The sequence below is a fragment of the Chionomys nivalis genome, chromosome 21, assembly GCF_950005125.1.
Source record: "Chionomys nivalis chromosome 21, mChiNiv1.1, whole genome shotgun sequence".
In the NCBI taxonomy this organism is placed as follows: Eukaryota; Metazoa; Chordata; class Mammalia; order Rodentia; family Cricetidae; genus Chionomys; species Chionomys nivalis.
In genome coordinates this window covers 33,001,106-33,133,935 of record NC_080106.1, presented here as the reverse complement: position 1 = coordinate 33,133,935, position 132,830 = coordinate 33,001,106, and the positions used below count along the sequence as shown (strand labels likewise).

Below are 132,830 nucleotides of genomic sequence, written 5' to 3'. Positions count from 1 at the left end.
GAATTACTTTCTATGAGCCGTGACATGTTTGTTTAAGAACATTGATGTTATTTAACCTCTTCCTGTCAGTCTTCACTCCAGAGTCAAGTGAGACAGTGGAGAAAAGGGGATACCAACTCACCCCAGATACCCTGCTCAGCAAAGGACCCTACACTGCCTTAATTTTCAGAGGGTGCTCCTGCCCAGGCAGGAGGCAGTCCCCTGCCGTACAATCATCCAGTGTAGACTTTTTAGATCTGGCAATGTAAGTCTGACATGTTCTTACCAAAGAAATCATTTCTGCCCCATGAAGCTCACTACATACGTTCGTTTATTTCTTTTGAGAACAACAGAGGGGAAGTGATCAGAGTGGGTGTTTGGTGTGGCAGAAGCAGCACAGCATTTAGAGTTGATAGCCATGGGTCTGCAGCGGGTTCGCTGTGGCTTGAGAGAGGAGCTTGACGTCTTTGGGTCTCGGGGGGAGGGTGGTGTTGTCTGAAGATTAGGAACTTGATCAGGTGACCAATTGAAGGACACATTCTATTAAAAGCATAAACAACAATGAAGCACAAAAACACGCTTGTGCTGAAGTTACAATGGAGAAAGCGTGTCACTTAGGGCAGAAGCTTCCCAAAGTGACCCCATAACTGATCATCTATTGGGCTTAGAAACAGAGAATTCTGGCCTACAGAGCTTTGATATTTCTTTATGTCTAGTAGCTCCTCTTTCTCAGATATTTTTTTTCTGATAATGCCAGAAAGACTTGGTATCTGAAAAGAAGTCGAGTCCAGGCCTCTCAATCTGACACTTGGGTGGTATTGAGGGGGCAAAGGGCATCGCTCTGTCCCATGTTTGCAAGTCTGGGTACCCACAGCTCTGGCCAGAGGCAGCACACTTGGCCCTGGTTGGTGAATGTGAAGTCGTGGGGTCCCTGTCCTCGTCCCACTGTGTCTACTTCTGTGTAAATAGGATTGTTTCCATCACATCTTCTCCACATCACGGACTGTTCAATATCAGGCACAATTCTGCTCCTGCTTTGGATTTATTTTGAATGTTGTTCTCTTCATGGAAAAAGAAGTGTACAGTATAATAAAAGACATTGCCTGTGCTGTGCTTTCTGTCTAAGTGCTGTTCCATGTGGGTGTGTGGAAACCGTGAGTTATAAAGGGCAGGTGATGCTGTCTTTGATGAGCCAACAACTAGCAAAGAAGAGATTCTGGATGCAGGAGCCCACCTTTCGTCAGGATGCTCTGAGAATCCATGGAAGAGACAGGAACAGAGGGGGTTGAATGTGTGATGTTAGTTCAAAGACTGTTTTTCTATCCTCCCCTTCTCTCCTTTCCCCTCTCCTCTCCTCCCCTCCCCTCCTCTCTCCTCTTCTCTTCTCCTGTCCTCCCCTCTCCTCTCCTTTTCTCCTCTCCTCCCTCCCCTCTCCTCTCTTCCCCTCCCCACTCCTCTCCTCCCCTCCCTTCTCCTCACCTCTCCTCCTCTCCCCTCCCATCTGTTCTCCACTCCTCTCCTCCCTTCCCCTCCCTCCCCTCCCCTCCCCTCCCCTTACCTCCCTCCCCTCCCCTCTCCTCTTCTCCTCTCCTCCCTGTTTTAGTCCTTTTCTTCTATGTTATGCTCTGTTCTCTGGTACTTGGAATCAAACTCAAGTCCCAGAGCGCACTGAGCACACTCTCCCCTGCTGAGTTACACCCCTGGCCAAGCACACATTTTTGTTTAAATGGAAAGTAGACGCCATGGGACAACATGTCTGGTGTCTAATTTTGTTTTGTTTGTTATTCCTAGGCCTGGGTTTCTTCAAAGGAATCAGAACCTCTGCTGGATTGAACTGGACACACAATTTAGTGCAGATGTGGACTTTTCTGGGTAGAGATTACAAGTCACATTCAGACCCTTGGAACCCATGTTGCCTTGTTTGGGGGAAGTTGTGAGCTCAATACGTTCCCCCATTTTTATTGAAAATAGATTTTTGTTACATAATATATCCTGATTATGGTTTCCCCTCCCTTTGCTCTTTCAGTTCCTCCCCACCTCCCCTCCATCCACACCAACCCCCGTAAGGTTTTTACAGGATAATAACAAAATGAAATAAAATGTGATAATATAGAACAAAAACTAACACATTGGAATAGGACAAAGCAATCAAATGGAAGGAGAAGAGCCCAAGAGAAGTCCCAAGAAACAGGTATAGGAGCAGAGGCCCAATCATTTGCACACTCAGGAATCCCATAAAAACATTAACTTGGAAACTGTAATATATACCCAAAGGACCTATAGGGTAAAAAGAGAGGAAAAATATGCAAACAAAATATAAAAGTAAGATAAAAAGCAAAGCCCTGACGTCATCATGAGATAAGGGGCCCTCGATGATGTTGTTGAGTTTGGTTTCTGTTGGCCATCCACTTCTGGGTACGCAGCTTACCCTTAAGAATATCCCCAGTGAAACACCATTGGAGGAACCTGAGTTTTCATTTGCAAATGATTATCAAATGGAGATTGCTTCTGGGTTAAAGATGGGGGCACGTGTCCACTTCTTCTTTCCGCTCTGGGACCCCCACTGGTGCAGACCCATGCAGGCCCAGTGCATGCTGCCTCAGTCTCTGTGAATTCATAAGCTTTAATCATGTCGATTTAAGAAGGCCTTGTTTTCTTGGTGTCCTCTATCTCACACACTCTTTTTCTGCCTCCTCTTCAGTGGGATTCCCTGAACCCTGAGAAGAGGAATTGGTCAGAGACATCCCCTTCAGGGTCAAATGTGTCAAGGTCTCTCCCTCTCTGCACAGTGTCTGGCTGGGTGTCTCTGTGTTTGTTCCCAGTGCTACAGGAGGAAGTTTCCCTGCAGATGGCTGAGCAAGGCAATTATCTATGAGTATGCAGAATGTCATTAGGAGCCATTTTATTGCTACATTTTATATTTATATTTATGTATCTATGTCTCTGTATGCATGCTTGCATCTATCTATCTATCTATCTATCTATCTATCTATCTATCTAGAATAGAAATATTTAGTTTTATCATGACTTCTTGAACTATCTAGTGTCAGATTCTTGGTAGCCCAAGCAATGTCAGATATGGGTTCCATCTCATAGAGTGTCTTACTAATTTGCCTTCAGTCCAACTGGATATTGGGTAGTTACTCCCACAGTGGTGGAGTGCTACTGCGGCATTAGTGTATCTTATAGGCAGGACACCATTGTAGACCAAAGGCTTAATGGCTGGCTTGGTGTTTATGTTACTTCTTTGGTAGTGTGTTTAGTACCTTCCTGCACAAAAGACAGAAGCCAGTAGGGGTAAAGGCTCTATATGGAGATCAGTTTGACTTTGTGTTTCATGAGTTGTGCAGTGATGTCTTCAGCAATGGGTCCTTGCCATTGATCTGTAGAGAGCAACCTATAATCTCAGCAATAGCCTCAATTATGTTGGGGTTCCCACAGGACCCATTTGGTCAACATCTCAATTAGATGTAACTTAATCCTAGTGCTGGAAGCTTCATTTCATGACAAGTATGACCAGTTGGGGTTCTGTCTTCCTAATTCTGGTTCTGGGCCACCTCACTAAGGATGATTTTTTTTTCCTAGTTCAACCCACTGGCCTGTGAATTTCTTAATTTCAGTTTTTCCCTTTTTGACTGAGTGATATTCCATTGTGTAAATGTTCCACATTTTCTTTATCCATTCATCTGTTGAAGGACATCTAGTTTCCCACTATTTGGCTGTCAGGAACAGAGCAGAGATGAATATGGCTGAGCAAGCATCTCTGTGGGAGAAAGAAGTGCCCTTGCGTATATGCCCAGGAGTGGCATAGCTGGATCTTGAGGTAGACCAATCCCTGTATTCTCGAGGAACTGCAATATTTATTTCCGTAGTGGCTATTCACCAGCAATGGATGAGTGTTTCCTTTACTTCTCATCCTCGCCAGCATGAGCTTTCGCTTGTGTTATCCATCCTAGTCATTCCTGTGAACGCAAATGGATCTCAAACTAGTTTTGATTTGCACCTCCCTGATGACTAAGGATATTGAACATTTATTTGTCTCTCAGCCATTTGAGTTTCCTCTTTTGAGAAGTCTCTGTTTAGATCTGTACCTCATTTTTAAATTGGGTTGCTTTCTTGATAGTTTTTTGAGTCCTTTATTTATTTGGATACCAGCCCTCTATCAGATGTGCAGTTGGTAAAAATCTTCTCCCGTGCTGTAGACTGCCACTTTGTCCAAATGACAGTGTCCTTTGCAGTACGGAAGCTTCTTGGTCTCATGAAATCCCATTACTAATTGTTAATGTTAGTGCCTGTACTAATGATGTTCTGTTCAGAAAGTCTTTTCCTGTGCCAATGAGTTCAAGGTGATTCCCTATTGTCTTTTCTATCAGGCAATATGTTCGTTCTTAATGCAAACCATCCAGTAGCTGATCTAGAGGATTTGGTGTCAAATAAGAATTTAGTCAGTATGCACCTTCCCCATTCTGTGAAGGCTGATAGAGAGTGAGCACAAGGCCCTAGGAGCTGAGTGTGGGGAACAAGCCTTTGGAGAGCATTTCATACCAAATATTCCATCCCTGGATGCTTAACATTCATGACCATATCATAATTTAAAAATATTTTCAGTCCATCTCCAAGAGTTACCATTGCCTTAACAAGTCTAGCACTTCTTCAAAGTTCGAGTCTGGGTTGTTGAGATGGCTTACTAAGTTATGGATGCCTGGCGCCAAGCCTGATGTCTGGAGTCCTAGAATTGAATGGGAATTGGGAACTAAATTGGAGGAGGGAACTAACTTTTGAAAGCTGTTATCTAGTCTTCTCACCTGTACACACACACACACACACACACACACACACCACAGAGAGAGAGAGAGAGAGAGAGAGAGAGAGAGAGAGAGAGTAAAAGGAAAAAAAATGTCCAAAATCTCCACTGAAACTCAAAGCAACTTCTAGCTGATCACTAAGAAAGAAGTATTTTACATAGTCCCAGCATAAAATAGTGGGGCAGGGCAAACATTTCCATCCCTAGGAGCAGCATCGGGGCCACAACACAAGACCAAACCCAGCAGAGCAAACATTAAATCCTTCATTCGGTACCTGGCAATGCTGTCAGGAAGTGGGTTTCAGAGACCCTGGGCATCCCAGTCCCGGTGACGTCACCAGCTGGTACTTGTGTGGCCTCTCTCCTGGGCTGGCTCTGCTGGGTGCCTATGGTTTTCTCAGGCAGTTACTCTGTATGATTGGCAACTGTACTTCCTGGGGGTCTCCACTTCATCGATGGCTTCATTCCCACAACTTCACTTCTAGCCCTCTCAGAAGGATACTGACTTGGTACACAACGCCTGGCTTCCTAGTCCTTTTGTTGAAATTTTAGTGGAATCTCCCGGGAAGTCTTGACTTTTAAAGAAAGACCAGTCTCATGTGGACAACGCCAAAGTGTGCCAATATTTCAAGGAGCAGCAGCATTCCCTGGACATAGTTCAGATGTCCTCCAAGTGTCTGCATGGCCGAATGTGAGAAACTGTTTCCTAAGTAGCTCTGTGTAAGCATGGTACCCTCAAACTCTTTTCACAAGGCAAGCAAAGTTACTCTTTCCCCCAGCCCAGGCTGGGTGTGGTTTTTCTTCTTCTCTCTCCTCCTCTCTGCCTTCTCATTTTTTCTTGTCTTTGTTTTGAGATGACCTCATCCCAGGCTGGCTTTGAACTCAAAGACTCACATACTTCCTATCCCAGTCCTCCAAATGCTGGGATTACAGGTGTGTGTTGCTTCTCCCAGAAGCAGTCTTTCCAATGAGCTTTCATCTTTACACGCTTGGACACACGATGGGTAGGTATCCATCTATTTCTTGAGAGTCCCCAAAGATACCTTTCTCTTCCCCTTTCCCTAAGCTTTCCCTCATTCTTCCCCTCCTTATTTTCCCTTTTTCTTCTCAAAGATTTTTGAGAGGTTCTGGTATATAGCTCAGGGTAGCTTAGAACTTGCAAGACAAGACTCAGACTTTCAAACATTGAGATTGCAGGAACGAACTACCAAGCTTAACTGTGGTCTCTCTTTATGGGCACTAATATATTTAGAAACCACATTTCCCTTGGCCTAAGTTTTGACAAGTCTCTTCTCTGGGGACGCTGTAAGCTTTTCAAATCCTCCCGCTCTGCTTTCGACTCCCTATTCACACTGCAAATCTGGCTAAAGACAGCCAATAATACACATGTTATATCTGTGTTGTCTGAAAATTAATTAGATTGTCACTTTTAAATTCAGGCTTCTACAAATTCTCGGGGCATGGAACAAATGTAGGCGACGCCATTGTCCAAATGCAGCGTGAGTGGATTCTAGTTCCGTTCCTGAGAGACTCTCGTTTCTCTCTGAATTGCACTCATAGCATCGGCCCTGTTTCTGGTCTCAGCTCTCCGTGTCAGCTTTCCACAGCTATGACAGAATACCTGAGTAACAAATCAGAGAAGGAAGGTTTATTCTGCCTCATGGTTGCAGACAATGGCTGCTGTTTTGAGGCCAGCGGAAAGGCTGCTGTATCCTCGCAGTAAAGAAATGACGGAGGGAACCTGCTTGCCTCATGGCAGCTGCCAAGCATGCAGAGGTGGGAAGGATCAAAGAACAAGATAAATCAGGCATCCATGCCTCCAGTGAATCAGTTCTTTAGACTGGCTCCCGTCTCCTGCACCATTCAGCTACGAACGTAACAACGGAATAATCCTCTCGCGAGGTTAGCGCTCTTTGGATCCAATCATCTTTCCATAGCACCGAAACCTGGGGACCAAGCCTTCAACAAGCCAGCTTTTTCTGGGGACATTTCAGACCCAAGTCAGTCCCTGGATCTACACCCTGTTTCATCATGCCATAGCAGGAAACCTGGTTGCTGTGGAGCTGTGGGTCTATCTGGTTTCTAGTATACCTTGATCTGACTCTCCAGCTCATTTCAAAGGCATCCCAGCTGGATTGTTGGGTTTCATCTGGCTATAACATAGTCTGTTCTCATGTCCTTTAAGTTCTATTTTAAATGGTGCCTTTGCTTGGGTAACCAAATCCTAGGTTTTCTGAATCCACAGGCATGTGACTACCTGGGTGTTGGGGGAGGGGGCACTTGTTTGTCCCAGCCACCCAGAACCAAAATAACCACACAGAAACTGTATTAATTAAATCACTACTTGCATCATTAGCTCTAACTTCTTAATAACTAACTCTTACATATTAATTTAACCCATCTCCATTAATCTGTGTATCGCCACATGGCAGTCGCTTACCAGGTAAAATTCCCAGCGTCTGCCTCTGGTGGCTCCATGATCTCTCTCTCTCTGACTCCACCTTCTTCCTCCCAGCATTCAGTCCAGTTTTCCCCACCTACCTAAGTTCTGCCCTATCAACGGGCCAAGACAGTTTCTTTATTCATTAATGGTAATCACAGCACATGGGGGGACTCCCACATCACCTAGGCATGAGGTTAAGCGTCAAGGTATACCTGGGTCTTGCCTCCCTCTTGGATTCTGCTATCTCACAAGTCTCCACTATAAGCCCGTTAGCCTTGCTGGTAAGGGAGATACTTTCTGTGCCAGTGCTGATGCCCACTGCTACAAAAAGCGAGGGAGAAAAGAAGTCTGTACCTAGAGACTACTCAAGCAGCCAGCTGGGATCTAGAGAGCCATTATCAGCTGCCAGCTTTGTCAGCTTCAGGCCTGGGAAAGTGTGAGCTGGGCGAGAGCATCAGGACATGAGGGTGAGTGAAGCCTGGGTTGCAGGAAACACAATAAGGCCACCCCTCCCCCCAGAAAAGGTACCAGTGATGCTATGACCTGGAACTACCAGGAGCACATATATATGGCGTCTTCCTCATAGGGCAGCTAGCTGCTCAATGAAGAGCATCCTTTGCATGCCTGCATCACCAGGCTGCGCAAACTGCATCAGTCCTGCGCCAGTTTCCTGGATGATGGACCACAAGCTGTATTCTGTAAAGCTTCTTCCACCCCAAGTTGCTTTTTGTCGTGGTATTTTATCACAGCAAGAGAAAATAAGCTAATACACTGGGCATTGTCAACTCAGTAACAGCTTAGCTGCCTGGTACCCACTCTGTGTTTGTTCCTAGAACCCCACTGAATTTCTCATATTGTACCACACCCACTTTTTCTTATAATTGCTACTGAATTTCAGTCCATCTCTACAGCCACTCAATCATCCCTTGTCCCTGAGGAAGACACCTCAGGCGTGCTCTTTCAGAGTCTGCAGCTTTGGCATATCAAGTGGGCTGCAGAGTTAGATCAAGGCATACTGGGGAACCAACAAGAGACCTACAGTTTCACAAGTACAATTATAAAACCAGCTCCTTATGCTTTGGAACTGGAGGGGGAGCATGACACAAGGATGCTGGAGTTCATTTTACACCTCAGTTAAGAGAAGGAGCTTAGGTCTAGTCAGTGGGTCCCAGGAGGACAGATAGGTCGGGAGTATCTGCTTTCTCTAATCTACTCCAATTACATGTTCGGTAGGTCTTTATTCAGATGGATATTCTGTCTGGGCTCATTGCCAGAAAGCAATGTCTGTCTCTTTGTCTCTGTATCTGTATCTGTCTCTCTTTCTCTCTCCACACACACACACACACGTACATAGTTGTATATAGCACACACACATACCTATTAGAGCAGAAAGTGACTGTATAAATAGAAATGTAGCTATTATTTCTCAACAAAAGGGATTCCCTCAATTTCTTGTAACAATGTGTTGTAACATAAGCTCTTGTAACAATGTCTTCTAACAGGCAGTGGATCAGAGTGATGATCAGTACCACCTTGACAGGCTCCTGAAAAGCTTAGGAGACAAGCCTCTAGGCACATCTGTGAGGAATTACCGACGACAACTCACCTGTTTTGCAATAGATCAGATTTGACGGTGTCTTATTTGCATACAATGCATTGTGGTCACATTCTCCCTCATGATCTTCTCTTCTTCCTCTCCCACTCCTACTTCTTCCCAGTTTATTGCCCCTCTACCTTCATGCACAGGTGGTCACAGCCACAGTGTGTTCCTGATGACCACAACTGTGCCCCGTGCAGAGACAGCATTCTCTAGTGCCCTTTCCTGACCTCCGGGGTTTATCATCTTCCCACCCCTACAGTATTTCCTGGGCCCCAGGATGGTGAAATGATGGTCCACCTAAGGCTGAGTGCTCAGAAGTGCCTTACTCTCAGTTCTTTGGTACTGAGCCTACACTTTGTATAGATTGGAAAGCATCAGGAACTCAAGGACCGCAGAAAACGACCCTTAAATTTACTCTACCTTTTGGAATCAGTTACTCTAGTAATTGTGAGGGGACTCAGGGCTCAGGTCTTGCAGGTTTTGTCAGGGTTTGCAGGCATACCTGGGGTGCACTTACAGAGGCCCCTCTGACCTGTTGAGTGAGTATATCAGCTAAGCAAAGCATTTCTGTTCTCCTTAGCTCCCTCTCTCCCGGGCAATGAAGAGAGCTGGTTAAAATGTTATACAGCCACTAGGTGGCACCAAAACACACTCCCAAGCTAAGTAGCAGCTGAAGGAAGTCTAGAGTTGCCTGAAGTCTTTCTCCACTTGATTCTTCTCAGCGTTTATTTGACTGTAGAAAATCAGTTGTTATCTTACCTAGACACAACAGAACAGTTGTTTCCACACAGGTAAAACCACTCGTTCATTTATTCACTGATGAACTTCCCAGTTTGTATAGGCACAGACTAGTACCGTGTTTCTCAATCTGTGGGTTATTACCCTTCTGGGGGTTGAACAGCCTTTTACAGGGGTCATCTAAGGTCATCAGAAAACACAGATACTTACAATTTGATGGAGGTGGGTCTTGTATTAATCTGTTGCTTTCATTGGTTAATTAATAAAGAAACTGCCTAGGCCCATTTGATAGGCCAACCCTTAGGTAGGTGGAGTAAACAGAACAGAATGCTGGGAGAAAGAAGTCGAGTCAGTGAGTTGCCATGATTCTCCCACTCCAGACAGATGCAGGTTAAGATCTTTCCTGGTAAGCCAGCTCGTGGTACTACACAGAATATTAGAAATGGGTTAGATCAATATGTAAGAGCTAGCCAATAAGAGGCTGGAACTAATGGGCCAGGCAATGATTAAAAGAATACAATTTCCGTGTAATTATTTTGGGTAAAGCCATGCGGGCAGCCCGGTGCTGGGGACGCAGCCCTGCCGCTCTTATTACAACAACAATTCACAACAGTAGCAAAATTACGGCTATGAAGTAGCAATGAAATAACCTTACGGTTGGGGGTTCCCACAGCATGAGGAACTGTATTAAGCAATCCCAGCATTAGGAAGGTTGAGAACCACTGGTCTAGGAATGGATAAATAAACCTCGCCTTGAGATCCTCAACCTGAGAGGGCACTAGATGGCTCTCTGGCAAGGATGCACTATTGAGTATCTGCAGCACACCCATTTACATCCCTCTAGCGCTTCCTATGGCCTGACTATAACTGTAGAAGCTGAATGAAGTGAGAAAACATCTTAACACTCTCCCTGGTATATCAGCACAGGCCCAAACCCATGATGGGTAAGAGGCAGGGAGCGCTGGCCCCAGGGCTGTATAGTCCGGAGCAAGTGCTGCTGTCTGTCAACTGGCCACCAGAGGGCAACAAAGAGCTGTCAGCGGAACCGGCGCCTTGGAAATGGACCTGTGAGCAGGGCCACAAGGCAAGATTGCTTTGCTCTCTAGGACGAGCTATGTATGCATGGACGCTTCTAGACTCATATTCAAAGTCTGTCCTTGGGGCCCCTCTGTGGTTGTGACACCTCTGTGGTCACAGAGCTGTGATTTTAGAAAGCAGCTGTTTTAATACTTTGTGACTGCTGTCTTAAAATGTATAATTTTAAAATTTATAATGATAATATTAAAATCCTCCTCCTACCAATAATGATAATAATGTTTCAGCTTTATGTTTTGCATGTGGCTGGTCCTGTCACTCACCAGTAAACTTTCCTTGGGCCTTGTGCTGCCTTTCACAGGAAGTAAGCAGCCACTCATTTCTCAGCTTTTGAGAAATATGTGTTGGAGTGTCTGTGTCCCACCTGGAAGCCAGGCAGGAAATGAAGCAGCTGTGAGCATGTGCTGGGCAGGCAGCAGAGTGTGATCAGAGCAGGGATGTCATGTCCACGTGCTGTGAGTTTGATTAGGCCGCTTGGTTACAGAATCCAGCGAGGGAGAGGGGACTCCGTGTGTCTTCATTGGCTTTGGCAACGACTTTGGCTCAGTGCCTTATGATGGCTCAGTGGCCTTCTCGCTTTAGTACAATGGACACTGTTGGTTCTCTGCCCAAACCCCTGCTCGCTGTTCCTACACACGAGGATGCTTCCCTTCCAAGCTCCTGGGATGAGCATCTGCAGTGTCTCATGGGATCGGGCACAGGCCTGGAAAGGGCTGTAAATGAGGGAGAGAGGTTGGTGTAGAGACACCCCCTTCTGAGCTCTCCTGGAGGAACAGCACTGGGTCTGTCCTATGCTCCCTCCTGTTGGTCCCCGGTGGAAATGGTTCAGTTTCCACTAAGCAGCCTCATTCCATAGTTGCAGGAGCTGGTTCCCACCATGGTCTCCTTCCCTCTCTTTTCCAATGTTTTTGTAACTACAACCCCCCCCCCCACACACACACCCAGTATGACTGCCCTCAGGGTTTACTCTTGGTAATGCTAAGCTGGGCCTGTGAGATTCCATCAGCTGTTGTAAATAGTAGATCCTCTGGTGAATTGACCCACTGATATCTATAAACCTCTCTTCCTTTGTACCTCTGACTCACAGACTATTAATACAACCACCCAATTTTGCCTTTTGAGCATCTGCATTGTGTAGTGTATCTTTCTCCTACATTAAATGTAAATATAAACATATAAATGTGTGTGTGATCACATTGATGCTCCATAGGGTTTTCTTATATACACTGTTGAGGTTCAGGGTAGATCTCTCACTCAGATTTAACAAGGCCTGAAAGGCAAGGGTTAGGACTTTTGTGGTTGGGGTGGGACCAAGGCGAGCTTATGAGGCTGAGATCTCTCTCTGGCACCGAGGGAGAAAGTGCTCAGGCTTTCTAATCAGCTTCTCTAGATAAGGCGCTAGAGGGGAAGGCGATCCAAAGCAGTTTCTTTATTAATCAATGGTAATCACAGCATACAGAGGGAAATCCAACATCAATTTATAAGCTATCTTAAACACATATTATATTTATATTAAATGAATTACATATAATATAGCATAATAAATGATACACTTAATATGTGTTTATTTAATATAATAATGCTCCTTCCAAAACCTATATTATATAAAATCCCAGTGCTGAGCATGGAAACCCTCCCTTCTAGATGTTGGTCTTGGAAAGCTATTTAAAGAGAACCCTAAAACAACACACACTATTTCCATTGCCCTTGTTTGCCTCCCAGAAGCTGAAGGTAAGACCTTACTACCGAGGACATTTGGACATAAGATTGGAAGCATTGAGCTGGATATGACCCCAAAGCCCCCTTCCTAGTATCTCCCTAACTCTCTCGGTGTCTGAAGTTGCTGGCCATACTTGCTCATATAATCCCTCCTCCTTCTAATCAGCTGGACTCCTGGAGTTGACCCAGGGCTTGGCTATGGAGCTCTGTTACTGGATGAAGACTTTCTATTGACAATTAGGGTAGTCACCAATCTGATTACAGGAGAAGGCCAGTTCAGGCTCCCTCTCCACTATGCTAGGAATCTTAGTTGGGGTTATCTTTGTGAATTCCTGGGAGTTTCCACAGCACCAGGTATCCCCTTAACCTCAAAATGGCTCTCTATCAAGATATCTCTTTCATTAATCTCCCTCTCCTTCCATCTCCAACTCCACCAATCAGATCCCTCATATTCCCATTCTCCCATCCCCTTCTGACCCCCACCCCAAGTTTACCCAGGAGTGTAGTGGGTATTCACTCTGCCCATGACCTTTTGCTGTCTGGTCTGATGTCTTCTTGTTTGCCTACGTGACTGTTTATAAGGAAGGAGGGCAGTAGTCATTATTTCTTGGATGGTCAAGACTGAAGCAGGCAGCATTAAGTAGTGTGTGATCGGGCCCCAGCTTTCCAAAAATGCTACAACTGGATTTACCATATCCTGTATTCATGAGTGTATTTCCCCTTTTATACCTTAATAAATCTTTGATACCCCTTAAACAGATGCCTGTGGATTTTTCTTAACAGTGGTACCCAATGTGGGGCACGAACCCATGATCCTGAGATTAAGAGTCCCATGCTCTATCCACTGAGATAGCCAGGAAGAGGTGGTGCACATCTTTAATCCCAGCACCCAAGAGGCGAAGCAAGTCCATCTCTGAGTTCAAGATCAGCCTGTTCTACAAAGCAAGTTCCAGGACAGCCAGGACTACACAGAGAAACCCTGTCTCATAAAATAAAATAAAAATAAAATAAACCTCACACTTGTGAGATAAGGCATATGCATTGTTAAGAGAAATCCATGTGCATCTATTTAAGGGTATCAAGGATTTATTAAGATATAAAAAGGGGGAAATGCACTCATGAATACAGGATATGGTAAATCCAGTTGCAGCGTCCTTGGAAAGCTGGGGACTGATTACATGCTGTTTCATGCCACCTGCCTCAAATTTGATCATTGAAGAAAGAACAATCACCCCTCCTCCTTCCTTATAAGAGGTCATGTAGGTAGACAAGAAGCACCTGTCAGGTCAGATAGCCCAAGGTCATGGGTAGAGCAAATACCCACTACACTGGAGATCTTTTATGTTTCTCATTTCCAGGGAAATTCATGCATCCCTTATGGGGTCCTCTTTGTAACCTAGCTTCTCTGGGGCTGTGTATTATAGCTTGGATATCCTTTGCTTTACATCTAATATTCGCTTATGAGGAGTACATACTATGTTTGTCTTTCTAGGTCTTGATTATCTCACTTGGGATGATTTCTTCTAGTTCTATTCATTTGCCTCAAATTTCATAAGGTAATTGCTTTTTGCTGCTAGGTAATATTCCACTGTGTAAATGTATCACATTTTTTACCCATTTTTTAGATGAGGGGCATTTAGATTGTTTCTAGATTCTGACTATTATGAATAATGCTGCTATGAGCATAATTGAGCAAGTGTCCATGTGACACAATTGAGTATCCTTTGGGTATATGCCCAATTATTGGTATGCATGGGTCTTGAGGTATATTGATTTCTAATTTTCTGAGAAATTGCCATACTTATTTCCAAAGTGGTTGTACAAATTTGTACTTCCACCAGCAGAGGAAAAATATTCCCCTTACTCCACATCCCCTCCAACATATATAGCCTAATCTTATTAAGTCATTTTCTCAATTGAGGTTTCTTCCTCTCAAATAACTCTAGCCTGTGTCAAGTTGATATAAAATAAGCCAGAACATATATATGTAACATTAATGATTAAAGAAGAAGTTATAAATTTGAGAGGGAGGGGGCATGAGAGGATACAAGGGAAGAGAGAAGAATGGAAATGACGCAAATAAATTATTCATGTATGAAATTTTCAAAAAAAATCAAATAAAAAAGAGAAATTAGTCACAATCCCCTCTATGGTACTCTGAATTTATGACTGCTTTCAATATTACCTGCCCATGTAAGCTTTTTATATGATCCTTTCAATCTGTCCACCCTAGGCATTAGTTCTGACAGTGATGAGCTTTGTCTTCCATTTGCTTCTGATGCTTACTTAATTTGTAGGGAAACCAGGAATGCAAAACACGGGCTTTCTTTTCAAAGAAAAAGATGTATAACCTATTTTCTGCTGAAAAGGCTGGGAATGGAGGAGGCTGATAGCCTAAGCGATGCTTGCACTATCTGTAAGGCCAGGTCATACCTGGGTTCCCTCAAGCTCCCCAAAACCAGAACCAGAGGTGGCTAATAGTCTAGGTGACCTTTGAGCTATCTGTATGGTCAACAACTTTCTCAAGCGCCTAAAACAAGAACCAGGTGTAGCTTACAGCCTAGATGACCTCTGTACTAGTTTCATGACAGATCCTCCCCTAGGCCCTTAAGACAGCACATGTGACCTATCTTTCGAAACCATCTTCATGAAAGAAGTGACATGTACTTTGAGAAGAGTTTCAATGTAATTATGCCCGATTGTGCAGATGGGATTGTGTCACACCAGGAGACCTACCAGATTGTACTTAAATATGTCTAAAATAAACGGCCCAGAGTTAGACTCCAGAAGTTTGAACCAATACCAGCTGCTGAGCCGTGTTGAACCGGATTTCCTTCCTGCCTCACTTGGATTGTTACACTGCTGGTTGTGGTATTTGCAGAGATCCGCCACCCCCCCCCCCACCTTCTGTTCAGCTGACTGTGTATGTATGTGAGTGTGTGCTGGATGTACTCTATGCCTATTGCCTTGGGTTTCTGAAATACAAGTTGAGTCACATTTTCTAGTATCACCCCACGCTCTGCATGTTTTAGTGTGCTTGTGTGAGGGCTGGTTTCTGAAGGGTTTTCTTAAGGCGTTGTTTCACCTTTAGCTTCAGGGTGCCCTATGCATGTGCCTTTCACAGTATCTGCTGACTCAGTGGTAGCTTCAGTTTTTATTTTCTGGTCCAACTTCAGCTTCAGAAGGGCCTTGGAGACAGGACCCTCTCAGGGATCATACCCCTCTGCAACACTGAAATATCGCCAATGGCCTTGACCTAGGACCATTTCCTATTTCACACTAAGAGTGGCAGAGTTAGAGTGTTGCTCTCTACAAGATGGTTGAAGGGTTTTCTTCTTTAAGGGAGAAGTGTCTGTCCTCCCCTTGACTTCTGGGTAATCACTGACCCTGCAGGAAGTCATGGTTTGGTGGTAATACATGTTACGGCGCTGTTAGGATAGAGTGGGGGCTCCTTGGAGCACATATGTCCCAGCGAATCCAGAAGTCTCTTCTCAGAGTTTTCTTGAGGCCATTTTTGGAATTATACTTTAGGGAACTACCGCAGTGGTCTGCATGTGGATCAGATGTCCTTCCAGGTACAGAAAGGTTCAGGAAGGGACTGAGGAACTATAACAGAGTCAGGGGACTATGCAAAGGTGCCACAGTCAACACAGCATCTATCTTCTTCTCCTTAGGCAGGAAGCTAACTCTGGCAGGGACTTACCAAAGGTCCCTAAATGTACACAAAGAACTATAGGGGGCTTTCTCAAGACCCTAACGCAAGTTATAAAGGGAACAGTGGTGGTCAACTGGTCACTCAGGACAGGGCAGCTTAGGGTCTTCCAAGAATAGAGTGTGAAGAACAATAGATGGTTGTGGTCTCTGGCTGGATCAAGGATTTCCTCACTAGGGCACCATGGGCTGAGCGCTGTAGCCCTCACCCTAGTAAACTTTAAGTCCCTGTACATATGTTTCTGTCTTATATGTTTACAGACTGAATTCCGGTAAAATAGGTTTGCAAGAAAAAAGCATCTCCTTCATGGAAGTGTCCATCCTGGAAGAAGCAAGAGAGAAGGAAAGAGTGGGCAGAGGGGAGATGTAAGCGCCTTGCCTGCTGGGATTGGGGCCATTGCTGCTCAGCTCACAATTTTCCTAAAGAGTTTATTTTTGTTTCTTTGTTTGTTGTAATTAAAGTCTTGACTACACGATCTACTCTTGTAGTGCATCTTGTCTGAATTAATCTCTTTGGGGAACATGAGAACAGAGATAGCTGCTGAGGTCAAGACTAGAGAAAACTGAGACCGTCCCATCAGACATGTATATTGTCATTCTGTCCATGTTCGTTGTTCATTGTTGGATATGTCCAAAGTCCCCATTAGCATCTCAAAGCATGCTGGAATTCAGCACATATTCCCACAGGAGTGGTTTCCCCGCTGGTGGTAACCTCTCCATCTCTCTGAGGAGGATGGGCTCATCAGTAGTTCAAGACTCAGACACTGATTTGATCCCCCCCCCACACACACAAAAAAACCCATTTCACTTATTTTACAAATTGAAAGCAAACATTTCTTTCCCATGGTTTCTACCCACCCTGGACACACAGTTCTCCAGCCTCAGTGATGAGGAAACTCTGAATTACAAACACCTGCTGTGGAGCAGCCTTGCCCTGGCTGCTAAAAGCTTCCAGGGCTCCACCGCTTCCTCCTCATCTCTCCGTGTCTCCTTTGGATGGCTCCTCCACCTTCATAGCTTGGAGCTCAGTCCAGAAAGCCACTTCATTGTCTTTCAGCTTCCGGGCTTGCTGAATGGTCTCTCCAATCTGCAAGTACCCTTCCTTCTGGTCGTACTCTGGCCAGTGTGGCAATCCCTCCCCATTGGGGTTCCTGAGAACAGAGTCAAACAGAGGTCCTTAAAGCTGCTGTGTGGTCCTCACATATCTCTGAGGGTTCTGGGAATTTCTTGGCTAATCACTGCTGAGAGGTCATATATAAGACACTTCCCATCTTTTGGGGGCAGCCTGCCCATTCTTAGGGAGTTCTCCCTGTCGGAACACTATGGCCGCTGCTTTGGTCACTCAGACTTTAGAAACTACCCCTTCCCATTTGGAGTCTTCCCAGTACCCCACATCTCCCACCAAGCCTGCTCCATCTTTTTCATCAGCCTTACCCTTTTCGAGCAAAATTGCCCCAAAGCTTCATCATCGTCTTGCTGAGGTTGATCTCCTCTTCTGAGGCACCCTCTGAGGGGAAGAAGACAAGAGTCCTTTCTTGACCATGGTGAGGTTCGTGGGCAGTGGTAGCATAGGTTGGGAGTGTTTAGAGATAGAGTCTGCACTTTTGCCTGCTGACTTGGAATCCGCATTTGCGGAAGAGTTGGACTGAGTGTTCTATTTAAGCCTGGAAATCTGAGTCTAGGACTCACAAATGGGCGTGTAGTCTGTCCACGAGCTGGCTACCTTTATTTCTCATGATGACCTGTTTTTCTCTCTCTACTCAAGGCACAGGATGTTCTCGCAGTCTCATAGATTTCAAAATATACCTGAACTATTAGTGTTCTAAAGTGACACCTACGTAGGAGATACTCAGAGAGGCTAGTGTCCTCTGAATTGCCATGATGTGAGTCACGGGTCACTTACACACGCTGGACATCCACGTGCTGAAGATATTTGTGAGAAGTTTTCTTTAAATACTATTATTAAAAATTCTAAACTTTTTGTATTTTGATATATAGGCAGAGATAAGAAAAGATACATAGTAGACCCTACCCAAGCTTAACGACACATTAAGTCTCTCTTCTCTCACACTCTATAAGCTCCTGTGATTAAACAATAAAAGAGCGGCATTCTTGCCTGAGGCCGAGCCATGTAGATGACCCTCCACTTGGCCTCCTGATACCACGGGTTAGGGTCATGAGGGTGACCACTTTGCCTAGCAGTACAGCTTTCTGTATGCCTGTTAGAGGAGTAGAAATAGTGGGAACAGCTTGCGATAACTACGTCTTTGCTGTTGTTTGCATGTAAAATGTCCTTGTTGGGTTTGTGTGTTAGAACACTAGGCCCTCAACTGGTGACACTGTTTGGGAAGGCTGTGGAGCGTTTAGGAGGTCGAAACTTGTAGAGGGTAGGTTACTGGGGGTGAACATTGAGATTTATAGCCTGGCTCCACTCATTCCCTACTACCCCTCTGCTTCTTAACACCTATGTTATGTGACCAGCTAATGCTATGCCCCAGCCACCATACTTTCCTCACCACGGTGGACTGTGGCCCTTTAAAACCATGAGTGGGAACAATCCCATTCTCCTAAAGTTGCCTCGGTCAGGTATTTTGCCACAGAAATGTATAAAGAAACTAACAATCCAACTAGGAAATGGGAATTTGGAGAAGAGACACTTGCTTAAGGCCACCGAATCAGGTCTAGAGCCCAAAGCTCCTAACTTGAAGTTCAAGCCAACAGAAGGGGATTACCTTTCAGAAATGGTTTCCCCCAAACAGAGTACACTTCATCACCGTGGTCTGCTATCACCATCTTGGGTCTCATGTCAGACACGAAACTTGGACGATACTTAAATTCATACATGTAGGTGGGGGCTCCAGCATCTGAGAAGACATGGATTCATGTACAGTACATGTTACCAGACTCATGTAGGTGATATAAAGTCCTCTGCCTGTGCAGGAAATCCCCCAGATTCACAGCTGGAGGAAAACAGAATGTTAGGGGATCCAGGGACTTGCTTGGGGCTGCTGGGGAGAGTAACTGGAATCCGAACAAGTTTTCACTGTGTGTGAATGAGCACAGTTGAGGCAGTGTGTGTCTGGATGCATTTCAGTGATGACACCCCATGTTCCTTCATCCCGAGCAGACCTGCACCTAGTAGGCATCTTCCGTCAGCCTGGTTTTGAGCACCCCCAGTGTTTTTCTTGATCATCCAGAAAAGAGGGATGCAAATGCACTCTGCCTGAACATGAAGACATTTGAATGCAAGACCTCTGAAGACAGCGGGCACTCCGTCTTTTAGGCTTCATCCTTGAACCTTGGGATTCTTATTTGAGTCATGCTTGGCTGGGAGTGTTAAGACCTTCGGGAATGAAGGGAAAGTGAACTTGCCTCTCCCTTTTGCCTTCTTCTTTCACTCCCAAAGACATCATGTCTTAGCTCCACGGCAGCATTGCTCCTGCCCAGTGGATCGTTGTGTCAGCTAGTTACTTCTATCTATGTACTAACCCCTAGATCCCAGGGAACTCAGTACCAGGCCCTGAGCCACAATAGTGGAACAATCTCACTCCTTTGCCTTGCTTGCATTCAGTGAGAATCTTGGCAAATATAGGGAAAAAAAAGAAAAAAGAAAAATTTCCCTCATAATTTCACCACTGACAGTCCCTTGATGTTTTAGTTCAGACCCTTTTGTCTATAAAACTGCGAAGATATTATCCAAGACATCTTGTAACATACTGTAATCATTTTTCATACTATTAAATATTCATCCCTACAATGGTAAGCAATTGTGTCACTTTAGCATGAAGACACAGAGTGCTTTAGTCAATTGCCTTCTCAGCCTCCACCACTGTCCCGTGACTTAGCAAGAATTGCTTTGGACAAGCATCCCTCCGTGGCCTGTGATCCACGTCTGAAGCAGTCACTTTAAGGTCACACAAAGAAGAGTCACCTAGCCTCAGAGACTGAAATGACTGTGGAAGGAAGCCAGAGCCCCCGCACTTTGTGGACGAGAACATTTTAGTCCTTGTGATTGGTTTTCAGCCTGTTACCTAAGACCCTGAAAGGAGACCAGTAACATTTGCGAAATTATAAAATTAGTCTTCAGTGGAAAGCAGGACATAGACACTTGGGTAACAACAATCAGGGACAGTTTAAGAGGTAGAAGTACACACACAGACACTCACCTACAAAGACACACATACACACATGCACAATCACAGACACACACACGCATACATACATATACACATTTACAACCAAATACAAACACACATACACAAAACATACTCATATACATACATGTACACACATATACGCACATACACACATGGCCACACATGTGGTACACTAACGGGGAAGGTCTACTCTCAGTCTGGACAGGTGTCATCAGACCTGCTGAACATCGCAGAGAAGAAAGCAGAGAGAAGGTGACATCCTCTCTCCCAGAGCTTCTTCTGCCCCTGAAATTTTGCACAGGACTGCAGGATGTTCTCATTTGGACTTTCAGACTTACATCTGGGGTTCCCAAAGGCCACTGTACTAGAGAAGCACACCATTGACTTCGCTGGTCCCAAGGCTTTCCACCTTGTGGTGGTCACTTTGCCAGAACCCCAGAGTCTCTGTTCTGTTTTGGCCCCAGACTTCTTGGCCTTCATAATCCCACAAGCCTATCCCCCCAGTAGACCTCCTCTCATCTATCTATCTGTTTATCAGTTATCTATCTCCTTGTTCAGTCTCTTGTCAGGCTTTGCCAAGCTTTCTAAGTGTTTGATTTTATCTCTGTATATAGCAGCATAGCTTCAGATGCGGAGCCCCGAGAAGATTCTGCTGTGCCTCATACACACCCTTATTTACAGGCAGGTCAGCTCCAGCACCTTTGCATGGGCCTCTGTGGCTATGGGTTACCTTGACCATGTGTGCAACAGGTCAAAGCGGCAAGGAACTAACTCACTGAATAACTTTCCACCGATGGCAAGGGTGTTACGATGGATATGCCTAACTCCTTTGCTACTCAGATGGGCTAACCCTGAGATGTGGCCTCTACATGATTCCAAGAACTCAGTTTCATCCATCCACAGGAGACACAGGCTTGGCAGCGGAGCATTGACTGGCCTCCTCCTTAGGAGTGTTTACTGAGATTAACTCCCAAATTGGCGACTTGCATTTGTGTCCTGTTCTAGAGATTCATGTCAAAGAACACAATGTTGAACACGCCCCACATCACCTTTGGGCCATATGGAATGAGTCTCTGAGTCCTGACCCTCAGCAGTTTCCACATCTGACTGTATTGGGGAGTCAGTGTCCCTCTTTTGTACAGCTCCCGGGACTCACCTCTATGATAGCGGGCCACAATCACAGATGGCACAGCAAATAACAAATCTCCCATCATGTCTAAAAAGAGGCTTTTCTTTTTGTCAGGGCAGTCTGATCCTCCCAGATATTTCTCAATGGCCACTGGAGTCAGTTCCTTAGAGATGTTCTGAAATAAATCAAAAAAGAACCCACCCCTACCAATGAGCGATGTTATTTTCCCAGCCCATTTAGAAGACTTCAATTGACTAGGACCAACTTCAATGCTGTGCTAATGCTCACTCTGGGATGGGAACTCCAGATTCCAGCTATCTTTACCCTTCCATTTAATTCACCTGTGACTGAGGGCAAGCTCCCAGTCCTTCCTTGAATACAACTTTTCTCCACGATTGCCCTTGTACTTACAGTAAGTGGGTAGGACTTCCATAGAAGAGATGTGGCTGTCTTCTGGTCCAGTTTGCCTTCAGAGAGTGGATAGCCCATCATCTGTTAAAGAAATAGTCAGTCGTCTGTAAACTTTGGGAATTAATGGGAATAACCAAACAGGCTAATCAGTCAACCAAACTGAAGCACAACGAAGGTGTTTACAGGCCTTGGTGTTCATGGGTTTTGATGAATTAGACAATAATGGTTAGCTTGGTGGACTTTTCCAGAAAGTGAATGAACGCAAAAGAGAGATTAAAAACATGGTTAGCAGAAGATGATTGTGTGTGCATGTACACATGTGTGCAGTTTGTGAATGTGTGTGTAAGTGCGTTTGTGTGTGAGTGTCTGTTTATGAAGCTGGAATACGCACAAAGATTCTCTATGCAGTGAGGGAAAAATTAAGACCATGTATTTACAAGCTAAGAACTGAGGGACAGAGGGCACAAGACATCCCATCACTCAGTTCATAAGTAACCATTATGACATTTGATAATCTCTGAAAACCTTCTGTATGGAGAACTACAGAACTCTTGCCATGTGTCTGTGTGTGCAAACCTCTGCGGCCAGAGACAAGCTACCATCAACATGGCTGTAGAAGCATGACCTAGTCCTCTGCCATGCTTACTTGGGGAACTCAGTGCTGCCAGAAGAAAACCTGGGGCTGAGAAGATTACCCTGATCTCTGCTAAAGCGTCTACCATAGAGAGTTCACAGTTAAAAATCTTAATGATGCCCCTTGAGATATTAATGTCTCAACAAAAACAGTTTCCTCAAGGACCAGGGAGTGATTTGGGGAGATTGCTCTTGTTCTCTCTACTAGTTTTTTTTGGAAGGAAACATTCCTAACTTTGGTAAGCGCTCAACTTCAGTTTCCAGCTGAGCTCTTCCATGAAGAGAAGGAGGTTTCTCCTGCAGGTGGGTGCAAACTAACACTTCTCTATCTAGCTCACCCTTCCTATCACAGTGGCTCTTTGAGAACATCACAGCATTGAAACCTCTCCACTATTGGTGCCAGGGATCAGAGTTGACTTTGTACATGAACTTTCCCCTAGTGTGTTCGTACTATGAAATGACTCTATCGTTCTACTTGAATGTATATTTCTCATTGTTTATTTTTAACTCAAGAAAATCCCATTTTCCTTTTGCGTGCCAGTTTTCACTAATGTGAAACCAGTCTTCCCTGGTCTTGGTTAGTGTGCCCGTGGCAATCTCTGGTCATGTGAGTTTACCATCAAGGTGGAAGCTGCTGCACCCCAGCCTGACTCCTGCCCTCCAGCTCCCTCTCCTTTCTAGGCGTCCCTAGTTCTCCCATCTGAACAACTGCCATCCCTTCTTGGCCTTGGGGCTAAGATCAAGAGCAATCTGGACAATTCTCATCACTACAGATCTCTCACTCAGCTTTTCAAGTTTTTGGTTTTTTTTTTTGGAAAGGCAAAAAAAGTGGAGCAGAGCTCCGAGGACTGCACTTTACAGTTGGACTTGGAGAATGTTTCCATGGAAATGTTCACTTGTGACCATGGGAACAGCTTCCTTGGATTCAGAGAGAGGTTCACAGAAGGCAGAAGTCCTGGTCCCAGGTGATGATGGGTTCTGGGGTTAAGTCCGTGGGATCACTACTTTCTCACCGTGGGAATAAACCAGCCAAACTCTTGCTTGTTGATCCCCACGATGTAGGGCACGGTATTGAAATTCTTCTCAGCCAGGATCTCTTCCGGTGCCTTTGGCAGAAGCACCCCATCAATCACAGTGGTCAGGAAGGGGTAGCTCTGGAGAACAAAGCAGCCTGTGGTTAGTTGCTCCCCAGAACACCCGTGCTCCCTTTGGCATCTGTCTGAGGGTGAAGCATATACTATCAAACTACACAAGCATGGGCAGTGGCCACAGATGCTCAAAGCCCCCTGTGAGGGGATAGAACTCTGACCTGTGGGTGTCTCTGGTAAGGTGATGGGGCAGTGGTAAGTTCTGGAATACTCGTGTATACATAATGAAGTTTGGTAGAGATGGGATCCAAATTGAAACATGAAGTTCATTGGTGTTCTGTTTAAAGGTTTATTTTAATTTTAGTTATGTGCATGTGTTTGTGTGGGGGCATGTGCATGCAAGTGCAGTTGCCCACAGAGGTCAGAAGAGGCATTGGATCCCCTGAAGCTGGAGTTACAGGTGGTTGGGAGCCACCCAACACTGTGGCTAGGAACTGAAGTCAGGTCCTTGCAGCACTAGCAAATGCTCTTGACCTTAAGCCATCTCTTTAGCCCTCTCACTGATGTCTGATGATGTCGCATACATAACATTTTGACTGTCACTTGCCATGGAAGCCCATTTGTGGATTTTTTTACTCCTGGCACCCTGTCAGCACTCAGAACATTTGGGATTGTGGAGCAGAGAGCTAGTTAGAAGCGGATCACTCTGCACTGCCATGGGAAAGGCGCCTTGAGGAAGGACTTAACCTGCTCCTGACCCCAAGGAGCATAACTGTAGATTTCTCTGGCTTAGTTTTCACAACCGTATTGTCTACTACTTGGTTTTAATATTCTTCCTCATGTCATGAACTCACATATTCAGCCTCTTTCTCCTCTTTTTGCAGCTTTATCAGATGTTATAGGTGTCATATTGATACTTTGCAGAACAGCCTAACTTACACGTCTCTTCTTGTGGATCTAATGCATTGCTAACATTGTCACCAAACTCATACCAATAGTCCTACAACTGAGACCTGAAGGGGGCTCACTTCACACACACACACACACACACACACACACACACACACACACACACACACCTTCTTCCACACTCTCTGGAGCTTTTTAAAACAAGAAATCAGTGATGACACCAAAGTGCAGGAAATAATGTAGTAAGCCCACAGGAGAGGAGCACTTCCTCATGAGGGAGATGGAGGAAGCAGCACACTGCTTTAATTTAAGATGGAATTCGGGTACCATGTGCCTCAGACATTCACCACTCCCTGCCTCACCTGTGAGCAGGCACAAAGTACTTCGAGTTTATTTGGGCACTTAGAAACACATTTTTACAAATAGCTCAACTCATAAGCACAGAATCCACAATGAAGACAGACCAACTCCACCCATCTGTCTATATTGAAATGTGAGCTGTATCCCCATGAGGACAAAACCCCCTTACCTTCAAGATGCCTTCTGGGAGACACAGAAGGCATATACTGTCAGACATTTTGATTTTATGTTTTATGCTTGATGAAAAATATTTGAAAGATTAGGTGGAGCCTGGTCTACACGTTGCCAGCTGGGAAGCTGGCTGTGGGTTTGGTTAAATGCCTGTCCTAGAGCTGTGGTATGGTGGGACCCTCATGAAGTGAACAACTGAACATAGGCAATGTTCAGCATAGCGCTTGTCCCTGGAAAGAGCTCAGGAGGCACTAGGGATCATTTTCACTGGCAGAGTTATTTTTCTTCATTGGGTCATTATAGCACAACTCTTTTGTGCCATATTTCTAGCTCCTTGTTCCGTGAACAATATTTCCCTCCTCGGAGAACAGATGGAGCTGGAAGATGCCTAGACTGAAGATCATGGTTGCAAGGACCTAGCCCCACTCTGAACGAATGACTGGTTAGCCCTCGCTGTACATGGTTAAATAAAACAAAGCAGACCCACCCCAAAGATCCGGAATCTAAACCATGGACGTTAACAGTAATGAATAGGTTCTGGGTGCAACTATTACTGCCTTAGACGAGGTGTAGAATGCAGAGAGGCTGATGAAGGAGGTTGCAAGGGAGCAGGTCATATGAATGGTGCAGGCGCGCTTGTCTTTGGCAGTGGACTTCGGGAATAAAGAGAGCTGAATGGTGAAGAAGTACTGGGGTTTCTAAACAGTGGACAGGGCACACGGACATGTAGTAGAGGTGTCACTATGCAGGGCTATCCCCAGAAACGCCGAGAAGCTTGGGTGTGGATGAGTGTGAGCACTAGGGAGAGGGCCACAGGGCAATCACATTTTCTGCACAGTATCTGGCAATTCATAAGTGCCCAGACCAGGCATGTTTTGATTAAAGATGTTTTCAGGGGAGGCAAGAGGACTCGTGCTATAAACAGGTCTGATTTTAAGAAAGGAGGAGGCATACTTCGGCTTGTGCTGTGGAGGGTAAATCTGATGATACCGTGACATGGGGCAGGAGGGAAAGTGGACAGAGAACATAGAAAAGGGCCGGAAGACAGATAGTGAGGGTCCTTTTTATGTTAGCATCTTCAGAGGGGACATCAGCAACAATAGGAGTCATAGGGATTGCTATGGGGATCAGCGATGCTGGTGGCTATGTCATGACATCCAGACTCCTTGCCAGCTTTAGTTAGAAGAGAGGGGCGTTTTTCCTTCTTCTCTATCTCTTACTCTTACACCACAGCTTCCATCAGCAAATCCTGTCAATTATCCCTGCAAATACATCCCATCGCAAGCGCTTCTTGCCACCCTTCTGCCAAGGCCTTGGTAGTTCCCAGGATCTTTCTCTTGGTAGGCTGCAGTGCAGCCCTCCTGCATGGTCTCTGTACCTGCCTGGTCCTTGCCTTCTGCCTGTTTCCACTTTGTCATAAGCGGATACTGGCAAAACCTAAGCCCACATCACTCTTTTCTATTCGCTCTGTTGCATGCATCAGAGCAGAGGTTCCAGGAAGGTCCAGAGTGCTATCTGCTTCACTGCTGTATCCCAGCCGCTGAACTGCTTCTTGCATCTTAGTGAAACCTTGATAAATGACTGGAAGAATTTCAAACCATCCTACAGGACCCTTAGTGAATGGCCGGGATGCCCAGGGATAGAACGTAGAACCAGACTGTAGACAGTATACAGCAAATGTCACAAGACAGCGGTCACTGGTAGGAGGTGGGAGTGCAGGACAGGGTGGGAGGGAAAGGTTGGAGTTTCTGCTGAGTCCTCTGTGAAGTCTCCTAAGATCCTTACCCAAACATATTTTCACCTTGACAGTGGAAGGTTCTAGTGCACTCTCCTCCTACAGGGCCATATTATGAGCAGGGAAGGTGAGTGAGAAGGGAGTTACCTGAGCCCAGTAGACTGGATTACTTATTGGGCACACTCTGTAAGAACTGTGAAGAACAGCTCTGTTTGTGATTTTCCTGGCTACATTACTCTGGCAAGGAACTACCTCCTCTGGGCCTCTGCAGCATGCCCACAGAACAGGACTGCCATTTCACAAGGGGAACTCCTGGCTTCATAGTTAATTGAAGCTTAGTACCTAGCATGGAAAAGCAGGCATCCTTACCTCTCTGGGGTCTCCAAGCAAATCAAGAGCAAAGAATTTCTGTGAAGACAAAGGCAGAAGATATGGTGAGCAGGTGTCCCTCTCCAAAGACCAACCTCTAGCTACACTCGCGAGTTGCCGGGTTCTCTGTCCTGGTCCCTCCTCAGCTTGGCCCAGTGAGGGAAGGCCTGAGCTCTACTGCACACAAGCAGTGGTGAAAGACAAGCAATGCAGGATAGGCACAAACCAAGAGACAGACCTGAGAGCCAGGGTGAGGCTCCCTAGCTCTGGAGTCGGTACTGTTAGTGTGCCTTCCTTTTCTTATGTGCCCTTTCTTCTGTGCCACCAGGAGAATCACTGAAATATCTGTCTCTGAGCTTTAGAAGTCAATTACATTTTAAAACTAGTTTGATCATTTTATGAGAACCTGTTGTGCCAGGAAACACAGGCAGTGCCCCAGGCTAATGGGGGTGTTATAGGGTCCAGTAGTATCTTCCAGCATTTAGGGCCGAGAGAGAAGGAAAGCAAGAGCAAGGGGGAGGGGAGCCAAAGTTTCAAGTTCCTCTGACTTTGCACTGTATCTCCAGCCCTAAAATTTAGGATGGTTGTTACTTCTGTGAAGAGAAAAATGCTTAATTTCTTACAACACATCCACCTATAAAAATGCTAGAGTGATTGTTTTGATAAAGCTGGGGCACGGTTAAGCATTTTTTCAACAAGTTATTTTTAGACCTTTTTGACATTTGGTTTCTTTCACAATAAAAGTATCTAGCTTATATTAGAAAGCTGACACTGTCCCTAAAGGCCTCCACATAGTTTGTTTGGGGTGTGAGGACCCCTGCATCTAGGCCAGCAGTGTGGGGGCCACTGGGATAGACACACCTACCATTTTCAGTGTCGTGGCCAAGAGCTCCTCCTCCGTCTTCTCACGCAGACACTGAACTATACTGACTGATGTAGTGACCTCACACCCTGTAGCAATGGCGACTTGCTGCAGAGACCACAGGCAATAGGAGAGTTAAATGGTATCATCGCTGCTCTCCATGAATACAGAGAGAGGGACTCTATCTCAAGACTGCTGTTATGGGATGTGGCGGCAGAAAGTGCTCTAGGCCAGCAGGTGAAGGTGCTGGACTGAGCAGTATTGCCCCTGTTACCAGCTTGGATTGTGACATGAGTCGCTTACACGTTTGTGTCCTTGTGGCCATCTCTCTGATAACATGGGTATGCTTATCTGAAAGCTGACCATTTTCAGAATGACGGTGTGCCATGGTCGCTAAAAAAAGCACAGAATCCCAAATTCTGCCTTTTGATTTCATACCCCATTGTCACAAAGACTGTCAAAGCACAAAAATAAACAATCTTTCCCCTGCTAAATCACAGAATAAAGCTGCTCCTCTTGAACCAAGAGGAAGTTTGTAATCTCAGTGGCAGATGTGGCCCCCATGTGACCTGGGAGTGAACTGACTAGAGGAGGAGGCACAAGAGGTGACACAGGCTAGGTGTGAGATCAAAAGCAAGAGACCCTTGACTCACTCTGTTCTCTAATCGTTCTGTTTGGCACAGCAGCCCTCCCCCCCCTCTCCTCCAGGACTCCCCTCTGCACAGGACGTTTGCCCGTGGTGCTCCTTCTTGGGCTATCCTTTGCTCACCAGGTAAATATATCTCTTCTTTCTGATCTGTCTGCTTACCTATTGATCACATTCTCACTAAACATTCCTTTTGGATTCACGTGGTTTCATCAGATTTGGTTATTCTCTTTCCTTCTCATTGATGAAATAGTGCCATTTGTTTGATTACACAATTAAAAAAAATCAATCTCTCTTTTTTTTTTAAAAAAATGGATGCTTTCTAGGTTACAAAGCACATAGGTATATCCACTATATATATGAATAAATGAACCAATGCATGAATGTGCTGGGAACCAGCCCTGGCTACCAGGTCCTCAGGGAGGAATCATCCCAAGTCCATAACTGCTTACAGAGCACTGGAACTCAGACTTCGACAGAGATGTACTGTAATGACAGGCCACCAGTCACTGTCTAGTGTAGCACTCTGCCTTGTTACACTGGAACCAGTGCGCTCAGGGGACACTGCACTGAGCTGAAGGCCATTGTCTTGAGCTTGAGTCTCAGTGGCCCCGATTACTCGGTTCTTGGAGAGCTTAGACTGGGCAACCCAGGTGACCTACCTCAGCCCCACGCCTGGTATTCTCTCTGAACAGACATGGAGTGAGGGCCACACCACTCTCAGAAATGGCCCTGTGGAAGAGGTTCTTGGTCAGGGGAGACAGCACCTGGAAAGGAAGAGGAGGAGAATTAGTACTCAAGGGAGATGGCCAACAACTTGCTCATCTTGTAAGGTTCCCTCCTCTTGCACATCTTGCCTGCAGACTTTGGTTCTCACCGCAGGTTACAGCTCCTTACCTGTCTCTGATCGCTTCCCAGCTTTCCTCCGAGCCAGGGACAGAGGAGGGAGTATGTGGCATGCACCTACTATGATAGTAAAAAACACTGGAAGGAAACTCTTTGCAGTTCCTAACTACGAATTCTGTTTCAGGGTCTCTATTACTAAAAAGTGTCCTGGGAAAATTGATCATGAGCATCCATAGAGAATTTTAAAGACATTTCTTAGGTGAATATACTTCTCTATGGATATAAAGACAGATATTTAGAATGTAGTTAGGGGAGTATGCTGGTTTAGCAAAGTGGTAGCTGTGGATTTTCTTTCAAGATAACTATCCCTGGGTAGCTGACTAGGTTTCCAGTACTAGGCATGATTTCCCTTTTGTTAAGAAGGTCTTAACAGGGCAGCAGAGGCATGGGTCTTTAATTCCAGCACTCAGAAGGAAGGCAAAAGCAGACAAATCTCTAAGTTCAAGGCCAGCCTGGTCTACTGAATGAGTTCCAAGACAACCAGAGTTACATAGAGAAACTCTGTCTTGCAGTAACAAACCAACCAACCAACCAAGTTCTTAAGTACAAACAGAGAGCCGAAACTTCTCTTTTCAACAACAGATAGAGACCACTACAGAAAACTACAGGCAATCAAAATACAGGCACGTGGAGCTCAGTGGATATATCTACAAAACAACTCTGGTATTTAAAACTAGGGACCAGTGCCTAGAAGGGGTAGAAAGATTGTAAGATTGGGGAGTTTGCTGTGAGACTGTGATGTAGGTGGGTCATCTGTCTATCTGTTGCTTTTATTGGTTAATTAATAAAGAAACTGCTTGTCCTTTGATAGGACAGAAAATTAGGTAGGCGGAATAAACAGAACAGAATGCTGGGAGAAAGAAGCAGATTCAGGCAGACACCATGCCTCTCCTCTCCAGTCAGACGCTATAGTTCTCCTCGCCAAGATGGATGCAGGTTAGGATCCTTCCTAGTGGGCCACCACCTCATGGTGGTACACAGATTGTTTGAGGTGGGTTAATCAAGATGTGAGAGTTGGCTAATGAGAGGCTAGAGCTAATGGGCCAAGCAGTGTTTAAAAGAATACAGTTTCCGTGTAATGATTTTGGGGCATAAGCTAGTCAGGTGGCAGGATGCAGCCCGCTGCTGCTCCTACTACAGAGTGTGAATAGACATGCAAGTAACATTATAAGGAATGAGCAGGTTGTATTTAGGAATGGACTTGTCTATACATGTACATATACATATGTGCATGTAAAAACAATGAGAAAAGAGGGCATTAATTTGAACACTTATGTCTTTTATAATTTAGATTGTGAGCCTAGGCTTTACTGTCTGAACCTCCTCTCTAGCCCAGCCAGTAATATGAAAGAGAGCAAAGAGGGGGATAGAAATTGGAGGGAGAAAAGGAAAAGAAGAAGTGATGTCCTTTTATTATAATCTCAAAAAGCAAAATAAGTAATAAAAACCAATTTGAAAAAATTCTATTAAAATAAATCTTCTATTTAAAAAAAATTTCTTAAAAAGAAAACTCACAGCACTGACAAGTTCAAGTCAGACCAGGTCTGAGCACAGAGAAGAGGAAGTGGGTACAGTGTCCCACCCTAATCGAGAGGCTATTCACCGTGGAAAGCTGCTGGAAGGGACACCAGATATATATCAAGTGCATGTCTGGCACACTCAAGAGCAGTTGGCCAGCAAAGAATGGACGGCATGATTTTGTGTGTGCTTTTTATTGATGTTTTTTTTGGAGGGGTGTTCTTCACATTTTTGTTTTTGCTTGTTTGTTTTGATTTTTTTCTTTTGAGAAAAAGAACATAAAGTTGGGTGGGGAGGGAGGTGAGGAGATCTGGGGAGAAGTGGGGTAGGGGAAAGAATAGCATCAACATATATTGTGTTAAAATATTTTATAAAAGCCAATAAGTAGAAAATAAATAAAATAAAAGTAAAGAAAATTCATAGTGTATTGATTTAGTATAAAATGAGAGCCCACCAAAGTTTCTAATATCGTAATACTGCGTAATAAACAATGTTTTATGGTCACCATAGGACACTATGCTGTTGTAAAAGCAAGTATTAAGGAAAGGCTTTTAGCATCTGGGGAGTGTTCATGACAGTCTAGTAGTGAAGAAAGTTGTTCTTTAAAAGTTATGTGATACATACAAGAGACAGAATAAACATAGCCCTGGGAGACAGGTAGAATTATAGGAGAAGACAAGGGAAATACAAGTTAGGACGTCACAGCAACAGTGTCCAGATAGGGGTGATCATGGATGACTTATTTCTCCTTCAGCATTATTTGTTCTTTTTCCTTAATTTTTCATCTACTTTAAAAACATAAAATATTAACCTGTGGGTATTTAACTATGAAATCAATACATGTTTAAAAGATAATGGGGCTGATCTATCTAATTCTGAGCTGACTGGAGGGTTTTGAGCAGCCCCTGATGCCTTCTATAGCTTCCTTCAATGTGTCCCCATCTCTAAGCCAGCAAAATCACTCTCACATGTAGGTGTTACAGCCTTCCCCTTTCCTAGCCCGCTCTCTTACATTTTCTGCTCTTTCTCTCTCTCACTGACTTCCCCTATAGCACAGTGCCTTAGGCATAGAGACAGCTGCCCACCCCCCTAGGCACAAACAAGTCACAGGACAATCTCAGAGGAAGCTACTTTCAGTGCTAACCTCTTTACCTGTGAGTCTGGTTTCCAGGGGAACAGGTATCTCCTAGTGAGCACTAGCATCTATTTATTGATATGTCACACCTGCCCCCATGTCAGGGGAGTGGCAAAGCTAAAATGATTAGGAAGAGGAGAGAGAACACAAGCAAGATGACTAGGAACACCATGGTCAGAGGCTCAGCTGGAACACCATGGTCAGAGGCTCAGCTGGACGTTCTTTTGGCTTCAGGACACAAAACTGAGCTCTGAGCTTCTTGGGAGCTCTTGGTATTTATTTCTACACTGACTGCTGCTGAGCTAGGAGTTAGGGTCAGTCTCAATGCAGGCCTTGCTGGCCAAAGTGCCTGTGGCTGGGTTGAATGGTCTTCAAGGGGACCCATCAGCACCCACATCAACCCTGGACATGAGGCTTGGTGCCAGGAATACTTACAAGGACAGAGACACTCTCTCCTCCTGCTGACTCTCCAAAGAGGGTCACAGAGCCTGGGTCCCCCCCGAAGTTAGCAATGTTGTCCTGGACCCACTGTAGGGCAGCTACTTGGTCGAAGTGACCCCAGTTCCCTCTGCTGTGTTCATCTCCTGTGCTGTAAGAGAAGGGTGAGAGTAGGAGTCAGAGATGCCATAGCTGGGCTATGATGGGTCGAGAGCCATGGCTACGGGAGGACCATCCCTCGATGTTTTGTATGCTAAAGATTTGGTCTTCCATGTGACAGCATTGGGAGGTGGTCCAGCCTTTAAGAGGGGGAGTCCATTGTTAGGTGATTGGTCTATTGAGGACATTAGGATGAACACAGTTCTAGCAGCATTCTAGTTAGTTCTTATGAAAAGGTTATAGACGACCACGCCTGCACCTACTTGCTCTCTGATTTCCTGATAACCCCTTCGCCACAATACCCGCTGCCCTAATGTGGCACTACCCAGACGTCTTTGCCACAGCTGATACCAGGCTGCTTGAATTTTTAACCTTTGAAACTGTGTGATAAATAAACCTCATTTAAAATTTTATATTTTATTCTTAATTTTGCTTGTATGCATACGTGTGTGTGCACACATACATGTCTGTGCTTGTGAGGATGCTAGTGTCTGCAAGAAGTCAGAAGCATGCGATTTCCCTGGAGCTAGAGTCACAGGCAACTGTCAGCTTCCCAATGTGAGGGCTAAGAATTGAACTTGGATCCTCTGCAAGCTCAGTAGTCATTCTTAATCACTGAGCCATCTCTGCAGCCCAACCCCAGCTTTTACAAAAGAGTAAGCTTCAGGTATTTGTTATACCTGTGGAAAGTGGCCTGATGCAGAAATTGGTACCAAAGAACTGGTATGCTGATACCACTGTACCAGGAAATGTGAAAGCGACTTTGGAAAGAGTCTAAAGGGTTCACAGGAGCAGGCTGGTCAGCCTGAAGTGTGGGATGTGGAGTGCTACAGATGACTCAGGTATGAACTCTGAAAAAGAACACTCTGTGCATCTTTGCAGAGAAGGGGGGAAAGCCATGCACATGCCCTAAAGCTTTACGTAAGAATGATGGAGGACTTGACATGGTGGAAACAATTTCTAAATAGCAAAGCCTTCAGGACACAATGTGGGCATTATTGGCTGATGGTAGTGAGATTTTCAGTGATGCTGAAGGTCAAGGGGAAACAGACTAGAAATATGTTGGAAATTATCCTGTGGTTAGAGAAGGATCAGGAGAAAGCAATTAGGGATAGACCCAAGAAATCACTCGCTAAAGAGATGAGCAGGAGGTTGATAATAGGTTAGCTGGAAAAAGGCTTTGGGGCCATCCATCATAGACACAGAGGCCTTCCAAGACATGATGAATTTCAGAAAACAACTCAAGACCTCTTCTTGAACTTCCTACCCAAACTGTCTCAAGGTTTTACTCCCAGCTGGCAGAATCTCCAGCCATAAGAACTATAAACACACTCGTTAGGAAGGTGGGAATCCTCTGTGAATGTGTGTTTTATACAAGCACTTTGGCCCAATGTGGAGTAACCACTGCATGAAAGAAGCAGAGAGGAAACTAAGTGATTACTACAGTAACTTAGACTAGAGATGAAGGGCTTTGATTTTGGTCGAAGTTAGGAATCAATGAATACCTGAGCTATGAATGTTTGTTTGTTTATTTGTGTGTTTTTTGAGACAGGATTTCTCTGTAGCTTTGGAGCTTCTCCTAAAGCTATCTCTTGTAGACCAGGTTGGCCTCGAATTCCTGCCTCTGCCTCTCGAGTGCTGGGATTAAAGGCGTGTGCCACCACCGCCTGGCTCTGAGCTATGAACATATTTAGAGGGTAAAGCTAGGAAGTTTTACTGGCCATGTAGCTATAGGGTATGAAATAAAACCGAGTCTGGACTTTATTATGAACAATCAAAAGTATAAAACTGAATACAGCTTCACAGGGGGTCTTATGTAAACAGGAAGCTAAATGTTGTGGTCTCTGAGTTGTCAAGGGTTCACACTGGCTCTGTGAAGTAAGGCAGTCCTGGTTAGACATCCAGGGAAACAGGAGGATATAGTTAAAGACGCTATCTTGGCTTCAAAGGAGAGGTGGGTATCTTGGTTACTGTTCTGTTTCTGTGGAGAGATGCTATGATCAAGGCAACTTATAAAAGAAAAATATAATTGGGGGCTTGCTTACAGTTTCAGAGGGCCAGTTCCTATCATAGTGGGAAGCAGGATAGCCATGGCACTGAAGCAGTAACTTAGAACTTATACCATATTCACAAGCAGAAGACAGACAGACAGACAGACACACACACACACACACAAAGAGAGAGAGAGAGAGAGAGAGAGAGAGAGAGAGAGAGAGAGAGGTTCATGGGCTTTTGAAACCTCAAAGACCACCCCCAGTGACACACCTCCTCCAACAAGACCACGCCTCCTAATCCTCCCAAAACAGTTCTACTATTCTACTATCTGGGGACCAAGCATTTACATATATGAGCCTATGAGAACCATTTCCAACCACCATAGTGAGGGATTCTGGGAATTACTGGACAGGGAAAGGGAGGCATCCAGAGGCCTGAGGATGGGGAGAGAAGGAGCAAAAAAGGCCTGAACACGAGCAACCAAGGAAGTGGAAGGTGGCCAGGGAGGGGGAGGGTGGCTAAATAGGTGGAAGAAGGCCAGGGAGGTGGAGGGTGGCCAAGGAGGTGGAAGGCAGCAGGGAGGTGGAGGGTGGCCAAGGAGGCAAAAGGCGGCCAAGGTCAGAAGAAAGAAGCAGCTCCAAAGCCCAGAAGCACAGGTGCTCACTTGGCTGCTGCTGAGGGCTCAGAAAGTTGTACTGGGGAGAGTAGGGGGACATTGTGACTTCAATACGCACAGCCTGCCAGGCATGGGTGGAGGAGAGAAAGGGAGAGAGAAGGTGGAGGGACCACTTGTGGCAGGCTGAATGAAACAGAAAGTAGAGAAACAGAACCTAGGGAAAGAGACCTGGTACCTTAAGGGATGATGTCTTCGTTCCTGAGGCAGAAGCCTAAAGCAACCAGCAGAGAGGCAGACCAGAACCATCTTCCAGCTTCACAGTCTCCTCAGCAGTAGCTGCGGTTCAGCTAGACTACTTGGCAACCATCTCAGGACTGCATGGATTATGCAGAAAAGGATCCTAGAGCAGGAAACCTGCTCCTGATCTCACAGTTGATGGAGACTCTAGCCTGGATTCCTGCATGTGCCAGCCGCTAAGGAGGAAGTGAGCTGTGTGTCCTCTACCACCTCCAGGGCACACTGCTCCCTGGGTCAGATCCTCTGACAGCTTCCATCCACCCCAGACACTCTTTCCTTAACAAACAAGCGTTCTCTGAACTCCTTTGTGTCTCCCATCCTAGGAGGAGGCTTGCAGCACTGAACTCCTTAGTGACTGCTGTAGGCAATGCTGTGTGCTTGGCCGCACAGGTGAAAGGAGACACATGTTTTAGAACTAAATAAGAGTTGTCTTTGGAAGATGGGTGAGTTTAGAACAGGCCATCCAGGCAGAGAGAACAGTATACACAAAAACCCAGAGCAAGGGCAAAAAGTGTGGTGAGGAAAGAGAAGACAGGACAGAGTCCAACCTCCAGAAACACAAACGCTTTAAGGAATGCAGATGGATGACCAGGCATGGGTCCCATTGTCCCGATTGGTGTTAATATAATGGGAAAAAGGTCCAGTATCTTACCTGAGGAATCCCCAGATGCCCAGGCGGTACTGAATGGCCACCACCACCACGTTTTCATGGGTAGATAGGGCCAGTCCATCAAAAGTTGATGCCCCACCAGACAGTAAACCGCCTCCGTGGATCCACACCATCACCTGAACAGGCATCAAGAAACCATTTAGGTTATAAGAAGTTGAGAAGTAACGACATTTGATGACCTAACTAATTCTTGTTTATGACTAAGGAAGCCATTATCCAAGACCACGAGTGTCTATCATGGCTACAACAGGCCTCTCCTTCCCAACTCTCTCAGCCGGGTCCCAGACCACAATTCCACTCAATGTAGCCTAATTATTCATTGTATTACCCTTCTCTCCAGTCTCAAGGACCATGTATTTTACTGGTTCTTCCAAACAAGAATGTTGTTATAGGAACAGCAAAAGCCAAGGATGTCATTTTCTCCCCAGCACACCACCCATTTCACACCTGGACATAGCAAAGGACAGAGCTTGCATTTTGACTGTACCTCAGTTCACTGGTGAGCTAACTTTCCCTGTGACTAAAGTAGTATCTCAAGAAGCACATATGTCCCCAGTGGTGCCCCTTCCTGAGGTATCTCCCCTTAGCCTTCCTCAGACCTTCCCACCTCCTAAACCCATCTATCCTCCCAAGAAGGAGGATACTGACTTTATCTGAAAGGCCACTGCCCATCTGGCGCTGCCGTATGAATTAAAGATCATGAGAAAAGGGAGTAGGTACAATTTCTGATTAATGGCTCCTGACGTCACATTTCAAGGAAGAACTGAAAGAATAAAATTCTATAACATTGCTAGTAAAATATAAAAGAACCCACAAACTGTGAACTAATTACTGTTCAGGGTACTTTAAAATACCCTCTCTATGTAACAGGCAGACAACCTGCTTGAAGTTCCACAGCTCATGAGAGGTGGAGGCAAGACTTGACTCAAGCCCTGACTCTTGTAGCCCACAGCTGCACAGAGAGTTAGCTGTTGGGGCTATGAGGCCAAAGGACAGATGCGTTGACTGCCTTGTGTATCCAGGACTGAAGCATGGCATGAATGTCAACACTGCATGCTCACATGGGATGGTGCCCATGAGAAGAACCAGAGCCCAAGAAAGTTAGAAATAGTCCGGGTCTCTCATCTTCTCAAAGGCACACCCAGGATTAATCCTGACTCTGTTCTCTGGGACCTGTGTCCATAGTTGGAACATGTCCTGCCTTCAGACTCCCACAGTCCATTTCTCCTCCTCCTGGGCCCCTACCACCTCGAGGGAAGGACTGAGGAACGGCCATCTCAGAGGGAAGGGGCTGAGTGCAGAGGCTGGTGGGCTGTGACAAGAGGAAGAAGCTTCTATGAAGTCTTTGGCCCCAAAGGTCACTTTCTCCAAGAAGACCTCTGTCCTGTGCTTTGTAACTAGCAGCCTGTCCCATCTCTGGGCCTTTGTTTATATGAAAATGCTGACTCACTGGGTCAGTGGTCCTGGCCAAAGGCAGCTAAGGAGAGAAACAGATTAAAATGACATCCCAGATGTTTGGCAAAGGAGAAAGCTGGGGGACCAGTCTGCATCCCACACACCTGCGTCATGGGACCATGAAAGTTTTCACAGACGGATCCTGGTGTACTTGGAAGGTCATGCACTTGTTTGATTTCCAAGTCCATGGTAAAAGATGTGGTTTGAAGGTCGGGGGACCCAAGTTCTCGGTCCATTAACCCTAATTTATAGCTTCCCTTCATCTTTGTTTTAGTTGCTCTCTATATAAAATTGGAACTAGGTGAGTGTTGGGTTGTGAATTCTTTCCACTTCTGACTTTAATGGAAATTATGTCTTAATTCCTCAGGGATCAGATTCTTAAACAGAAATGAAGACAACCATCATTACTTTCCTAATCTTAATGTAAGAAAACACAGATGAATTGGGAGATACTTACGGATACACTGCAGTCTCCCACATATGCCTAGTATCACTGGGGAAAACTGAAGTACCTGAATAATTTTCCTGCAGTCAAGGGAAGTCAGAGGTCTGGCTAACAATACCTGTACTTCAAGCATCCTTCACCACCTCTAAACTGCCTTAGAAAATCTGGGATGCTGAAGCCCCAGGGTGCCGACTTCCATTGCTTACCGGCAGTTTGCCTTTGCTGGTCAAGTCAGCAGGGGAGTAAATATTTAAGTAAAGGCAGTCTTCAGAATACTCAAGATGAACATCTTCTAGTTGGTTGGTGAAGACATCAGAGAGCACTGGTCCCACCCCTGTAATTTGGGAGCACCTGAGAAGGGGAGAAAGAGTTTTGAGATTCAAACAGACAAAGCCCAGGGAGGGCTTTCTACTGGGTGGTTTAAACTCACAAATTGAATTGTTATTACCAGACTTGAGACAATGACATGGATGAGAAGCTATCTGGGAGTCCTGGCAAGAATCCTGTAACCCCACAAAGACCATGCAGAAGCACAGGCACTCATTACAGTCAACCAGCAAATCCAAGGGGGACCTAGCATCAACTCTAGGCCTTATTTTTGTAATGAAATAGTCATCATGTCTGTGCAGGTCACTGCAGGGGGATAGGTACCCATCAGATCCAATGAGTCAGAATCTCCAGCATCTGCCTCACACAGGTACTGAGGGGGCTCAGTCTCAGTTCCAGCTGTTCTTACTGCAGGAGGCATCTGCCTCCTCCATGTAGCGAAGTTATGGGGAGTAGCCTTGCCTGGCCAGAAGGACATATTTTCTGGCTTGAATCCCTGGGGAAGCAAGGTCGTGCAGTCCTGGAATTTTCCTCATATATGCTCTGTTGCCATCTATCTCATCTGGAGAGCCTCAGGACCTACAGCAACCCTGGATCAGCGTGCCCCGCACCGCTGAGATTAATACAGCTGTCATTGACTTAAGGAACACAGCATCCAATCTACTCTTGGAGAGTTCCGGTACGAAACCAGCTGCAGAGACTGATAGACACTTGAGCCTTCAATGTATAGACATTGTACAGTGACCACGAACATTCAGAGCAGCATAACCTCAAGAAATAGACAAAATGGAGCACCTGAGACAGTCCCCACAATGACAGGGACGCGGGATCTCTCAGAACTCTGACTCCAAACAGCGTTTCTCTGTTTATTTTAAGGAAGAACAATAGACTTCATAAAGACATGATTTATAAGTTCATCAGAAAAGTTTCATTTTGAAAGAAGTTGCCTATAGAGAAATATTTCTAATTGCTTGTTGTAGCAGATACAGTTTTTACTGTATGATAGAAATTTAATATTGAGACTAAATGTTAAAAAAAAATCCAGCGGGGACGCTGAAGCTGAAAACTACAGTGAATGAGGTGAAAAATGGACCAACAACAAAGGCAGCAGACGGCAGATCAGTGCTTAAAGATTGGCCTTTTCATGCTTCTGTTCTGTCATTTTTATAGCACTAAAGGCTTTTGAATTTTCCAAGCAAACAGTTTACCACTGAGCTATAACCACCGCCCTCGCACAGTGAGAAAAGAATGCGGATGAAGGAAGAAAACTCATGAGACCCATTAGGAGCATCAAAAGAGCAAGCACAAAGGTTTTTAGAGACAACTGACGAAGACCAAGAGCCGGGGCACTTATTCACAAAGGATAACAGAGACGGTTTCAGCCTGGAGGGAGTTGCTGAGATTCCAAGGTCACGAGTTCAATCAAACCCAATAAAATCACCTATGACATATTATAAACAAACTCAACAATCAAAGGTAAATGAAAACAAGCAGTAAGAAAAAGCAAACAGCACACAGAGGAGTTCTCATATGCCTGGACAAACAAAAGGGAAGGACCTTATTGCTGCCAGCTCTGCCTTACATGAACTGCTAGAGTTTCCCAGATAGAAGCCGTGCAACAGGGAGTGTAACTTTTGCTCGTGGGAGACACAGAAACAATTCCAACTGTGTTAGCACCATCATCACGTTAAGTATCCACACCTGTCTTTAAACTGACCAAACTATTTTATTTAGTAAAAATCATATCTACTGAATTTGGTGATAATATGCAAGATAGAAATGTAACATCAAAAACTCAAAATGGCAGGAAAGAGTTGAAATTTAAAGTGTGAGTTGTCTCTGTGACAAGAGGCAGGGTCGGTCCTCTCAGGTTAATACTGTAAGCACGGGTGTTTGCTGATAACTATGCAGCTACTACAAAGCCAAAGCTTATCTTGGGGGCAATGAAAAAAAGCCAAAGGATCAAGGGATACCCCTTGAGAAAACCATCTGACTATAAAGGAAGACAGTGGGGCTAGAGAGATGGCTCAGTCATTAAAGGCTAGGCTCACAACCAAAAATAAAGGAAGACAGTGAGAGGGAGGACAGGGAAGGGATGTGTAAAAGCTAGGTGCTTTACCTGAGAGGCCCCCTGGGCTTTCAGGCTTTCTGGGCTCAGCTGCAACACTCCCAGCATCTCACCCCCAACACTAGCAGCTTCATCCACCAAAAGTTCAAGACAGGAGAGGTACAATAGGTGCCTTGTCTTCCTATCAGCAATTTTATCTAACGAGTGAATCACTAACCATCATAGAACACCACATAATCCATTTTCTTGCTTTGCAATTATTCTATGTGTGTGTGTGTTTGTATGTATGTGTGTTTGTATGTATGTGTGTATGTATGTATGTGTGTCTGCCTCTTTCTCTGTCTCTGTCTCTCTCTGTTTCTGTCTCTCCTATAATAAAACTCTATAAAGGTAGGGGATCTTTATTGTGTTCACTGATACATTATCAGAACCTAGAATATGTCTGGAGTATAACAGTTGCTCAACAGATACATTTTGATCAAAGATTCTAGAGCACTCAAGCAGGTGTGGAATGTCTTTGAGATCTTACAGTATGTTAAGAATACAAAAACAAAGTGCAATCAGTCAGACAGCCGTCTCAGCTCTTTCCTACAGCTCTCTGAGGCAGATACCCTATTGAAAGAGACCCAGGCCCTCCCCAGCGGCTTACATAGGAGGGTAGGAGGTGGCATTCTTCACGAAGCTCCAGGGCTCTGCGGGCTGTGGTGGTGCAAACCTCAGGGATCCAAGAGGAGGCTTGGCAAAGGGGACTCCCAGGAAGACGGCCACAGGCTGTGCGAATCCTTCTAAGCTGACATACTTCCCCAGGACTTTGCCTTGAACAGTGTCCACCATGGGTGGTGAGGACAGGTGCTCTGATGACCATGGAATAGAAATAAAAATGTATCAAAAGGGATATCATGTTTTTTGCTTTTATGTATGTATGTGCCCACGAATAAGCTACCATAGCTATGTAGGCATCAATCATTTCTAATATAAAACTAGGGTGAGAAAAGTCATCCTTCCCAATTCAGTGGGATGTCAGAAGGGGTAAACCGGAACTGAAAGCAGAAAAGCATCCATCCCATGGAGGTCAGGAGATAGCTCAGTCAGTGGAATGTTTGATGATGTTGGATGCTGGGTGGGATGAATGAGAGGTGAGCCCTTGTTACTTATTACTCATGCTCCTTACCACTGAATGGACCAAAGAAGGAACAAGTGTCAGTAAGAGGGTGAGGCAGAGGGATTGTGAGACAGGAGGAGGAAGAGAAGCAGAGGTAGAGGAGCTTGCACCATTCTTTGGAGCTTGTGGGCCGCCCTCACCTCAGCTCTGAGTGACTAAGTCAGATAGTGGTAGGTTACAAGAACTTGGTCCTGGAGATGGCTGCGGTACAGGCTGGATTACTTGGACCCTGTGAGTGACAGCATCTCTAGATCTGCAAGGCTTTGTGTTTTAAAGCCTTAAATTCAGAAAGCAAAACCCATGCTTATCGCAGGACAACTCACAACTTCAATATATGTTTGTGCCAATTGAGGGGCTGAGAAAGTGAGACTCACAGGACCCCAGCAACAAGGGCCGGACTGTGCCCTGTTTATTTCTGAATCAAGAGCTAGTGCTTGGCCATCAAAGCATGTCTAGATTTTGTCCTCTTTCTGGCCCTGAGACACTGTGGCAGATCTGAAACTGAACGTAAGGTGGAATGAGAACAAACAAATCTGGAATAGAACAGTCTCTTGGTGCTGGAAGAAAACCAGAAGAAAACTCTGGAAACTTCACCCCAGTTCCATCTTCAGGAAATCTGTTCAGGATTCTTCCAATCCCTCCGTTTCCTCGTCGGTAGCATGGTGATATTGGTGCCTGCTTAGCAAGGCTTCTCTGGGAAGTTAACGCCAAGCGACTGGAGTGCACATCTGGCACACAGCAAATGCTCTGTATGTTTACCTCCACCTGACATGAGTTGTAACCTTTGAACTCCTTTTTATAGCTCCCATCCCATTTGTTCATCTTCCACCCTGGCTACTGACTCTACCTACTTCATGTCTGGAAGAGCATCGCCGAGCTAACATAGGCCACAGTTAGTGATTTTGGCTCAGATGTTGCCTCTTTCAGCCCCTCTTGCACTTCCCCCTGGACTTCTACGTTTCTTCTCCCTTCCTTCTGCCACCACTTTGGTAGGTGTTCTCAGTTGAGACTGTTTTTATGTTTTGGATTGGGCACTGTTACTACTTTGGAACCTGGTTTCTTATAAAGACCTTCTTGGGCCATTGACTATGCATTGGTAAGACCAATTTTGAATTATTATTTTATTCTGAGCACACACTTGAGTGGAGATGTTGATGTATTGTCTGTATTCAATGGGGGCCACTGAAGGATGAGAAAGCAGAATCATGTCATGTTCTGGGAAGGCTGCTCTGAGATATTAGTCCCACCTAGGAGCTGTATAGGACAACATACGATCCATGACTGTCATCAAGAGTAGCAAAGTCCTTCAGCATTAGGACAGAGGGTCATGCTGGCTTTTTATAGTGCCTCACCAAGTGGCACCAAGACAGGGATGGAGCTGTGGGAGTTGGGGGAACGATGGTTTTCTCCACAAGAATGGAGCCCACAGGATAGATAACAGCTTAGTTAGGTGACTGTGTTAAAAATTACCAGGAAAATATTCTTGACTCCAGAATAGTCCCTGCTGTTTACTTGTCTACTAAGCAAACCTTAGTACCTTAGCCAGGGATTTGCTATCCTTCCCATCAAGCACCTGTGTATTTCAGGACTCCCCTCCTCTTCCCACGGACTCCACTTAGCAGTATTTGTAGCCCATTTTTCCTTCCCAGACAGGACGTGTATTTTGGCATCCGAGTCTCTCCAGACTCCTTTCTTTCACTTATGTAACTCCTTCCACCTTCCCTTAGTCACAAATCTCTGTACTACAAGTCCCAGCTCCCATGGTGATTTGAAGGCCTCACTCCCTCCTCCAATTCCTTGTAGCTCCTTCCTGTTCCCTCTCCCATCTAGGAGTGTCTATGGTCCTTCCCCTACAAGGCCAGGCCCCTGCATCTAAGGGTTACTTCTGTTCATCCTCTTACCTAGCAGACAGCTAAGCACCAACACCTCTTGCGAACTGAGGAATGAATTATCTTTTCTGTAGCCATTGGCTCTTAACATGTTGACTTGACCATATTTCAATCTTTTATTAATATACCCCATCTAAATCATCACCTATTTAAATCCATCCATTTTTTGGTGCTTCTAGCCTAGGCGTCATGCTAAAAACATGCTAGAAACAACTATCTATTTCATCTCCACTACAGTCCAGGGAGGAAGGTACTATTGTTTTTTTTGTAGTCCAGATTTAGGACCCAGGCACTACATAGTTCTAGTCAAAAGACACAGAGTTGAGCCAGACTCTATCAAGTCCTGCACTCTGAGCACTGCTCTGTCCAATGTTGTTAAAACTCTGTTGAGTTTTCTACCTCCACATCTGACCAGGGCTGGAGTAAGACAACTTGGGGCTCCTTTAACTCCTCATGTTGAGGCAGGGGGTTGCTCGTGGGCGTCCTGGCACCTGCAGTTGGGGTATCACGGTGTTTTTCCTTCCTGCATCTCTGTGATGGGCAGAGGTTGCTGAGCTTTAATGCTCTAAGCCCATGTCAAAGTGCAGCTGGTGAGCTCTGGTGCAGAACGGAAGCTGTCATGCATCCTCTGATACCCATCTTCACCTACCTCAGTCTAGGCCTGGGAGCTTCAAATGTGCCCCAAGGGTCTGTGTATTAGAACAACTCACCAAAAGCCATGCAGGGGTTGAGGGTTACCAGGACCAGAGCAAAGAGCAACATGGTGGAAGGCCAGCTGCCCTGGGGCCCCGTGAGGTGGTCTTGAAGCTCTTCCGGTAGAGTATGTATATCCCTCTCAGATGGTGAGGCCTTGTGACCTCAGTTAGTCATGTGCAGTCCAGTTGTCTAATCATGAGATGAAAGGTGCTCTAACTGTTCCACAGAGTTCCCAGGTGTCTGATGGCAACCCAGGCCACATCCAGCCCTAGTTCAAGCTCTTATAATTGGTTCCAGAGTCAACTATCAGATTACGGATGATCTCAAACTGGTCCATCAACTTCTTACATAAAGTCTCTCCCCGTGGTTCTCTGACATCATCCACCTAGAGGTCCTCAAAGGTGGGCACAACAAATGGCACCTTCGGGTGGGGCTCAGCTTTGGCCTGAGACCCCCAGAAGGCTGGAAATTTTAGAGGAACTCACAGCTCCTGAGCTGCTGTCCTGGGAGTTTAGAACAAGTCTCTAATGTCCCTGGGCTAGTGGGCCAAAGAATTCTGTGTTCTCAAGTGTGCAAAGTGAAGCTAAATTTCACACAGTTCTCCTTTTGATGCCTAAATTATTTTTCATGTGTTAGGAGCTGTGAACCCCCAGATCCTGAATTTTTTGTAAACAACGTGGTCTGATTTGAGTGCCTACAGCTGCTTTGAGCACGAGACCCTCAGGAGTTCCTGTTGGCAGGGAAATTGTTTCTGGTGCATTTGGCTGGGATGTGGCTATCCCTATATAAGGTTTCCCTATATAAAAGGGGGCATTCTTGGGGCATTCCTGTTTCAAAGATTCTGACATCAAGGATGACCTGTGTCTCTGTCTGTGAGTCTTTGTGTGTTTCAATCTCCAGCCCCTTTCCTGCTTCACGAAATGCATGGTGGCGCATAGAGCACAGATGGGCATGGTGCATTCATGCCCCTGCCAAGTGGTTTGGCTTGGTGACATTGACTTCTATAATCAGAAAACTCACTACTCTTTACTGTTCATGTGTCATTTACTCATACTGTTCATATGTCAAAAAAACCCAACTCCTTCAGTAACTGATGATGGCCTTGAACTTTTGATTCCTTCGCCTCCACTTCCTAGTGCTGATATTACAGGTGTGTGACACCACACACAAAGATTAGTTCTATCTTATCTGTGTATTGAGGCTTCTGTTCTTGTCCAGGTCTGCACCTTCTCAGCCAAAGCGCCAGCCTCCCAGGAACCTCCTAGAGAAGAGTGTTCCTTTCTGCCTTTGCTGCCCTCTGCTGGACAATAAGAAATACTCAGGTCAATGTGAGTTTGAGGGGAAGGCTCTGATAGATGTCTGGAACAATGGAACAAGACCCACGGGGGTTGTGGCTCAGAGGAGCTTTCTGAGAAAAAGAATATGCTACAATGATGGAAAATATAATAAGCTGTTGTTTGGTGAAGTGAGGAGGCTCTTTAGGGTCCTGTGCCTGCAGGGTTTAGGAGTGATTGAAGGAGAGCCTGGTCTTGGGCACACCCCATCTTTTGAAAACCTGAGCACCTGAAATCACACTGGAAGATGAAAGTACCTCTTCCAAAGTTGTTCATTACAGAGCATCTTCAGTGCCAAGGACATTAAAGCAGCAACGTGGACAGCTTCAAGAAACTTAGGCAACGTGTACACTATTCAGTTCAGCGAGTGATCTTCAATAAGAACTTTGGGTCAGAAGCCCTGAAAGCTAATTCCGGAAGATTCCAGTCAGCTGGAATAGTCTCTGACCTGGCCATTAGGGTTTTGGGAAAGCCCCCAAACAATATTTCAACTTGTACCTCATAGAAAAATCGTAACATGAACAAGAATACATATATTGGATGGTGTCATTTATATCTGGACACCTAGTAGAACACCTGTGAAAAAGAGAACCACATTCAGGATGTCTAGGGCTCTGAACAGAAACAACATGACATGTCTACATGGGCTGCCCGGCTTTCCCTCATGTGTCTTGGTCTTCTTCCTAAGACCATAAGACAGCCCTTGATTGCATATAGGTGGGAGCATACGTACATCACACACCTTCATCTCCTCTCTGGAACTCCATTTTATACCATGTCCTGCTGGTCCCCTCATCTTTCCACTAGAAGCCTGCGCCCCTCACCTGCAGTGGCTGAACCCTGAGCTATCTGGTCTCTCCATTCCATGACCCGAGTCTTTCCTGAAATTACAATAGCACTCAAGTTTGTCTTCAGAATGATGTGTGTGTGTGTGTGTGTGTGTGTGTGTGTGTGTGTGCGTGTATCTTGCATGCAAAACTATCAGGTAAGATCTATGTGACACTATGCCTCTGTAACCACATACTGAGGCCTGCCGTGTCTTGCTGGTGAATGGACCCTATTTGTATTCTATGATGCTCCCGTTCCTCACAGTATCTGTTAACCGGATACTCACGTAGCCCTCACATCTTCTTTCACTATGTGAATGGTACACCTGTCTCCTGCTTTCACCCATCTCTGTCTTATCCAGTGTGTCCCCACTGGGAGTGAATCTAACCACGCCTCCCCTCACCCAGAGAAACTGTGCTGTTTTCTACTTGTGGAGTAGAGAAGTTGGCCGAGGTGTGGGGAACAGAATAGAGCTTTTTCAATCAGGAAGGAAGGGCCGCTGGCTTAGGGCTTTTATGTGGCTGGGGTGGGGCCAGGGTGAGCTTAGGAGGCTGGGATCTTATCCTGGCACCGAGGAAGGAAGTGCTCAGGTTTTTTAAGCAGCATCTCCAGATAAGGGGCTAGAGGGGAAGGCTATGGGTGAGGCTTAAAAGCCACCAGCAGTCAAAGGTCAGGAAGTGGAGCCAGACTTCATATTACTCAGCACATAACTGGGTTGTGCTTTAAATCCCAGTCTCAAGATCCTTGTTAGCTTTGTGTTTAAGGCATTTCTATTTAGTGGAATTATTCATAAAGAGAACTCTACTCATTATTTTTCTGGATGTTCATTTATTCTTTGCTTCTTTTGCCATGTTAGCTTCCTTTGAGAATGACAATTCCATTTTATCTCCAACACTGAATTACTATGTAGACCTCTTTAAAAAAATTCTAATACCCAGCAATATAAAAAATTCTTTAGCAGTTGTCTTTTTTCAATATCACACTTTTAGATAGTATATGTTCTGTCTTAAAGCAGCTTCATATAAATTACATGAGTTAAAAATTGTATGTGACTATACATTATTCTCTTTCGCCTCTGTCCTATTTTTTCTTATTTTCTTCAGCCTGCTCACCTGCCCCTCACAGAGTCTCTCTCTGTACTCTCCCTTTCTATTACAAGTAGACCTTCGGTAGATGGGACCTGGTATCTGCTGACTCAGTGGCAGTATCTGGGGACAGTCTCTTCAGTTCTGACCTAATCCCAATCTTAGGGAGAACTTGTGTCCCCAGTCTTAGGGTGGGGTCTTCTCAGCAATCCTGGCTCTTTCCGGTACAGAAAGACATTTATTATCTTCCCTCAAGACCGTGCCCTCTACCCCACCAAGGGGCATAGACCATCACAGCTTCCTTGGCCTCAGTGGGTCCTCACTGGGAAGAAAGGAATCCATCGTTTTTCTGCAGAGGTTGTAGGATTTTTTTTTTTTTTTTTGGTTTTTCGAGACAGGGTTTCTCTGTGGTTTTGGAGCCTGTCCTGGAACTAGCTCTTGTAGACCAGGCTGGTCTCGAACTCACAGAGATCCGCCTGCCTCTGCCACCTGAGTGAGGATTTGTTTCTTCATGTAAAAGAGTTTGTGTGGTGTTGTGTGCTGGACCCTTAGAGCCAGGCTTGGTCTAGCCTTGCTATCGGCTGTCATTCTTGCTCGTGAACACCTGGTGGAAGGCCATGGAGAAGAGTCTGTGAATGATGCAATCTCCCCCTGGGGTTTGAAGTTTTCGGGGTGGGGGGTGTTATACTCCCACACTGGCCAAGAGGCCATTAGCAGTGCACTGTGACAATGTCGCCGACTGGGTGGTAAATCATAAGGCAATAATTTACATTCCTACCTTCCTGCCAATCAGCTATCTTTCTTTAGATTCCAGCAACCATTCCCCAAACCTTTCCCTAAAAGGGTGTCTTTCTATGTCAGTATCTTTCTTCATCTTTCTGTCCCCAGTGATGATAGATTCATCTGTGGCCCAAGACACAACTCCTGATTTGACTTCCAAAAGAAAATTTATTTTTCACATTGAGGTACAAATATTCCCCCTCCTTGGTCACTGCCCATCCCCCACTATTCAATCCTGCATTTTCCTCTGTAAGATCCATCTTCCCTGAGCAACATCTTTTGTAGAATAGTCCCATCTTGGCTCTTTTGGTCCTGAGACTGACAGAGAGCCCATTCATAGCTCAGTGTGTACTGTCTGAGGTGACTTCTTAGCCAGGAGCTCAGTCCAGAAAGCCACTTCCTCCTCTTTCAGTCTCTGGGCTTGTTGGGTGGTGGCTCCAATCTGCAGGTACCCTTCCTTCAGGTCATACGCTGGCCAGTGTGGCAACCCCTTCTCATTGGGGTTCCTGGGAACAGAATCAAAGAGAATTCCTCAGAAGGGCTATGTGGCTCTCCATTCCTCAGAGAGGCTAACAACTTCTACAGAAAATGAGCATGTGGCAGCCCATCGATTCTAGAAAACTCTATAGAGCACTATAGTCACACAATGGTCAGAACTTTATCACTGTGACTTCAGAAGTCATCTTTTCCAACAGGTATGCCCAGACACACCCTGTCTTCCCTTTCACATTTGCCATGAGCCTCACCCACTGCGTGCAAAGTTGGCCCAGAATTTCATCACCATCTTGCTGAGCTTGGTCTCCTCTTCTGAGGCGCCCTCTATGGGGAAGGGAAAAAATGTTTTTGTTACTCTAAGTGTGGACCAGATAGATGGAGCATCATCTGGGAGCTTGTGAGAAGTGATCACTTTTCAACCATTCAGTCAAACACTTTAGTGTGAGAAGATCCTGGCTCTTTACTGTGCACATTTGTGGGGAGAGACTGATACATGATTCAGTAGTGGGAATGTGTGCGCCATGAGGAGCTGCCTTTCCCTCCTTCCTCAGGCTCAAAATGTCACATTGCAGGGTCTCCTCTGTTCTGGAGAGTTGCTTCTGGGTCTTCTCTCAGTCACTCAGACACAGAATTATCCACAGGCTCTAAAAGATGTCATAACTACAGTGGACTAAGGAGTATTCCAGCCAGGAAATGGCCAGGAGGAGCCATGTGGTGGGGTCATGAACCTGTGAAAGTCCTAAGAGGTAAGGCTTTGAAGACATTTGTGAAAGGCTTTCTTTAAATATCACTCTGTTTGACAGGGGAGATGGCTTAGTATGTCAAGGCACTAGCCGCCAAACATGAGAATCTGAGTTCTATTACTAGAACTCACAGTAGAAGCTAGGGAACTATTCTCATAAGGTGTTCCCTGATCTCCACAGGTGTGCACACACGCACACACACACACAGACACACACACAATATATCATATATTCCCTGGGAAATTACCACCTAATCTCCCTAGGAAAGGGAAATAGAACAGAGAGTTATGGAAGGATGAGGGCACGGACTGGAACAGGAGGATCAAGTGGAAAAAGGGGAAGAGGACAGGGAAGGAAATATGAGCAAATACAGTTAAATTAAGGGCTATTTGAGGGATATGGAAACCTAATATAGTAGAAACTTCCTAAAATATATACATATAAGAATCAAATATAAATGAAATTACTGATAAGGGGAGACAGAGCCCCAACTGGCCATTTCTTGTCACTAAGTGAAGCTTACATTACTGGGATTGGGTTACATCTAATTGACTTATTGGTCAGAGAGGTCCCATGGGAAATCCCAAATGGCCCAGGCTAAAAATTGCTCTCCACAAACTGATTTGTGGCTCCATTGTTGAAGACATCACCTATATAATGCATCGAGCCTGGATAAGTCAAGCTGGTGCCTACAAGAGACTCTACCCCTACATTGTAGTGCCTTTGGTATAGGAAGGTACTCTAGACACTTCCAGAGGAGCAATGAAAACACCAAGCCAGTCACTATCCCTTTGATCTACAATGGTGTCCTTCCTGCAAGATGACAATAAGGCTTGTAGAAGCAACTAACCAATACCTGATTTGACTTAAGGCCCATGCCAGGAGGTGGAATCTATGCCTGACACTATTGGAATGATCAAGAACCTAAGAATGCATAGCCCAGGGATATAGGGCCAAGCCAAATAATAGTACTGTTGTAAGAAATTCATAAATAAATAACAATAAAAATGTAGCAACAACATGACTCCTAATGACATTCTGCTATACTCATAGAGCAACAACTTGCTCAGCTATCGCCAAAGAGGCTTTATTCTGCTGAAGATGGGAACACATACAGGCACCCACAGACAGACATTAAGCAGAGGTTGTTTTGTGGGAAATCAAATTGTGGTATTCTAGTCCTAGACGGGGCCTTGTGGGTGATCCACCACCTCTCTCAATGGTGCCACAGGTCAGATTCAGAGAATGTCCATGACTGGAACACTTCAGCCATCTTTCATGGTTGGAAAACTTGGTTGGAAAACATGTTGGAAACTGCCTAATGTAGGTCAGTGGTGCTGTAGAGGGCCAGGAAATTAGCACGGGAGAGAAGGAGAAATTGTTGAAGGTCCCTGAACCAAGACTGGAACCCAGGCCTCCTGAAAGCAGGGTCACACCCCATATAAAGCCATTACCTTTTAAAAATGGAGCCCCAAATACAGAGAATATTTCATCACCGTGATCTCCCACCACCGTCTTGGGTCTCGTGTCAGATACGAAGCTTGGCCGGTACTGAAACTCATACATGTAGGTAGGAGCTCCAGCATCTGGGGAGACATGGATTCGTGCAAAGTTTAAGTTACCAGAGGGCCCCCTGGGTGGCACTGAGGTCTCCAGTCCTGAAGGAAACTACTGGTTCCTAGAATGGGACAGAGGCAGCTTCTGAAAAGCCCAGTGACTTGCTTGAGGTTGCACAGCTATGTGAGGTGGCCTGGGATCTGAGCCAGGTGTCTGTGGAATGCAGAATGAGTGGAAGTAATGCAGACAGTGATGTTGGGGTGTGCTCAGTGATAATACACAGTGTCTGCTCATTCTGAGAAAACCACCACCTGGTCGGCCTGGTTTGGAGTATCCCCAGTGTTTCCCTCAGTCATTCAGTGGAAACATGCAAATCCAAGGTACTTGTTGGGATATGAGGGTATTTAAACATAATCACATATAAATATATACAAAGAAGAAATCTGCCTTTGGGTTTAAGGAAAATTTGATGGGCATAGGGCATCACTGTAAGTGATTCTCGGGACTACCACGAGAATGTGAAAGTCTTATGAAAGCACACAAGAAAAATAAAGGTTTCAAAGCATGTAAGAAAACCATCCAGTCATCGGAAATGGGGCAAGAGAGGGAGGCAGAAAGAGAGTATTTAAATAACCATCAGAAAACATCTGAAGTGATTGGCGTTAGTAAGTCCTTGCCTATCAATAATCCCCTTCAATATAAATTCTCCAGGAAAGGGGCATGCGGTGACGGAATGGGTTTTTAAAAGACCTGAGTTTCTGCGGTCTTAAAACAAACCTCCACAATGTTTTAAGATCTACACAGGCTGCATATGAGGGGAAATTAGATATGATACACAAAGAGGAACCAAAGGAAAAAAAGAGAGGATTATAGCTACTTCATAATTAAAGCAAAAAAGCATAAAAAGAAAAAATAAAGATGATAGATGTTTATGAGGAGTCAATTCACCAATGGAATATAAACACAGATCTAATGCAATGTACATAAATACATAAAACAAATTTTAAATAGTAAAGTATCTGGAGGGAGATGGAGAGAGAAAGACAGAGGAGAGAGAGAGAGAGAGAGAGAGAGAGAGAGAGAGAGAGAGAGAATATAATACCAATGCAGTAGTATTCCACTTTCAACAATGATCAGGTCACATAGGTGGAAGATTCATAACAAAACACTGAAGATGAAGCCGGGCGGTGGTGGCGCACGCCTTTAATCCCAGCACTCAGGAGGCAGAGGCAGGCGGATCTCTGTGAGTTCGAGACCAGCCTGGTCTACAAGAGCTAGTTCCAGGACAGGCTCCAAAGCCACAGAGAAACCCTGTCTCGAAAAAACAAAACAAAACAAGAAAACAAAACAAAACAAAAAAACAAACACTGAAGATGAACAAAGATTTTAGACAAAGGCCATGATGGAGCTAAATAATAGATAGAATAGTCCACAGTTTATCCCAACAGAATGTATATTCCTTTTTAAAAATTGTTTTATTGAGCTATATATTTTTCTCCCCTCTCTTCTCTTCCTCTCTCCTCCCCTTCTGCCCTCTCCCATGATCCTCATACTCCCAATTTACTCAGGAGATCTTGTCTTTTTCTGCTTCCCATGTATGATATGGGATTCTCCTCTGTATGTTGTGAATACCATTGGTTAATGAAGAAAATGACTTGGCCTGATAGGGTAGAACAGAGCTAGACAGAAAAAACTAAACTGAATACTGGAAAAAGAAGGCAGAATTAGGGAGAAGCCATGGAGCCTCTGGTAAGCCACAGGCACGTGGTGATATACAGATTAATGGAGATGGGTTAGTTTAGGATATAAGCATTAGTCAGAAATACGCTTAAACTATTGGCCAAACAGTATTGCAAATAATGTGGTTTCTATGTGGTTATTTTGGGGCTGGGCAGCCAGGAACAAACAAGTGGCCTCATACAACACACGTAGATTAGACAGAATGTACATTCTTTTCCAGCAGCCACAGAACAGCTGCTGGAATAGAGCACACATAGGCACAAGAGAATCTCGTTTAATTTAGGGGGATCTATGTGTGACCTCACACTCCTTCTGTTCAGGCCTAAGTCAGTGACAGACTGCTCTTGGTAGATACCAGCCTAGTTCTCACCTTCTCCAACCAGTGAGCACCAAGTTGGATAAAGGATTACCAAAGAAACTGAAGATCTTTATACTTCCTTTCCGCATACTTCTTTCTACTATGTCATTTTGGACTGTCTCATCTTCCCCACCCCAATCCTCTTCCTGACCCTGGATTTTCATTCTTTTTGTTGACTTAATTTTGTAAGAAATTGTTTTATGTAACCCAGGCTGGCATCAAACTCCCTATGTAGCCAAAGAAGATCTAACATTCCTTCCCCACCTCCCAAGTACTGAAATTAGAAACATAAACCACTGGGTCTGACTTCTTTGGTATTCACAGCTGAACTGAGGGCATCCTGAATTCTAGCCAGGCACTCTACTAACTGAGCATCAACCTAGTGTTGCAAACTATGTGTGTGTTTGTATATACATGTATGTGCATATGTATGTGTATATGTATGTGCATATGTGTGTGTGTATGTGTGTGTGTGTGTGTGTGTGTGTGTGTATGCATGCATGACTGAGAAGTGGGCAAGTCAGAGACTTGTTATTGAGTCCACATCCTGCCATTCAACATAAAAGACTCACCTCTAAGGCCACGGGCCATGAGAACAGATGGGATACCAAAAAATACATCTCCAAACAGGTCCAGGAGACGGTCTTTCTTTTGGACAGGGTCGTCTGTTTGTCCTAAATACTTCTCAATGGCTGCTGAAATCATATTCTCAGAGATGTTCTGAAACAGATCAGAACAGTTAAAAAGACATCATTGCTCATGAGCCACTTGGGCTCTGTGCCAAACCAGCTGGTTATGCCAGGGAGGATTCTCTAGATCCACTTAGGATACACCATTAAGTTTGGAGGACAGGCACCTGAAAATTGTGCCTTCAATTGGCCGCTGTGGAAAAGATCTTTTTGCCCGGTACCACATGGCAGTTTGGCAACTCTTGTCTAGGGAATGCGATCTCTAGCTATTTCTAGAGAAAAATGCTTTGCTCCGTCTCCTGTGGAGAGAAGTAAACCTTCAGGTATCTTCCCCTGTTCTCTAAGGGAAAGACACCTTTTGCACCCTAGCAAATAACATTAGAATAAGTTATTCCTAGGAAATGAAATGAAAAAAGACACAGCTTCTGAGATTTTCTAATCAGCAATTATTTTGTTTTAGATTTACAGAACCCAGAATGTCTATCTGGTGATCTACTGAAAACGGAAGCCCATGCATCAGAAAAGCGGGGACCTGCAATCTGTGACTGCCACAGTGCCCACCTATCTGATAAGCCTCCCAACTACTAGGCCTTTGGCCTCCAATGTATAAATTTGATGGTCTTTGTTCGTCGTGGACTCTTTTCTAAGTATAAAGCTCTCCAAATAAATCTTTCTTCTGGCAACTTGTCCTGGACCCCTCGCTGGGGTTTTTGACTGGTGAACAACGAATGTCAGTTTATTACACCCGGGTGCGCAGTGGAAGAGGAGAGATGGGGGTGAACCGCAGCCACCATGACTGTTTACAGCCATTGAATCTGTCTGTGGTTAAAGCAAGACACTGACCTTTGCTTCCCAACCAATTCCCATGATTCCCTAGAGCCTTACAAGATCAGAGTGGAACTTCCACAGGAGGGAACGGGCTGTTTTCTCATCCATTTTGTCTTTAGAGAATAGCTCACCCATCATCTGTTAAACAAAAGGCAAAACATTTAGGATTCCCGGAAAATGAAGAAGAATTCAACAGATCAACCAAACCAACCAAACGGACAAAGATGCTTGCTGTGTGGGGGTGATAATAGATATGGGAATATGTGATTCTGAAACACAAACAACCAGAGCAAACGGAGCTACATGAATAAATCTAAGCAACGCAGAGAGGCCAATCAAGTGAGTGCATTTTTTCCACCGGGAGGCAGAACGTTCCTCCAGGTGGTGGAGCATTCAGGCCAGGGTCATGGAGAAGCCAGGGGCTCAAGAACTGGGGACACAGGTCAAGCCTCTTTAGACTCAGGTGACAGGGGAAGCCAAACCAAGCATTATATTTGTATGCCTGTCTCCCTGTGATGACCCCTGAAGTCTGTGTGAGAGGTACAGAATTCTGGGATATTCTGACTTGTCCAAGTTTGCACTCAGAGCTTTGGTCTGGTTTCAGCATGTCTCCTAGCAGTGAGAGTCACATCTCAGGCTGACGCCAAGACTCCAAGATGCCTGCTTGAGAGAGCTCAGCATTGCCAATGGAAAGCTTGGTGGTGGGTGATATGAAATGGTGCGAGATGGACCTTGGCGGGTGGATCCAAACCAGGCTGGTGAGGGACAAATAAGCCATGCAGGCAGAGCTTGGGTCGGGTTATGTGGGCCGTTTTATAAGGGAAGAGAGTGGGTGAAGGGAAGGAAGAGGGGAGAGAGAATGGTGGTAGTACAGAGGGGGGAGGGGAAGGGAGGGAGGGAGGGAGGGAGGGAAGAAGGGAGGGAGAGAGAGAGAGATGGGTGGGAGTGTGACAGTTGAGAGCAAGGAAGAGAAAGAGAAAGAAGAGGAAGAAGTAGGAGGAGAACCACCTTTTAAAGGGACTGGTACTGCCTGCCATGCAGGGGTGATGCACTTTGCCAGGTCCCCAAGGGTCAGGGCCAGGTGTTCTTGGATGCTAGTAGTGAGCAGACAGGCCCTGAGCCCTTCTTTGGTAGTTACTTTAGAATGATTCCAATTTCTAATCCCTCCTCTGCCCCGTGTGATGTAAATTGGCACTCTGACTGGCTTCATCAGGGGCTCTCAATGCAAACTTAACTTGAAAAGTTTTAAGCTTTTTTGAAATGTAGTCAAAGCTGGGTGAATAACCCTTGATCAGAGCAGGGAGGATGATGGATGAGCCCCTATGGAGTGCATGTAAGCGGTCTATACATTCTCACCATTGGAATGATCCAGCCAAACTCTTGCTTGTTGATGCCCACCATGTAGGGGACAGTGTTGAAGCTCTTCTCAGCCAGGATCTCTTCTGGAGTCTTTGGCAGGAACACCCCATCAACCACAGTGGACAGGGAGTTATTTTCCTGGGGGAAATAGAAATATAGTACTTACGAATACCCTATCGAACGCTTCCCCCATTTATCTCCTCTTTGCCGGTCTGAGAGTTTCCCAAGCATAAACCTGTTTCGCTTTGACCATAGAAAACTAATGTCCTAAGATCAATGGTTGAGACGAGGAGTCTTCAAGCTTGGAAGTGTGAGTGGCGGTCATCAGTGGCAGGGAACTGAGGAAAGAATTCTATTAATGAGGCCATCTGCATCTGTCTATCCATATCTAAATCTGGGTGCTTTGGGGAATATGCTTGGCTTTGAGGCACTGAACTTATTCCTCGAGGTGCCTTGTTCCTATTTGGAGAAATAAAAGACCACAACAAGCACCAGCCCAACAATAGTGAATATCACCTGGGTGCAATTACCGCCACCTCACAAAGGCTGAGTAGTTAAGAGGGCTTGCTCTAGGATCTGGCAGGAGGAGCTGAAGGGAGGGGACATGCTGGCTACAGGAAGCTGGGCTTTTGGATGTCTGGAGTGGAATCTTTGCAAGAACACTGTGATTAATGGAGAGAAGAGCGGGCATTTGTCAGCAGTGGGGAGGAAATGGATCAGTGACAGAGGAGACTGTGTACAGGGCTAATCCCAGGAAAGTCACAGAGGCCTGGGCTTGGGGGGCTTCACTGGGGGAGTATTAGAGAGAGGACCAGAGGGTGAAATGATATTTACCATATGTGACGCATTCTTATTTACATTTGACGAAAATGTGTTGAATAACATGTTACATTTTCATTATTCATTCTTCTGCTGATAGACAGACATGGGATTCCATTTCTTTAACATTATGAACAGTGAAGAATAACTAGATGTGCGCAGGCAGAAAAACATCAAAAAACTTTCATAATAAAACTTGTTTGAAAACTTTCATAATAAAACTTAATTCTTTAATGTATGTTACAATAAGAACGTAGGGTCACCTGAGAAGAGAGTCACAACTAGAGAATTGTAGAGATCATATTGGCTTGTGGGCATGTCTGTGGAGGAATGTTTTCTTTGCCTAATGTGGGCAGCTCCATTCCCTGGAAACACGTCCTAAGCTATATAGGAAAGCTAGTTAAGCATGGGTCTTCCTGTGAGCCAGCCTGCAGCCTTCCTCCATGGGTTCTGCTGGACTGACTTCCTTGACCAATCAGGTCTGCTTGAATTCCTGTCATGACTCCTGTCAATGATGGACTATGGCCTAGACGTGTAACACAAATAAACCTTTTCTTCCATCAAATTGCTTTGGATATGAGTACTTTAATTACAGCAACAGAAAAGAAAATAAAGCAGAAATATATAAGGCACCTTCCTGGCACTCAGGGCTGTTTTGTGGGTACTACCTCAATAGAGATAAGGGAATGAATCCTGTGAGCAAAATCAGGCTTGTCAGAGAGAAATGGCGGGCTCTAACTTGTGTTCTCAAGGAGAAATGAAGTGAGGAGGAACGGTGGAGGCAGAAATCTTTCAGAAGAGAGACATAAGGGCCAGCATGGGTTAGCACCTGGGATTCTATGCAAGCTACCAGCACCTGTGAAACCCACAGGAAATGCCACTGTTGCCCAGGAATACTGGCAGCTGTATTTCCAGGCCAAGTGCTTTGCCTTTTTGAGTCAGAGAAGCCAAAGGCATCGTTCCCTTTTTTTTTTCAAAGATTTATTTATTTATTATGTACCCAACATTCTGCCTCCATGTATGCCCACACGCCAGAAGAGGGCACCAGATCTCACTACAGATGGTTGTGAGCCACCATGTGGTTGCTGGGAATTGAACTCAGGTCCTTTGGAAGAGCAGCCAGTGCTCTTAACCACTGAGCAATCTAGCCATCTCTCCAGCCCCATCATTTCCTCTTCTGCTTATCTCATGCTCCACAGCTTGCTTGTCAATACGTCCAGTGAGAAGTTCCTTCCCAACGATCTGCACCCAGCCACGTCTCATCACTCCACTTCTCTGTCCCTGCAGTGCAGTCTTCCTACCCACTCTCCTGGGCCTTCCCTGCCCCTTGGTTGTACAATGCATTTCTACATTTTACTCAGTGTTATGGCTTATACCTGTAATACCGACATTTACAGGGCTGAGGTAGGAGGGTCACAAATTTCTAGGCTACACAGTTGGGCATTGGAATCAAAACAATTAAAAAACAGGACATTAAAAAAAAACACTGCTCAGAGCTTACTGATCATCTCTCTCATGGTGAGTCATAATTCAACCTTTTTAGCTGAAACTCTGCCTCCTACCTCTGTGGCTTCCTTGCATCCTCTACCGTAAATTTCTCCCGCTGCAGATCTAGGAAGGCACAGACCACAGTCTGTTTCAATGTTTTAGCTCAGCTGTGAATCAGCTCCCACCACACAGTAAAAGCTGACTGAAAGACTCTCATTTCACCCTCACAGGGTCTTCAGGGAATGTCTGTGATCTCCAGGGAGGGAGAGAGGACAAGACTGTAGATGCTCACAGCTAATGATAGCAGACATGGGCCAGTGCTGGGAGGTGGCAGGGCAGGAGGGAGGGAGCTGTGGACACTGTCTGTTTGTTTCCTGGGTCATGTGCAGACGGTGGTGTCCTCACAGCTGAATGTCTTAGGCTCCTCTCTGCATAACTCCAGCCCTGTACCGTAGCTGGTTATCTCAGCTTCCTGATCCTGGAGGTTCAGTGCAGTTTTCTCCCAGCAGGCCATCTGGTAGTGAGAACCATGAGCAGAGCTGGACCCAGGGGGATAAAGTTGCTGACTGAGAGCCCTGTAGAAGGAGTCAGGTAGCCCTACCTCTGGTCCATTTGCCTGTTTTGAACTGGCCAGTGACTTCTCTTGGAGCCTAGGGGAAAGCCTTCATCCACAGTTAACTAGAACATAATGCTTTCAAGATGCGCCATCAGTAACGCAGAAAAAACTCCTTACCTCTCCGTGGTCTCCATTGTCATCCACGTCAAAAGGATTCTGTAAACACAAAGGTAAAGAACGCATTGAGAAACTAACCCCTACGAAAGGTCGCCTTCTGATCTGCACCCTGGGGCACCACTTTCTCCCATCTCTGTCTTACATGGGATTCTCAAGTACGAACACAGAGTATAACAGGATGGGACTACTGAATAAGGCCTCCGCAGCCCCTGATCCAGGCGAGACATGAGCCATCTGCTCCTAACTTTATAATTGCTTGAAGATTCTGTTCATGGGTTATATCTAGGAACATATATGTATAGACAAGCAAACCTATGCATGTAATTACAATTGGTGGGAAAAGAGGCCATGCATTTGAATGAGAGCATGGAAAGGTATATGGAGGAGCTAGAAGGAGGAAAGGGAAGGAAGGAATAGACTGAAATTATAGTCTCAAAAATAAACAGAAAGTAGATTTCCTCAAGATGCATACTAGCGTATGTCAAGAGAATTTCCATGATATTTGTTTAAAATAAATACTAATAAAAATGACAAAGAGAAAAATACTATGTTCAGGAATTCTTGGAGAGTATTCTAATCTTGCTTAACAAAATATGAGTGCCCTAAAGTTCAATTATCCTTTTTTCTGCATATTCCTTCCTTTGTTGTGTCAATAATATTTCAGTGTTTATAATGCTGCATGTTAGCCATTGGTTCTCTCATATAAGGGGAAGTCACTGTTAGGAACCCTTCACTGTGGGTTGAGTCTTTACCAGCCAGGGAAGCAATATCTGTGTATATGTGCATTGTACATGTATGTGTGTCGCATGTGTGTGCATGTGTGTGTGTATGTGTGTGTGATAGGGCAGAGAATAATCATAGGAGCACTTCTCCAAGATATCAGATAGTCTCAGATTGTGCTGGAACCTTAGGTCTCTGTGTTTCTGAAAATCACCAGCTATTCCTGCGTCATCTGGTTGTCCTATACACTTAGAGAACACCTGAAATATTGGATGGCTTCTTGTATTTGCAAATAACTCTTTTAAGTCTATAAACATCTCGTGTTCCTTTTCTGAACTTTATAACCAAAGTCCCAAGGCCATATCAACATAAGCCATGCATATTCAGAAAGAACACAAGGCTAAAACTTGCCCAAGAGACCCAGCAGTATTTTGGAGTGGCCATGATTCATATAGAAAAGGCAAGGGCTCAGATGACTACTGGGCTTTATACCAACTCCTCTTTCACAGAAGCGGCAGTCCTCACGGTCCTGAATGGAGGAAGGGGAAGCCCACATAATGGGAGAGAATTTTTACCAGTCTGACATTAGGAAAAGTATTCAAATTATAAAAAAAACCTCCAAAAATAGTGAGTCTACAAAACATATGACTCATTCAAAAATGAGCCTGGGACCTGAATGGCAAGGAGAAAGAGAGAGAATTTCTAAGAAATATCTTAAAAAATGTTTGTCTTTAGGTAAATGAAAATCCAAACAACATTGATATTTCATTTGACCCCAGTCAGGATAGGAACTATTCAAAAAACAACCAAGACTAATTGTTGGAGAGAATGTGGGGAGAAAAGAATCCATTCCTATTGGTGAGATTCCAAACTGTTGCAACCAGTATGGGAGTGAGTGTGGAGAATTCCCAAAAAACTAAATATAAACCTCCATATGATCTTGCTGTACCCCTACTTAGCATATGCCCAGAGGACTTGAGTTCCTACTGCAAACTCTGTCAGCCATGTTCATTTCTGTTCTAGTCACAATAGCCAGGAAAGGACACAATCTAAATGTGGCAAATGGTTACTGAAAATGTGGTACATATACACTATAGAATACTATCCTGCTGTAAAGAAAAATGAACTCATCAACTTTGTAGGTAAATGGGTGGAGCTAGACAAAATCACATTGAATGAGTTAATGCAGATTCAGAAAGACAAGGGTCACATGTTCTTTCACTGGAGGATCCTAGCCCTGAATCCTCAGATGGGAATACATAATTTGGAGTAGCCACAGAAACCAAAAAAGTTAAAGCAGAATAGGGGATTTGGGAAAGGAATAGAGAAGGGAATAGCAGGGTACAAGTGATCTGGTCAGGGAAATGGGAAAGACGGGACCTCTAGGGAGGGGGAGAGAAGTAAATATGGAAGAAAGGGGGTGGGTCAAGGGGAAGAGCAAGATACAAATGAACTAAAGAGAAAATGGGAGAGGAGGGAGTTTAATACAGAAGGTGGGAGGAGGGTAAATTAAGAATAAGGACATCTGAAAAAGTCACAGAAATTATACTATTAACTATTTAGCCCCCAAAGTCTTATAAAACATTTTGTATGTAAATTATTAAAAATTTGGTGTGTAAATTTAATGATGTTTCTCTCATCTGGGCTGCTAGTGCTTTCTTCAAAGACTATCCAACAAAACTTCAATATCAGACATGAGAAGCCCTTTTTGAGTTGTTGGCCATGAATATCCAAGAGACTCCCAAAACATAGAACCTATAGCTGTTGCTCCTGGTTGCCCCCCAGAGGTGAAAGGTAAGCCCCTATTGCTGAAGACATCATGCATTTCAGACACAGGGCCCAGAGAGCCTGGTCTGAATCTGACCTGAATGCCTCTTTCTGAGGATTAGGTTTTATGGTACCTGAAGATGCTTAGCAAACTTTCAAAGGAGAAAGGTAACCAACAGTCCCACCTAGCTGTGATTCCTATGAACCACATCAACAACCATCATGGCAAAACAGCCCTAAGGATGCAGTAGTGGCACACAGGCCTTGGCAGTAATCAACATCTCTCTAATTGGACTTATCACCTGCTTAAAAGGAGGGAGCTGTGCCTGGTACTGGAAAACTGGCTAACTACTTCCTCAGTGCTTGTGAGTCATGATTATTGGGGGGAGAGTCTACAACTACAACTTCATTAAACCAGCATGAGCCCTAACAGCAATTTATAAACATGTGTCCTTATACCCACAAACAAATGTAATCCTCATAGCTCATCATGAAAACTTTGTTCTCTTTGCAATAGTTGGAGATGACCACAGAAAATCACAAATATCAAAGGCAGAATTCTGGGGCCTAGTCTCAATGGCTACATTTATAAAACACTCCTTCATTTCAGGCTCAGGAACATTGTAGGCAAGAGTTCAGAAAGATTTTGAGAGTAAGAGGATCAGGGATTTGCTGTGAGATAGCATATCATAGTAATGCAAGAAGATACACTCATAGAATCTCACTAACATGATTGTTCAAACATGGGCTCGACAAAGACTATACCAACAGACACAGCAAAGTGGATGGCAAAATCCTAGGAGGGCGAAACACTACTTGCCACCGAGGAAAGCTGGGAGCAGGAGATGTGGTCTTCTATAGGACCAGTATGCCAAGTTGTTGAACAGTTAAAAATGCCAGCCTAGAAACCATACCTGGAAGTAAAACATATGGACTAAGGAAGTTATATTAGGAATATATATGTATATATGCGTTTATATGCACATATGCATTCATTAACAAATGATAAAGAAAAGGCAATGAGGAATATGAATGAGGAGGAGCATATAGGAGGATTTGAAGAGAGAAAAGGAAGGAAAAATGTAATTTTATTAAACTCAAAAGTAACTCTGATGTGTAAATACCTGATTCAGGTTACTAACTATGTTTTCGGGAATCTGGAATGTCTTATTGAATAAAGAATGTGACAAGGACATGTGAAAAGCTAGTTTAGAAGATTTCCATGCAATTCTTCACCACGGACTATATTATTAGTTTACCTTTTGACATTTTATGTGTTTTATAATAAAAAATGAAATTCCCAGTTTGGATGAGGAGGCTGACACTCTATCTGAGAGCTGAGAAATTACCCTTAGAGTTTATTCAGGGCAAGACCAACAGAATAGATGAAGTTTAGGGCCAAGGACTCAGAATGGAGGAACTGGAACGGACACATGTACCAAATTCAGTGCGATCTCCAAGAGTTCCTTCTCTGTCTTCTGGCGCAGGCAGTGAACCATGACAGCTGAGGTTGTGGTTTTACACCCAGAAGCAGTAGCAATTAGCTGAAAAAGATCACAGGCAACAGCAGAGATCAAGAGCAATGATTATATCCTCCATCTATGTAGACAATGGATTTTAGACTGTACCCAATCTTCTTCTTCTTGTCCTTCTTGTCTTCTTCCTTCTTTTTCTCTCTCCCTCTCCCATTGACTCCCTCTTGTTTCCCTTCATTCACCTTATTTATTTCTGTTTGTTTTTGTGATAGGGTCTCACTAAGTATCCCTGACTGGCCCAGGACTTAGAATATAGACAAGGGTGACCTCAGTTTTGGGTCACCTCTTCTACTGCAGCTTCCCCAGGTACTTGGATTATAGTCATGCATCATCACATTTGGCTTGCACACCCAGTCTCTGACTGTTAGAGCCAGTTTGTAACGTCTCTAAATCAACAGTTCTCAACTTGTTGATTGTAACCCTTTGGGTCACTTTGTAGCAATGAAAGTACATCCTGCACATCAGATATTTACATTATGATTCACATCAGTAGCAAAATTAGGGTTATGATGTAGCTATGAAAATAATTTCATGCCTGGGGGGGGGGTCACCACAACATGAAGCGCTATATTAAAGGGTTGCAGCATTAGGTTAAGAGTCATTGCTCTAAATCACCAGATGTAGATAGTGGATCCCACAGAATATTGCCTTTATTACTAATTGGAAGAATGACATGTCTTGTTTACATAATCAATATTTGTACCCCATGTACAAATAATGGGTACAGAGTCCAGGCCAAATACCATGTACACACACATACCCACACACACTGGCATAATGTTCTTTAACTTGAATGCCTTTAAAAGGGGCAATTAGATATAAAGGATAACTTTGATTGGTTTTAAATACTACCTCTTCCACTCACTAAATAGTTGCTCTCAGATGAGCTACAGAAACTCGTCCTGTTTCTTTTTCTGGGCAGAATCACAAGGTATCTGAGTAACACGACTCACATAAAGGGACTTCAGAACTTGCAGGATGTGTCTTAGCTGTGAGCCCCAAACAGCCCTTCTGCCAAGCCATTCTTCCAGTTAGAACTGTTTGCTTTCCTAAGCTGCATCTCCCAGCCAGAAAGGCCAATGAGGACCCAAGGGAAGCTCAGAAAAGGGTGCAGGAATTGTCCAGGTTGGAACCTACTTCAGTCACAGACCGGGTGTTCTTCTTGACCAGGCCTTCAGTGAGGGCCACACCACTCTCAGAAATGGCTCTGTGGAAGAGGTTCTTGGTCAGAGGAGACAACACCTGACAGGGGAGAGGAGATTTTATGTTCACAAGATGGGTGTCCTGGTTAACATCAAATTGAAAACAGATCCAGAATCACTGAGAGATAAACCTCTAAGCAAAGCTGCAAGGGAACTTCTATAGCAGACAGAAATAGAAGTTGGAAGCCACATCACAACGGCAGCAGTGTTCTGTGCCCTGTAACTAGCAGTCTGCGCAATCTCTGGGCTTCTGTTTGCATGGGAGTGCTGACTCACTGGGTCATCAGCTCCTGCCAAAGGCAACAAGGGAGAAAAACAAACTATAGCTAAGTCCCAGATGTTTGACCAAAGCCAAAGGGGATTGCTTCGTCTGCCTTCACACACACTTGTCATGGTTCAGTGCAAGTTTCTGCGGATGAATTCTGATGTACTTGGAGAGATACCACACTTGTTTGATTTCCTAACCCATGTTGAAAGACATGGCTTTGAAGATCTGAGTCCCCAGTGAGCTATGCCTTTGCATTCACTTCTGATCTGCATCCTCTCTATGGATTCCATGTGACCAGTCACCTCAGCTGTTGTCATCATAACTTCCCTGCCAAGATAACTGCATCCTTAAACTCTGAGTCAAAAGACACTCTTCCTTAAGTTGTTCTTGTTGGTCATTTTGTCACAGCAAGGAGAAAAAGTAACTAATACTAATAATCATGACACTCTTGCCTTCTAGGATTTTCTACTTTCTCCTCTTTCCTGGTCACACATGTGGTAACCCTGGTGCTCCATGGACATGACTGCATCTTACCTGTCCTAGACCAATTCCCTCTTTGTTTAGACATGCCCCCAAGAGCAGCTCTGCCTGATGTGACTGGAGTTCAGAGTTAGAATCTGAATGGAATGGAAACACACTACAAGTACCTATCAGGAGAAGTCCAACCTTCTGGAAAGACAATGCCAACATAAAGCTTAGCAATACCTGACCATACAAACTTCTCTCTGTTGTCCAGAATTATCCTAAGACTAAAGATCGTGGAAGCCTGTGAGAATTTCTCAGGAAGCTCATGCATTTTTCACGTGGTAAAAAATGGAATTACTCCAATGTATCATTATCATGAAATTTAGTAGTTAGGACTCATTCTTACAATGCAATATTATGAATTAGAGAAAGGTAGTAATGGGGAAGAGGGCTTACCATTAAGGAAATTATTTATGTTATGTTATATAGAGATAAAAAAAAGAGATTGCAGATGGAGGATAGATAAATGCATGCATGATATGTAGATAAAAAGAATGATATATCATCTATTATACACATATGTATATAAATGTATACACAGTTTTAGGGAAAGACTGAAAAAATAATGTGACAATAGCCAAGTGATAGTCTCTCGGTACATCGTTATGGATGATTTTACTCTTCATTGGGCATTTTAGAGATTTCTTTTTCCTTTACTTAAAAATTCTTCCTTGAGAATTCAAGTATGAAACCAGTGCTAGTTCCATTGCTGAATTTCTCCTCAACTTTGTGGAAGCTAAGGTTTCTTACAGCTACCAGAACATCCTGCAATTTCCCTCACTGTTCCTATGGCTCAATTCCATGCACCAGTAAGATCCTTCACACGCCCAATCTATGCCTGCATCCTCTTCTCTAGTCTTCCCCATTGAGGCTTCCATATCTCCTCCTTCATATCTTCAATCCCTCACATTCCTGAGATAGCCTGTGCTGCCTTCTTAACCTCAAGGAAAGTCCCCGTCTAACCTTGGACTTTGAATTTCCTTAATTCGTAGATGTGGCTTCAACTCAAGCAAGGACCCTTGGTTCAGCACATTGCTCCACTCCCCCTATTCCTATCACTGCATCCCAGGGGAGACCTAATGCTAAAATTATTAGGAAAGAAAAAGGTATCCATCAATTGAGAATAGAAGCTGGAGATTTTTATGGCTCCAGGACAAAAAAAAATCAAATAGTAAGCTTATGAGCAAAGGAGAGTTAACTGCATCTGAAGCTATCCACCATCTGATGGTGAACATAGGTATTGGATGCAAAGGTGTTATGCTAGACTGATTGCTTTGCAAAAGGTCCCCATAATGGACATATCAAACCCTAGTAAGAGATCTGATGCCAACAATACTTACAAGAACAGAGACACTTGCACCTCCTGCTGACTCTCCAAAGATGGTCACAGAGCCTGGGTTCCCTCCAAAGTTTGCAATGTTATCCTGGACCCAGCGTAGTGCAGCCACCTGATCCAAGTGACCCCAGTTCCCAGGGCTATGTTCATCACCTGTGCTGCAAGATGATAGGGTATAATGGGGGGTACAGATGCCATGGCAGGGCTCTCAAGAGCTAGGAAGGCCTGGGGAGGTTCAGTGAACTTTTCAAAATCAGGCTGGCTGCTGCAACTTTGACATGGGTAACTTTACTAGGCTGTCATTTCTATAGCATTGCTTTATGTGGGGCTCCACACACATCTTCTAGCAACTGTGTGCTGCACTGAGCTTCCATGATGCATCCAACATTGCCCTAATATTTAGACTATGTCCCATTACAAGACAGACAAAATCTCCGACTATGTACAACTCATACTGCAGAACTGAATAAAGTAGATTAGAAGCGAGAATGCTAGCTGATGGAGAAAGACAGTGTGGCCAGTGTGGGGCTGTAGGGTGGTGTTTCAACTGGAAAACCTACCTAAAACAGTAGCATTGTGAAAGCAGAAGAAAGGAGTACATGGGTCTCATCAGTAACTGAAAAAGGAATTTTAGCTAGGAGAAGCAGCAGACACAGAGGCCCAGGTCAGGGGGACAGGATGTGTAAATATAAGAAGCATGAGATGAAGGTTGATAGGAGACTTTGCAGGATCTTCCTTATCATTGTGAGTGGGGACCATTGTGCAGAGACACGGTAGGAGCCTGACATTGTCTCACAGAACACCCAGGCCACTGGTTGGAGCAGCTATTGTGTTCAAACTACAGATTTAGAATCACCACTGATTATAGAAACGATACAGGCCAGAGACATCCGGCTTTGGCCATGGTAACAGTGAAAGATAATAGCGGCTGCACAGTCCAGTGCTTGGTTCTGATCTCTACAATGACAGTCAGTATGAGCAGTGAAAGAATCTGAAAAGATGAGGCCAAGTGCATGGTGATTATGTCATTGTGTGCCACCCCCAAGAGGGATCTCTTTAGCCTTCTTAGAACCTTGTTTGGTTTCCCAAAAAGTAGCCAGACTGTCTCTCCTCAGTCATAACTGCCCTTTTCATGTGATCTCTTCTGCATGCAAAAATCTGATTTCTGTTCTACTATGTTGCTTTCTAGCCAAGGGCTCACATTTTAGGTCTTCTATCCAGTATTGGACTTAGACTGTCCCAAACTGTTTTCAATAAATTATTGTTCTTATATCTACCCAGTCTCAGTATTTGTTTATTAATAGAAAGAAAACCAAAACAAAGACTAATGAGCAAAGAGGAAATCCAGTATCTTACCTGAGTAATCCCCAAATACCAAGGCGATATTGAATCGTTACCACCACGACGTTCTCATGGGCAGAAAGAGCTAGTCCATCATAGGTAGATGCTCCACCTATCATCAGCCCACCTCCATGAATCCACACCATCACCTGGACAACAATACAGCCACATAAACAGTACACTGAAGACTGGGGAAGACTGCCAACTTCATCTTAATTGGTTGCCTGTATCTAGGCTAGGACTCCAGCTCACTGCTGAGATTACGAAAATGTTTTGATGTTTAATCTTTTCAAAGGAAAAGCTGGGATTTATACTCAGACATTGTGGTTTCAGAACCTGTTCTCACAGCTATTGGTGTGCCTCCTGTTACCATGATCTCAAGTCCCTGTTACCTCCCATTGGATCCCTGCAACCTCCAAGGGAGATGGAATCATGGGTATCTAAGAGAGAAGGCTGAGTCCAAGGTGGTGTCTTGAAGAGGTTATGATATATCTATGTAGAGCAGTTGGAATGGTTCTTAAAGGCATAGCTGTGTGGGAATGGCCTAAATATTTCCTTTCTCTGACTTTATTTGATGGTTTAGGCACCTGAACCTTTTGGTCCACGTGGGGTTAAAGAAAACCTCCAAAGGTTTTAACTCATGGCCTACCCAGGTTCTACCACTTTTTATTCCAACAATTGTTGGCTTCCTGATAAAGGGTCTCAAAGGTCCAAGAATTAATAGCAATTACTGACTCCTCTCAGAATGTCAGGAACAGAGATGCAAGTTCTCAGTGTGCACAAAGTTATTGCAGGCCAGGATCAACCTCAGGCATCTGTTGCTGTTCACACTTTACAGATGAGGAACTGGAGGCAGAGAGAGGAGTGTCCGCTGACCCAAGGTCACACAGCCATGAAGATCGTGTTAGGCAGAGCTTAAATCAAGTAGATAATCAACAACATCCTGGGCCCCTTTCCAGTGAGAAGGCCGGATATGGTTGCCTCTTGGGATGCTCACTAAGAGATGCTGTAAAGAATGATGTCACGGAGATTTTCCCCTATCTATCTGTGACTGCCAGTACAGGTAACAGCAACTCTTAGCATTTGTATCTACAACTCCCCCAATCCTGGGTTTCATGAAGAGGGCTTCTGGGAAGTGTGTTGGGTGCTGACCCGTTAGATCCCAAGGATTATCTTTTCCAGAAAACTCTCTCCCAACCTCGTGACTGGTATATTGCAACCTTGCACTGTGTTTCTATATGAAAGGCTGACTCACTTTGCCATTAGACTCTGCCAAAGATAGCTAGCTAGACATGGAAAGGGTCTACCATAAAATCCCAGGCTGCTGTCTTCAGGCAGCAAACATGTTTATAAGATTGGCCCAGCATCCTCTCTCCCTACTCCATGGGACAGAAGAAATTTTCATCTGGCAATGAGAGCTGTTACAGGTGACCTGAGTACAAAGCCATCACACATCTCCCCCGAGACTCCATCTAAGAGCACACAAGTAATAACAAGGAGACCTGAGTCTTGCGAGCATCCCTTCCATGTCCTCTGTTTTCCCATTAGGACCTGAGTTTCTCCACCTGAATCATGTTAGGTTTTTCACTTTTCCCTCAAGATTCTTCCAAACTGTAACTATTTTGGAAATCATGACTTAACTGCCACAGGAATAATCCTCTCTGAGATAAGATTAGCCATTCTTTTCCTTCCATCCTATGGTGACTTGGGAAAGTACATGTCAGCTGTAGAGTGATCTCTACCTATGTCTGACATCATCAGGAAATCATGCAGGTGTAAACCTGAAGGAAGCTCTGCTTCCTGAGTCACTCCCTGTTGTGTGCCCTTGGCCACTGCCGCCTTCATCCCCTTCTAATCCCAGGAAGGTCTACACGCTCACACTGAAAGTCTGGACCAATGGTTCTGGCACTTACAGGCAATCGGATGTTTTTTCTCAAGTCGGCAGGGGTGTATATATTCAGGTAGAGACAGTCTTCGGAAAACTTGAGAGGAATGCTTTCCTTCCTGTTGGTGAAGAGCTCTGAGAGCACCTGCCCTCCAACTGCATCCTGGGAGCACCTGGAGGGGAGAGAACATCTCAGAATCTACCAGACAGACTGTGCATGTCATCTGGGCCTGGCCACCCACTGAGAGGTTTGAGCCTAGAAAAGGCGTTCCTGTTACTTTACTGGAGTCATTGCCACTAATGAGAGGTAGCAACCTCGGTAATCCTAGGGTCTCTCAGTCCTATGAAGGGAGACACACTTGGTACCTCACTTCTTCCTGGAGATTATGGGATGCTCTGGACCAAGGAGAAAAGTTATTATACGGTGGCCTGCCCTAGGAGATATCACTTCCTATGGTGCTTGGACAGATCCTTGATCTCCTGGGCTTTGTACGGTGGTCTCTAGTTGACCATGTTCCTCCACCAGGTTCACACGCTGTAGCTCTCAGAAGAGGTCCATCTACCAAGACAGGCAGCTGCAATGACAGGCAGCTTTTGAAGGTTGAGGTGGAGCAGGGCATCTTTGTGAGGGAACCTCAGGCTAACTAAAATTCTTGTCTGGTCTCAGACATGCTGTGCTGGGTGACCTAAGGTGAATTCTTTTTCTGCTCTGGCTCCGAGCTTCCAGGTCCAGGTGGGGTGAGTAAAGTTTCTGAAGATCTTGCTGCCTCACTTGCCAAGGTTCAACATCCTCCAAATTCAACAATCACTATTGGCTTCTTGATAAAGTGTCTTAAAAAGAACAATGCAGCATGAGATTGGCCGCAGTTACTGAGTCCTCACAGAGTATCAGGAACAGATTCAATTTCTCCATGCGTATGAAGTCATTTCAGAGTCAGCTCAGCCTCAAGTGTCTATTATTTATTTATTTCTTTATTATAAATTTTATTATTATTCTTTTATTAATGCTAATAAATATTATTATGTACAGGCAAGTAATTGAAGGCACAGGAAGAACTGACAACTGTCCCAGGGACACATAGCCAGGATGATCGTATTAGGTAGCATTTACACTTCTAAGTAGGTAGTCAGAAACATTCTGGGTCCCTTTGCAATGAGAAGGCTGGATGTCCCCATCCTTGTGCAGGAGTGAGGCTGTGCATGTCACACAAACTGCAGAATTAGAACAGCTGGGACACCTAAGCCTCTATTCTGAGTAATGTTCCTTATGTCACTGAAAGTTAGTGCACAATATTCATAAAAACATAAATTCAAATGTCAAAGGAGGAAACATGAGTTCATGTGCACTAATGTTTAGAAAATGTACTATAAAGATAAAGATTCTAATTATTATTGTTATGTCTCAGTTTGTTTACTCAATGCACACAGAAAAATTTCACCAAGTAAGCCATGACATGGGTAAGGGTCCAGGAATGGAGGTTTCCATGTTTGCAAGGGAGAACTCTACGGAGTCTGGTGGTCTCTAGAGACAAAAGTACCTAAAATTCATATTTTTGATGGGATTGTTACTTTTGGAAACTTATACCAAAATGTTCATGATTATGTGTAATGGTTTAGCTAGTAAGAATTCATCAAATTTTATTTATAACTATAGTTAAGAAAACCAAAGAACTTTAATGAGCCTTAATGGAAGATAGGGCAAATAAATAATGCTTCAGTACTGAATTAAGCACAGCTAATACGTATTCAGCTGCTATATATAAGGTCTGAAATGATACAGATGCTTATGGAAGTGTCGCACTGCCACCCAAACTCACTGTACTGTGACCTCTGTTTAAAGCAGGGTATACGCAGACAAAAGACTGAGAAGCATGATCTCAACTGCTAACAGCAGTTCTCTCTGAGCTGTTGAACTGTATGACTTTAACTTTCCCTCACTTCTGTGTATCTCCCTACTTTTTGTAATACTTGTGTCTTGTTTTGCAAACATAATATAAACATAGCGAATACTATTGTAGAAGGAAAGGGCAGAATGCCAAGAAGACAGCCAGGTGTGGGATCCTGGAATCCCCAGAGGCGCCTTGCTGGGGACACAAATGCTATCTGAACTGACTTGTAGGTGTCTGAAGTTCTCTGTGGTGGCTGCGAGGCCATCTGTAATTTCTGGGCGTGTTCACTCGGGTGCAAGGGTGATGTGGCACACCCTTGGTGATTGCTTAGCTTGCAAGTACGCAGATAGGTGGACCTGGGTGTGAGATTGGCAGCCACATTCACTGTTCTCCTCACCCACAAGTCCACACCCACCTCACTCCTGAGCAACGCCAAGGTTCAAATTAGGTGCATATGGCTTCTTCCAGGCTCCCTCACCTGATCAATTACTGTTTTCCAAACTATTTAGCATATTCTGGTGTATTATGTACTTGATGTACTAATCCACAAGTTTCTCATTTTCTCTTTCCACCAACAGGATAAAATTTCTAAGGTATGCATTTTTTTTTCCTCCTAAAGTTTCTGAAAACTCAGAACCTTCCTCATTTGACTCAGGTTCTGAACAAGTTATGTGCCAAATAAAAGGCTTGGGAAGATGAAAGTTACTTAGTAACAAGATCATTTTTGAGGAGCACAGTTTTCTTAGGTGCAACAGTAACTGCTGCTAACACAGCTAGTCAGAGGATTGCCTTGAAACCATCCTGGAGCACCCAAGATAAACGTCCCCCTGAAATTGGCCCTACCCCAGAGGCTTACATAGGAGGGTAGGAGGTAGCATTCTTCACGAAGCCCCAGGGCTCTGCAGGCTGTGGTGGAGCAAACCTCAGGGATCCAAGAGGGGGCTTGGCAAAGGGGACTCCCAGGAAGACGGCCACAGGCTGTGCGAATCCTTCTAAGCTGATGTACTTCCCCAGGACTTTGCCTTGAACAGTGTTCACAATGGGTGGTGAGGATGGGTGCCCTGCTGGACAAGAAAATATGAGGGCACATCAGAGGGGAAAGATAAAACCAATACTGATGGTTGGTTTATCACTTTTAGACTGTGTCATTGAAACATCCAAGGTCCCATTTCATTCTTACATGATAAATATTACATTACATATGATAAAGAAAAATATCTTTGTCTAAGAAGGTCAACTGAAAAGTAAACTCATTGGAGGCATAAAAGTATCCAATCTAAGCCACTACAGCAAGACAGTTATGGCACCATTTTGTGCTTGTCCTGTATACATGCTCACCCACTTTGTCCCACAGATTTCCCAACTTGCATCTCAATATGTATAATCCAGAAGAACTTACCCCAAACTGTGCAAACAGTAAGAGAAGCCAAGACCAGGGCACAGAGCCACATGGCGGAAGGACAAGAACTCTGGGGGCAGGGAGGTGCCTGCTGCTCAAGGAGAAAGTATTGTTCCAGTCTCTTTCCTGTAGGCCTGCCTCTAGCCCAGCTAGCACAAATATATAAATCTGTTCCTCCTCCAAAGAACTTCCTGTGTGTGTTCTGATTTCCAAGCCACACCCACTAAGAGTTTGCCCTTCTTTATCTAGAGTCCAGGACTCTCAGATTACAGGTAGCCAAGAACTTAGGCAACAACTTCTTATGTAAGCATTTCTAACTATAACACTTGAACTACAACACAACTTGAACTTCTCAGGACAGTCACTAGCCAACAGATGTCTGCAGGCAATGAGCAGCCTTGGTTTAGGATTCTCACTACAAACCTGAAAATTGTGAGCACTCTACTTTCCCAGAGTTGCTCAGCTGGGGAATTAGCACAATCCCAGCTTCTTTAGACTGCTGTTTCCTAGCAGCTATGGAAGGTAGCAGATCTCGCTTTTTTTTTTTATTTTATTGAGCTCTACATTTTTTCTGTGCTTCCTTCCCTGCCTCTCTCTTCCCCTTCAACACTCTCCCAAGGTCCCCATGCTTCCAATTTACTCAGGAGATCTTGTCTTTTTCTACTTCCCATGTAGAATAGATCTATGTATGTCTCTCTTAGGGTCCTCATTGTTGTCTAGATTCTCTGAGATTGTGCTAATCTCACTCTTAAGGAAGAGCCAGTTTCCATCATGGAGTCCATGATGGCAGAGCAGAAGCATGGTAACTAGCCGGATGGTTGGAACTTGGAGCAGCTGAGAGTTCATAAGCTGGGATGAAAGCTGGAAGCAAAGAAATGATCAGAGTCTATACGTTGTCAAAGCCTCCCCGAGTGACACATTTCCCCTAACAAGGCTGCGTCCCCTAAAAACCTTCAAACTGCACCACCAACCGGAGATCAAGTGTTCAAATGCCGGAATCTATGGGAACATTTTTCATGCAAGCCACTACAATGTTCTTACAGTCAATAAACTCCATTGACCACAGTATTTTACACTAATCACCCATCTATGCATTTATTTATGATTTTTTCTTTCTGTAAGATTTTACCTATTTTTATTTTATATGAAACATGTATGTTTGCCTGCATGCATGTCTATGTACCACATGCCTGTAATGGTCACGGAGGCCAGAAGAGGGCATCAGGACACCTGGGAATGGAGTTAAGGCTTGTGAATCAACATGTGGAACCTGGGAATTGAACAGGGGTCTTCTAGAAAAGTAGCCATTCCTCTTAAATACTGAACCAATTCTGTAGCCCTCATCTGTGAATTCTTTAGAATTTCCAAAATGCTTGGCATTTACAGCCACAGGAATTCTCCCAAGAGGAGAGAGAGAGAGAGAGAGAGAGAGAGAGAGAGAGAGAGAGAGAGAGAGAGAGAGAGAGAGAGAGAGAGAGAGAGAGAGAGAGAGAGAGAGAGAGAGAGAGAGAGAGAGAGATCGAATATGTACAGTTTGATTTCTGATTGAGTAACGGCCTTGTTTCTGTTCTCATCCACAGTGGCCCAGGAGCCTTGGAGAGAAGCTTTTGTTTCTGCTACAGTGCTGCCCTCTGCTGGACATTTGGAAATTTTGTGGTGAAGAGTGGTGTGCTTAGAAAGCTTTGTAGGACTCTGTTTAAGGAATCAGATCAAGCACATTTTGGGGAACTGGAAAGAGCAGTCATGGGTGGAGAGCAGTGCTATCTGGAGTGGGGACAGAAGTAGTAGATAAAATAAGACTTAAAAAGGAAAAAGAAGTAAATTGCTTGTGGATGAAGAGGTTGGTTCAGTGGTTAAGAGCCGGACCTCTACTGCTATTACATAGGGTCTAAGTTCTACGCCCGGCATCCATGATGGGCAACTCACAACTACATGTTACTCTAGCTCCAGGGAATCTGACACCCTCTTTCTGTCTCCAAGGGCACTCACATACTCTCTCTCTCTCTCTCTCTCTCTCTCTCTCTCTCTCTCTCTCTTTCTCTCTCTCTCTCTCTCACACACACACACACACTGAGTATCGGTTGTGTCTGGTACCCTCCTTTTACTTTTAACTTATTTAGACCTCAGTGTATTTGTATTTACATTGCTTTAGAAGCATCACTGATGCGCACACAGTGCACACACATCCGTGCTCCACAGGTAGTGAAAGCAGTTTTCTTACATGTGTTCTTGAGCTTTGTTTGTGAGGGGCAGGGCAGGCCTTGTAAGCGGGTCCAACATGTCTTAGGAAGGGACACTGGCCAGAGTGCTCTTGTGGTTAAGGAGGGAGAGTTTGCATGTTTTGTTGGTACCAAAATAAGAACCCGTCTTGGTCACTGACTTTTCTAGAGAAGTGGGAAAGGGATGAAAGAGTAGGGAGATCAAAGCCATAAGCAGTCAAGTATCAAAAGTGGAGTCAGACTCATTAGATGTTACATCACTGGGTGACAAGGGGGCAATAGAACACTATTTGGAACAGCCTTGACATTTCCCAATTCTTAGATAACAAAACACTTAATTTCTCCAGTTGTATAATTTTGCTGTTGTTTATAATTTTGAAAATCCATCATTACACTAATCTGACTTAGTTGCTTTCTCATCTTTCCAAAAACTTCGTCATATGCTAGAAATAGCACATGACCTCTCTCCAGCATGGCCTCCCTTAGATCTAGGGATATCTCTCTTTGGATGGACTGTCTAGCTGATTTATCACCACTGACTTCATGATCAAGAGCATCATAATTCACGATGGCAGAAGCCCATTTATTAGTATGTTTTCTCTATATGGTTCCTCTCAGCCTGCTGTGGTAGAGGCCACTGGATATATCACTACGCTTGAAAGCACATTAAACACACACACAAGCACATAAAAAATATATTACAGAAATGGCACTGAATAGAGCCCCAAACGGATGCATATGAGTATGGAAGGTGAGACAAGAAGATAAAGTTATACTTCAAGTAGGAATGCTGGGGCCACATGACTCAGACTTTTTCAGACTTCCCTTGCTCTGTGCAGATGCTCTTGTGAACATGGAAGTCCCACAAATGTTATTACATGTGCACATTAGCAAATAAGTTAACTCACAAATGCAGCATCTATAACTGCATATATTTATAAATATTTGAAATGAGATATTTAAAACAGTATTTTAAATAACATTATATGCATGCATATATCTGTCATATGTGTGTGGATGTCCATGGAGGCCTGAAGAGGCGATGGGATTTCTTGGAGATGAAGTTACAGATGGTTATGAGCTGCCCAATGTGAGTGCTAAGAACTGAACTCAGGTTCTCTGAGAGAGAAGCAAGCATTCTTAACTGCTGAGCCATCTGAAATAAGCTATTCAAAAAAATGAAGTTGAGCTCATTGAATAGAGGTTGACTGTGACCAAGGGCTGCACAAACCAAGGACAGAGAGGAACAGGACTGCACAGGCTATAAACGAGAGGGTGAAGTGTGACCATACATCTCAAATTAAAAATTTCCAAAGGTCTCAAGGACTTCCTCCACCACACCACTCCACAATGACATTGCAATGACTGTAGAGAGGCTGGCACTAAGGGCTGCATACTTGTGAACAGAGACACATCAGACCAGGTCAGTCTGTGAACCAGAGGCTGAAATGTGACACATCAAGCCTGCAGCACAGATTCTCTTAGTGCCTGACTGTCTCAGGCCAGAGAGAGCCACCAGCAAAGACCCCTTCTTTCCTCCACTAGCGCTGAAGGAATAGCTGACTGCCGAGAGGCAAGCAAGGCCTGACTGGAAACACAGCGGGCAGGGAGACTTGGTATCAGCAGAGGCAGTGGACAAGGGAATGGAAATGGGTGGGCATGATGGACATGGACACATGAGCCTGAAACTGATCCCTGGGCTCTGGGGAGGATCCCTTCACTGCCCAGGCACGAGAGACATAAACTTGGGAGGTAAAGTACAGAACTCAGCACAGCTGTGGCAGAACTCAATACAAAAGGCACCTTGTCTAAACTCCATTAGGAATCTGTGAACTCCTAAATCAGGTTTGGCAGGTTTGAGCTGGAGCTGCACACGGCTGTGCTCCACCAGCACAGCTTCCTATATGACAATCACAGGGAGAGAGGGAATTCAAAATCTATCCTACCAAGGAAGTTCTCTATTGTACTTTTAACTCACAGCCTTTTATTTTTATTTTTCGTATCTTTATTCCTTCCTTCCTTCCTTCCTTTCTTCCTTTCCTCCTCCTCCTCCTCTCTTCTTCTTCTTCTTCTTCTTCTTCTTCTTCTTCTTCTTCTTCTTCTTCTTCTTCTTCTTCTTCTTCTTCTTCTTCTTCTTCCTCCTCCTCCTCCTCCTCCTCCTCCTCCTCCTCCTCCTTCTTTCTACTATGTGTTCCTGGCCAGCCTAACACTCTCTATGTAGACAAGGCTAGCCTTAAACTCTGCCTGCCTCAACCTCCTGAGTCCTGGGATTAGGTGCCCTTATATTGACACAACTCTAGAGTCAGGGCCCCTCCCACATGGAACTACCAAGATGGAGAACATAATGCACTAACCAAGGCATGAGCCCTACTCTAAGTATCTTTCCTGGTATTGTCACATGGCCACAGATGGGCCAGCATGGCCAATAGCTTTGGCAGTATTGGTCCCGTGTTTGGTGGCAGGTTTATAAAGTCCGACCAGGTGGTGTTTCTTCTTTTACAACCCTTCTAGAACCATTCTACTACTGGGTCATAGACATTCAGTCAAGAGTCAGTTGGAATGTCCATGATTTACCCTATTATACCCTCAGCACGGTTAAAGATAAACTACTATCAGTTAATCTGTTTCTCAGCAGCGGCAAAGGCTCTCTGATGACTTGGTCCACTACTGTGTCCTGTCCACATGATGGGTTACAGAACTTTATGATTTTCCTCGGCAGCAAGAGGCCTTCATGTGGTATCTAAGAATTCCCCAATATGTATGGAGTGCTGTTCCTTCACGGAAATGGGACAATGGTGCATTTTCTGTCTGAATGCCAAGGACACATTTTATCTCAGCCTGTTACATGTCCCCAGACTTACATGAACACCTATTAGCTATCTGTGGAAAAGTCTGTGCTGGTTGCAAGCTCCTCCTTTGGGTCTGTGGTTTCCAACAATCTTGCGTTCTTATTTAGAGCACACACTGGCCTTAGCACTTAGAAAACTCTTTAGTCATTTTCTTTGTATTTATAAAAATAGCTCCCTGGAGAGAAGAGACTAGACATGTTCACATCTGCTGTGAAAAATTGTTCCCTGAGCACAAGAGCCCTAACTCTCTTGATCGGCGTGCCTAAGAATGTCTGGAAAACACTCTTTTAAAAATTTTTTTAATGCTTTATAAATAATACCATTAAAAATTTCCACTTTCTCCCTCCTCCCATTTTCCTCCAACTCCCTCAATCTTCCTCCCTCCCTCTTCCTCCAGTCCTAAGAGAGGGCAGGGTCTCCTGCCCTGCAAGAAGTCCAAGGCCCTCCCCCACTCCATCCAGGCTTAGGAAGGTATGCATCCAAATAGACTAGGATCCCAAAAAGCCAGTACATGCAGTAGAGACAAATCCCAGTGCCATTATCATTGGCTTCTCAGTCTGCCCCAATTGTCAGCCACATTCAGAGGGTCCAGTTTGATCCCATGCTCGTTCAGTCCCAGTCCAGCTGGCTTTGGTGAGCTCCCATTAGCTCAAGCACACTGTCTAAGTGGGTGGACCAACCCCTCACGGTCCTGACTTCCTTGTTCATCTTCTCCCTCCTTCTGCTCTTCAACTGGACCTTGGGAGCTCATTACAGTGCTCCAATGTGGGTCTCTGTCTCTATCTCCATCTGTCGCTGGACGAAGGTTCTATGGTGATATTCAAGACAGTCAGTAGTCTGACTCCGGGACAAGGCCAGTTCAGGCACCCTCTTCTCCACTGCCCAGGGTCCTAACTGGAGACATCCCTGTGGACACCTGGGAACCCCTCTAGAGCCAAGCCTCTTGCCAACCCAAAAATGGCTCCCTTAATTAATATATCTTCTTTCCTGCTCCCATATCCATCCTTCCTCCATCTCAACCATCCCACTCCCCCAAGCTCTCCCCAATCCTCTTTTTCTCCCTTCTCTCTTCCCCTCTCCTCTTCCTCCACACCATCCCCATCCTCCTGGAAATTGGAAGCAGACAAAATCGCCTGCAAAATATTCTTATGATACCCTTAAAGAGAACATTTTCTTATAGAAGGAGGGGCTGGGGTAGGTCATTAGACCCTCACCCATGATTCCAGCCACTCTCTCTGTCCTCATACAGTCTCTCTGTAATTCTGCCCAGGTTGCGCCAGGTCCTTAGATGTGTTAGATTATACACAGGGTGGACAGTTAAGCAGAGGAGGGGTTACATCTATGCAGCAATAGAAAAGTCTTCATCCATGATTGGTAGGGCATTTTGGTGGCACAGCTGCTTTCTAAGTAATCTTGCTAGTAACCCCTCACCTGTGTTCCTGTCAATGAGTCAGAGACACTCACTGGTCAGTCAAGGTGGGCTCGAGAGAATCAATTCTTGTTTCTTTCATTTTTGTTCTTTCTGGGCATGTAGATGCTTGTTCATGTGTCCCATAGAAAATTGAACACAACATTCCATGTGTCCTTCATGATCGTCTTCTTCAGTTTTCAGGCTAAGATTTCTCCAGTCGTCTCCTGTAGAGACATCTCTTTTGATGTTTCCTTCTCTCTTCATCTTTCCTTCTCTGAGGCACATGGATTAATCATGATCAAAAGATAATGTATTAGTTAGTATCTATTAGTGTGGTAAAGGCCATGACCAGAAATAATTTGAAGAGGAAAAGGTTTGGCTTACATATCCTGAGTTGGGCGAAGTGAAGGCAAGAACTCATGGTAAGACCCCTGAAGCAGGAACTGAAGCAAAAGCCATAGACAAGTGTCGCTTTCTGTCTTGTTCCCCATGGGGTGCCCAGCTTTCTTTCTTTCTTTCTTTCTTTCTTTCTTTCTTTCTTTCTTTCTTTCTTTCTTTCTTTCTTTCTTCCTTCCTTCCTTCCTTCCTTCCTTCTTTCTTTCTTTCTTTCTTTCTTTTTTTTGGGGGGTTTTTGAGACAGAGTTTCTCTGTAGCTTTGGAGCCTGTCCTGAAACTAGCTCTTGTAGACCAGGCTGGCCTTGAACTCACAAAGATCCGCCTGACTCTACCTCCTGAGTGCTGGGACTAAAGGCGTGCGCCACCACCGCCCGGCTCCAGCTTGCTTTCTTATACAACCCAGGACCATCAATCAGCCCAGGGGTAGCACCACCCATAGTGGGCTGGTCCCTCCTACATCCATCATTAATCCAAAAAAAGTCCTATAAACTTGCCTATAGGCACCCTGGTTGAAGCATTTTCTCAGTCTTCCCAGATAACTCTAGTTTGTGTCAAACACACACACACACACACACACACTGAGGCACATACACACACACCCCCAAAACAAACAAGCACAAACATCAATAACAACAAGAACCCAACCAGGATGAACACTGATCCAATTTTGATTTCCAAAACAATGTTTTATTTTTACAAGTTAAAGCAGTAAGGATTCTCTTTAATGCATTTGTACAAAATAACGTATAGTTGTATAGCCTCAAAGATAAGAGGCCTTGTTCCTCTGCAGAATCATCTGTGGCATACACGTTTCTTGGCTCCAGGCTCTCAAACATGGCTGGAACTCCTGATCAGAGCTCAGCATGCTCTCTGTGTGTTGCCCTCTCTGCTGCCTCCTTCGCCCTGAGTTCAGTCCAAAAAACCACTTCCTTCTCTTTCAGTCTGTGGGCTGCCTGGATGGAGGTGCCAAGCTTCATGTACCCTTCCTTCTGGTCATATTCTGGCCAATGGGGCAGCCCTCCCCCATTAGGGTTCCTGTGAATAGAATTTGAAAAAGAAAAAACTCAACAAAACAACTGAGCTGTCCCCACGATGCCCCAAGATTTGTGAGGATGCCTTGGCCTATCTCTGCCGAGGAGCCTCCTTCCACACCTGTGCTCTTCTTCACACCTGGCACAGGTGTGCATGTTTAGAAATTTCCTCCTATTATTTAGATCTTAACTCTCCTCTGAGACCTCAAGTATTGAAGGCTGATGCTCAGCTAGTGGTTCTGTTAGGCTAATGGAGGAATTAACAGGTGGTCCCTACTTGGAAGAGGCAGGTCCCCGACAGCCTGCTTTGCACCACTTGGGCCTCCACCCCTCCATCTCACTGCTTCCTGACTGCCAAGAAATAGGGATCTGGTTCCCACCTAATGCCCCTTCTCTACCACATTCCTCTCAGTCACAGGCTCAAAGGGAAAATATCAAAGAGCCCCAGTAAAATCTTCATTCGCTAAGTTGATGAACCTCAGGTATTTTGCTTCAGGAACTTATTATATAATAATTGTTACCTATAAGTATTACTAAGAAGTGGAGCTTTCTGTGCTTAACCCAATGATGTGGATCTGAAGTTTTTTACTGGTTTGTGGAGGAGTTTGGAAATGTTTGCAGTGGGCTGTAGGGAATGCGGACTGCAGTGAGTGAGGCATATGGGGGGGGGGGGTTCCAGCAGGCTCCACTAGGAACAAGAGAAGCGAAGCTCATGATGATTCAGAAGAGAAGGAAGCCTCTAAGGGGGTCTGGAATAGAGTCCATTTGTTCTCCAGTCGGGCAACGAATTTGCCTATATTTGTCTGGTCTGATATTTTATGGGGTCTCGAGTTTAAAGATGATAAAGTATTTATTGGTCAAGGAGATTTATGGGTAGCATAGCATCCAGGTAGTTTTAGAGAGTTTTTGTTTTGTTTCATTTTAAATCATATTTACAATGAGATTCAGAAGCAAAAAGTACAGCATAAGGATTAGAAATACTCAATCTTGCCAAAAAACAAAAATAAAAGCACAAAAAACAACCCCTTCAGCACCACCACAAAGGCTGAGTTAGCTTGAGTACAAGGTGAGTGTGAATGGTAGAAAGTAATTCATTAGGAGAAGCCATTGTTCACACCCCAGATCAAAATGAAAGTTGCCTAGAGGCTCACATCTCAGGGGTTCGTAAGAGCACGAAGTTCAGACTTGAAATAACTGAAAAGCCTCTGGTTTCACCCTAGTCCTTACTCTTCAGCCATCTTTGCCCGTGCCTTTCTCTTTGTCATTCATTCTTGAGCTGTTTCTTGGCTTCCAGAGCACAACCATGATAGGCATAAGGGTGTGAAAGCATAAACTTGTTCCAAGGATGTTGCTTTGGGAAAGTATTGCTAGATATCCCTGCTCACAGGGTGCTTTGAAGAATAAATTCTCTGGTATTTGTGTTCTTATTCAGACACTCAGAGGCTATTGCAGCTGATGGCTCATAGAGTCGGGTGACATCTGAAGCCATAGTAAATCTTGGTGCTATCTGCAAGGGTGTGGTTTTGCAGGTGTGCAGAATGCAAGGGCAATGGGATCATCAAGGCTTCTACATAGATTGTGAATGAAAGAGCTGGAGATTAGCATGTGTGTGTGGAAGGTTTTAACCCCTTCTGAGGACGATAAAATCATGAGGCTTCAAGCTGTGAGAGTGATGCTGATGTTGCCATGGAGAGTATTAGTTAGAAGTGCCAGAACCTGGACCTCTTCCCTAGGATCTGTTTAGGACGTGAGCACAACCCCCACATGGGAGGCCCTTGGGGCTGATGGCAGCAAGGCCTTGGGGAAAGGATTTCCTAGGCTTTTCAGAACCCAAACCAACCAACATATTTCTGGATGCTTGACATGGAGCCTCAGGGATTAAGCCTATTGGGCTTAATCAACCAATGAAAGTGTCCCTGGGACATCTGTGAACTCTAAAAGGTAGGAGTAGATGGAGAAAGTTGATCCTAACAGACATACCCCTGATGAATACTGGGACCCTAGTTTTTCCTCTCTCTCTCCTGCCTAACTGTCAGTGAGATGGAGAAAGGAAGGGATTTAGCCATCACATTATCCCACCATGTTCCAGACTGACAAACAACCAGAACAAGTAGGTCAACAATTGACCAACAATTGAACCCTCTGAATCTGTGAGCCAAAATGTATGCCCTCTCCTTTAAGCTGAACCATCTCAGAAGCCCCCTCACAGCTACAAATCTGATTACTCTAGCTGTCTTTGTTAAGAGTCTATGGTCACAGGGACTGGAGGTTGATCACTTAAACACTAGAAAACACTCCCTCCCAACAAATATAACAACATCACACCCAGACCCGTCCCGTCTTTGCCACCAGCCTCACCCATTCCGAGCAAAGTTGGCCCAGAATTTCATCACTGTCTTGCTGAGATTGATCTCCTCTTCTGAGGCGCCATCTGTAGGGGAAGAAAGAATAAGCTTCAGCTACTCACTGAGTGGCTTTTGAGTTTAGCAGCTGCACAACAGGAGTGACTCTGACCATCACTATCTTGGGAGCTTATCAGAAATTCAAAGTCTTGGCCCTTACCTTTAAGAATAAGATGGTTAATAATCTACAGTTCAAGTCAATAATAGCTTTCCATACACTGGCCTCCTTTGTCATCCATGCCTGATCCAAACACAACTCTGAGTTTCCTCGGTCTTAGTAGGACTGCTGGCTCTTGGGCCTTTTCTTAATCTCTCTCTCTCTCTCCAAAGTTCCCAAGACATCACCAAATACAGAGATGTCCAGAGACACTGATGTCCTGAGAGACACATGTTCAATTGCTAGTTATGTACTACTGCTGAAAAGCAGTGTTTTGAAGACCACTGTGAAAGCTTCCCTTAAACACCACACTACAAAATATAAGCACTTGTATAGACACATATATGCAGATGTGCAAAACAAGATAGACCTTGCTTAGGATTAGTTAGAAATTAACATGTCCCTCACTCATATCCCAGTATGCTTGTATGGGAGGAAAATCAGTCAGTGGTATTCTAGCCCCAAAGTGGAGCCCATGGCTGATCTAGCATTTCTCTTACTGGTTCTGAGAAAGACTATGGCTGGGGACACATGAACATACGCCTCCTTCATGTGTGTGAAAGCTTAGGACTGACTTCTGGTATAGCTCAACCCTGTCACAGAGTAGCAGGAAAGCAAACTGGGGAGAAAGGAGAAACTTGCACAAGAATATCAAACCAAGGCCCAAATCCAGACCTCCGATTGCCGAGGCCACAGGCAGCAAAGAGACATTACCTTTTAAAAACGGAGATCCAAATACTGAGAAGATTTCATCCCCGTGGTCCCCTATCACTGACTTCGGTCTCATGTTTGATACAAAGCTTGGGCGATACTCAAACTCATACATGTAGGTGGGAGCCCCAGCATCTGCGGAGACATGGATTCAGATAGAGATCACTCTGATAGAGATATACTCTACTGTGTGATGCTAAGGCTTCAAACTGCATGGAGGTCCCTGTAAGGGGAGAAAACACGGTTTCAGGGAAGGGCTTGCTCAGGGCTGTACAACTAACTGACTTGGAATAAAGACAGTAAAAACCACAGATACACATAGAAATGAACAAGGATCTCTTTTATTTCAAGGAAGCAGAAAGCCTGGAGTTTGTGTTTCATACCCTGATTCCTCCTTGCTCAGGGAGTGTTAAGTTCTTAAGATGGCGAGGTGGTACCAAAGAGAGGTGAGTTAAGGGAAAGAGAACTTGTCTCCAGCCCACCCTCCTCTCCTCTGCTTTCTTTCTCGCCACCAGCATGTCCTGTCCGTGTGTGAAGATGCTGGATCTCTTGCTGACAGAGCACTGTGGCTGTCAACTATTGCTTTCTTATGGTCAGTCCCGTTCTGTGCTCCCAACCTTGGAAATGCCACCCTTTGCAGCATTCACAAGGAGGAGGGGAGACAGTTCCTACAGCAGAGTAACTCAGAGGCAAAAGTGCCAGGTCCCATAGCAGTAAAGTGGGGAGATTTTGGACCTTGCCTCTATGTGTATAGTAAGAAATTAAAAAAAAAATAATAATATGACAAAAGGAAAAAAATGCTTAGCTGTAAGAAAGTGTCTTTTATATCACAACATAACCCTTTGCATCTCCACACGCCTGTGATCATTGTATGTACATTTCACATGTTACTATCATTGTTTCACAGATTAAGTTATGGATTCATAAGTTAAAACGTTATTTATATTATTGTGTGTGCGTGTGTTGGTTGTATGTGGGTGAACATATGCCACCTCGTATGTGAAGGACAGTGGATGATTTCAGGAGTCAGTTCTCCCCTCTCACCCTAACGGGAGCCGTAGAATTCAAACTCAGGTTGTAGGCATTATGCAACAAATGTTTTGTCCGCTGAGTCCCCACAAGGGCTTTAAGTGATTTACGCCATAGGGTGTAGAATAATTGGTCTCATTTCCTCTCACAGAGTTCATCCCCGCAACCACAGAGGGGTTCACCTGAGAAGCATGTGCGGCAGGGTCAAGCAGGAGGGCCTCTGCCACTCACTCATTTTAGCTAGGAACTCAGACCTCAGCTCTGCAGAAGTTCCATAAATGAAAGAACTCATTTGCACAGCATCCTGTTCAAGACATTGGTTTGTTTGAAACTCTAATATTTATAAAAATTCTTCTAACCAATTGCAAATAGTTTTTTAATAGTTCAAGCTGGAATGTCCAGAAAAGCAAAGACAATGTAGGTGCTATCTCAAGGCTAAATATTTCAATAAAAGAACTTACATGGGGAAGGAAATCGAAGGAGGACAGAGGGTTTATTTCAAGAGATTGTGACTGAAAATGCTCCCAGTCTGGGACAGATTCCCAGCATTAGGTCAGGAAGCACAGCAGCTGCTAGTTGATTTTAGCCAAGACACAAAACAATCACAGCATCAACAGTGAAAGAGAAGGGAGAACCCCAGGGGCATCAGAGATAAGAGCTTCACAATCAAGGAAGTGCCCTACCTATAGCTAATGTCTGAGAGGAAACCCCATGGTCTGGAAGAGCAGGCCATAGGGGCAGAGTACTGGAGGAATGGAGCCCCAGTATGAAGCACTGTGCTCAGAAACAGGGCCTTTCCTGAAGGAGACAGAGCAGCTTTCCCAGACAGAAGCTGTGGAACTCCCTGCCTCCGGACCTGCCTCACGAGGATGGCTAAAGAGTGTTCTTTAAACTAAAACTTCAAGGTAGTGATGAGTAACACTGAGGCCCGTGGAAGTCAGTGATGCCAAATGAGCCACAGGCAGGGCACTCTAGGACTGTAGTGATGATATAGACATAACTTTATCTTGCACAGTGCAAGGTGTCAGCAGAACACTCCTGCTAATGATTATAGCTGGACAGATCATCAACTAGAGTTCCAATAAACTGCCACCCAGACAATGCAAATACTGACATCAAGCACACACAAAGTGTGTGTGTATGTGTGTGTGTATTGAGGGGCAGAACCGAAGTGACACCATTGCTAGTTTAATATGGGCTGGTGAAAGAGTAAGAGGTTGCAAGTAAGACTGATGGTAGAAAGGGAGAAAAAAGATTTAGTAGAAACACAACATAAATACAGAAAAGATTCAAAATAGGCCCTCACATAGCATCAGAAAGCCACAAGGGAGGTAGCAAGAGAGGAGGGAAACATTCACCAAACAGCTCGAGCACACCTCTAAAATTGCACTGGGAAGCCCTTCCCCATCGGACGTTTTCTTCTGAAACACAAGAGGCAGACTGAACACAAATTTAAACAACTCAAGTATGTGTATCTCCTATCTTTAAAGATGTACATAGGTTAGAAATAAATAAATGAAAATAGATGAGAGAGAGAGAGAGAGAGATAGAGAGAGAGAGAGATAGAGAGAGAGAGAGAGAGAGAGAGAGAGAGAGAGAGAGAGAGAGAGAGAAGAAACGGTAGCTACAACCATATCAGACCAGAAAGTTGAGCTCAAACAGTGTGAGAATCTGGACTGGACAGCTCACACATGTAATCCCAGTACTTAGCAGGCTGAGGTGGGAGAATTGCTGCAATTTTGAGGGTAGTTCTTTTCTACATAGTAAGTTCTAGAATAGTTTGGTCTACAGAGTGAGAACTTCCCTGGAACAAAACAAGCATGAGACAAGATAGTCACAGCATCGATGACAGGGCCAACTCATTCACAGCACAACAGTGGTAATCACAGATACATCAGAGCTACTACGTATGCAAAACATAGAGGCCATGAGGGTGAGGCGGCACACAGTAGACTGTAGTCAGTGGGAGACACTTCTCAGGGCTGCCTCCTGGTCTTCAAACACTAGGTGCAACCCAAGGGCTCTGCAGTCTGTGCCTACTTCAGAAATGTGGGTTGAGCTGGTCCCACAAGAAGGAATCAGCCTAGATGGTGGCGAAGAGGAGGCAATGGCAGATGCAGGAGAGCAGCAGTGGCGGAGAGCTGAGCTGCAAAAGTGGGCACAGCTCTCAATAAATTTAGTATCTATCTATATCAAGAGGTGGGCAGGCCAGAGACCTAGCAGGTGAACTTGTATCCATTGGCCATCCAACACCTGGAACTCACCTCTGTGGCTACGAGACACCATCACTGATGGGACGCCGAATATCACATCTGCAATCAAGTCCAGGAACAGCTCTTTCTTTTTGGCAGGGTCATCTGTCCCTCCTAAATACTTCTCAGTGGCCACTTGAATCAGGTTCTCAGGGATTCTCTGAAATGGATCAGAAGGTGACCATCCAGCCGGGTGAGCAATGGGGCTTCTGCAATCAGTTAAGAAGGCTTCTCTGATTCTAAACTACTTCAGTGCTCACTGAACCCTCCTCATGTTGCCCATGAAAGACTGAAATAAACTCTCTAGATTCACTTTCTCTTTACAATTTTTTTGATTAACTTTCTTTTAATTATTTTAATTAATTACTATTTGGGTTCAGGTATCTGAGTCATATATTATTACTGTCCACTGGCTTTGGTGGAAGAGACCCATATGCATTAAGAGACCTCATAGATTTAAAAACTGTTCTCCAGTGAATGCTCTCTTCAGCGGTCCCTACAGAAAATAAGTGCCATCTTTTTTCTTGCTCCTGGTCTTTTAGAGAAAAGTAATTTCTTGGTGTTTTCCCCTGTTCTCTGGGGAAAAGACATTTATATCCTCACAATAAAGTTCAAAATTAGCATTTTTTTTAAAAAAATGGAATGAAAAAAAGATATGGGTCATATGATTTGCTAGTTAGCAATTTTTCTTTAAATTTACAGGGTCTACAATATCTATTAACCTATAAACAAACCGTTTTTTTTGGTGTTTTAAGAAAGGTTTTCTCTATATAACAGTCTGACTGTTCCGGAAGTTGCTTTGTAGACTGGGCTGGTGTCAAACTCATAGTGATTTACCCGCCTCTGCCTCCTGAGTGCTGGAATTAAGGGCACCACATCCAGCCCTAACCCCACCCCAAAAGTTTTAACTGACTTGGTGTCCACCTATCTGATTTGTATCCTAAGAACTCCATGAGGAAATCTTGTGCCTCCAGGCCCTAGCTGCACTGGTCTTTGTTTCTGATGGTCTCCATGGTCTTGGTGCTGCTGGCTTTAAATAAACCTTTTCCTCTAAAACTTATTCTGAACTCAATGAGATTTTGATGGGGGAGTCACAAGTATGGGTTCAGCACACTGGGAAGGTAAAGCGGGAAAATCAAAACCATAGGAGTTTTAACTTAGGTTTCCCACCATCAACTTAGACTGTGATTAGAGAAAGTCACCAACCTTCTTTCTTTCTCAACCAATTCCCATGATTCCCTAGAGCCTTACAAGTATTGGGTAGGACTGCCACAAGAGGGAATTGGCCGTCTTCTGGTCCAGTTTGCCTTCAGAGAGTGGATAGCCCATAAGCTGTTAAAGAGATGATTAAGCATTAATAATCATGGGGAAATAACAAAAGCCAAAAAGGCCAATGAAGCAAACCAAAATGGAATAAGGTAGAGTTTGGGGGAACTTGACAGGCATGGGAGTTTAAGTTTTGGAGAAATAAAATCAGCAAAACCCATGGGCACATATGAATGAATACAAGCAATACAGAGGACACTGGAAGGTATTGATCACATCAGGGCCTCATGTTCCTTTGGGCACCGAGGGAACATCCAGACTGTGGCCATATAGAAATCAAGGGCTCAGGGATGGAAGGCATAGGCCAGACACTCCCAGACTCGGGTGACAGGGGAAACAAAACCAAGCATTATGTCTGCATGTCTGCATTCCTGTGATGCTCTGTGAAGCCTGCACGAAAGCTGAAGAACTCTGGGATGTGCTTACCCCATCCAAGTTTGTACTCAGAGCTTTGGTCTGGCTTTAGTGTGTCTTCTAGTCCTGAAAGTCACATCCCAGGTGGATACCAGGGCCCTAAAACGCCTGCTTGAGAAAGCTCCATACTGCCAATAGAATGTTTGGTGAGCATACAGGAGCCTGAGCCCCTCTTGAGAATTTCTTTAGAAAGCCTCCCATTACTAAGGCTTCTCTGCACCACGTGATGTAAATTGGCACTCTAAAGGGCCTCATCCGGGACTCTCAGTGCAAATTTACTTGGAAAATTTTAGGTTTCTTTGAAATATAGTTAATCTGGGTGCATAATCCTTGATCAGAGCAAGGAGGAAGATGCTTGATCCCCTGTGGAGTGCACGTAAGAGGTCTATACATTCTCACCATTGGAATGATCCAGCCAAACTCTTGCTTGTTGATGCCCACCATGTAGGGGACAGTGTTGAAGCTCTTCTCAGCCAGGATCTCTTCTGGAGTTTTTGGCAGGAACACTCCATCGACCACAGTAGGGAGGAAGGGATAGGTCTAGAGAAGACAGAAATGTAGCCTCTGTTGTTTTTCTGCCCTGTTACATCCAATGCCCTCTCTGGCTATCTAACAGCTTGGACAGCACAAGGATTCCTGTGTCTATGGCCACAGAAACCCAGTGCCTTAAGAGGACTAAGTCTAGTACTCTCTAAGCGGCTAGCACTGGCCAGATGATGGTGGTAGGGAGATAAGGAGGCCAATTTTCATTCCAAGCAGAATATATACTGCACAAAAATGTGTGTCAAAGTTCAGGCTATATATTGAATCTAAAATACCCATTTATATGCTAGCTTGGGTTAATTATTATAGATAAGTTTATAAAGTTGCTGAAAGCATTGAACTAGCAAATGTTGAGGTATTTCTCCAAGGGCAGTTTGAGAGTTAGTTCCTAGGAGCCTTTGGTCACAACTGTTTTTAAAATCATCTTTCTTTTATGAGTCAGTTTCTATTTAGTGACACCTTATATAATCACCTGTCTTAAAATTACTGGGTAAAAATTGAATTCATTTATAACAAAGCACTGTTTGGGGAAAGACTTAACATGCTTCTGATCCTAGTTCAGGTGAGTATGCATTTGCTTTCTGTCTCACAGTCCTGCTTTCTACTATGCCCTTGTTTTCTTTTCCCATCCTCCCCAATCTGAATCACACACAAGACCGCTCTCCAGAAGGACGTCCCTTCTCCCCCATCTCCTGAAAGGGATGCAAGTCTCTATTTTCTCTTTTGGATACACTGTGATGTTGCCTCGTCAATACCGAATTCAAGACCAAAAACACAACAAACTAAAGCTGAAGAGAGCTCATCGACCACATGTGTTTTCTCTGGAATGTTCCTCATGTCCACCTGTGCTTGGAACCATGGGGCAGCTCTTCATCAGTATGCTGGAAGAGCAGCTTAAATAGAGAAATTAATGCAAACAGTAAATAACCGTCAAGATGTCACATTTCACACATCATGAAGAGGTCACTTCTGAATATGGGAGACGAGTCAAGAAGATCGAGTATTGATTGCCTCAATTTGACTTGAGATGGGAATCTGGGCATGATGTGACTTGAGCTTCTTGCTGCCCAGAACATGTGGTGCAAAAGACCCAGCTGTGTCAAAAGGGTTGAATTGGGATTTCAAGTACATTTTAGCAAGTGGTTTCACAAGCAGAGAATCTATGACTAATGAAGGTATACTGCATGTATAAAATCTGAACCAATCTAAACCTCAGTGCTATCGGATACAAAGTCAGTGTTTAGAAGTCATTAGCTCTTTTCTCAAGATGTCTAACCTGAGACCTCATTCACTATTTGAAGAAAAAAAATCACAAGTATGGAACCATAATCAAATAGGCTGACCAAATAGAATCTGTCCTGGGCATAATTACTGCTGCCTTAGAAAAGTCGGGCGGTGCAGAAGGCTCCGTGGAGAACTGCTCATCTGAAGGAAGATACACTGGGCCACACAGAGCTTGTCATTTTCCATCTAAAGCAGGATCGGAACAAGAACACTCTATATATAAATAAAGAAAAGGCAGCATTTCCTCAGGGGGGAAGGGCTCAAGCCAAGAGAACAGAGTCAGTGATCTGAGCTAAGTCATGATGGTCACAGAGGCCTGGGCTTGGAGCCTGCTCTGGGGCAGGGTTAGAGGTCAGAGAGTAGAGAACTTTTTCTCTTTAATATATGGCCCATCTCTGATATTCAAAAATGTCTTCAAGTACTAGTTCCATGAAGGAAAGGTGTTTATTTTTACTCAACATTTGTAATCCAAAAAGCCAAGCCCCTACCTCTTTTGGGTCTCTAAGCAGTCAAGATTTTATCAGAAGGAAAATGATATATTCTAATATGTGTTCACAGGGACAGGTCTGGGACCCTCATGAGGTATCAGAGAATATAAATGCAGAAAATAGCAAAAGTGCAAAAGCCAGACAGCAAAAGACCATGTGGAGCAGCAAATGCATGGGTGACGGCTATCAGAAACCACGAGCACATAGTAATTGCTAAAACACCCATGAAAACCAAAACCTTCTCTGTGAGGTCAAGTGTAGTGCCTGCTTGAGTTAGAGGCCAATGGAATCTTCCTCCTTCTCATTATCTCACTGGTATTTAGCAAGTCCTCTCAAATACCTTCAAAAGTATTTCAACTCTAATCCTACCTAACCACTCCTCTGCAATGTAAACTCTTCCTACCTGATCCTCCTAAACCTGCCCTGCCCCTGGCTTTTACAGTGAATTTCTACACTGCTCCCCAAATGGGACTGCAAAGCTATACATGATGCCCTATACTTGTAATCCCGGGACTTGAGAAGCTGAGACAGAAACATCACAAGTTCAAGGACAGCCTAGCCTTTATAGTAGGGCTGTGATTCAAATCAAAGTAAATAAAAAACAATATACCTGTGGTGGTTTGAATAAAAATGGCCTCCACAGGCTCATAGGGAGTGGCACTATTAGGAGGTGTGGTCTTGAGGAGTAGGTGCGACCTTGTTGGAGGAAGTGTTCCTAGGGGGAGGACTTTGAGGTCTCAGAAGCTCAAGCCAGGCCTAGTGACTCACTGTCTCCTCCTGCTGCCTGCAGATCAAGAGGTAGAACTCTCAGATCCTTCTCTAGCATCATGTCTGCCTGCCTGGATGCCACCATACTCCTTGTCATGACAATAACGGACTAAACCTCAGGGCTGTAAGCCAGTCCTGTTTAAACGTTTTCCTTGGTAAGAGTTGCCATCGTCATGGTGTCTCTTACAGCAATAGAAACCCTAACTCAGACAATACTATAAATATCTAAGCTTAGTTTTTGAAGCCCACCAAACACCCATCTCTTGCTTAATCAAAACCCGAGCCTTTCAAATGCTACTGTGCTTTCCTTGCTTCCTCAGCCTGAAGCTCGTGCTTCCCTCAACATTCTCCCCTCCAAGCACTCTGGCTTCCTGCAGCAGCTTTTGCAGTTGCTCTTCCCCCTGCCTGCAACAAATTTCCTAACATCTGGTTTTCTTCCTAATCAAGCCATCTTGTGTTGGCTGGATATATCAAACTAATAGCCAACTCTGTCCCCATCTCCAAAGTTATCCTCTAACTCTTTATCTGACTACAATCTGACACACCCCATATTTTACTTGACCTTCTGCTGTCCTCTCCCAGATCTTGGAATGAAAGAATCTAAAAAAGGCACGGAGCATCATCTGTGCCGCTGCTATGTCCCAGCTGGTAAATCATCTCTTGCCAAATGGTAAAATTTGGATGGGTGGCTAAGTCTCATTTGATTCTCACAGGGTTTGCAGAAAATATCTGGGATACCCAGGGAGAAAGCCCAGAATAGGACTGAAGAGACCATACAGCTAATGCCACTAAATACCAACCCCTGCTGAGAGGTAGGAAGGAGGAAGGAGAAGGAGCACACTGCTGGAGTTTCCTAGATACTAGGAGGAGACTGGAGTTCTCAGGATTACTCCACTGGGAGTCAGAACAATCATAACTCTGGTCTTCCTGCCCGTGTTACTACAACAAGTGACTTCCCCTCTCAGGACACATAAGGCATGACTGTAATATCACAATTGGAGATTTTGCATTCCCAGTGAATTGGTGTCAAACACTATTAAGACTCAACATTTGTAATTGTGGGGAAGAAAAAGTCCTTACCTCTTTTGGGTTTCCAACTAAGTCCAGTTTGAAAAGATTCTGTGAAGATAAAGACAGAAGATGTATTAAAAGCCTTCCTTGTACAAAAGTTGGACATTTGAACTGTGCCTTTAAGGTATCAAGGTTTCCCATCCCCCAGCTCTTCCCTGCCTATGTTATCTGAGGATGAGCATAGTATGGAACAGGGTAAGGGATATCAGAAGCAAGTGGGAAAGGCCATAGGACCCAAAGTCAGGACTGGTGGAGCCCTGGAGAGGATGTTTGCTGCCAGTGTCCTTTTCACTCTCTTCCCCTACTTGTCCTTCTGGTAACAATGCCTCAAGTTTCCTCAAGGAGACAGTGGAATGATGGAAAAGTCATAGTACGGACTGGGTGATCTCAAGGGAGCTGGGATGGATGTGGGATGGACCAGAAGGACAGGTTGTTTCCTTTTCCCTCATTTCCCAATTCGATATTTCGGATATTTGTGTGTAAGACCATGTCCCTGAATGTAGAGAGCCATTCAAGAATGGCTATAGGGTGGTGTCCATCCAAGAGAGTCCTACACATCCTTTGTGACATTTGGGAAAGAGATGGTTCCTAAGCAAATAAAATATAAGGTTAGAGTTTTATTATCTTTCCCTTCACTTAGAGACATCATTATCTGGATAGAAGACAACAAAGAATGGAGAGCTGAGATGTAGAGACAGGCAGATTCTCAATGATAGCTTTATAACATCTGGAACCAGCCATGTCTTGAAGTCTCTATCCAGAACAGCTCAGTTACCTGAAGATTCCGTTACAACCATTCTTCTTTTCTAATCTAGAATTCTTGCAGAAGAAAATCCTGATGCCCACAAGCTCGATGGCACTCCTCTAGCCCACTCTTTTCTTTGCTGTGGTCACCAAGATTGTTGTGGTCAAAATGCCAAGGCAGAGAAGCATAGGAAATAGTTTAACAACCTGTGACTTTGCTTGGCTTGGGCCATGGATGCATTCCTCTTCTTACTACGTGCACATGGCAACCTAGGGCTCTTACTTTCAGGTACTTGGTGCATACACTCCTCATCTAACAATATACCTACAATCAATCGGCAGCCTAGAACCCCCCACCTTCATTAAACTGGCTGCAGATATATACCACTCAAAATAATGAAATACATCTTTTCTATCTCTAACCACTATAAAATCTGTCCTCTCATGGACAGCTTCTATTCAAGCATATTTCAGAACATATCTAGGTATAGAAAGTAGGGGTTGATCAGGCCTGAACTAGTTTTTGGTGCATATGCAATACGATGAACTGTGCTCTTTGAGTTAACTTTTAGTCGAGACTTTCCGTGTGTCATCTTATGCTCAAACATTCTTGGGCATGCATAGAATAAAAATCAAAGGCTTCATGGAATAGGACATGCACTGTAAGAAAAGGCATAGATAGTCTAAGCCTATCAATCAAAACAAGGAAGCACCCACACTATGTCTCTTAGCAACTGAATTCTTTCTTTTGGTCCTCATGAAATGAAGCCCCAAACATCCTGTAGAACCCTTAAGTAACCCATTTGATGGGGTTCATTGTCACTCTTGACAATGTATTTCTTTCTGATCTACATTGCTATTTCACCTTTGAAAAATTCTCTTCCATGCTACTGTGAAATAATTTGGACACACCCATACAGATCCCAACAATGGTAAGACTACTACACTGTGGCTACTATGCATCCCCTCCATGGAGCAGTATCAGGGAAGACTGCTACACTGTATGACATGGCTCTGTTAGTGAGGGGAACACTGTGTATGTGTTAGAGCATGTGTACATATATGCTGGAGCAATGGCTAATTATGGGAGCCCTTCCTTAAGATCTCAGATCATCTTGAGGTGTCCTTGAATTTTAGGTCCTCTGGGTTTTCCTAAGTCACCAGCTATTTCTGAATAGTCTGGTTCTCTTGTATCACACAGATAATGCTTAAAATATTTTTTTTCTTCTAGTATTAGAATATAGCTATCTTAATTTCTTGAACCTCATTCACTCCTTGTAAGAACTTAATGACCAAAGCACCAAGGCCCATATTGATTCAACTCATGGACAAATAGGGAGAAGCCTGTCAGGGTTTGCCCAGGAGTATCCTGGAAGGTCCATTGTCCGGATAGAGAGGCCAAGAGCTCAGGTGATTCTTGTGCTTATTTATATTAAAATTCCCTCTACAAAGGTGGTAGTTCTTATGACCTTGCATGCTATTTTTCTCTGGATGTTTGTTCTGCTATGTTTTCTTATGATGGAAAATTCCCATGACATATCCTCAAATGTCACTTCTCCAAGAACTATTCCCTATAATTATGTTGAATGTATTCTCTCTCTTTACTTTCACTTTTAACTCACTTAGTATATGTATTTGGCTTTTTTATGAGTAGTTCTATGTAAGACAGAACAATGTCCATTTTTGTCTGCATTATTTCCACATATATTGGATGAATGGATGGATGATGATTGGCAGATGACAGATAGTTTGATGGGTTGATGGTTGAGGTTAGTTAATACAAGTAGAACTGGGAAGGACTGGGAAAGAACTATAGATATAAGCTGGCTGGATGGTTTATAGATTATGGAAACATTGAAAAATTGATGAATGAAAAATTAGGAATACATTGCTAACTTTTGATGAAAGAATATTAACATATAGGATGAGCAAAAGGATGAATTGATTGATAATACATGAACAAATGGGGAGACAGCTGACTATCTTAATATACTATTCATGCAGAATAAGAAATTCTAGAAAATTGGGCTATAAAATTATGTTATAACTTAGCTTCTGTATCAAATAATATTGTGATGATTGCACACTTCCAAAAAACATATTGAATACTCTCAGCCCCATTAATTCAGGATGGTGTTTACTTCCAGATCCTAAAATACATCCAAAAGCAAGAATGTTCAAAAAGTAAGCCTCATAAGTTTAGAGGGCTGTCATACAATCTTTCATCATGTTATTATTGGAATACCTTTAGCATATGAGTTATTTAATAATAAGAAAGGGAAAATGAAACTCACAACTAGGATCTGAGAGCAACAGATTTAAAAGGCGAAAATCTGTTCCATTCAGTTTGTCCAGGACAAGAGGACAGCTGAGCAGATGAAGATTGGAGTCAAGCACATAGAGTGATGGCGACCAGACTGTAGAATGGATATACTTACCAGTTTTTGTGAGGTCTCCATGAGTTCTTCCTCTGTCTTCTGGCGCAGACAATGAACCATAACAGCTGATGTGGTGGTTTTACATCCAGAAAGAGTAGCAATCAGCTGCCAAAGATCACAGGCATTAGTAGAGGTCAAAGGCAATGATTATACCCTCCACTAATTGTATGCAATGGATTCTATTTCTCTCTCTCTCTCTCTCTCTCTCTCTCTCTCTCTCTCTCTCAAATCATGCAGTTCTGGGTGGTCTTGAGTTTGCTATATAGATTAGGTTTGTCTAAAATTGATAGTAATTCTCCTGCCTCTGCTCCTCAAAGTACTGGTATTATAGGCATGAGTCACTATGCTCAGGTTCCACAACCAAATTCTAAAGACAAGTTTTTAAAATGTACTTGTGGTGGTGTGAATAAAAATGTCCCCTATAGGCCCATAGGGGGTGGCAATATTAGGAGGTGTGGCTTTGTTGGAGTAGGTGTGGCCTTGTTGGAGAAAGTGTGTCACTGGGGGTGGGCTCTGAGGTCTCAGATGTTCAAGTTAATGCCCAGTGTGGGACACACAGTCTCCTTTTGATGCCTGTGGATCAATATGTATAACTCTCAGCTACCTCTCCAACGCCATGTCATGGCCATTATGCTTCCGGCCACGATGATAATGGACTAGACCTCTGAACTGTAAGCCATCCCCAATGAAATGTTTTCCTTTATAAGAGTTGCCATGGGCATGGTGTCTTTTCACAGAAATAGCCATTCTACCTAAGACAGTATTCTACCTAAGACAGTACTCTAGCCCATGAAGTCTGGTTGTTGATCCTACAGAATGTTGCCTCTGCTACTAATTGCAATGGTCAAATGAGTTGAATGCACAAGCAGTATTCTCCATTACTATCAATTATCCCTATTAATATGCTTATCTCGAACACCACAAAATATACACAATGCTCTTGGATTACAGTGCTCCTAAGGAGATCATTTGTTATGGAGGTTTCAAATATCACTTCCTTCTCTTCCCAAATAGTTGACTGTAGGTATGCCACAGAATCACTTTTTGCCTCAGTTTTTCCACACACAGGTGAGGATGATGACTGTGCTTGTTTTTAAGGAGATCTGACGTATATGATGTGACTTCCATCCTAAGACATGTGCAGGATCTCAGGGCATCTACACAATATTATTCACACAAAGGGGCCTGGGACCCTGCGTAGTGTGGTGCAGTTGAGTCATAGCGGTCCTCCCATTCTCACATCGGGCATCTACTGAGCATTTAAGATGAACCCCATGGAAAGAAAAATCCCCAAGGACCCCACAAGAGCAAAGGCCACAGATGCTGTTCAGAGTGGTGTATGTACCTCAGCAATAGGCTTGACATTTTCTGTAAACATAGCAGACGTGAGAACCACAGCACTCTCGGAAATGGCCCTGTGGAAGAGGTTCTTGGCCAGAGGAGAAAGCACCTGGAAGGGGAGAGAAGAAGAGGAGGATATATGCTTACCAAGGTGGTCAGTTACTCTTTAAGGTTTCCTCCAAATGCTCCTCTGCCCTGGCCATTCCTCTGTGGACATGGCAGACGTCATGTCTCCTGGTCTGCTTCCCTGACATCTCTTTGATTTGACATCCCCAAAAGGACATCAGTGGGATGGAAACAGAGACCAGAGTAAGAGATGGAGAAAGAATCGTGTGGCAGGTACTCAAGAGGGCAACTGGAAAGACGGTTTGTTAGAACTGTGCCACAGAGCCTGTCCTATCATCCCAATTTGTCAGAATATATCCTGGGAATAAGATCATGGAGGCCTGCAAAAATTAAGGGCTAATTCTTTGTCATAGTAAAACTCGGAAACAACTCAAGATCCTAATATTACAAAATTTGACAATAAGGATTTATTCTTACCATGAAATACTATGCAATTATAAAAGATATTGCTAAAGAAGTATTTTATGGGTAGGAAAATATGTATGTTGTATTACATATTAAAGTTTATTTAGGATAAAAGAATTAAAGACCAAGTGTAGATATATATTTGGAAGAGAAAGAAAAAAGGAGAACAATTATGCATGAAATAGATAGAAAAAAGAGAGATTATGCATGTATGGAAGAAGTCAGATGATATAGACAGCTAAATAAAATTGTGGGTTAAGATTAGAGAAATAAAGATAAAAATACTACAGTAATAATCCCTAGTGACAGGGAGATGGACAGCTGTCTTCTTTGGGTTAATCTGTATTCTCTCTTTTCTTTGCTTACGCATTTCCCCTTCTGAGTATGAAAACAATATATGTTTGAAAAGTAGAGATATGAACAGAGTTGAACAGATACTTTTGTCATTTGATGGGGCATCTCTTGGGTATATTCCCAATAGTGGTATTACTGGATCTTGGGGTAGGTTGATCCCAAATTTCCTGAGAAATCGCCACACTGATTTCCAAAGTGGTTGCACAAGTTTGCATTCCCACCAGCAATGAATGAGTGTGCCTCTTTCTCCACAACCTCTCCAGCAAAGGCTATCATTGGTGTTTTTGATTTTAGCCATTCTGACAGGTGTAAGATGGTATCTCAAAGTTGTTTTAATTTGCATTTCCCTTATCGCTAAGGAGGTTGAGCATGACCTTAAGTGTCTTTTGGCCATTTGAATTTCTTCTGTTGAGAATTCTCTGTTCAGATCAGTGCCCCATTTTTTTATTGGGTTCATTAGCATTTTAAAGTCTAGTTTCTTGAGTTCTTTATATATTTTGGAGATAGAAAAAGAAAAGAAAAGAAAAGTAGAGAAAATACATTAATACTAATTTTCTACTCGACTCCAAGACAGTTTCTTTTCTTTTCTTTTTTTCTTTTTTTTGGTTTTTTGTGACAAGGTTTCTCTGTAGCTTTGTAGACTGTCCTGGAACTAGCTCTTGTAGACCAGGCTGGCCTCGAACTCACGGAACTTTCTATATATTCTCTAGATATCACTCTGGCTTAGTCTCACACACCAGGATGTTTCACATCCCCTGTCTATACCTGTGACCCTTGTCTCTGCTCCATCCTTCCCCATTCTACCTATCCCTCCACTCTCACACCTACTTCCCCAGGACATCCAGGTTCTTCACAGTTGGCTGCCTCCCTCTTGGACATGCAAAGCTGTCAGACCTCAAGGGAAGCTCCATTCTGCCTTGGACCTTAAGTTTTCTTTGGGAGTAGTTCTGACTGGAAGCCAAACAAAGACACCTGATCTAACTCATGCTCACACTCCTGTTTGAACTTTTTACCATCACTACATTCCAGAAAAAGTTATGTGTGTGAGTGTGTAGAAACTGAAAGTTCTTGACTCCCTGTATATGAAACTTAGCAATTGTGTGTGTGTATGTGTATGTGTATAGAACCTGAAGGTTCTTCCCTGTATATGAAACTAAGCAATTGTGTGTGTGTGTGTGTGTGTGTGTGTGTGTGTAGAACCTGAAGTTCTTGAGTCCCTGTATATGAAACTAAGCAAGTGTGTGGGGGGGAGGGGGCGGGGGGGGTATTGATCCTTAGGTCTCTGCCATCTGATGATGTTCTGTGAGTACAATTTTGTAAGCCAAGATGCTCATGGCTGGATTGGACAGTGGATGGTTTTCAGGAGGTCCAGGCACATAAACCCAGGGACACTTACAAGAGCAGAGACACTGAAACCTCCTGCTGACTCTCCAAAGATGGTTACAGAGCCTGGGTTGCCCCCAAACTTGGCAATGTTGTCCTGGACCCAGCGTAGTGCAGCCACCTGGTCCAAGTGACCCCAGTTGCCCTTGCTGTGTTCATCTCCTGTGCTGCAAGAGAAAAGATTAGTGTTTAGGCAGAGATGTTACGGCAAAGCTCGCAAGGATCCCAATACCTCAAATGGGCTGGGGACTGCACACTTCAGTCCTGACACAGAAGTCTAACTGGATCTCACTTTACAACACTGCTCTATATGGGGCTCTATGCTTATCTTCTAGCAGCTCTGTACCAAGGGACCAGCATGCATCCAGCACTGCTCTGAGCTAGAGCACAGCTGGAAAGAAACCTCAAATCTCTGACTGCATTCAGCTCACACTGCAGACCATGAACTGGCAGCTGAAAAGACAATGATTCCAGATAGAAAAAGAAAATCAGGCAAACACCATGGCAGATGTGGCCTGTGGGCCACATCTCCCCTATCCCTAGCTTTCCACCTTGTCATGTGGTCTTTTCATGTCCATTCTGTTCTTCTACAATGTTTTATTTTTCATCTAAGGGCCGTCAACAGTAGTCTGGTTGATGAAGCTAGCCAATCTTCCACTTTCAGCCCCTCAAAGCTTATGTTAAATAAAACTTCTCTGTAATTAACTCACTTTGAGTATTTTGTCTTATTAACAGTAAACAGACCAATAGTGATGGAGGAGTTACTTTCATTTAATAAAAAAACTGCCTTGGCCCATTTATAGGCCAGCCCTTAGGTGGGTGGAGTAAACAGAACAAAATGCTGGGAAAAAAAAGCCGAGTCAGTGAGTCGCCATGATTCTCCCACTCCAGACTGACGCAGGTTAAGATCTTTCCTGGTAAGCCAGCTCGTGGTACTACACAAAATATTAAAAATGGGTTAGATCAAAATGTAAGAGCTAGCCAATAAGAGGCTAAAACTAATGGGCCAAGCAGTGTTTAAAAAAATACAGTTTCCATGTAATTATTTTGGATAAAGTCGTGCGGGCAGCCGGGTGGCGGAACACAGCCCCGCCGCTCCTATTACTACACAATAGAATGCTAACATGGAGACAAGAAAGTACAGTATTTTACCTGAAGAATCCCCAAATGCCAAGGCGGTACTGAATGGTCACCACCACCACATTTTCATGGGCAGAGAGGGCCAGTCCATCATAGGTGGATGCCCCACCCACTACCAGTCCTCCTCCGTGGATCCACACCATCACCTGGACAAGAGCATAACCAAGTTTGCAATCCATAGCTTCAGTGCAGAGAGCTCGCTTTTGGTGCTGCTGAGGAGTCAGGTCATAGGTAGCAGACTTGGGAACACAGTGAATGTTGTTTGGTTTGGTCATCAACCTCTATGCTTTGCTCACTATGGCTGTTATGCAAACTACAGCAATGCCCAGCAAGGCTATACCATGTATCTCTTTATTTCAAACTCTCTCAGCTCCTCCCCAGAATGTAATGTAACTCAGTACTCCCGGTGTTTCTTATTTCTCAAATGCTCCCAAAATTCTCAAACTAAGAATATCATTATGGGAACAACTCAAAGGTAAAAAATATTGATTCCCTCACACCTGGTCTTATCACCCTATGCCTCAGTGAAGATGAAAGTGTCAGCTCTTGTATTTCTGCTTCATCTCATCCCAGGTAACTCCTCAGTTCTGTACTAGACTTTCCCACAGGTAAGTGATTTTTCTGATGAGACACATACTATCCTATTAGGCACTCCTTCCTAATGTGCCTCTCTATGCACACCCAAGTCCCCCTACCCTGGCAATCCCATCTCATACTTGCTTTCTCTAGAAAGTCTACAGCCTTCATTATCTCTGTACTGACCATATACCAGCCCCTCTAATACACTTAAGCTCAAGAGGAGGTATAATTCATGTTTTTTATTTAAAGAGTACATCAATAACAGAAGATGTGAGAGCATTAAAATAATATCCAGATAATAGTAATGAAAATCAAAATTAGCACATAGACCCAAAATTGTCCTATGCACTAGAACTAACCCACCCACATGGCAGGGAAAGTATGTGACAGCCAAGAAGTGTTCCTCTTTGCAGAGGGATCACAGAAAACAGAGGTAGAGACAAAGCTTCCGTCTGGCCCCAACCCCTGGATGCCGAGTTGCCCAGTCCCTGCTCATGGCTGCAGTGCAGTGAGCTCATGGTGAGCCAGGACCCAGACTATCCAGCAGGGCTGCCCAGTGTGTCAGCACAGCTGTGAGCACTCAGGAGATGCAGCTTTCGAGTCATTGAGCTTTCACAGGACAGTTCCCATGTGAGGAAACAGGCTGAGGTTAAGAAACAGCTCTGCTCTCTCATCCTCTGAGAAGCACAGACCCTGTGGCTCTAAAACCCATGTCCACAGCTGGAGGATCTCCCAGGATATCTCCTGTCATGGTGCCCTCAAGCCTGTCTCTTCCCCTGGGCATCCCTGCAGCCTCAGGAGAGACTGAGTCAATGCCGTCTAAGAGTGAAGGCTGAGCCAAAGGACGGTGGACAATGATGTGCTGAAGAGGGTATGATGTAACTGCAGACCTGAAGGCAATGTCCTGGAAGGCAGGGCTTGAATTTCTCCTTTCTCTAACCCCACATCCGACCGTCGTGTTTGGGGTTACTCAGTGCACTATAGAAGGTGGGGATGTGTGAGACTAAGGTTTATTCTCGTCTCCCCGTGACTGCTGAGCACATGTAGTACTTAATTTTAACACACAAATCTACAAATTATCCCCCACGCCAGGGCTCCACACCAAAGGGCTTCTGGGAAATTTGTTGGATGTTGCTCTTTTACAACCAAAGCACCACCTTCTTTTTTATCTCCACAAATCCGATGCCCACCCACCCCCAACCCTGTGATCTGCTGCCTGGCAGATCCCATCTCTGGCACCGTGTTTCCATGTGAAATGACTCACTTGGTCATCAGACCATGCCAAAGATGACTAGACAAGGAAATGAGCTACAGAGGTTCTGCCTATGCGAGAGAAAGGGCTGATGGGATTGTCTCAGTGGTCTCAATTCTCATTCCCTCATGGACGGTGAAAGCCGTTACCTGGCAATGGAAGTTTTTACATTTGTCACACATGGCCTGAAAATAAACATGACACATGTCCTCCCTCCCAGACACTGTCTAGAAGCACAGGTATGATGGGCAGATCACACATGGCCCGAGAATAAAGGTGGCATACTCCCTTCTCTCCCACAGCCTCAGTTTCTCTAACCACATAAAGATTTAGGTTGCTGAATTTCCTCTGAGAGTCCTTTTCAACTCCCCCTTTTAAAGAATGATCTCTTAGTCTTTCTTGGGATCAGAATCTACCTAATAATGAAAACAAACCTTCTTTTCCTTCTATTTCTGTGAGAAAAGTTAGAAATTTAAGATTTGCATTCCAAATATATCATGATCTCCACTGAAATCTGATGTCACTGGTAAAATCCGAGGTCACATTGTGAAAAAGAAAACTTTGGATCTGGAATCAGCCCTGGCCTCTGAGTCACTTCTACCAGCTGCCTTCATCCCTTTCTGGTTGCCTAGAAGAGCTGGAGGCTGGAACTCATCTCTCTGGTCCAGTGGTCCCCACACTTACTGGCAGACGGCTGTTCTTTGTCAAGTCGGCAGGAGTGTATATATTCAGGTAGAGACAGTCTTCAGAGAACTGTAGAGGGATGTTCTCCTTTCTGTTGGTGAAAAGTTCTGAGAGCACCTGTCCTCCAACTGCATCTTGGGAGCACCTGGGAGGGGAGAGAGACTCTCAGAGGTTCCACTAGATTGAAGTTTGGACATGCTACCCCAGAGTTGACCTTGTACTTGGAGTTTTGAGCATATAACTGAAGTTATTCACATGGGACTGGAGTCATTGTCAGGGATAAGAGAATCTTTAATAGGTTCCTGGTGGGACTTCTGAGATGCTAGAGTCTCCCAAGACTGCAGAAATGGGACTTTGGAGGTGGAGCCTTTGAGGTGGACCATGAAGACTGCCTCACATGCCGACTGCCCTAGATAGCGGAGTTCCTTGCACTGTTGAACAAGGTTTGCTCACTGGGTTGTGAGATGGCAATGTAGGTAAACATGCTCTTTCTTGGGAATCTTCTATGAAACAGGAAAATGACCTGCAGTGACAGCCAGCCTGTTACAAGTCAGGGATGCTATCTTTGGGGACACAACAGGAAGACATCCTTCTGATTCTGTCTCTACCACTGATATATGGGGCAATCTTGGCTAAATTGCTTGCTCTGGCTTTAGCCTGCCATGGCCAGGTGAAGTGAATGCGTCTCTAAGCACCTCACCATCTGGCCTGCTAAAGGTTCTTTCATCTTCCTTTCCCAGCAATAATTATGGGCTGCCCTGATTAAGGGTCCCACAAGTCCAGTGTAGAGTGGAATTGGTAGCAATAATTGAGTTCTATGGAGTTCCAGGCACTGATAAACATCTCCTTGAGCAGGAAGTCATTTAAGTCTCTCATCAGCCCCAAGTGTCCATTATCCTGTTTCCCAGATGGTGTCTGGCTTCCGGTTTGTCAAATAGAAACTGGAGGTGCTCAGATCACATGCCTCCATAGCTGTGCCATGATAGACATGGAAAAGGAAAGGTGGTTTACAAAACGTCTCTAGCTTAAATAATTTTCCCACCCAGTGGGAGAAAGAAGCACAATTCACAGAAACAGAAAATGAATATCCAATGAGGGATGACAGGTTCAACTTCATTAGTGCTTAGAACTTACAAAGAGACCAACATTATTTTTATTTTTACAGTATTTTGCTGCTTATCTAATGAATACATTTTTTTTGAGCAAGGAAACACCTGGGGAAAGTTCCACTGAATGGAAGTTTTCCCATTTCCACGGGAAAAGTGTGTGCAGCTTAGATATTTCTGGAGACAAATTGATCATATTCCTACTCTTTGATTTAGAACTTATCCCCAATTCCCATGATTGTGTGCAAAGATTTGGTTACAGCAAACATGTCACAGTGTTGTTAACTGTCAAGGACATTAAAAAAACTTAACTCAAATAAAACATTAGAGGCATAAAGTCTAGTTTCATATCTAGTTAATATAACTACTAAACATTGCTTGCTACATTTATAATGTAGAACAATGTCAATGTTATGTCATCCAAATTTTCTGTATTCATTATTCCTGTATAAATGAGGACAAACACAAATAGACTGGAAATACAATCTCAAATGCTAGCAGTAATTCTGTGTAGCTGATTTGTACATAATTTTTAACTTTGTTTACCTTTGCTTCTGTGTTTTCCCCTGACTTCAGTTTTCAGTATTTTTGTCTTGTATTTACAACCAGAATGGGAAAAATAGAAAGTAATGTTTTTAGAAGAAATGAATGCAATGATAAGGAGACAGCTAGAAGTGTAATCTTGGAAAACCTCAAAACTACCTTGCTGAGGGCACAAATACTGTCTGCACTGACATTTTTAAGAAATTGACTGGACTCCGTGGGCTTCTCCACTTGGTTCCTACGTTGGCTGAGGGACACTAACTACTGCACAGCTGTGACTAGGTGGCTGTGCAGACCTGGGTGTGAGAATTTGCTGTCAGCCTCACTCTTCACCCATACAGCCCCGCCCACCCACTCTCAAGCAACACCAAGGGTCTAGACAGGAGAATAAGCTACCTTACTTCATCCCCTCTACTTTGAAAGAAGCCTACCCCAGTGGCTTACATAGGAGGGTAGGAGGTGGCATTCTTCACGAAGGTCCAGGGCTCTGCAGGCTGTGGTGGAGCAAACCTCAGGGAGCCAAGAGGAGGCTTGGCAAAGGGGACTCCCAGGAAGACGGACACAGGCTGTGCGAATCCTTTTAAACTGACATACTTCCCCAGGACTTTGCCATGAACAGTGTTCACCACGGGTGGTGAGGACGGGTGCCCTGCTGGACAAGAGAAAATGGGAGCACACCAGTAAGGAAAAGGCACACTTGCATTCCTGATGAGTTTGTCACTTTAGGACTGATGGCATTGATAAAATCATCTGAACCCTTCTGGAACATGCCTTTAATCCCAGCACTTGGGAGGCAGAGGCAGATGGATCTCTGTGAATTCAAGGTCGGCTTGGTCTACAGAGAGAGAGTTTCAGGACAGCCGGAGCTACACTAAGAAACCCTGTCTGAGAAAAAAAAAAAAAAAAAAAAAAAAAAAAAAGAAGCATCCAGCCGAAGTCACTGCAGAAAGAGAGAAAGAGAGGTACTGGGCATGAATATGAGCCTTGACTTCCACTAGAAACGTCCATCTATTGGGATCCTGGTGCAGAGCTGCAGACTGGGTGCTGTGATGGACTATGGTGGTCCCTGCCCACAGGAGGGCTCACCTTGTAGGAGGGCAGCAGGCACACTGTATTTACTGCTGAGATGATAGACTATGGTGGTCCCTGCCCACAGGAGGGCTCACCTTGTAGAAGGGCAGCAGGCACATTGAACTTACTGCTGAGTACATGAGGTTGTGTCCTGAGATGGCAGAGGGAGTGAGGCCTCCTGATTGGTCACAGGAGAGCTATGACTTAGAGCATGGGGAGGAGTGAAAAGGGGAAGGGGGTGGGGGTGGGGCTGATGGAACAAGAAGGAGAAAGGGGTGGGGCTCACAGAAAGCATAGCACCTGGCTGGGAAGGGTGGGTGCCCTATACCTGTCCTCAGGAGGGGCCCATGGGAGAGAAAAATAATCCTGGATGAGAGAGTGTCTGCCAGGAAAGGCCCCGAATGACCTGAAAAGGGGTTTTAATTAGAGGACAAATAAACAGCAGAAATAGTTCTGTGGTAAAGCAGACAACAAGGTTCTAGAATATTCTTTTTATGGTTCTGAGCACACTCTTCCACAGGGGAGGGACTGTACATCAAGTCATCTGTCCCATTGTCTCCATTCTTGTAGAAGAGAGAATTTCGACAGCTTCCTCACCTCTCCTATTTCTACCCATTGTGGGACCTGAGCAAACCAGGCTGGTCTTTTCTTACATGACTGATGGACTTACAGACATTTGGTCATGGCCACCCTCATGTCTACTCTTGTCTGACCTCAGGGTCTTCAGTTTGTCAGAACATCCCTCACTGGACAGGCCCTGTTCTCTCATTCTTCATCTGCTTTCCTTTGAATATAGGCAACTTGTCATCTTCCTCAAAGTGTGTGGCCAGAAAATAAAGGGAAATTCCCAGATTTAATGAAAAATTGGCCAATAAAACTGGAGACTCCTGGTGGGAATCCAGTTACCCTGTCTTCGGCTACCAATAGCTAATTGCAGATTGTGAATATTTATGGTGTTGTTAACTAGTTAATTAATACAAAACACAGCTGAGATGAACTTTCTGGTAGATATGTACAAATAACCTCTACTTTAGGATATTCTGGAAAACCATGGAGAATGGGTGAGAGGCTGACAAGCATCTCCAGCAGTTCAGAGAGGTGAAAGAGGGTAAAGTCTAAACAGAAAGAGCCTGGCGCCTGTGTTAGCTTGGCAATGACTTCTACCCTGGAGTGCTTAGAAAAAGATTAGCCAGGGTCAAATGCCTCATGTCAAGTGGATACACAACAATGGCCCAAATATTATATAATTGTGAATTTAAAAATTGTGTAATACATTACGTGCATTACTGAACACTTCTTGTGTGCCGAGCACCGTAAGTCTCTTTACACAGCCTTGCCAGCTGCCTACTCAACAGGTGAACAGGCAAGATTTTAAACAACATGCACCCATTACCTAAAGATGAAAATGAGATGGTATTGCAGGGTGGCCAGCAGCGAGGGAAATCTCCACTCGGAATTTCTGTCTGTTCTTACTCTGCCTTGCAGTTTGGTTCAAGCCTTGCACTGTTACACAGACAGAAAGAAGATATGAATCTAGACAGAGCTTTCAGGGTTCTGATGGCTGAGCACTGGGCTAGACTCCAGAGTCAAAAATAGACTTGGGTATCTGCAACATTAGGGAGCTGAGTTCCCAGGTTGCCTCAGTCTTTCCTCTATGTAGGGACACAGGCATATGCCAAGACCCCTCTTTCACCTCAGTACTGACGGTAGATTTTTTTTTTCTGTATCTGTTCCTTTGGTGCATGAGGCTCTGCATATCCTGAGGGACCGGTGACCCCCAGGGCCTAACTAATACAGGTTCCACCCCCATGTTTTCTACCTTATCTGAGTTTCTTACCTGGACTACTCCACCTGTCCTGATCTCCAACATCTAAACACCAAAATCCAGATGACAGTCATATAATTCCCAGACCCCCTCAAGAGCTCCAGGTCACCATCTCTAGGCCACCTCACTCCCCCTCTCCTTTTTTCCAAGTGAAACTATAGTGATTGTCCCTTGCCCCTGTCCCTCCACTGCCCTGGCTCCTGACTGACCCACTGTTTCCTCTTTTACACCATCCCTGTGATCTGTCCCTGTCCCTTGGGAGTTTGAGGAGAAAAAAAATCATCATTTCAATGGTCTGATGCAACCAGTTCAAAATTTGTACTAATGCATTAAGTTTTCACCCAAACTTCTTGCCTATCTCTAGACCTAACCTCTTGCTTATCTCTAGACCTAGGGTCATCCTAAGTACTGTAGAGACAACCACCTATTTTGTCTTCAGTGAAAGAGGAGGCCCTGGCATCTCTACTGTGGGGGGGGGGGGATCATCTGGACACTGCACCATCTAGGCACCTCCAAGTTAAGGATATAGACTTGGAGTTGGATATAGACTTGCAGTTGTTGACTGGGAGTGAGCCTTGTGTCTGGCTCCTGAATTTATATTTCCAACATTTTGCTCAGCCTCTCTATGACCTGCGTGCAGACTGACTAAGAACCCCAGGGAAACAGACTAACCTTTCTCCAGCCTTCTTGCTCTAGCTACCTGCAGCTGGGTATCTGGTATCTGTCCTCCCCCATGTCTCTGAGAGACTGAGGTTCTTTGAGCTTCACTGCACTGCTTCAGGAAAGCAAAAAATCACCGAGCAACCAGGACTATTTTGTCCTTGCCCTGCAAATGTTATCGTGCCCAGAACAAAGACTGAAAACGTATACCCAGACATTTGTAATCTGAAAGAACTTACCCCAAGCTGTGCAAGCAACAAGAGAAAGCCAGACCAGAGGGTAGAGCCACATTGTGGACGGACAGGACTCCGCGGGTCTGTGAGGTATCTGCTGTTCTAGCAATGCTACTGTGAACCCAGGGACCTACCCCCCTAACTCTTGCTCAACCAGTCCAGTTATGTAAGCTAAGATGACACAAAAGCTCTCCTCTTCCAAAGTGCTCCCTCTGTGTCAGTTGGGACCTCCAAGCCACGCCCACTAAGAGTTTACCCACTTTTATCTGAACAGCCAGTACCCAATACTCAGATTACAAACAGCCAGAATCCCATCCAACAGCTTCTTATGTAAGTGCTTCTCCCTACAATACTCTCGCTCTAACCTCAATGAACCTTGGACTCTTAGGAGCAGGCAGCAGCAGGCAGGTGCCTGCAGGTAGGGGGAAGTTTGGGTCTGAGGTCCTTATACGAAGCAAAAAAATTATTAGAACATCCTCACACTGCTCAGCTGGGAAGTGAGGACACATTGCTCAGTCTCCTTGGACTGGCATTTCCTAGAACCCATGCTCTCAAGTTTGGAAGGAATCTCACCCTCCAACAACCTTTAGAATCTTTGCAGGATTTGCGCCAAGTGACCTGGCCCACCACATGGCACCTTCAGGGTCAAGGAAATCTACTCTTCGGAACAAGGCCCTTTGAACACAGTATTCTTACAGTGAATGAGCTCCATTGATCACAATCATTGACTCTAAGAGTTCATATATATATGGTTTCTGCAAACATTTGCCAAGTTGCTTGGCCTCTCCTTTCATAGGAACACACAACAGCAGGTGGCAGTAGGTGGTGCATTTCTAGCGTTGCTGGCTCTGGCCTGTTTCAAGAACGTCCATCGCTTTTCATGCTTTCATGTCTGGGTACGTCTTTTCATCTTATTGTTGTGTATTTGGTGTATTTTACTTAGCCATTTAATTTTAAGTCTTTGAGATACATCACTAGATTGTTTGTGTTTCCATTTTCATTTGATTTTAAGAATCTTTAATTACTTAAAAATTAGGAAATTTCAACTCATTCATTTTGGAAAAAGTTCATGAACTGATGAAATAATAGATACTCTATAGTTCCGCAAGAGACTATTCTGTAAATTGAAATCCATTGACACGTATCTATGTCTTTCTAAAATGCAGGCGGTCATGACAGAACTCCTTTGTTCTGAGTCCCGTAAGTCATGTTTCCATTTTCATTTCACGTAAGGAATTTTGTAATCTGCTCCCTCTTCATTCTGTTTCTTTAATGAATCATTGTTCATTGCAAGTTATATTATGCAGTCTTCATTATTCATACTTGTCTGATTTCTATATAGCTTCATTCTCTGTGATCTGACACAGTGAAAGAAGTTATTGCACCTTTCCCATTTATGTTTGTACATGCTTTATGTTTGCTAAGACATATTGTCTAAACTGACCTGCTGGGTAATCATCCACAAGACGATGAAATGAGTGTGGATTTTGCATCTGTTATGGAATACTCTGTAAATTTCTGTGAAGTCTGTATGATGTGGTAGGTAATTTAATTCTACTATTTACTGACTTTTTATTTTGATGATCTCAAAGGAAGGTATTGAAATCACTCATTGTGTTTGTGCTAGAGGTCCTAACATTACTGCTATTGTGTCAGTACCCTAACATTCTATGTATTTGCAATCATCGTATTTTGGGTTGGGTTTGTGTATTTATCAATGTCTCTTCTGACTTATTTTGTGATGAAGCCTATTGAGTTTGGTATGATTATAGCTTCTCTTGTTTGCTTTTATATTATTTGTTTAGATATTCTTCTTTCCCCTCTGTTTGTTAACGTTTTCATGGTGAGGTGAGTTTCTTGCAAGCAACAAACTGTTGAGTCCATTTTTAGCAATCTAATCAGCTAACCTGTTTCTTTTCATTGAAGAAATAAGACTTTACATTCTTTGTGCACTAGTTTTGCTGTTTATTATTTTCTTCTAGTAGTTTTGAGTGGGTTATGCCTGCTTCTTTCTCTTCTGTTTTCCAGAGGTTTGGCTACTCACTGATTTAACAATGCTTAATTTTTCATGATCCTCATTTGCTATTTTCTTTTTCCTTGTGACTTAATCTTTCTCCCATTGTCATGGTTGATTTTTATCTTACTTCTCTAATGCTGGGTTAGCACTCACAAATTCTTTTAGTTATGTATTTTGAAGGCTTTTGTTTTCTACTTCAATTTTGAAGGATAACTTTGTTGGTATAAGTAATCTAGATGGGTTGTTATTTGTGTTTGGCAATTGAAAACAAGGGAAAATAAGAGAATGTACTAAAATGCTAGAAATCAAAAATGTTTACAAATAAATAACCAATAAAACAGAAAATATGCAAAAGAGAGAATTGTGAAAGAAGGGAGGGGAAATATAATTAAACAGCAAAATAAGGGCTTGTGCCGTGACTCAGTAGGTACAGCCTCTTGCTGCCTGATGGCCTCACCCCATCTCGAGACCCGCACCCTGGAGGGAGAGGACGGACTCCTATAAATTTTATTTGTATTGTTTATCATAACCAGAAGGGTACCTTTTCTTTTTCTTTCTTTTCTTTATTTCTTTTTTGTTGTTGTTGCTTTGGTTGTTTTTTTTTTTTTTTTTTTTTTTTTTTTTTTTTTTTTTGTTAGTTTGTTTTGTTTTTCGAGACAGGATTTCTCTGTAGCTTTGGAGCCTGTCCTGGAACTCTTGTAGATCAGGTTGGCCTTGAACTCACAGAGATCCACCTGCCTCTGCCTCCTGAGTGCTGGGATTAAAGCCATGTGCCACCCCTGCCCGGCGCCCAGCAAGATACTTTATGAGTGGAGCCACTTGTAACTCTTCAGATACTCTGCTCACTAGAATGAGCAGGGGTGGGCAGTGCTGGTGTTGCCTTCACAGCCAAGCCTGGGTTGAACTGATGGCGGCATGCGCCACGTTGCTAGCACACATTTGTTTTGCCCTCTGGGTTGAGTGCAGTGTGTGTTGTGATACGCTCTGCTGTTACAACATACACACTGAAGGTTTGGAGTGGAGTGGTAGATTGAAACTGTCCCCTCCTCCCACCACCGGGTGATCTTGGACAGCTGCCCACACAATCCTGTGACCACTGAAGTTCTCACAGCAAAACATGCTCTCAAGGCTGACTTGTCAGTCTGCCAACAGAAATTTGCTGTGGGTTCGTGGAGCCATGGAAATGCTGAAAGTATTTCTTCTAGAGAAACAGTCTTAGACTCTGCTTCTTTCTTAAGATGACCTGGTCTCTGCTGACAGTACCCCCAAGAGCATGTGATTCTTCTGAATGGTTATTTATAAACCCCAGTCTATTCAATTTAACACCTGCAATATTACTCTGTCTAGATCAGCTGCTCATTTATTCTGTCTCTTGTTAACCAGGTCTTCTTTTCTGTGGCTGTAATTTTTGCATTTAATATTTGATACAGTGTCTACAAAAAAAATAAACTGAAGTAGATGGCATTTGTGAATAAACACGAGCATGGTTGTTTTTCTGTTAGTCTGATGGAACCTCAATTCCTTGCTTGTGTGTGTGTGTGTATGTGTGTGTGTTAAAGGGCTTGAATTTTTCTAGTATAGGATAAAAATGAGGCTCTTTTTTTTCCCATTCTCTACCTAACACAGACCTACTTCCTCCAGACTATGCTGTTATCCAGTGCCTTGTTTACACTGTATGCTAATGTTAGCCAGTGATTTGTTTTTTTATGCTAATTTTTATTTATTTATTTATTTTATTAATTAATTTATTTAATTATTAAAGATTTCTGCCTCTTCCCCGCCACCACCTCCCATTCCCTCCCCCTCCCCCAATCAAGTCTTCCTTCCTCCTCAGCTCAAAGAGCAAGCAGGTTTCTCTGCCCTGTGGGAGGTCCAAGGACCACCCACCTCCATCCAGGTCTATTAGGGTGAGCATCCAAACTACCTGGGCTCCCACAAAGCCATTACGTGCAATAGGATCAAGAACCCACCTGAATATTAACCTTCATCAGGCGATGAAAGAAGACAGAGACAGAGACCAACATTGGAGCACTGGACTGAAGTCTCACGATCCAAAGGAGGAGCAGAAGGAGAGTGAGCACGAGCAAGGAACTCAGGACTGCGAGGGGTGCACCCACACACTGAGGCAATGGGGATGTTCTTTCGGGAACTCACCAAGGCCAGCTGGCCGGGGTCTGAAAAAGCATGGGACAAAACCGGTCTCGCTGAACATAATGGACAATGAGGACTACTGAGCCAGTGATTTGTTTACACTATATGCTAATGTTACCCAGTGCTTTGTTTACACTGTATGCTATTGTTATCCAGTGCTTTGTTTATGCTTATCCAAGGGCTGATTCTGAAGGGTTTATTTATGCCTTGCTCAGTGCTCAGCTTTCAGCCTGACCTGTGCAAATGTCCTTCCCACACCCTCATCAGTCAGGTTTCTCATACTTGGTACCCAGCAGCTGCTCACTTGAATATGGCATCCAAACCAGTTTCCCCAGGTATGTATGTATATATATTCTTTTTATTCAGCCTCTATAAGTCTTTAGCATGCCTTCAGAGGAAAGAAAGTCTTATAGTTTCCCTTATGGATGTCATTCATCAGGATAAAGAAATTAGAGCGGGTTTTTATGTGGATGCCACTACGTGTACTTGACTAGAGAAGTCAGTGTATGCATGGCTCCTCCTGATCTGTGGTTCCAGGACTTACATATTCTCCTCTTCTCATCCCTCTGCTCCCATCAGCTCATCCTTTCCCCACTAATAGTCCCCCTTTGCACTTCATTTTTCTTTTCTCTCATCTCTCTTTTCTTCACTCATGGACTCTTAGTTTCATGACCAGTTAGCAATGTCCATGCAAAAACATAAATATCAAAATCCAACACCAAGTATGAGAAAAAAGGTAGTATTTGTCTTCTGGGTCTAGTTTGTTCTGCGTAACAAAATGGTTTTCATTTTTGTCTGATCTTATTGAAAATGTTATTATTTCATTTTTCTTTATAGTTGAATAAATTCCATTATGTACATTTATCCCATTTTCTTCATTCAAATGTTTATTGTTGGGCATCTGGGCTGGCTCATTTCTTAATGATTGTGAGTAGGACAGAAATAAATATAGATTATCATTATCACTTTGGTAGGATATAGAGCCTTTTGGGCATAGATCTGGGGGCAGGTTAGCTGGGTCATATAGAAGTTCTGTTGTTAAACTTTCGAGGAACCTCTATTTCCATTTCTATAGTTGCTGCATCAGGTATACTCCCACTAATTGTGAATAATGATTTGCCTTCCCAAACACCTTCAACCATAGTCATTGTCATGTGCTTACTTTTGTTTCAAACAACAGAAAGGGAAGGGGCACTTCCAAACTCACTCTAAGAAGTTATTACTACCTTGTTACCCAAACATATAAGGAGACAATAATAAAAAAACCAGACTGATCTAGTTATTGACCATAGACATAAAACTCTCAATAATACATTTACAACTGAATTCGAGAGCACATTAGGGGGCTGGAGGGATAGCTTAGCAGCAAGAGCATTTGTTGCTCTTGAAGAGGACATGTGTTCGGTTCCCAGCGCTCACATCATGTCTCCTAACGATGGGTAATTCAGGCTCCAGGGAATCTGATCTCCCTAGGTATGAGGCAGGCATGTGACACACCTGTTCATAGAGGCAATACATTTGTACACATAAAGTAAAATACATTTAAAAAGGAAATTAAAAGAATTTTTGTTTATTTTTTGTTTTTACAATTTAATCAAAATTTTCCTCCTCCTCTTCTTAGGTCCTCTCCCCTTCCGCATGCACTTCACTGTTTCTCTTCAGTTACAGGCAAGTCTTCCATGGATATCGGTTAGCCATGGTATTTCAAATTACAAGGAGGCTAGGCACCTTCTCTTCTTTTTTTTTTTTTAAATTTATTGATGTTATTGAACTCTGTATTTTTCTCTGCTCCCCTCCCTTACTCTCCCCTCCACTTCTACCCTCTCCCATGGTACCCATGTTCCCAATTTACACAGGAAATCTTGTCTTTTCCTACTTCCCATGTAGATTAGATCCATGTATATCTTTCTTAGGGTCCTCTTTGTTGTCTAGGTTCTCTGGAATTGTGAATTGTAGGCTGGTTTTCTTTGCTTTATGTATAAAAGTCACTTATGAGTGAGTACATATGATATTTGTCTTTCTGGGTCTGGGTTACCTCACTCAAAATGATGTTTTCTAGCTCCATCTATTTGCTTGCAAATTTTAAGATGTCATTTTTTTTTTTTTTGCTGCTGTGTAGTACTCCATTGTGTAAATGTATCACATTTTCCTTATCCATTCTTTGATCAAGGGGCATTTAGGTTGTTTCCAGGTTCTGGCTACGACAAACAATGCTGATATGAACATAGTTGCACATGTCCTTGTAGTATGATTGAACATCTTTTGGGTACATACCCAAGAGTAGTATTGCTGGGTCTTGAGAAAGGTTGTTTCCTAATTTTCTGAGAAATCACCACACTGACATCCAAAGGGACTGTACCAGTTTGTGCTCCCACTAGCAGGGCAAGAGTGTTCCCTTTACCCCACATCCTATCTAGGATGAGTTATCATCAGTGTTTTTGATCTTGACCATTCTTATAGGTATAATATGGAATCTCAGAGTTGTTTTGATTTGCATTTCTCTGATGGCTAAGGATGTTGAGCATTTCCTTAAGTGTCTTTCAGACATTTTAGATTCATTTGTTGAGAGTTCTCTGTTTCGATCTATACCCCATTTTTTTATTGGATTATTTGTTCTTTTGATGACCAATTTCTTGAGTTCTTTGTATATTTTGGAGATCAGCCCTCTGTCTGATGTGGGCTTAGTGAAGATCTTTTCCCATTCTGTAGGCTCTCATTTTGTCCGTTGACCATGTCCTTTACTTTACAAAAGCTTTTCAGTTTCAAGAGGTCCCATTTGTTAATAGTTCCTCTCAGTGTCTGTGCTACTGGGGTATATTTAGTAAGTGGTCTTCTGTTCCAATGTGTTCAAGTGTACTTCCCACTTTCTTTTCTATAAGGTTCAGTGTGGTTATCCATAACTGGATAGCAACATGTAGAAGAATGATAATAGATTCCTATCTATCACCATGCACAAAACTCAAGTCCAAATGGATCAAAGACCTCAGCATAAAGGCACCTTCTCTTCTATTAAGGTTGGATGAGGCAAGCCAGTAGGAGGAATGGCTCCCCAAAACAGGTGACGCAGCCAAAGACAACCCCACCCTTACTGTGAAGAGTCTCACACAATGACCAAGTTACACAACTGTAACATATATACAGAGGGCCTAGGTCAGTTCCATGCAGGCCCCTGGCTGTCTGAGATTTCTTCTTACATCTGTCAGAATGGCTAAGATAAAAAACGCAAGTGACAGTTCATACTGGAGAGGATGTGGAGCAAGGGAAACACTCCTCCACTGCTAGTGGGAGTGCAAACTGGTACAGCCACTTTGGACATCAATATGGAAGTTTCTCAGAAAATTGGGAATTTATCTATCTCAAGACCCAGCTATATCACTCTTGGGCATATACCCAAAGGATGGATGATCCACCACAAAACACCTGTACAACTATGTTCATAGCAGCTTTATTTATAATATCCAGAAAGTGGAAACAACCTAGATGTCCTTCAACCGAAGAACGGATAATGAAAATATGGTAATTTACACAATGAAGTATGACTTAGTGGAGTATTACTCAGCTGTTAAAAGCAATGATATCAGGAACAATCATCCTGAATGAAGCAACCCAGACCCAGAAATACAAACATGGTATGTACTCACTCATAAATGGACATTAACTACAAAGTAAAGGAGATCCATGCTACAACCCACAAACCCAGAGAAATTGATATGCTTCCCCAACTGTCACCAGAGAGGCTTCACCCAGCAACTTATGGAAACAGATACAGAGACCCTAAGTCAAACATTAAACAGATCTCAGGGAATCTTGCCGAAGATGCAGAAAGATTGTAGGACCCAGTGGTGTTAAGGAAACCACAAGAAAACCCACATAACCAACTAACCTGGGTTCAAAAGGCCTCACAAAATATTGTGTGTGTGTGTGTGTGTGTGAGAGAGAGAGAGAAAGAGAGAGAGAGAGAGAGAGAGAGAGAGAGAGAGAGAGAGAGAGAGAGAGAGATCATGAAATTGGGTGGATAGAAAGGTGAAGAGGAACTGAGAGTTGCTCAAAGAGGAAAAGACATCAAAATATATGGCATGAAGGAAATAAAAATTTCAAAGATAAACTTTTAAAACACAATTTAAAAGGTTTAAATTGAACAAGCTGATTTGATCTCAGGGATGTAAGGTTAGGTCAGCATATCAAAACAATAAATGTAACACACAATGTAAATAAATTAAATATAGGTGCAAACAATAACAACAATAAAACAAACAAGCAAACAAACAAAAACAAGTTTAAAGACTGTACGTCCTGGAGAAACTAAGAATAGAAGGGATATTTTTCCTGACCCCACTGAATCAGTGAGTTAGAATTGCTATAAAGAAAATTACTGAACTGCATATGTTGGTCTCATGTCCTACAACTTTGATAAAAGTATTTATTAGATCTAGGAGTTTTCTGATACAGCTTCTAAGCACATCTACTAAGAAGTCAAAAGGACTTCTATTTAAGACACTAAAGAATGATGCTGGGAAAGACACTAGAAGATAGAAATCTGTCCAATGCTAATGTTATGGTTGCTTTGGGAGAATTCTTTGTCAGTTTCATTGAAGATAAGCATAGATTCCAACGTGACTTGGCAATTCCAGTTCTAGAGAATTGGAAATATGGGTCATACAAAAACTGGTACACAAATAACAGCCTTATTCATTATAGCCAAAAAGGAAACACTCTAAGTCTATTAACCAAAGAAGGAATCAATAAGTTGAGAGTCTACAGAACAGTACTATTGAGCCATAACAACATGCTACAGTGTAGAAAACTAAAAACACGCTAAAGAACCTAGACACCAAAGCCAAAGACTGCATGTGACTCTGTTTATATAAAATGTCCAGAAAAAATCCATCTTTGCATTCATTTGTAAATATTTCTTGAGGATATACAGTATGTTAAACCCTGTGCTCAAGGTTTCAGCACTCAGAATAACCCCAAGATTCATGTTAGTGGATCCAAGGCTCATTGTGGCTGAGGAACCGCCCAAGAGAACACATCATGTAAGATGGACAGCTGATAGTTGAGGAAAACCTGTGACCATAGAATCATATTCTCAACCTCTGTATCCTGCAGTCACATGTTTGGAGTAACCACCTTTGCCGGGTGCTGAACACATTTATTACCGAACTGTGAGACAGCTGGGGTATCTTCTTCTGTGACCTTCATAACCCTTTCCCAATAAACACCTGCCTAGTCTTCTACTGGTGTCTTCTTCATCCTTCAGGCTCACAGTAGGGATAAGCAATGGATACTGTGTGGGGTCTATCAGGAAGGTAGGTGGCTAGACAGGAGCCCTAGTCCATGAAGAGTCAGTGGCCAGGTGACAGGAGCACCCTCAAGATTCCTGTCCTCTGTCTCCCAGCATAGACTTTTGCTGGGGAAACCTTCAGAAGCTGGATTCACCTGGCTCAGTCTTCCACACACTCAACTGGAGATATGAAATTAGTTAATAACAATGAGGTAAGAATGATAACCAGTGTCAGGTTACCTTCCGGCTAGTGCAGGGAGAAGATAGTCCAGCCTTCTCCATACCAGGCTTTCCCTACAGCCAGCTAGGGGCAATGAGTCTGAGGTTCTAGGAGAACATAACCAGAGGCGGTCAACTTTCACTCTGGGGTGGCTGTTAGCCACTTCTCTTACTTAATGTACCAGGAAGATGTCATAACAGGCAACCTTATCATAAGAAAAAAACCAGAGATAGTGTAAACAATTACAGCATCAGTTCAGCTGGACAAAGGTTGGGATGGGGAGGGCTGAAGGCTTAAGAGAGGTGATTGGAAAAAGGTAGGATGTGTTCTCACTGAGGTCATTTGGCAAGTCTGCTCTTGTGCAGATCAGACCAATGCCAATACCAAAAACAGAGCTGGGTATCAACCACCAAATAGTCCACCATGATTCCCAGCGATCACGAATTCTACCCAAGATTGAAGTTTTGCCTGCAATGATATTTCTAGAGACCCCAAATTCAAAATGACCTCTCCTTTAGCATTCATTGGCTCGTTGGCAGGATGTTGAGCCTTACAGTAAGGGCAAGGACTTAGTGGCAGAATAGGAATCAGTTCAAGGGAATGATTTACTATGAAAAATATTGACCAGATTTTGGGGTCCTCCCTTCTATCAGGAAAGACATTTTGTCTTTAGAGAAAACCTAAAATTCCCTCCCCCATCTCTGTCCTCATGGAGTAATGTCAATATTTTCCTAAGAAGTCAGGACAGTGTCCAACTATTTAGCAATGGACACATACACTCACTAACAATGCTGCCTTGCCAATGCTGGCTGGCCTTTAAAACCTGGCAAATATTCCTGGTATCCAGGTTAGAAAAGCTGTCTCAAGTTTGTTAAGGAAACAAAAATCATAAAAATGGATTATGTTCAATACATGTTAAATTTTAGCCCCATTTGAGACTCAAGCAAAGAGAAGAAGCCACATCTAAAACTTGCCTGCTATTGGCCACAGCTTCTGGTGTCTTTCTTTCTTTCTTTCTTTCTTTCTTTCTTTCTTTCTTCCTTCCTTCCTTCCTTCCTTTCTTTCTTTCTTTCTTTCTTTCTTTCTTTCTTTCTTAGTAAAACAAATTGTATTCAGTGGATTGTCACTAGGTATATCAAACACACTACAGGATGGGCCCTATGCCCAGGATGAATTGACCAGCAGAAAACAGAGTCCACGTGATTGTGTGTACTTTTTAGTTTGTTTTATATATATTTTCTTTTATTTTTTCATTATTTTTATTGAGCTTCACATTTTTCTCTGCTCCCCTCCCTACCTCTTCCCTCCCCCTCTTCAACCCTCACCCAAGGTCCTCATGCTCCCAATTTACTCAGGAGATCTTGTCTTTTTCTACTTTCCATGTAGATTAGATCTATATATGTCTCTCTTAGGGTCCTCATTGTTGTCTAGGTTCTATGGGATTGTGATTTGTGGGCTGGTTTTCTTTTCTTTATGTTTAAAAATCACTTATGAGTGAGTACATGTGATAATTGTTTTTCTGTGCCTGGGTTAACTCACTTAAAATGATGTTTTTTAGCTCCATCCATTTGCCTACAAAATTCAAGATGTCATTATTTTTTTCTGCTGTTTCTCCATTGTGTAAATGTACCATATTTTCCTTATCAATTCTTTGGCTGAAGGGCATTTAGGTTGTTTCCATTTTCTGGCTATGACAAACAATGCTGCTATGAACATAGTTGAGCACATGTCTTTGTGGCACAATTGAGCATCCTTTGGATATATACCCAAAAGTGGTATTACTGGGTCTTGAGGAAGATTGTTTCCTAATTTTCTGAGAAATCACCATACTGACATTCAAAGGGGCGGTACCAGCTTTCATTCCCACAGCAATGCAGGAGTGTTCCCTTTACCCCACAACCAATCCAGCATAAATTGTCATCAGTGTTTTTCTTGGTGTAGCCAAATTTCTTGAGTTGAAGTTTTCCTTTTAGTATTTTGTGTAGGGCTTAGTTGTGGCTAGGTATTGGTTAAATCTAGTTTTGCCATGGAATATCTTGTTTTGTCCTTCTATGGGTATAGTAGTCTGGGCTGGCATCCATGGACTCTTAATGTCTGCATAATGCTGGACCATGACCTTCTGGCTTTTATTGTCTCCAATGAAAAGTCAAGTGTAATTCTGATAGGTCTACCTTTATATGTTACTTGGCCTTTTTCCTTTGCAGCTCTTAATATTCTTTCTTTACTCTGTATGTTTAGTGTTTTGATTATTATGTGGTGAGGGGACTTTTTTTTGGATCTAGTTTATTTGGTATTCTGTAAGCTTCTTGTAACTTCATAGGCATGTCTTTCCCTAGGTTAGGAAAGTTTTCTTCTATGATCTTGTTAAACATATTTTTTGTGCTTTTGAGTTGAACTTCTCCTTCTTCTATACCTATTATTCTTACATTTGGCCTTTTCATGGTGTTCCATATTTCCTGAATATTTTGGGTTAAGCCTTGTTAGATTTAATGCATCTTCAGTGCTTGAGATTCTCTCTTCCATCTCTGGTATTCCGCTGTTCATGCTTTTGTTTGTGGTTCCAGATCATTTTCTCATGATTTCTGTTTTTATAATTCCTTCGGCTTGTGTTTTCTTTATTTTATCTATTTCAGTTTTCAAGTCTTGAATAGTTTCTTTTATATGTTAGATTGCTTTTTTTTTTTTTTTTTTTTTTCGAGACAGGGTTTCTCTATGGCTTTGGAGCCTGTCCTGGAACTAGCTCTTGTAGACCAGGCTGGTCTCGAACTCACAGAGATCCGCCTGCCTCTGCCTCCCAAGTGCTGGAATTAAAGGTGTGCGCCACCACCACCCGGCTGAAGTGATGCTTTTAACCAAACATTCCAGTCTTTCTTTGGATAAAGGGGTGCCGGCTCAAGTCTGGCTACTTTCTGAAGACTAGGAGCAACATGCAAGAGGGGAGAACTGGGAGTAGGTGGACTCACGCTCAGCAAGAGGTATGTTTGGAGAGGCATCGAGTTTACTGCCATCCTGGAGATGTTAGGCATCTCTTCCTTGAGGAAGATGAGAATGCAAGTGGCTAGTAGAAAAAAATATTGTTATTATTGGCCCTATGACTGGGGTTAGCCATGGGAATGGTCATTAACTTCCAGAAAGAATAAGACAGAGAGGTGTTCTGGTTGTGCAGGTGAGGTTCAGGTGTATAAGTGAGTCACAAGAGCAGATATGTCCTTTTAAAACCAGATTTTAGTTGATAAGTGTCCTTTTGTGCCAAGAGAGTTGGAAGCAATGGAGAAGTCACAGGAGATGGTGCAGGTGTTGGCGTTGTCTGGAGGGCACCTTTATAAGTTGGTCTTGGCCCAAATAGCAAAAGTAACATGTAAAATATGCTTAAAAATGGATGGGGTTAAAGTAGGCTTTGGAGACTGTTAATTTTTACCAGACCAGATTTCTTGATAAAGCAGTAGAACTCTTTCCCAGGAACTTGCAGGTCTCTGTAAGACAACTGGAACAGGAACATTTTAGAAGACAATTAATGGGAATTGGGAACTCTGGATTTTTTAAGATACACCTGAAACCTGTTAATCCTAGACTATAAAGTCTGTGAAATTAAGTCATCAAATGCCATCAGACAAATTTAAGAGGGATAAATGAGCAGAAATGAGACAGTTTTTTTTTTTTTTTTTTGCTACATAGGCAATCCCAAGTCTCTCCTTAGTCTTTGGAGAATACCAGCCTTAGAAGCAGCCGTTAACTGCTGAGTACAAGAGGCTCAAAGATTTTCCTGTGGGGGGAAGATTTAGTCTACCTGTTTTGGCAGGATGGGAGGATCCATCCCCGGTGTAGCATTCAGGAAGCTGAAGAGGTGGAAGGTACATAAGTTAAATGACACGTACTTTACTCAATTAGTTGCAGCTTACAAATGCTAGCAAATATAAGAAGATAAAAAGAAATATTTTCATAAGTCAAAGAATATTAGCACACGTAGATACTCTTACCTAAGTACCCACGTGTTTGTATTTTTCCAGAGTTGTTGTAATCTGGAGTTATAAGTTTTACAGATCTTAAAACATGCACATATTCACATAGAGAAATAAGACAAGCACACTGTGGAAACAAACACTCATACTCACACAGACATAAGACGAGCATACTGTGGCCACATTATTTTAACAAACAGATAAAACTTTTTAGGAACCTGTGTTAGCTGACCAACTTAAAACTCCCAGCGTAGGTAGGCAGCAGAAGCCAGGGAAACACCCAGGTGATTCCATTAAGGAAAGGATTAGCAGATGCTACAAGAGGGAACAAAGCAAAGGACAGAACACCTATAGAGTTTTAGAGTGAAAGGAAGGGGAAGATGGATCCATTGTAGAGAATAAGAGACAAACAGCCAGTGAGGCAGGGAGGGAAGCAGGGAATGGGAGTAGGGACAGGAGCATCGCATGCAGAAACCATGGGATTTGGAGTCTTGTTTGTTTTCACATTAGGTGTTAGCCCCAATTTAAAAGGATTTTTGTAAAAGGTAGCCTGAGCACGTTAGGAGATCAGGTTTGAATTGCAAGAACTCATTTTTTTTTTCTTTTTACAAGTGTATGCCAAATGTTGGAACTCAAGCCTCTCCTGTTTGCGGGCAGAGAGAAGTGATGGTGCTTTAAATGATAAACTATACAAAACAGTATGTGTAGATTCAGGGCAAGCCTCAAACTAATCCCAGTGACAATATTCACAGATCTGCCAAATGTGCTCCTAAAAATCATATGGAAGCAGAACAGACACTGAAGAGACTGGGAAGCTTTAAAGAGAGAGAGAAATGCTAGAGGAACAAGAAAGTCAGGTTTTTAACACACCCTGCATAACCTAGTAACAAAACCAGCATGGTCCTGGCATGAAAACAAATATCCAAACCAGTAGAATGTAATGGAGAACCCAGAAACAAATCCATGCTTCTACAACTGATTTCTAATTTATAGAAAAGACACCATTTTCAATAGGTGGGGCTAAGGGAACTTGAAGATGATTTGAAGATTAAAACTAGACACCTACCTCTTCCCTGCATGAAAATCAACTTGAAACTGCGATGAGGAGTGTAATGCCTAAAAGTTTTAATCACAGGAAGGAAACAGGATAAACAATTCAAGGCTCGGTACAAAGACTTCTTGATTGGCACTCCAACAACTGAGTAAATAGCAGCAAGAATCTCCAAGGGCTCTGTGAAGCAAAGGAGAGAACTAACACAGCAACGAAGTCACTAAGAATACTGGAAAATTGTTGCCAGACGTTTACCTGACAAAGGACAAAGAATCTGAATTATGATGATTAATGCTGATTGTTAAACTTATTGGTTGAACTGAATAAACCCCAGGAGATTAGTAGAACATATCTTGCTGAGCCCGGGCCACGGGATCCCCAAACAAGACCACCACAGAGCAGGTATCCAATGCAAACACACTGGGGTTTATTGTTTATAAGTTAGCTAACTGGGACACACCTACACAGTCAGGGAAAACAGCCAAAGGCTTCAGAGTAACAGGCTTTTTTTTTTAATTAATTTATTTATTTATTAAAGATTTCTGCCTCCTCCCCCCCACCACCTCCCATTTCCCTTGCCCTTCCCAAATCAAGCCCCCCTCCCTCGTCAGCCCTAAGAGCAATCAGGGTTCCCTGCCCTGTGGGAAGTCCAAGGACCACCCACCTCCATCCCGGTCTAGTTTTTTTGGTTTCTAGCCATAAATAAAGGACATTGAGCCTATAATTCGTGATCCTAGAGAAGCTAAATAAGAAGGTGAACCCAAAGAAAAACATATGGGCATCCTCCTGAATATTAACCTTCATCAGGCGATGAAAGGAGACAGAGACAGAGACCCACATTGGAGCACCGGACTGAAATCTCAGGGTCGAAATCAGGAGCAGAAGGAGAGAGAGCACAGGCAAGGAACTCAGGACCGCGAGGGGTACACCCACACACTGAGTAACAGGCTTTTAAAGGAAAAAAACTGCAAGCAGGGTGGCACAAGCCTTGGTGTTTGGAGTTTGGGAAAAAGTATTCAACTTTTGAATTCTTTGGTTGGGGTATAGGAGAATTTTAAAACCGTCAAAACAGTGGTTAATCAGGTACTTACAAGGACATTTGAAGCTAGCAGATGTTTGGACACTCTAGTGGGCTCCCAAGGCAGACACAGTTTCTTGGGAATGTTTATGACTTTGCTGGGCTGCATTCACTCCCCACCCCAGTCAGGTCCTGTCTAAAACAGAGTTCTTTCTCTAAATGGAGTTTGTTCTGCTTCTTCAGTCTCTGGGCATTTCTCTGAAAGAACTTTCAAAGAGGACTAACTATGAGGGACTCACACTTCCTAAGTGTAGGTGTCGGTATCCCACAGACTGGGTCCCCAGATAAAATACACCAAGAAGAAAGAGCTAAGTATCAGGGACCTTGTCTGTGATCCTGACCACCGGGGTGTGTGCTGCTCTCCTGGACCCTCCCATCTACACAATGATGGACTGAGATGCAGAAACCTTTAACAAAAATAAATGTTCTTTCTCCTAAGCTACTTTGATGAGTGTATTTATCAGTTGTATGAGTTTTCTTGTGGGGTTAAGATCTTTTATAGAGAGCCATATTAGCTATGGATACTTTGACTTCTCTGTATCGTGTTTACTATGTGAATGCAAGGGAGGAGAGTGGACATCCTTGTCTTATTCATGATTTCAGTGGAAATGCTTTGAGTTTTTTCAACTTAGTGTGCTACTGGCTGTGGACGTCCTGCATATCATCTGAATTCACAATAGTCATGATGCATGGCATGCAGAAGACTGCAGAAAGTTCAAGCCAGGTCTCAGGGTGGAGAGGAGAAGTGAGCACAAAGTCCCATGCCTGATTAGGAGCTATTTACAGTTGGTATCCTCTGGGAAAAGTAGAGCCCATTTTCTTTAGTAGTATAGCCCCTGGTGCATCTAGAGTGGAAGGCCACACGCCCCTGGTGCATCTACAGTGTACGGTGGAAGGTCACACACCTATGAATATATGAGCAGCACAAATTGAACTTGATGTGTTAAAATAATCAGAGGACACAAATTTGGGTGTGTGGTGAAGCAGTGGATCTCGAAGGAGTTGGGAAGGGATGGCTATGATAGAAATGCATCCTATGAAATTCCCCGAGAACTAATAGTAATGTAAACAATAGCTCTCCTCAAGTGGCTTCCTTTGTCTCCGCTGTTCACTTGCCCAAACCACCCTTCTTAGAACTAAATGCTTCAGTTATGAGTCCCTTCAGCCTTCACAAAGTCTTTGGCTCCAAGTCTGTGTTTCTTATAATATACCTTTTAATATAATATAAAACGTTCAACATAGCAAAGATTCTAAGACAATACCCAATTGACAGATGGCAAGAGACACCGGTGTCATGAGAGGTATGTATGTTACAATATTTAAACTACTGAGATTAAGATATTGAAGAAGTTTGTGAGCAGTTTCCTTAAATATCATATTAGGAACTGCAGACAAGATACAATGTATAGTAAATATGTAGATAAACAGGAACATGATAGAATCTGTTTCAGTTTAGAAAAAGTACTAATCTTGACCTCATTTGTGTTCTAATATGTTCTTATGAGAAGGGAACAAAGCTGTGACATTATTGCCTTAAGGTAGGAGACCCACCACCTCTCCTACTGGTGTCGTAGGCCAGGATTCTAAGAGTGACCCTGCCTGGGGACATGTTGTGAAAGAAGCAAAAAAGGTTGAGTTTCCTAATCTAGCTCAGCCTTGCTACAGAGAATCAAGAGAGCAAATTTAGGAGGAAAGGAGAAACTCGCCCAAGGCCATCAAGTCAAGAGTCAAACCCAGGCCTCCTTAATACAATGCTGCTGCCAGCAAAGACCCAGTCATTAACCTTTTAAAGCAGAGCATCAAATACTGAGGTGAGATAATCACTGTGGTTTCCTTTAACATCAGGGGTCTCAAGTTGGAAAGCTTGGGTGATACTGAAACTCATATGCATAGGTAGGGGCTCCAGCATCTATGGAGACATGGATTTATCCACAATTCCTGTTACCAGGCATGCACCTGAGAGTGTCCACAGCTCTGGAGTAAAAACCTGTTTACTTGCACAGGAGAGAAAGGGTTTCCATAGTCCCATCAGCTGGCTTAGGGCTGCACAGCTGATTGATGTGGGTCTGTGGAGTGAATGAGACGATGATTGAATAAACAATGAACAGATTGGTGTCAGCAGTGAACGAACACACAGCGTGCGTGTCAGGAATGACACACGTGTGCATTGGTTCCGGGATCTACATTTCACAGCTTTCTTCCACGCAGCCTGGCTTGGAGCATTTGCAGAGATGAAACAATTCCAGCTGCTTCTCTGAAAATAGAGACATTTAAATACAAAAATATGCAGCGATGAAATGATCTCTCTCTTGTGTTTCAAGAAGCAATAAAGCTCAGGGTTCATATTTCATATCCTGCTTCCTGCTTGGCCCATGATACAGAGGGAATGAAACAGAGAATATATAGGGGCTGAACTACCTCTCTCCTGACCGCTTTCTTCCCCTCTGCCTCCCTGGCCTCCCTCCTCCCCTTGCCTTTCTCTTCCCTTCTGCCTCCCTCCTCCCCTCTGTCTTCCTCCTTCCCTCTGCCTTCCTGACCTCCCTCCTCCCTTGCCGCTCTGGCCTGCTGTTTTCCTCTCTGCCTCCTTGACTTCCCTCTTCCCCTCTGCCTCCCTGACCTCCCCTTCTCTCCTCTGGCTCCCTATCCTCCCATCATCTTCTCTGCCTCTCTTCTCACTATTGAAGATAATCCTGTCAAAGTGCCAAGGTGACACTTTTATTGCATAGAGGAAAACTGAAGACACAAATCTTTGTACCATGTGGGCTAACCCATGCACACCCCAGTCTGAAAACCTTAGAACTCTGCAGTGGCCATATGAGCATAAAATTCTCACCGAAGAGAGACTCTGAGGGGGAAAAAGAAGGTTCAGGTCTTTTATAAGCCTGGTAGGGAAATTTTACACATGTATTCCCTTGAAGATAGTGGGAAAATTGGATAGCGTAGGAAAAATAAAATGCACAATCGTATCAGAGAAAGCACCTACTATATTGTAGGTTATATGTAGAGATTTTAGATAAATTGTGTATGTTACATTTAATATACCACTGTCACTTCACAGTATTAGCTACCCATCTAAAAAAAACTTCAACAGTAAATGTCATTGTCACATGGGATATAATTATTTAATGACCTCCCACAGCCTCCATCACAGCAAGCACAAAGAAGCCTCTTGTTAAACAGGTAGTTCAGTATCAAGAAGGACTTGTTAAAACCAGGAGTTAACATGTCTCTGCCACTCAGTCAGATAGAGAGGAACTCAGACCACTGAGTAAGGGACTCAGACCGCTGCATATGCTGCAGAGAATTTTGTGAATGAGGAAATGTATACTAGACAGCATAATGCCTGTGCTCATTTTGTAAACTTTTGCTTAAAACATGATATTTATAAAAATATTTTTTAAAAGTCTTCTAACCACACGTAGGTAAAACATATGAGCAATTAGTTATACAACCAAGAACAGCAAGTAAAGCAGAGAGAACAGTAAGAAAAGCAGAGAAGACAGTACATCATCACAAGACTATTTGGATAGAAGTTGCAGAAGAAGAAAGAGGAAAGGACACAGATCATATTCCAACAACCCATGTACTTAAGGCTCAGGGAACACTGGTGCAGAAAGGAGGTGGGAAGATGGTAAGAGTCAGAGGAGCAGGGTGTCTACTTTGAGACTGTATCTTCTATATACAACAGAGGCACTATACCATGAAATCTCAACAGTACCGCTGACTGAACAAAATCAGCATTATGACAACACCCGCTGATGTGCTGGAGTAGAGAACTCTCACAAGCCCCACCCCTAGATGAAGAGCTACAAGCAATTAGTGACAGCTGAGAGAGGGAGAATCAGTCTTCCCCAGAGATGGGCTTCCAATAGTTGATCAATCCTAGTACTCTGCCCTAATCACACGTACATGTGTGCAGTACTAAATGGATATACGTGTGTGTGTGTGTCTGTGTGTGTATGCGTAACTACAACAATCAAATAAGAGTTCATGAATTTAAGAGGGAGGAAGGGAGTTGAGGAGGCACAGGAAGAGTAGTCTGACAGGGAAAAAAAAAGTGTGGAAATGATATAAATGTAGACCCCATGCATAAAATCCTTTAAAAATTAAGTTAAAAATACAATAAAATAATGAACAGTGGAAGAGAAAGGAAAATCTCAGGGCTATCAGAGATAAGAGTTTCACAATCAAGGAAGTGCAGAACCTACATCCAATGTCTTAGAGGCTGGGAGAGCAAGTGATAGAGGCAGTGTGCTGGAGCAAAGTAACCCAGTCTGAAGCACTGTGCTCAGAAAAGGGCCTTTTCTGAGGGAGACTGAATAGCTTTCCCAGACAGAAGCTGTGGAACTCACTGCCTCCGGACCTGCCTCACATGGCTAAAGAGCGTTTATTAAACTGAAACTTCAATGTAGTGATGAGTAACACGGAGGCCTGTGGAAGTCAGTGATGTCAAATGAGCCACAGGCAGGACACTCTGGTAACGAGATGGACACAATTTTGTCCTTCATAGTGCAACGTTCAGTAGAAAGCACTGATAATATTGTTTATTGTAGCATCATTTACAATACTCAATCCATGGATTCAATCCACATCCATCAAACAATGAAAGGTCAAGCAAAGCTCATATACATAAAAAATGGAGCAGTACTTAGCCTTAAAATAAGTTCAGTCGTTGTTACAACGTAAATGAGCTGAGATGTGTAAATATATTCTGAAATACTATAGTCACATACATTTGGAGTCAGGACATGTAAAACATGTGGATGAAGGACAGAAACTCACAGAGAGGAGGAATTTTCCTTTGCTCTTTTTCTTTCCGTGGCAGTGTGCTGAATATAGCTAATAATATATTGTATTACATATTTCAAAAAATACAAAGAGGAAACCTTTAATGATAGGAAATGACCAGTGCTTGAGGAGAAACTGATCAGCTTGCTAGCATGATTCTGTACAGTGCACATAAATAAACCTTGTATGCTACAATTTTATACAAATACAATTTATTAGTTTATATTTTAAAATCATGTGATGGTTCTCTTTTAAAATGCTTAAAATTCCTCCTCTCTGTGAGTTTCTGCCCTTCATCCACATGTTTTACATGGACCTTGGACTTCCCACAGGGCAGAGGAAAATCCTAAGATCCTTTCTCTGGTTATTGCCCAGAGCTCTGTAACTGCCAGCTAAAGTGGGCATGCCTGGATAGCCTCCTCATCTTTTCCTTGTGTTACTTGCTCATCTCACTGTGTCTGTTTCTGGGATTACCTTCTAAAATAAACCATATTTTCTAATGAACTCTTAACGGTAGAAGCCAAATAAGGCATTGCGGACCATAGGAAAGCAGTCTTGGAGGCCTGATATTCACCAGATTTCTCAAGAAATTTCTTGGCTATACTAAGAAGAGAGCAGGTCAGAGACCCAATAAGTGAACCTGTGTCCTTCTCCTATTCATCACCTGAGACTCAACCTCTGTGGCCTCCATGACTGATGAGACACCGAATATCACATCTGCAGTCAGGTTCAGCACTAGGACTTCTTTGTGACCAGGTCATCTGTCCCTCTTAAATACCTCTCAGGCTGCTGGAATCAGATTCTCAGAGATGTTCTGAAATGGACCAGAAAGTGACCACCTCACTTGGTAAGCAATAGAGCTTCTGCGGCCACTTAAGAAGCTTTTGTTGATCCTGAAGATCTTGAGCACTCTGCCAAATCCTTCTGGTGCTACCCAGAGAAGACCAAATACAAAGAGATTCTCTTGTTTTTAGTTGACTTGAAATCATTAGTTTTGAAGGTCAGACAGAAGAGGTCCCTCTCACAGAAGTCACCAATGCTTTAAACACGTCTCCAGTGGACGCTAACTCTCCTTGCCTCTTGTAGAAAGTACCTGTCCTTTGATAATCTGGGGAAAGGCAAATTTTCATGATTTCTCCCTGTTCTCTAGTGAAATATCTTAATAATTAACTTCAGAATAAACCTGGAAAATACAAGGACAAAGAAGGACAAGAGTACTAAGATTGGGTATTAAGCAACTTTCTTCTAGTTTCACAAACCATAAAACACCCAGTGACCTGCAGATCCGTTACCTCTATGTCGGAACAAAGCACCCACAACTGTAATCACCACAGTGCCCCCTGCCTACCATACCTTCTCATAACAACCTGCATAAGTCTACATAAGCCCTAGCTACATATGTAAGTCTGCATAAGGGTAACTACCTGCATAAATCTACATAAGGATAGCTGCATGGATAAGTCTGTATAAGCCATAGATACCTACATAAGTCTGCATAACAATAGTTCCCTACAGATGCCTCTAATCCCTATCATTGGTTCTCAATCTTCCTAATTCTGCGACACTTAGACATAGTTCCTCAGATTGAGAACTGCTGCTCTGGAAGCTCAGGCCTTTGCTGACGATAGCCTTTATCTTACTTTGTTTCTCGCTTTCCAAAGAAATCTTTACCCAGCAACTTGTCCTGCTGTTACTGGGATTTTTGAATTCCATAAAATGTGGATTTTTTTCCCACGGTGTTTGAAAAGTAGAATAAGCAGAAGACTAGGGCTGAACCCAACATCTAAGCACTTTTTCAGCTTATATATTAGTTTGTGTTTAAGGGGACACGTTCACCTTCATTTCTCAACCAATTCCTATGACTCCTCAAACTCTTACAAGAATGGAGTAGGCCTGCCGCAGGAGGGAAGCAGCCATCTTCTGGTCTGTTTGCCACCCCCTCCCCGAGAACAGAAACCCATCAACTGTTAAAAAGTAGTTAACTTGCCCTGCCCAGTACCATTAGGGACAGGAAGGTGATGGGTACCCAAAAGCCTTCCAGGGGCCACCTGCCCTGGGTGAGCAGAAGAAACCACAGGAGCCATCACGGTGAGCAAACGTGTGTGGGGGATGGGAGAGAGGGGCAGAATGGAGAAGACAGGGAGGGACAAGTGCAGTAGGGTAAATCCTGGTGCCGCTGCCAGTGGCCCTGGAGTCTGCCCCAGTCATAAAATTGTTACCACATTCAGAGAGTCTAGTTTGGTCCTATGCTGGCTCCTTCCCTGTCCGGTTGGAGTTGGTGAGCTCCCATTAGCACTGGAAAACTGTTTCAGTGGGTGTACCCATCATGGTTTTGACCTCTTAGCTCATGTTCTCACTCCTCCCACTCTTCAGCTGGACTTTAAGAGCTCAGCCCAGTGCTCTGCTGCAGGGCTGTGCCTCTGTTTCCACCAGTCGCTGGATGAAGGTTCTACAGTGACATTTGAGATATTCATCATTCTGACTACAGGGAAAGGCCAGTTCAAGCACCCTCTCTAGGAGTGTTTTCTACTGTCCTGTTTCAGCCTTAAGTTCAGGGGAACACTGTGTCCTTGATTATTGAAGCTGGTGATTCCTTGGTGATTTGTACATCACGGGCAGTAATGGTCACTAACAATTTCTAGTAGGCCAGGTTTTTTTTTTTATCACTTTTCAACACATATTTTTTTTGTCCATTTCTTAATCTGCAGTAGGCCTTTACCAGGGCCCTGAAGGAAATAATGCTTGCTGAGTTTTCTCCAGTAATTTAAGGATTTCATTCATCAGAGTACATGTCTGAGCAAGGCTGCAAGCCACACAACTGGAAATGAGCTTCTAAGGTCTTGAACATGCATCTGATTTTTCCCCATGAAGCCCCGGCAGTGTACATAGAGAAGTTTGCAGCTGGTATAAATTACTCCTTTAATATGCAGTTCCTGTGTCTTTCAGCCTCTGATATTAGTTTCTAATTCACCTTTAGCACTTTAGTAAGTTTTCGCATCATTTTTTCAT

The 132,830-nt window shown here is 43.8% G+C and overlaps 3 protein-coding genes across 5 annotated transcripts; all 3 read right to left on the bottom strand.

The window, feature by feature from the left end:
* Nucleotides 1-16,923: 16,923 nt before the first annotated feature.
* On the bottom strand, nucleotides 16,924-44,538 carry LOC130863314 (liver carboxylesterase 1-like). The gene is made up of 14 exons (XM_057753231.1): nucleotides 44,350-44,538; nucleotides 41,238-41,442; nucleotides 38,400-38,544; nucleotides 36,276-36,409; nucleotides 32,554-32,707; nucleotides 29,222-29,326; nucleotides 27,917-28,021; nucleotides 27,052-27,090; nucleotides 23,433-23,573; nucleotides 21,787-21,867; nucleotides 21,403-21,550; nucleotides 18,822-18,953; nucleotides 17,524-17,596; nucleotides 16,924-17,240 (listed from the first exon to the last, which is right to left on the bottom strand). The coding sequence occupies exons 1-14, from the start codon at nucleotides 44,399-44,401 to the stop codon at nucleotides 17,063-17,065; spliced, it is 1,692 nt and encodes a 563-aa protein (XP_057609214.1). The 5' UTR covers nucleotides 44,402-44,538; the 3' UTR covers nucleotides 16,924-17,062.
* A 3,978-nt stretch (nucleotides 44,539-48,516) lies between these two features.
* Nucleotides 48,517-73,193, bottom strand: LOC130863315 (carboxylesterase 1C-like). Of its 2 annotated transcripts, none has more exons than XM_057753232.1 (14): nucleotides 73,039-73,193; nucleotides 72,496-72,703; nucleotides 69,779-69,923; nucleotides 67,881-68,014; nucleotides 66,529-66,682; nucleotides 64,331-64,435; nucleotides 63,080-63,202; nucleotides 58,256-58,276; nucleotides 56,129-56,269; nucleotides 54,830-54,910; nucleotides 53,828-53,975; nucleotides 51,055-51,186; nucleotides 49,109-49,181; nucleotides 48,517-48,868 (listed from the first exon to the last, which is right to left on the bottom strand). In XM_057753232.1, the coding sequence occupies exons 1-14, from the start codon at nucleotides 73,088-73,090 to the stop codon at nucleotides 48,697-48,699; spliced, it is 1,689 nt and encodes a 562-aa protein (XP_057609215.1). In that variant the 5' UTR covers nucleotides 73,091-73,193; the 3' UTR covers nucleotides 48,517-48,696. The 2 variants fall into 2 exon arrangements, with proteins under 2 accessions (XP_057609215.1, XP_057609216.1); XM_057753233.1 differs by having other exon boundaries at nucleotides 72,496-72,700.
* A 7,396-nt stretch (nucleotides 73,194-80,589) lies between these two features.
* On the bottom strand, nucleotides 80,590-109,422 carry LOC130863311 (carboxylesterase 1D). Of its 2 annotated transcripts, none has more exons than XM_057753227.1 (14): nucleotides 109,280-109,422; nucleotides 105,929-106,136; nucleotides 103,836-103,980; nucleotides 101,333-101,466; nucleotides 100,194-100,347; nucleotides 97,917-98,021; nucleotides 96,572-96,676; nucleotides 93,399-93,437; nucleotides 89,635-89,775; nucleotides 88,747-88,827; nucleotides 87,508-87,655; nucleotides 84,218-84,349; nucleotides 83,303-83,375; nucleotides 80,590-80,948 (listed from the first exon to the last, which is right to left on the bottom strand). In XM_057753227.1, the coding sequence occupies exons 1-14, from the start codon at nucleotides 109,329-109,331 to the stop codon at nucleotides 80,765-80,767; spliced, it is 1,701 nt and encodes a 566-aa protein (XP_057609210.1). In that variant the 5' UTR covers nucleotides 109,332-109,422; the 3' UTR covers nucleotides 80,590-80,764. The 2 variants fall into 2 exon arrangements, with proteins under 2 accessions (XP_057609210.1, XP_057609211.1); XM_057753228.1 differs by having other exon boundaries at nucleotides 105,929-106,133.
* Nucleotides 109,423-132,830: the final 23,408 nt, after the last annotated feature.

Excerpts from the sequence above, each read along its gene's own strand:
- LOC130863314 (XM_057753231.1), bottom strand. The coding sequence starts at position 44,401 with ATGTTGCTCTTTGCTCTGGTCCTGGTAACCCTCAACCCCTGCATGGCT. Across the intron at positions 23,574-27,051 it reads TGCTTGGAGACCCCAGAGAG|AGCTACCCCTTCCTGACCAC; the intron begins GTAAGGATGCCT and ends TTTGTTCTCCAG. Across the intron at positions 17,597-18,821 it reads GGGGAAACCATTTCTGAAAG|AGGGTGCCTCAGAAGAGGAG; the intron begins GTAATCCCCTTC and ends TCTTCCCCTCAG.
- LOC130863311 (XM_057753227.1), bottom strand. The coding sequence starts at position 109,331 with ATGTGGCTCTACCCTCTGGTCTGGCTTTCTCTTGTTGCTTGCACAGCT. Across the intron at positions 93,438-96,571 it reads TGGAGACCTCACAAAAACTG|AATCTTTTCAAACTGGACTT; the intron begins GTAAGTATATCC and ends TTATCTTCACAG. Across the intron at positions 83,376-84,217 it reads TGGATCTCCGTTTTTAAAAG|ATGGCGCCTCAGAAGAGGAG; the intron begins GTAATGTCTCTT and ends CTTCCCCTACAG.
- LOC130863315 (XM_057753232.1), bottom strand. The coding sequence starts at position 73,090 with ATGTGGCTCTGTGCCCTGGTCTTGGCTTCTCTTACTGTTTGCACAGTT. Across the intron at positions 69,924-72,495 it reads GCTACCTCCTACCCTCCTAT|GTGCTCCCAGGATGCAGTTG; the intron begins GTAAGCCTCTGG and ends TCTCCCCTCCAG. Across the intron at positions 48,869-49,108 it reads GCCAACTTTGCACGCAGTGG|GAACCCCAATGAGAAGGGGT; the intron begins GTGAGGCTCATG and ends TTCTGTTCCCAG.